The sequence below is a fragment of the Amphiprion ocellaris genome, chromosome 17 (genome assembly GCF_022539595.1).
Source record: "Amphiprion ocellaris isolate individual 3 ecotype Okinawa chromosome 17, ASM2253959v1, whole genome shotgun sequence".
Lineage (NCBI taxonomy): Eukaryota > Metazoa > Chordata > Actinopteri > Pomacentridae > Amphiprion > Amphiprion ocellaris.
Window position 1 is genome coordinate 30369117 of NC_072782.1, and position 128642 is coordinate 30497758.

The 128642-nt window shown below is 36.1% G+C and overlaps 1 protein-coding gene across 1 annotated transcript; it reads left to right on the top strand.

Annotated features, from left to right (window-relative positions):
• The first annotated feature begins 34201 nt into the window (after window positions 1–34201).
• LOC111571298 (cingulin-like protein 1) lies at window positions 34202–118059 on the top strand. The gene is made up of 23 exons (XM_055019419.1): window positions 34202–34343; window positions 59830–59943; window positions 68066–68196; window positions 81817–81934; window positions 83870–84054; window positions 84149–84224; window positions 98010–98516; window positions 99812–100102; window positions 101941–102039; window positions 103013–103162; window positions 103243–103344; window positions 104311–104369; window positions 104557–104704; window positions 104796–104900; window positions 106135–106287; window positions 106985–107152; window positions 108310–108483; window positions 109962–110051; window positions 110146–110229; window positions 111720–111838; window positions 112425–112533; window positions 113159–113322; window positions 115281–118059. Exons 6-23 carry the CDS (start codon window positions 84186–84188, stop codon window positions 115399–115401), a joined length of 2682 nt encoding a protein of 893 aa, XP_054875394.1. The 5' UTR covers window positions 34202–34343; window positions 59830–59943; window positions 68066–68196; window positions 81817–81934; window positions 83870–84054; window positions 84149–84185; the 3' UTR covers window positions 115402–118059.
• The last annotated feature ends 10583 nt before the right edge of the window (window positions 118060–128642 follow it).

Here is a 128642-nt window from a genome sequence, read left to right on the forward strand (position 1 = left end):
CAGGATGTATAGTGTGTCCTGCAGCCTGAGTAACTTCTGACTATTGTAGGTTTTACACTACAGATGTACTACTAACCACAGTAAAGAAGTTAGAGCACATTTGCAGTTCACATAAAACCACATTTTTGGCATTGAGGTATTAAATAGGGCTGAATAGGTCTTCAAAATTTAATTAAAATCACAATTTCGAACATTGCAGAGGCTGCGGTTTGGGATAGAAGTTGTGCTGTGCATTTAAGGCAAGGTTCAGGCAGGTTTGTTGTTGCTGTGCTTTTACAAATTCCTTCTTGTGTGAAAGTTGAGTTTTTCAAAGTATCTCGTGTCAAAGCTCTATCTCATGTTTTAGAACTCTTACACAAACTGGATGCGAAAAAACTAAACTACAAATCATCGTCATAATCACAAAATCTGACAGAAAAAGTACATCATTTAGCTCCAGATTTTAATACACAAAATTAAACTTGGAACTGTGATAATTATGGAGGATTTTGCAACAAATAATTGGTTTGTAGCATTTGGAAGTACAGAGACAGACCTGGGACACAATTAGCCTAGCTTAGCACAAATCCTGGAAGTAGATGGGCCTTTTAGCTTCGCTCCGTCAAAGCTTAAAAACACCTTACAATCATTCCAAAGCTAGCTGCTGTATGTAGTTAGCTGGAAATCTGGATCCATCCAGCGATCTGCTGCTAAACCGCAACAGCTCATTAAATTTTGATTTCTACATCTGCTCAATAGAGATAATATCACCTGTAGTTGAGTTTCAGCAAAGCAAACTACCCATTGTAGTTGGGTGTTGGAGGTAGAGATGTACCTACATGGCCATATGCAGTCGGTATCACCTGATCTATGTTGGAAGAATGTTTATTTGGGATTTGGGTGACATTTATGAGGTACATTGAGGGTTTAGATGCCATCTGAGAACTCAGAATATATGCACCCAACTTGTTTTGCAGTCAGATAAGAGTAAAGCTTCATTGACTCTTACTGGTTCTTGTCCTCATTACCACTTTAGACATAGCTAGTTCACTAAAATTAGAACTTTATACTGCTACATTACTAATTAATCCACTAAATAATGACGGTAAAGTATATTACTTTAGATTTTTAACTGATAAATGGTTCTAATTTCAGCAGGCTGTACCATCTTGTCACCGGATGACAACGTCTACATTCCTTATCCAGCCTGTTAAGCTCTGATTGTTTGTCCAATCACATGAAACAAATTTATTTTAAAGACTGAACTGAACAAAGAGGAGATTTTGGTGATGATTTAGACATCTGGGACCAAGTATAATTCAGCATTTTGAGGAAAGTATTGGTTTTGGAGCGCATTTTACAACTACTACGGAGCTATTAATCAGAAAATAATCTTAAAATCAGAGTATACTGAGCTGATTAGGTTCCAATGACAATATAAACGAGCACAAATAAAGACTCTGCTCATTCAGTCAATCAGACCCTGGTTTTTCAGTGTTATAAGCACTGCGTAAACCTGAATATACATGAACTGTGGCCTTTTTTCTTCCTTCTTGTTCCTTGTCATGCAATTCAGTGAAAAGGCCGACCAGAAAAATTTTATTTATAGACGTAAAATGACCCCATTTGTTGCTTCTTTTGTGTTTTTCTCTCGAACAGACTCAAATAGAAGCTAAATGTGAACTCAGCTAATCAGATAATTGTTGAGAGGGCAATCCTTTTTTTTTTTTTTTTTTTTTTTTTTTAGAAATGATTTGATGAAGTTTTATTTAATCCACTGAATACCACACTTCCTTTAGGGAACATCCCAACCTGGCAGGCAACACATGATGAAACAAAACATCCATGAAAATAAAAAAATAAAAATAACTGAGTTTATACAGTTTTCTTTCCAGTGAGTGGCTGAGTGCCTGCAATCTTTATTTCACTGCATTTTCTTTTCTACTCGTCTGTCCTCAGTCTTTTCTGGTTATCGCTGTATTCTTTTATTATTACGTTTGCTGTTTCTGTTCTTCTGACTACATGTCATTGTTTTTATTCCAGACGAGTGCAGATTTTGGGGAACAGCTTTTCTGTGCTGAGGGTTTATTCTTCCTCGTACCAGCCCAACAGTCCGGCCGTTCGCTGCCTGTTGGTTCTCATCTTGTAGTGACTCAATGAGGTTCATGTTCATGACCGTTCTGTAGCAATAAATGTGCCATTTTTATAACGCAGTGCTTTGGATGCCTCATTCTTTTTCCTCTTCACAGCACGGAGGGCAAAACATATGCAGTGGGCAGATATTAAAGAAAGAAAATACACTGGTGAATAAAAGTTTACAGACACTTGGAAAGACCTTTTTCAATGACTCCAACAACTCTTAACTTTCTATAATGAAATAATTGAAACACATGAATTTTTGTCACAAAAAACAACTGCATTTTTGGTTCTTTCATGGATTTATTAAGGGTCTTCTGGTAATATTACAAAATCTGCTGGATCACAAATATACATACAGCATTTCTCATATTTCGTTAAATATGCTTTGGTTTAAGTCAGGACTTTGGGGAGACCAGTCTAAATCCTTCATTCTAGCCTGATTGAACCATTTCTTTACCGCTTTTTGACTGATTGTCTTGTTGAAACATCCAACTGTCTCCAAGATCAACCTTCTGCTGGTGATTTTAGGTTTTCTTGAACAATGTGGAGGTGATCCTCCTTCTTAATTGTTTACATTTACTTTGTGGAAAGTTCCACAGAGCATGATACTGCCACCACTATGCTTGATGGTAGGTTTTGGTGTTCTTGGGGTTAAAATCTGCCCTAGACAGTCTGAAATCAGTCCTAAACCAGTCCAAAAAATGTTCAGAACCAGTCAGAGTATAGTCTGAAACCAGTCCTAAAAAAAGTCAACAACCATGCAAAATCTGTATCAAAAATCAAACCTAAACTACTCAACCCAGGACAGTCTGAAACTAGTCCTCATCCAGGACCAGATCCAGGAGAACCAAGACTGAAACCAAACATAAACCAGTCCCAGGAAAGTCCAAAACCAGTCCAACATCCAGTCTGAAACCAGTCCAGAAGCTCTTCTAGAAATCCCCAGAGCATGATACTGCCACCTCCATGCTTGATGGTAGGTTTGGTGTTCTTGGGGTTAAAGGCCTCACCTTCTCTCCTCCAAACATATTTCTGCTCAGTTTTTCTTCTATCTGACCACAGAACTTTCCTCCAGAAGGTCTTTTCTTTGTCCATGTGATCAGCAGCAGACTTGAGTGGAGCTTTAAGGTTCTGCTTCTAGAGGAAGAACTTCCTTCTTCATGGATCCTCTCAGCTCATGTTGATGTAAAACCCTGTGGACACTGACAGCTGTGTTCCAGCAGCTTCTCATTCATTCAGACCTGCTTTCTGATGATTCTTGGTTGACTCTTGACCATCCTGACCAATGGTCTCTCAGCAGCAGGTGGTAGTTTGTGTTTTCTTCCTGATGGTGGCAGCAACACAACTGGACCATGAACTTTATTCTGACAAACAGATGATTCTGGATCTGAAGCTGCTTAGAAATGGCTCCAAGTGACTTTCTGACTTGTCTGAGTCAATGATTTGCTTCTTAAGAGCTTTCCCACTGTACCATTTGTGTCTGAGTCTAATCTATTTAAACTGAGTCAGAGCTGTCAGCAGCTGTAGTCAACCGTAATCATTCAAGAGAAGTTAAGAGGTCATGCCACTCAGGAAATTTTATTAACACAACTTTCTACATCAGCAAAACTAATAATTCAAGTTGCTGTATGTATATTTTTGACCCAGCAGATTCTGTCATAGTTACAGAAGACCTTTAATACAACTAGGAAAGAAACAAAGTGCATGATAGTTTTTTGTGACAAAGATTCATGTCTTTCAGTGATTCATCATAGAAAATTAGGCTTTGTAGGAGTAATTGGAAACTCAAGACTGACATAATATACATGGTCTTTACAAGTGTATGGAAACTTTTGTTCACAACTGTGCACTTGTTTGCTTTCTTTCTCACAATAATCTCATGAAACTCAGGTTAACTTTGATAAACCTTGCCATAAAACACCACTTCAGGTTGTCTTCCTTTGTGGATAGTCTCTCTCTGTAATGTGACTCTTGTTGGCATATTAGTAATGAGACCCTTTTTACCTTTTGATGTCCTTTTAGCCTCAAATTTAAGGTTGTAGCCGGTTTTTAGTGTTTGAATTACACTTGTCCATTTTATAACTTCCTTTGCAAAGCACACATTGTTGGAATGGTAGCAAAAGAACAACAAGGAGGACTTTTGTTCCTTGAGTTTACCCAGAAAACAGCTCTTCTCCCCACCCAGGGTGGTACAGTCTGGGAGGAGACGCTACCTGAAAGGCTCAAACCAGGGAACAAAAGTCTTGATGCAAAGTTAATGCCATAGATTATACAAATTCCTATAACACGACTGGCTGCTGTTCTGCATGGTGGACTGCAGTATGTGTTATGTCTGGTTATTTTTAGCTGTTATTGAGTTAATCCTCCCACCTAGAGATGGATAAACACGACTTAAACATACATACCGCTGTAACTCGTAAACCACATACAGTGCATTAATTAGTGAGCTTTAGGGCAGTTGCTTCTACCTGCTTTCAGTTTTTATGCTAAGCTAGGCTAATTCCTGCATGTTGAGCTCACGATATAGCAATTTAGGTGGATAAAGTTTAAAAATAACATCTGTCAGAACTTCTGGGCGACATATGTTGTGTCTGCACAGGTTTTCTATAGGTGCAAACTGAAGATGTGTCTCTAGAACATGGTAGAAAGCACGAGAAGCATTTGGAATAGCATAAAAACTGCATTTTTATTATAATTTCAAGGGGTATGATCATTCTGGATGTGGCATTTTAAGTCTAAATGTCTTTAAAATGTTGGAAATTTAGCATGAACACGATGCCTTACCATCTTTTGTTACTTGTTTATCCCATTTCCAGTCAGTAGAAGCCTATTGGTAGGAGTAGCTTTTGGTTTATGCATCAGTATAATCCACCCAGTGTATCTGGGGATTGGTACTTATGATACAGGCCTGGTTTAATACATTAGAAAGCAGATAAATGACTTCTGTTTTAAATTAGATTATTAAATTTAAATGGATGCTTATTTGAAGTGAAGAACTTCAATCTCTAATGTCATCTTCTTTGTCTCCAATCAGTATTTTTGAACCTCAACACACCATAAACTCACCTTTGCACCACTTATTCTGTGGGGCTTTTGTTTGTTGTTTAATTCACAGACTATATGAAGTCCTCATCTGACACTAATCCCTCGTGTTTACAGGCTTTATGTCGCCAACCTGTTGCAACAAGTCTGCATGGATCCCACTTCACGTCATGACTTATGAAGGAGCAGGTTGTTCAGTCGAAGGGATCGGCTCCTGATGCCTCTACAGTAATAAACTGCCTTTTCAGCTCCGGATGACGCTTTTGTTTTGACTCATTCAGGTGTTGATGCCTACAAGCAACATGGACTGACGTCAGTTTACCCAAAGCTGAAGGGAAAGTAGTCTAGATGTTAGTCAGCCACAGGGAATTTGACACCTGATTTAGTCTTTTGGTGAAAATGTTAGTGTTAAACTGTAGTCCTTTGAGTTTTGTTAGGTTTAGTCATGAAAAGTTACTCATCCATGGAAAGGTGCATTGTCAGTTTCCATGTCTTGGTAAATGGTAAATTGGGTTTACTGGATTTAAATTGGGTTTTTAGAAAGTCTAAACAGCTCAGCTACTAGATTTCTCCATGACAGAGAATTACTCAGTTCATAAACTGTAAAACTCAAATGTTCGTTAGAATCCTGTTTAGGATTTATTGATCCATTACTGAGGGAATTTACAAAGTTTACCACATATCCAATGTTATTTTTAAAGTGAACATCTACAGGAAAACCCTGCTGATGGCTGCATGTTTGTAGTTTGTCTCAACTGTTTTGCCACAACCCCAATCTAATAAGTTTAGTTCAGAAATCAGTTTCTTCCAAGAACTGCTTACTACTGACAGACACATAATGTTACTGACTGTAAGAATCTTCTTACTAACAGTGCAACAGCTCAAACTGTTAAAACTCCTGAACAAGAGGGTTAAGGTTAACATTTCTATACGTAGCTTTTATATGCTAGAGAACACGTCATGAACAAACCAGAAGAACTAATCCGGTCTACTTGCAGGGTCCAGCTTTTTCACTGCTATTTTTCTTTTGAATCCAATATTACAACTTGCCATTTTGTAGTGTAGAGTGGTTTCAGTGTTTGAGCTGAATCATGGGTGAGCTGGAGTGCTTAAGCTGCAGCTAGTAGGTGGAAATAGATATAAGGACTTCATAGATCTGCACAATCTAGAGGAGGAAACAGTGTAGAGTTGCATCTAATATACTTTAAGGCAGGAAGGGATTACTTTAATGGGTAAAAAGCTTTGAAATGCTCAAAAGATTTGTTTTTTGGTCCTTAATCAACAACAGTTAATTTGTTCAACCATTTTATTTTCATTGTTAGTAGTTGATGAAAAATGTAAAATAGTTCTCATCTTGATATGTTTTTTTTTTTAATTGAGTTGTAGTTTTGCTTTTGTCATTAAAAGTTCTTCAACAAAAGCTTTTTTTGTCATGGTTTTAACACTAATTAATTCTGAAGTCAAATAAGCCAAAGTTACTCAAAGACTAAGAAGATCAGGGTCACTTGATAAAGATTCATGTGCAAAACATGCCAGCAGAATATTTTTTTTCAGCAGCAGCAGTTTGGTGCACAGTTCCACTCATGTTTTCTGTAAAGTTGTAAAATCATTCCGATGGTATTTTCCAATATAGCTCTAGAATGACTTCCTCAGTGTTTTCCATCATAAGCTACTTTCCCAATAAACGTTCCAGGCAAGAACTAATGTCCAAACACTTCTCCACATTTCCAAAAATCCTTTGAAATTTGCATTCCAACAGAAGTACCAAAGTGCTGACTGTATATACAGACAGACAAACCCACTATGATGTCACCCTGATGAGCAGCTGGTTTTCAGGCTCAGCGTGGTGCTTCGTCATCTTGGCAGCGCCCGACTCCCAGTTAATCCAAAAATGAATGAAGAGGTGGAGCGTGAGTAGAGCTAAGGCCGGCCATGCAAACATGCCTGAACCATGAACTTTCTGATAATGTCATTTACCTGTCATTCAAAGTGGCAACGCCCTGAATTATGCCGAATTTTTCAAATATCACCTCTGAATGGTTGTCTTCAACGGAAAGTAGCCATAGAGACTGAAACTGCTTTTACGTTTTCTGCTGTAGAGTTGGACATTTTAACATGGAGGTCTATGGGGATTGACTTGCCTTTGGAGCCAGCCTCTGGTGGCTGTTTGAGGTACTGCAGTCAAAGTGCTACGTCTTTAAGGCATGGAAGTTGCCAGAAATATTCATTAGATCTAGTTAAATCAAAACCAAGATGGTCTCAAATATTTATGAATATCTTTCTCAATTAAAATAGATATCAAAATCTGGATTTAGTTGTTGGTGTAAAGGTCATAAAATCAACTATTGCTGGCTACAAGCTACAAAGAAAAAATGTTCATAATTAGAATATTTAGTAAAATACTCTATTCCTGCAACTTGAATGAAACCTACATAGTAATGTAACATAGCAGAGAATTGTTGTGTTTATTTTCACCAACTACACTGTGTAATTTTATACTAATTCGATGGAAAATGGAGCAGTTACTCAAGTTTAGTTTGTTAACTTGAGTTTATTTATTTCCAAGGAGGTTTCCTTGAAAGAAAAGCTCCATTTAAACCCAAACAACTGACCATTTTATTAGGTAGCCCATGCAGTAGCTTTAGGCTCAAACCAAAAATGTTCATCTAATTTATTGTTGATCTATCTGTCTACCCCAATGTCCTCCCTACATGGAATTTGTGGCTTTTCCTTCAGAAAACTCAAGAACAAATAAATATATTTATCCTATATCTCAGATTAGACCCTCAAGTTAAAAACTTAGGTGTGGTTCATGTTCCTAAGGGGAGAAACTCACTTGTAGAAACACCTGAGGTAACAATATAATGTTTTACTGCAATGCTGAGCAGTCTCAGCTGCCAAAAATATGGAGAAGAAGTCAGTCAGGGGTGTAAATCAAAAGTGTAGTAAATCTGACAGTCATGGGCTCAAGCTTTATTCAGTTTATTTCCAGTTTTACTTAAAAAAAAAATTCCATGTCACTGTGCATCTGTTGTCATTTCACTTCCTCCCTTTGTCTGTTTTCCCTCCCTTTTTTGATTGGCCTCATTGGTTTCACCTGTGTTTTGTCTCCCCATTAGTTCTCTACATAAAACCTTGTGTCTTCCTTTGCCTGATGTCTTCCACCTGTTCATCATCTGCCTCTGGTTTGTACATTTAGTTTAATTTAACTCTTTTGTGTGTCTTTTTGTCTTGCTTCAGTTTGTCGCAATGCTTTTGTTGACTTTCTGGATTTTTGGTTTGTCGTTGCCAGCTCCCTTTGCTTTTGATTTGACATGTTGGGAACAACAACAGAACTATAGTTACTGAATGCATCCCAAACTATCCCAGAATCCGAGCGTGAACTAATTTAATAGGACAAACATTCTGCAACCCTAGATATCAATGTACATACTGGAAAGATTGAAAAGTCCTTTACTTTATATTAAAGAATATCTAGTTGTAGTTGCAACCATGTTTAGATGACAGGTGCACATGTAGACCTAAATAATCTTGTAAAAGTGGTAATATTTAACCTAGAGGTGGCACTACAGCAACACTAGAACATATTCAGTAATTCTGGTGTTTTATTACAGACCCAGGGTGTATGAGTCAGTGACATCTGATGTTGAGGTTGCAGATTTTAATTGGATTCTCCAAATCCGGTGTCAGACTTTTTGCATCCAAGAGTATATTAAGGTGTTTAGGACCTAAAACGTTTGTCTTTATATGTTACAAAGTCAAAAGTGCGCATGATTGGCATTAGTACATATGCATGGATTACATAGATGCAACAAGGTGCATGTATGGAATAGAGAACTCCAAGTGGACTCCATCAGAAAAGTAGCATAATAGCAATGACTACAGGTTTATGGTGTCCACATTTGTCCATGTGTTCTTTATCAAGGATGTACATTATCGTTCAAAAGTTTGGGGTCACTTAGAAATGTCCTTATTTTTGAAAGAAAAGCAGTTTTTTGATGAAGATAACATTAAATGAATGATAAATCCAGTGTAGACATTGTTAATGTGGTAAATGACTATTCTATCTGGAAACAGCTGATTTTTAATGGAATATCTCCATAGAGGTACAGAGGAACATTTCCAGCAACCATGACTCCTGTGTTCTAATGCTACATTGTGTTAGCTAATGGTGTTGAAAGGCTAACTGATGATTAGAAAACCCTTGTGCAGTTATGTTAGCACATGAATAAAAGTGAGAGTTTTCATGGAAAACATGAATTTTCTGGCTGGCCCCAAACCTTTGAACGTATAATCGAGGTTTAACTCCATCAATCCTAGGAGCTTGGACTTTTAGGTTCTTGAAGACAGCACACATCCAAGAGGCTTCTGCAGTTCTAACTGACCAGTGAGTAGTTTTAGAGCCAGTTTTTAGCTGCTAGATTACACAACGATGGATATCAAGCTGCCAGGCCAGGAGAGACTAAAGATGTTCCTGGTGGTGACACTTTATGGGAAATGGCTGTTCCAGTTTAACATATATGACTTTTTTCACTCCTTTCTTGAACCGTCTCTCTTCTCTGTCCAGAATGTGGACATCGCTGCCCTCGAAGGAGTGTTGTTTATCCTTTAAATACAGATAGACTGCTGTTGTGTAAACTGGCAGCTCCACAACTGTTATTGTTGCTGTTGGGACACCTGTTTTCACAACCATTCACACTTTGATGCATGTGAGTCCTGCGTTGCTAATGGACCATTATCCATGTGAGCTGTGGTTAACCATGTATATCTAAAACTCCACATCAGTCAATTTGAATTGCTAAAGAGAAATCCAGTTGTTGAAATCACTTTCCCTTTCCAAGAGTGTAGAAGAATCTACTGTGACCCTTTCAAGAGCCAGTGTTTGGTTTGTGTGTTCTGGGCAACAATAAAAACGCTGCAGAGCTACATGATTATGAATACTACATTCAGTGTCATACTTGTGTCATTTGAACTGTGTAGGATCCTGAGGACATTTGTCCAGCTGGTCATCCCAAGAGTTGGACCAAAAATGGCAAAGCAGCAGTTTGTTATCATGCAGCACAGACCTAGAATAACCCCCCAGTTGATGTTAGATGACCCTCAACTCTGGCCACTTTCAACTTTAAGCTAAAATCTGTTCTTTTCTACACCATCGACTCTACCCTTGTAATCACTGCAAAATAATTTAACTGTTTGAGGGAATTGTTTGATCTATGCATGTCATGTCTGCACTTTTGCTATGTTTAATTGTTTTTTTTTAACTTAACTATAATTAATTAATGTTGTACAGCCCCTTGAATTGCCCAGTGTATAAAATGTGTTGTACAACTAAAGCTGCCTTGTCTTTCTTCTCATCCGACTTCCTAAAATCTACACATCAGACCTTTAAAACATACCCTTCAATTCAAGGCCTTGTCTTGGCTTTCAGGGAATTCAAATGACAGCTGGAGGTGTAGATTTACAGTAGCAGAATTATTTGTATACTTCTGTTTTGACTGAGGGGGAAAAGACCCCATTAACCGACTACAGGGTGGAGATTTGACCTCGTCTCCCTCGTAAACACTGACCAGGTCTGTGCAGATGTTCATCTCGCAGGTTTTTCCACCACTATTGGAACATTTCAAACCTGTTCACTCTCACTCGTAATTTTTTATTCTTAACTCAACCTGGCACCGTTACAAGGCGTTCTGTCACAAATCAGCAGGTGTGGCAGGTGGATGTTTTCCAGCATGTTGAAGTGTTGTCATCGTAGATCATCTTACAGTGTGTTCCTTTGGTTGCCTTGTTTGGCCTAAACATTGGTGTCATATTATTGGTGACAGTAATCCGTCACTAAATGTTGTTACTGGACAGCATCAGTATTACACTGAACTAGTAGAACCAGTTGTGATAACAGTACGAGACGTTCTCATTGCTAAAATACGAAATAGGTCATCGATCAGCTCATCGTAAAACAACCCACACAACATTATTAGATGAGAAGGTAAAAACACCAGTTTCTATCATTCAGTGGGTTACTTTGATAATTTTTTTTGGACATTTATGGATCTCAGATGATGTGTGATTCATTTACTTTCACTCTGGTCCAATTAATAGGTTGACATTTAGTTTTTGAGGTGGAGTAAGCCCTTCCTGAGAAAGTTTATTCATGTTTGAACAGCCAAACAAGCACACCTCTCCTTCCAGTGCTAATACAGAAGCCTTCATGGATGCACATTGCCATCACGGCGCCACTAATGACTGGGTTAGCAGGACAAAATAGAAATGATTACATGATGCAAAGCAAGATATATTATCTAAAATGGCAGCAAACAAATAACATGTCAGCACAAAAAAGAGTATCTACAACACAATGGTGTAAAAACTTGCTAGATTAGGTTGTTTAGATGATTTTACCAAATAGGCGGCTGGAGGCACCAACCACTGACTTGATGAACACAGTGGAGGATGGGAGTCTTGGTTTGTTTTGGTGAGAAAAGAAGCAAAGCCCAGAGGTGCAAAAACCATCCTCTACAAGACATAAGGGCGAGCTGAGCTTTAAACATTCGCTTAATTTTGCCTATTCCTTCACAAAGTGAAGGAATCCATAGAGATATAGGTACATGCATGAGCACAAATACCCCTGTTGTCATTTGGCTCGAGTAGAAATGATCCAGATTCCAGAAATGATCTAAAACAACGAAAATTTGTTCAAAATGACATGAAAATAGACTAACATGACTGGAAAATGATCCAAAATCAGTCAGAATTTCTCTCAAATGATTAAAAATGATCTAGAATAACTGAAAATTGGCAGATTTATACTAAATTCATCCCAGATGCTTATAAAATCATTGAAAATGGCTCAAAATTAGTCTAAAATGACTTGAAAATGACCCAATATTGCATAAAATGTGTCCGGAATTATTCAGAAGTGTCAGAAATGACAAAAATCTTCCCAAAATCACTCAAAAATTGTCCAAAATTACTTAAATCTGTTCAGAATGAACTGAAATTATTAAAAATTACTGAAATCTTGCACAATGACATGAGGTGACATGATAGCGTTACAGTGAAGTGTTAGACCATTCTTGAAAACAAAAAACTTTGAACCCATTTTTCTCAAAAACTAGACTGTAGTGGATTAGACCATTCTGCTTCCAAACCCTTCAATCACTGAATTAGACAAAAGTCAAACTAGAGTTTATTTCATCCTCATCTCTCACCCCTGTATATACTGTAAATATTATTACTACTGTTCTATTATTATTTTATTCATATTACTATGTCTGTCTATTGCTACATAAGCTGCTGTAACAATGTAAATTTCCCCTGGCATGGGGAGAAATAAAGGACTTATCTTATCTTATCTTATTTGTAAAGGATACTTGAAAACTTTTGAATGATAGTGTACTTCTGGCAATAGATGCATCACAAGCAAGGATCTAGTCAGGAGAAAACAACCTGGATAAGAGCCATAAAACAAGATCAAGTGTGATAGGACCTTGGTGTCTACAGGCAGTGCAGGAGGTATTAAGGATGTTTTTTCTTGTTTGCAGTCTGCCAAGTACAAAGGTGTTGTCTTTTTGTTACCACAACTTGCCCCCCCTGTTTAAGTGTCTGCATTTGGGTTGTTTTCCGGAGAATGCTGTGGCATAACAATGAGTCATTCTGGATTTAGCACTGATGATTGACCTATTATAGGATATGCAGTTGTTGTTAAGATGGAGTAACCTGATAAAACAGCATGGTGGAGTACCAGTAAATAAAGCTGTTTTAGAAAAATTCACAGTCATGGGTTTAGGAAACCAGTGTTGGCTTAGATCAACTACTTCCTGATCTCCGGTGCTGGAAGAAGCTCCTTTTTTCTGTCTATTAACCTCTAAAATATCTCCAGTATCTTTATTTATTCACAAGGAAGACCTTGTAAAATACAGGTTGTTATGAGCCATTAGAAGAGAACATCAATGCTCTTGTTGGTACCAGAATAACAGCAGTACTAGTAGCTGTAGTAACGTCAGTGGCATTCCATTCAGTAGTCATTATGATATCAGTAGAAAGGAACAAACTGCACTACAAACACCTGCGTCTTTGTCTAGTAATGTCATAAAACGAATGTATCCACTGTATCTCTGTGACCTTTACCAACACATTGAATCTACTCACAGTGTTCTATGAACTCAGTCAGATAAGAGTAAACCCAGGACAAATCGTTTTCCTGATCCTGCTGCTTGTTGGTCATACTCCCCCCTTTGTCTCCATACGTTACTGAATAGACTATTTAGTAAGTCTACATGTTAGTCTTGGGATTATGCCTTTCAGTCTTACATCATTCCTGAGAAATCTGTTTTCATCTGAGCCACCTGGTTAAATAAAGGCTGAAGACAGAGAATCCCTCCTGAGAGGTTGTAATGGTTAGAATCATGGTAGCAGAATAATCTGTTGGTCCACTACTTTGGGGGAGGCTAATATTTTTACAATTAATTGATGGATTGCTGTGAAATTTGGATCAGACATTTGTCCTCATAGGATAAATCCTACTAACTTTGGTGATCCCTTGATCTTTACTTTACCAGCACATCAGATTTTCTGCTAATGCCGTCATATCTCTCAACCTCTATTCGGTGGCTTTGCAGGAAGTTTTCAACAAATATTTATGGTTTCTTTGGCACCGTGTTCCAGTGACTTTGATAATTTTCTTATTTTTCCTCTAGCGCCACCATGAAGTTGACTTTTCAGCTCTTTATTTCATTGACTTGATATGGGATGGTTTGCTGTGACATTTGGTAAATTTATTGTCCCTGAGGATGAACTGTACTAACTCTTCATCTCCTAAGTTTCGTCTAGCACCATGGTCTAGTCAGAACTTCAACACTTTGGTTTGCGACAACATAATAAAAGTTAAAACTACCTGACTAATATTGCTTAGGTTCCCTTGTGCTGCAAAAACAGCCCTGATCTTTCAAGGTCTGGACTCTTCTAAATGTGTTTGTGACATCAGACACCAAGACTTTTGCATCAGATCCTGCAGGTCTTGTAAATTGTGATGGTGGACTTTCGTGGATCTGACTTGTTTATCCAGAATATCCCACAGATGTTCAATCAGATTGAGATGTGGGGAATTTAGAGGCCGAGTCAACACCTTGAACTTTTCATCACGTTCCTCAAACCACCGGAGAGCATTATCCTACTTCAGTAACCAATGTACAAGGTTTCTTCAAAAGTTCTTGGCCTCATCAGAAAACATCACAGGAGAAAGACTGTTCTTGCATTATTCTACTCTTTTAACTTCAGTGCACTTGGTCCGCTGATGTTCAAGCTTTGCTATCCCTTCGTCACATCTTGAGCCTCCAGATACTCCTCAACAACATGCACAACCTCATCATCATTCTGAAAATGGCGACCACACAAGACGATGCAGGTTGGGCGGTTCACGAGGCAACAGTTCAAAGCAACATTTAGCTGCTTCTGCCACCTGTACTTCGTAGACATACATGTTCTCGAACAACAGCAGCCGGCCCCAAGCGTTCCTCTACTTTTTAGTTTGATTGCGTCAAACATTTGAGTTTTTGTGGACACTGATATAAGTCTTTTTAGGATAAAGTTATACCCCGTTTCCAGTACCGTCGTACATGGTCTCCAATTATGTTTAGGTTGGCGGGACGTGTCAAAGTTACATCCACATGAACGCCAGGACCCAGACCATTACTCAGAGCAGTCACAGCTACTCCAACATACGGCCATCTTCCCATAGTGCATTCTACTGCCAACTCTTCTCCACATAAATGACGCATATGGTCGCTACTTGATTAAAAAAGGAACGTGACCATTTGTGACACCTAGTTTTCCATTGTAGGTGCTTTTGATGGTGGACAGAGGTCAACATCTCTGATTAGAGTTTGGCATCATAGCATCACAAGCAATGCGATCTAATACCTTTCTATCATAGCCAGAATTAAGGTTTTCAAAAAGTTGTGGTACAATGATTCTTGAGTGCCTATAACCCTGTTACCAGTTCCCTGTTTGCTTTTCCTTGGATCAACCTTGACCTGCCGTTTTGGAGTTATATAGCCACAGTTTATCCTTCATGCTGCCTCTTTTTCCTGCTTCCATCACATGAACCTTAATGACTGACTCACTTGCTTCCTCTTGATGATACAACCAATATTAGTCACTTCACCTGTCAGCAGTTTTAATGTTGTAGGTTGTCGGTGTGTATACTCATTCAACCTAAAAATGCAAGCACCATAACTGTATGTTAGCAAACTGATGTGAGCATCTGGCTGAAGTAGAACCTAAAATAAGCTCTATAGTCTTACAGTTGGGTCTTATATCCATGTCAGGAATCAAAAATTCATTCTTGAAGGTGTCCAACAAGAGCTCCTGACCAGGTGTGCAAGAAATTGGAATTAAAAGTAGTCCTGATATACTGTGACATTGCCAATGTATGGAATTTGCAAAGAAACAAAGGAATAGTTTTGAGAATAATGCTGACTTATTGTTTAATTTCGCTGCATAGCTGAGGAAGTGCATCACCTCAGATGTCTTATGTAAGTTATTTGCAGCAGTGTGAGTTATCAGAGTGTGAGTAAAGGTTGTTCCAGAGGGACGCTCCCCTCTGCAGTATGTTTCTTTGAACTGCAGTCACACCCTGAACAACCAGGTGACTCAACCAAGTCACTGTACAACTCTCTGCTAGGTGACTTAAAACAGAGGTGATGGGTGAGATGATGAAATTAACTGTTCTCCCTTTTAGTTTCCCCCTAAGTTGCTTTAAGTTTGGAAAAATCAACCAATCCCACAGTGTATGATCATATCATGTTGCGATATCCCATATTACAACATGCAACCAAATAATTTTTAACAATATAGTATTGCATTTTAATGAAATTACATATTTGATATGATTGGAAACTGTGGAATCTTGACTAGAAATTAAAGTAGTGTATTTTTTTCATTTCACAACAGCAAATTAGCCTTCGTGTCATTGGTTTATGCTAATGCTAATCTTTGATCAAGATTATATTTACTGGAAAAAATAAATATAAAACAAAATGCATCAAATTATTACTGAGAAACACATATTTTTTTCTCAAATATGTTAAATATTTCTCTAAATGTTTCCATTTAGTAGTTCTTTGGTGGTAAAAGATGCTAGCATAATGGCATTTTGCGTTTTAGTGGGACACATTCTTATTTAACATACATGAATTTGAAAATGCTTTGGAGAAATATTATCAATTAAGAAAAAAACAGTAATTGCAAGGTAAAGTTAAACACTCTTGTATGTTTTGGTGATCTCAAAGGCATCTTTGCATGGCTAGATAGGTTTTTAGCAAGATTACATGTTCTTTTTCTCCATTATGATCACATTTTTATTGTCTTGTTTATGTGGTAAAACAAATTTAATTGCTGAGATGTTGGAGCGCCTAAATCAATTGTGAAATTAAAGATAACAGGTCAAAAAATGTGACTAAATTAGCTTTATCTACAGCAAGTCTTAACTAGCTGGAGAGCAGTCAGTGGTTTGACTTGGTCCTACAAGTTAGACACTTTTTCTCAAAAATTACACATTTCTGATGAATACAATACAGAAATAATACAATTATGAAGGCATTAAAAGGTTCAAAAGACATCAAAAAGTTGGATTATGATCTTAATTACAGGCCTACTTCAGTTTTTTGTCAGGTCTTTAAAGTCAAGGCTTCAAGCTTTAACACTGAAACACAACTTTCCTCTTGTCACACCTATGAAAAGTTGAATAACGTGTTCTGTTGCCGTGAAAGGAGATTTATAAAGTCTGAGAAAATAATCCTCATGAAGTAATCTGAGTTATCTCAGATTACACTTCTACATTTTTGTTAGTCTACGTGGATTACAAACAGTCTGAAAGACGAGGGCATTTTCTAGCCTGTATAATGGTCTGGCTGCACCCACTATCATAATAGTGGAAAAAATGCTCTGGTTTGTTTGCATTTCTTTAAACCAATCATGATTGTTTTGGGTGTTGCTAGACAGAAAATGTCTCCCTGAAACTGTTATAAAGGCAGAACTTGTTTTTCTGGGAATATTTGCATGAGAAGAAAGCGAGAACTGTCAGTGCAATTCCCTACAAAAACTGCACTAAACAGATTGAAAAGACAAACATAATTTGATAATTGGTGCCTTGGAGGTGGAACCTACCTTCTTTTTACCTCTGCAGGAGCTCAGTGGACTCATTATATGAGTTTATGTATGAGATTATTAAACCAATATGACAGAATCATTGGTACATTCACTGGTCCAGTCACTGGTAAAAGCTGCTGACTGAGTAAAAAGATGTTTCAAATCATCCCCACCTGATTGCAGCAGGAATGAGAGTCATGTGAGATGGATTCTGGGCTTTACTGAGGTGTGTTCACAAGTTGTTTTGGCCATGTAATTGTAGTAAAATCAGATTTGATGCATAAATAAGCTAAATATATGATTCATGTAGTGTTGGCATTGATTTTTAGTGGTTGTTTCAAATAGAAAAAGGCATTTTGAAACAGGTTTATTGCAAATAATATAAGAAATGCGGATTTATACCCATCATCAACATCTGGTGAGTCAGAGTAGGAGGAATCGAAGAAGACATGCTACTGAGTTGCAGGATATTAGCTCCAGTTTACTACTCCACCAAGGAACAGTGGCGTTATGGGACGATCGCCATGTGTTTGTCCGTCCGTCTGTCTGTCCGTCTGTCTGTCCGTCTGTCTGTCTGTTTGTCTGTCTGTCTGTCTGTTAGCAACTTTACTCAAAAATAGGCTAATGGATTTGGATGAAATATTCATTGAAGGTCAGAAATGACACAAGGACCAAGTGGTTAGATTCTGGCAGTGATGCAGCTTATAGTCTGGATCCATGGATTTGCTAAAGATTTCTGTATCATTGCCAGATAGCAGCATGGCGTCACTGTAACTATGACAACAAGTGAACACTACATCAGCTGCCTGCTGATGATCACATGATTGTGATCCTACTACAAATCAACTGACTTATCAGGACTTATCCATTAGAAATCATACAAGGAACAATTGATTAAATTGTGGAGGTGTTTCTGAGTCCCATCAATCCCTGCCGCCCGCTACAAATTTAAGTCACGTGATTCAGTATCTGTACATAACGTACACATGCATAACACACACCTGCACTCAGCACAAGGTCATTTTGTTTGTGGGTACATTTATATTAAATGGACACATTCTATGGTGTTGTGATTTCTGCCACAAATTAATTAAAGATTTCATCCGTTGGAAATGATACGACCGAGCAGCCTTGGAGGAGTACTGCGCTCTCTGAGTGCTTCTCTTGTTTTATAATGTTCCTCTAATGTGATATATTAAAGGTAGAACATTTTGCCTTTTTGTTTCCACGATAACAGAGGAAGAACGTTTTCAATAGAAAGTTCAGACAACGTTTTCAAGATGTTATCAACGCCTCGAGGAAAGAACATTCTTTATAAGAGATTCGTGCACTGTGACACAAGTGATGTTCTGAGGACGCTTTGGGGATGTTGTTGATGAAACACATTATAGAACCTATGAAATGTTCCACAATGATTAAAAAAAAAAAAAAAAAAACGCTCTTAATCTAAGCTTCAGTTTTGAAAAGTCCAACGTTATCGCCAAACTTGTAGAAGAACATTTTTAAGTGTTATGACAAACGAAGAATGTTCTTAGTCTAAGATACCTTTTTTTGAACTTTTTTTTAGTTAGTTCTCCCTTTAAGAAGGACATTCTAGGAGATAAAAGAAAACTTCCTGCCTAAAATATTCGTAAAACTTAGCAGAACTTTCTCAGAACTTCTTTGAAACTAAACAAACCCTAGCTGGGAACTTTAATATCACAAAGCCTGAGACGTGTTCAGGTTGAATTAATGTGGGTTATATTTTATTGGGTTTGTTCCCAATGTGTTAAAACATCCACAGAAACTTGTAAACACGTCTGATTATCAGCTATCGGGCTCCTGAACAGACGTGTGCTTTAGTTTGCACATGATAAAGCTCCACGTGCTGCACTTTAATCGGTCGCTGATGCTAAGACTTCCTAAAACCCTCCTCAGACAGTCACACTAACCAGAATATTCACAAACATCCTCACAACAAATAGTTTATACGAGTACACAGCATGAATGCAGTATTACTCACTGCTACCTGAACATGTGTACATCTGTGCTGAGTTCACGGTCTAAGCTGCTGCGGGGCGTGAAGCAGCGCGGAGGAATGTGAGGCGTGTTCTGTTGAGTGTTTCCCAACACAAAGCAGCTCAGCGTTCAGTCCGACACCAATAGCAACCAGCCGCTGTTTAAGCAACAGTCTGAACTGTACTGCAGAGAGTCCACGGTGTTCACAGCAAACAGGTTGTTATCAAAGTTTAGATTTACAGGCTCAGATTTTACAGCAACCATGATTCTAAACGTCAGAGTAGAATGACCTGTTTCTGCTCGACCACCTCTGATTTACCTGGAATTTAAATAGCATAAAATACAGATACAGAAAATGGCTAAAAAACTGTCCCACCTAACATGAACCACATCCTAAATGACTCAAAACCCATATAAATTCACATTTCTTACATTTGACAATGGTTAAATTTTTTAATTTATTGTGTATTTAAAAAAAGCATAATACACAAACATATGCACTGTATGTTTCATGGGTTATTTTTTCCAAATAATGAGAAATTATTTTATTTTTTCCAGCATTTTTAACATCAGTAAGTTTTATTTTCTCTTTCTAATATATGTTTTAATGTTATTATAAACATATATTATCTGGAAGATATACAGCTTTCTATAAAAAAATTAAACATGTAGCAGCATTATTTTGCTGCAAGAATAAGAATACTGTGGTGCGTTAATAATTCACGATAGTTTATTGATATTTATAAAGATATTTGTGAATTTTTTGTGTGATGTGTCAAATGCTTTTGAATATAATCTTTTAAAAAATTGTCTGTCAACCCACTTTCAGTAGGTTTTTTTCTAACTGGAATTTGAGTCTGTTTGAACAACAATATCTGAGGAAATATTAAAAGATAAAAACCTAAAATTTTCACCGTTATTTCTCATCATGTCATTGATTCAGAATCTAGAATATTGCAAAGAGAGAGAAGCATCCCCACATGATGATTCTGATGATTCGTGCTTCACTGTGGGGATGTTTATTATGATATACAGTGTTTGGTGTCCGGTAAAAATAGTGTCTGGTTTTTACAATATCTGAGCAACTATTAAAGATAAAAACCTGCAATTTTCTCTGTTATTTCTCATCATGTCATTGATTCTGAATCTGTAATATTGGACAAGTTAATCAAAGAGTCTCTGATTATGGTTGAGTTCACTGTTCCCTCTAAGCTGCGTGCGTGCACAATTGCGCACTGCTGACACGGTCTCTGCGCACAGAAAATCTGCTGTGCACAAAAAAAAAAAAAAAATCCAACCTAAATTGTAAATAAAATAAACACGTAACAATTCATTCTATGCTATTTTTCAATGTGAGTCAGTGAGTGACCGGTGACTGGCTGCTGCAGCCAATGATGCGATTCACATACGTATTTACCATAGACTGTATATAATGGTATTTACGCAGCTAATCAACGTCATGCGTCCTTATGTGCAGCCGCCGTTGTTCTCATAGATATGAATGAGTAGATAGGACACGCCCCTTTGAGCTGCGGCTACAGCGAGGCTAAGCTAGTGGGGGAAAAGTTTCAGTGCATTCTGTTGATGTAGACGGCGTGAAAACGGAAACAACAAGTATGCCGGTGTTCCAGTTTAACTGGTGATCAGGTTAACTGGCGATAGTTTCCGTCTCCAGATGTTTCGTCCGCAGATTCGTCACGATCAGACCTGGATTTACGTGAAATAAAGATACCAGATAAAGAAGACGTCGCCGAAAAACGTCGGCATCACTACTTAATAAAGTCTATATCCATGTAAATATCATCTACAGACAGTAAAAAGAAATGTGCGGGCCGAAATAAAAAACACGTATTTTTCAAGTACGGTGAGAGGATTCGAACCCACGTAATCCAGCGATAAAATTATAAGATCACCGTTTTACTCATTGTGCTACCAATCAGCTCGACAAGCGTTCTGCTTCATCTACATAGATCACTGCCATCCTGTCAGGTGTTTAACACCTGGTGATCGTTCAGGAAACACGTCCATGTCAACTGGGGATAGTCACAACTTAACACAGGCTTCCTGGTTAAGAACGAGTCACAAAACTATTTATTGTCTCACCAGGAAAACCCACAATATAGAAGCACGTCCACTGCTGTGTTGTGTGTTAGTCTGTGTGTTCAGTGGAACAGATCCAGAGCAGAACTTCAGGTTTAACTCGGGTTTGTTCTCAGAAACACTCAGACCCTCAGCAGCCTCCCATCAGAACAACACGCAGCACAACATTAGCTTGATTTGCTAAAATGCATCGGAACAAACTGAGACCACGTTGTTTAAACTAGTCACTCAGAAAACAATAAAAACTCGTTCAGTCATCCACGTCCTAACCAAAGCACGTTAACCGCTGACAATATATTTTTTTAAAGGAAAGAATCCGACCTGGTCAAAACAAACAATATATTTGTGTGATTTGTGTCTTCCCAAACACCCTGGCTGGTTTAGAAATGGCAGAAGATACTTTTAAAGATGTCGCAGAGGAAGACTAGAGTGAATTGTGGTGTTTGACAGTATTTGACTTAATGACATGCTCCTAATCCACCTTAGAGTACATGTAGGCTAAATATACAAATATGGCAGCACAATATCTTTAGAGTCCAACAGGAATATCTGTAGCTGTAACGTTCATATGTGACTGTAGTCACTTCAATACATCCAATAGGTGCTCATGGCTCCCTGTGTAGAACGAATAAACCATTGTTTGTTTTAACCAGATCGAATCCCTTTACTTCCCTTCCCTTTTTTAAAAAATTTTTTTTTTTTTAATATAGTCAGCGGTTAAAGTGCTCTGAAATGACGGTTAGGACGTGGATGGCTGAACGAGTTTTTATTGTTTTCTTAGTGACTAGTTTAAACAACGTGGTCTCAGTTTGTTCCGATGCATTTTAGCAAATCAAGCTAATGTTGTGCTGCGTGTTGTTCTGATGGGAGGCTGCTGAGGGTCTGAGTGTTTCTGAGAACAAACCCGAGTTAAATCTGAAGTTCTGCTCTGGATCTGTTCCACTGAACACACAAACTAACACACAACACAGCAGTGGACGTGCTTCTATGTTGTGGGTTTTCTTGGTGAGACAATAAATAGTTTTCTGACTCGTTCTTAACCAGGAAGCCTGTGTTAAGTTGTGACTATCCCCAGTTGACATGGACGTGTTTCCTGAACGATCACCAGGTGTTAAACACCTGACAGGATGACAGTGATCTATGTGGATGAAGCAGAACGCTTGTTGAGTTGGTCAGTAGTACAATGAGTAAAACGGTGGTCTTGTAATTTTATCGCTGGATTACGTGGGTTCGAATCCTCTCACCGTACTTGAAAAATACGTGTTTTTTATTTCGGCCCGCACATTTCTTTTTACTGTCTGTAGATGATATTTACATGGATATAGACTTTATTAAGTAGTGATGCCGACGTTTTTCGGCGACGTCTTCTTTATCTGTTATCTTTATTTCACGTAAATCCAGGTCTGATAGTGACGAATCTGCGGACGAAACATCTGGAGACGGAAACTATCGCCAGTTTACCTGATCACCAGTTAAACTGGAACACCGGCTCACTGTGCTGCATACAGTTACACACTACGTCGTACGATTGAGACAAGGAAGCTTGGAATGACTTTTCATAGGTAAGAATAGTTTTTGGCTCTTTTTTCATTATGAAATCTTGTTGAGAGCTTCCAGTCTATGGGAGCTAACTAGTTAGCCACCAGCAAAACGCTAAGGCGAGCTAGCAGCTTGACAACCAAATACCAGACGATTAATAGTAGCTGTAGTATAGTTGTACAAGCAGTAGTAGTAATACTAAAAGTACAAGCAGCAGTAGTAGTATAAACAGCTGTTAGAGTCGTAGAAGTAGTATCAGCATTTGTAATAGTATTACAAGTTGTAGTAGCAGTGCCAGTATCAGCAGCAGTAGTGTACTATCACTACTACTAGTAGTAGTCACATTGCTATTACTACCACCAATACTACCAGTAGTAGTTATAAAGCCTAACTCATACATATCCAGATTACCATCTATGTTCCTTCTCCAAACCCATTTTATGATTGGGATTACAGGCAGGCTGCACAGTGGTGTAGTGGTTAGCACTTTCGCGCTTGCAGCGAGAAGATCCCTGGTTCGCGTCCCGGCTTTCCCGGGATCTTTCTGCATGGAGTTTGCATGTTCTCCCTGTGCATGCGTGGGTTTTCTCCGGGTACTCCGGCTTCCTCCCACAGTCCAAAAATATGCTGAGGTTAATTGATCATTCTAAATTGCCCGTAGGTGTGAATGTGAGAGTGATTGTTTGTCTCTGTATGTAGCCCTGTGACAGACTGGTGACCTGTCTAGGGTGTCCCCTGCCTTCACCTCAGTCAGCTGGGATAGACTCCAGCCCCCCCGATGACACTAATGAGGATTAAGCGGTGTATAGATAATGGATGGATGGATGGATTACAGGCAGTTCTTTAGGACTGCTCTCAAATAGTTGAAATGTTACTAAACAAGGTTATACTTATCAAATTAAATAGCTCTGGTCTCCAGTATATTGGCGAATTTGGTTCTTTGTACTTAATTTTTTAGCATGATTTCTTTTTAATATGTTGTGTACAGACTTATTTACTTGTCTACTTTTCTTACTCCGTGTAGGTTTCCCAGAGACTATGGGTTGAGGAGGAATTGGAAGTTTGTCGGCTTAGACCTGGTGTCATTCCATCAGTGTTAAACTTCCCGGCTCATCTTGGAAGAGTACGTGCCAGAAAGACCACGACCAAGCAGCCTTGAGATCTTAGACAGCGTCTCCCTGAGGTGGGTGTCAATGGTGTTCACGGTCAAGTCTGTGGTAATCCTGTCAAAAAACAAAACAGAAAAAAATCTAGATTATAAATCAACATGTAACCAAAGCACTCTGTGTATAACGCCATAGTATAGGATGTAGTTCAGAAAATGTCACAGTATAGTATGCTTTACTCAAGAATAACATACTGTGGCCTGTAGTTCATAGTACAGCATGTTGGCAAGAAAAAAAAAACATAGATTATTATGTGGTTCAAAAAGCACAAAATGATAGGATGTTTCCTAAAATTGTCATGTATGATATGTGGTTCAAAAAATGTCATAGTGCAGTATATTGTCAAAATAGTATTTAATTCATGAAAACATCAGAGTATAATGTCATCTAAAAAATGCCATAGAATAATAATTTCATTGCACAAGTAAAAGTGGAGTAACTTTTAAAACTGTTCGAATTCTTATATGTTGCTAAAAAAACACAAAAAAAACTAAAACAAAAAAAAGTCACAGTAATATGTCAATTAAAAAAGCCTATAGTATAGCGTGTCGCCCAACAAACATCATAGTTTAGCATGTCGCTCTAAAAACATCACAGTACAGCCTTTAGTCCACAGCTGTCAGTAGGTGAGGAGCAACACAAAAACAGTCCAAACGCTGGTTTCCAGAGGGTTAGATGAGAATTTATTTGAAAGAGTAAGTTTACAACAACACAACATGTGAGGGGGTTAAAAGCAAATGGGTGTTAGTAAAATAAAAATAAATAAACAGAACTAAAAGTGAACTTCACGTTGACATTGATGGACATTCCAACCAGGAACAAAGTAAAGGATAATCAATACGACAAAAAACCTCTTCCTGTTCACCTCTTAAAACCCAAAAACAAACCGCAGTAGCACCCTAAACTAAAACTACCAATGGGTTCCCTGTTTTCCTTTCTGAACAATTCAAAGGTCCCTCTCTATCTCCCCACACATCCACCAACCACTGGAACACATCTCCAAAGTTCTGCTGGACCAGCTCAGCTTCCCCTCAGAAGAAGTGCTGCCACCTGCCTGATGAAGGAGCCTTTTGAGAGGCAGCTGGCATCGTGATTGGACTGTACTTTGGTCTGTTCCAATCCAGCTTCAGCTCCAGAGACGGCAGGCGGGACGAGTCAACGGAGGCCGGATGGACGAAGGCATGCAGCTGAGTACAATCCAGAAAACAACAGAGGAGGAGGAAACAAAGGTAGTAGTATAGTATAAAATATACATTGTATATTGTATAAATAACCAGTCAAAGGAAAGAGACATACATTGTAGAATTGTAGTAATTGTGGGTTGATTGATTTACTGATTATCAGTATTTTAATTTTTACTGATTTACGGTAATAAATACATTTAAAAATGGTGCTACTTTGGCTCTGAACCTTTATCTACCTGTGGTCGCTCTGTCTTCTGGAGTGATTTGATTGGTTATACATCACGAATAAAACTCCTTTAACTTAACATCTGTAAACAAAACAAAAACGTATCAACAAAGTTTTCTGTTACAGTTTGTCTTCTTCAAAGTTTAACTCCAAGATTTTAAATGCTTTCATTTACTGCAAATGAATATCTACTCCAAATGTCTCACGAATAATCATTGTCAGCCTTAAAAACCCACAAAACACCCCTCTATACTCGACCACACTTAGTACAGTCCGGTTCCCCCTTCTATAAATCTGCTTGGAATCTTCCACTTCCTGTTTGTCAAAGTGGCCTTCTACCTGGACAGGTTTTGTTGGAGCTCATGCAACAAACATTTTGGGTAACTGCACTTTAATATGGATGGATGACACTGAATTAGAGTCTGTTTTCGTGAGACTGAGTTAAGATGTGTAGCTCTGTCATTAAATAGTAAATTATTTCTCAGAATTCACAGAGAAAAGTCTGAAGTGTTTGCTAGGTTAGCGTCCCACATGTTCTTTGGCTCAGCTAAAGCTAACTCTCCAACTTCTGGATCTCTTGAGTTGCTTGTTGTTAAAATATCTTGCTAGAGGTGCTGAAGCTCAGAAAGTCTGAGATGTTTGTTCAAAATAAGCTCATTCTCAAGTCTGATCTGAACTGTCCTCTTTTGTTTGAACTTTCCCTAAACTTAGGAGTTAATGACAGAGCAGCACATCCAGACTCAGTCTCATTTATGTAGAGATTAAACTTCAGTGTCATTCATTGATGTTAAAGTGCAGTTTTTCAAATGTTTGTTGCACATGCTCCCGACCAAACCAGTCCAGGTGGAAGATGATGTGAAGAGAAAGCTCCAGACGATGAATATCACACATTTACGTTGGAAATAAATGTCCTTTAATTAGACATTGTCATGCAAAAGTTGGATTTCCCTTTAATGATGTTCAAATCTTTGTTGAGTGTTTTGTTGATGTTGGTTTCTAAATATTTTCTGACACTCGGCCCCAAAGATTAAAACCTTCTACGGCTCACAAGCTGCAACAATTCACACATTATCAACTATCTTTCTGACTAAACTAAGATAAAAAGTTAAAAACTGCCTGATTTCTGCATCATGAATGTAAATCTTTTTGGTTTTTATGCCAGTAAACTGAATATATTTGGGTTTGACATTTTATAAACCAAAACAAGAAATGAATTAGTGGAGAAAACAATCAACAGATTAATGGACAAAGAAAATGTTTTCCAACATATATGGCTGAAATACTCCAACATTACAAGATACATACAATTTTAATTCAATTTTATTTATATAACGCCAATTACAGGTCAAATTGTCTCAAGATGCTTTATTTTTATATTTTTTGTCATATTTAAAATATGACAAAGAAAGAAATTTAAACCTCTTGACTAATCCAATTTATTACTTGGTTTTTAAGAGACTAATTGACAACTAAAATAATTTTCTCCACTAAAACTAATAAACATGAGGTCAAATAGAAGGAAGAGTTTTAAATACTGCAGTCCCACAATGACAAGAATAAAGTTTGTCAACAAAAAGTAAATCTGCTGGTGGAGTCCATTAAAGTCCTAATAAATGATAATAAAGTGTGATACTAAAGGTTTGTGGTGCTAAAAATGTCTAAGTAAAGATATCAAGTTGAACATCTGGATGGAGGTTGATAAAAGTTGACCTCCCTTCATTTCTCTGGAGCGACTGCATGGATTTTATGGATGGTGGTTAAAGACCTGCTCTTCTAGTGGTCTTCTTTCTAGTCGCTGTAAAAAGTCAGTCCATCCTGGCCGACTTCAACACCTCTACATGACAAGTTGTTCTGCCTCCGACCTGGTGGAAACTCCAGAAACTGGGGAAAACCTGTGGAGACTCGAAGAACTCGTGGAGACTCGAAAAACTCGTCGGGCGGGGGAAGGTGTGGTGGGTGGTGGAGGGAGGTGGGGGAGTAGAGGGGGGAGGCCGCCACCCACCTCCCCGCCTACTCTCCGCCCTGACTCCACCCAGACTCCGCCTTGGCTCTGCCCATGTGGTGACTTCAGGAACTACGATGCCAAAGGGACGACGAAATTACTTCTTTGTATCTGATCTGTAGCTCAGTGAGTTAAGGATTTGCCTATGGAGCTGCAGGTCGCTGGTTCAAGACCAGACCCTTCTTATGTTTTATCAAAATCCTGACAAAGACAAAGAAAGAAAACTGCCAGTGGCTGGTCTTGAACCTGCGACCTTCCACTCTGTAGTCTCTCCTCTTATCCCCCTGAGCTACTCGCTCAGATACTAATTCTACTTTTTTTTGCGCATTTGTCATCTACTTTTTGTCATTTTCGAGTTTTTTTTTCAACTTGAGTCTCGACTCGACTGTTTTTCTCAGGAGGTTGGACTTCAGCCTTTGTTCTGGAGGGTGGAACCCTCAGTTCCAAGACTTTCCAAAGCCTCCACACCTCCCGAGTCCTCAGGACCTGAGCTTTCACACAGTCTGAGGGCTGAAATTTTCTAAGTCCCACAGTAGATCTCTGTTAGTTTGAACCTTTCGACAGTCTGAGGACTGAAATCCTGAAAGTTCTTGAGTAGTTCTCTGTTAGATTGAACTTTGAGACAGTCTGAGGACTGAAATCCTAAAAGTTCCTGAGTAGTTCTCTGTTAGTTTGAACCTTCAAACTGTCTGAGGGCTGAAGTTTTAAACGTTTCTCAGTACTTCTCTGTTAGTTTGAACTTTCTGGTTAACAGAAGCCTTAAAACTTGTGACCATGAGTCTTGATTTCACATTTAGACCATCCATCTGAGTTCTTCTCAGACCTTAACCTGTGGGTTTTTTAGAAATCCTCAACAAACTTTGATTCTCTTCACTGAACAGTAAAGTTTGTGGAGATCAGAAGGTAACATTAGTTTGATAAATGCCTTCAACTACTAGTAGACTTTATCTGGAAAGCAGTTTTCTAAAATGAGTTCTTAGTAAATCTATCCACAATCAAACCAAGAACATAGAAAGAGGAAATGTTTGAAGAAACAACTTGATGTTTTCATTTCAGACTAGAAAACGCTTTAATACCTTTATCTGTTTTTGCTCTTTTTGATCGTTTGTTTCTTCTGTTTAATTTGATGATCTAAAGTCTAACTGGTGTCTTTTCAAATGTTTTGTCTTTAGTTTGATTCTTCTTAAATGTTTAGTTTTGCTCTTTTCTCACCTTTTATTCTTTTCTAATGTCTGATTTGATTTCAAAATGTTTTGTCTTTTTAATGTTTAATTGTTTTTTCAAATGTCTTATCAGCTTGTTTGAGTTTTTTTTCCCTTTCCCAATATTTAATGTTTCGATTAAATCTTTAAGGTTTTTCTTTTTAAATGTTTTACCACCTTTTAATGTTTAATTTTCTTTTTAAATGCTTCATTGTATTTTCTGTTTAATTCCTATTTGAATGTTTATTGTCTTTAAGATATAATTTTCTAATTAAACATTGAAAATTTTAATTAAATGTTTTGTCTTTTTAAAGGTTTAATAATCTAATTAAATGTTTTGCATTTTGTAAAATGTTTAATATTCTTCTTGTTTAATTGTATTTTTTAAATGTTTAATTATGTAAAATATTTCTGTAATTTTTAATATTTGTATTTTAAACATTTTGTTTAATTTCATAATGACATGTATTGTATCTTGTTGAATTATCTCATTCAATATTTTGTCTGTTTAATATAATTTAATTGTATTTAATGTTTAAGTCTATTAAACAGACAAAATATTGAATGAGATAATTCAACAAGATACAATACATGTCATTATGAAATTAAACAAAATTTTTAAAATACAAATATTAAAAATTACAGATAAAATATTTTACATAATTAAACATTTAAAAAATACAATTAAACATGAAGAATATTAAACATTTTACAAAATGCAAAACATTTAATTAGATTATTAAACCTTTAAAAAGACAAAACATTTAATTAAAAAATTCAATGTTTAATTAGAAAATTACATCTTAAATTTCTTAAATCTTTTTAATAATAAAACGTTTTAAAAGTTTTATTGTGTTTTTTTTCCTTTGATTTAATTGCTTTTTGTTATGTAATTTATTTCTTTAATCTTCTTTTTCTGTCAAGATTTTAACCCCAACCTTAAAAATGAAATAAACCCTTAAATCACAATGAAAATACTTCTGTTGTCACAATCATGAGTTAGTCAATTATTCATTTATCAATTCAACTTTATTTGTTTAGCACCTTTCACACAGATGACAAAAATAAACAAGCAAAGAGAAAAAACTGCTAAAACTATGATTAAAACTCAAAAATCTATTTTAAAAAAAGATTTAATATGGTAATAAAATGTGTTGTGTCCAGGGGATGGAGGGAGTTTATTGAAGTCTTCTTGGGCTCACATGGGAAATCATTTAAAATGTAAACTTGATATTCAGTGTAAGGAAACTGGAAACTGCAGAGCGACAGAAGAACCAACAATATCTCCTGTTTTCTCCTTTAATGAGTCGACTCTTCTTGTGCTTTCAGACCAAAGAACTACAGACTCTTCACAACCTGCTCAAACTCTTGGTACAGGACCTCACCATACGCAGAGATGAAAGTTTTCCGGGTTTTCCCGGAAATCCGGGATTTCAAATTTTGTGAGTTCATTTCCGGGAATCTGGGAAAATTGATCGAAGTTTTCAGTGAAAATCAGAATTTGATTGATAGTATTCTTTTTGAAAATCGTATTCTTATCGCTAATGCGTTGTTTGTTGTTTATATTCCTGTACGGAGGCAGCCATTTTGAATCTCGTTCATTGACGCGATTCCAATCTAATGCTGAATACATTGCTGCGAGAATTTGCGAGAGCGGATGCACTGAATAGCGCCAGTTTTGAGTACAAAGGAGAGATGAATCATTGAATAGCGCTCATTGAATAGACGACCTTTGCTTTTGTGTAAATGTAATGACCCGTACCTGTCAGGACAATGTTTAAACAGGTAGACAGGCACGCTGACGTGCGTGCTATAGACGCGACAGTCAAGAACGCGTTCCGGTGGTCGTGGTTAGAAGAGAAAGATACGAACGGCGATTTCTTGTCTGAATATATCAGGAAATTAGACAAACCAGGTACGTTTTTTTAAATTTTACAAAAATAGATATCAATATATTGATAGTTTACTGTGTCTTAAGGTTCCTGTCTTAATGATAATATAATCCTTATAATAGATTAGTGACACATCAAGACTAGAGTATGAAATGATTAATATATGAAATATGGGGTACTAAACTACTGAATAGTTTACATTACTGAACATGTTAACAGGAATGTTTCCGCATTTTTATTAACATTTTCACAGTTTTGTGCTATTCTTTTAATGAGGGAAGGGGGTTATGAAATTCTGGGCTTGGCCCTTCGGGGAAGTTCTGCCGAAATTTTTTTTCAGGTCAGGACTTAGAATATTTTTTTCTTTTTTTTTGAATGAATATTATCTGTGCATGTTTTAGAAAAGAAAGATACGAACGACGATTTCTTGTCTGAATATATCAGGATATTAGACAAACTAGGAACTTTTTTTTTTATTTTACAGAAATAGATAGACCTCAATTTTTTCATTTTTTTTGAGTGACTAGATATCATTTGTGCATGCTTTTGATAAGATAGACTCCATTGAAGATCTATATTGTTTGGTCATTTTTAAATTTTTATCTTCATTGAATATTGCGTGGTCATTTTAATTTTTTATATATATTCTTATTGTTAATAAAGACTATAATGCTATGTTAATTTAATTGTAACAATGACACTATTATAATTTATTATTCGGCACTCGCATAAGGCTGCCTTCGGCAGCCTCTTGGAGCACGTTCAGCGCTCACTTGGCAAAGTTGCTTAGAAAAAAAATTTTCAGGGTTTTTTGCCAACAGCCACTTTCATCTCTACACACGGATCAGGAAAGTTTCTGTCTCATTTCTACTCTGAAGATCACCTTCTCCTGCTCAAACTGCTGACAAATGTTTCTGCTACTCTAAAGTCTGGTCTCCAGAACTTCCTAAAAACTCTCAAAGTCTCTTCTGCTGCAGGTTGCTTTGTAGAACTGTTCCAGAAAACCTCACTAAACCACATGGAGGAGCCTCAAGATAGTCGTCCAAATGAAACCATACAAAAACCAAACTAGCACAACCCAAACACTAAAATCTCCTGCAGCCTACCAGAGAAGCTCTGAGAACAGAGAATCAGGACAGGAACTCTTACCTTCTGGACAACCAACGCTGGTTCACAAACAAGAATACAGAATGTGTCTGACCAAAAACCTCTGAAGACTCACTACAGCCAAGATAAAGACACAACTCAGCTGCACCAAATCCACTAATCACTGCACACAATAGCACCATGTGCTAACTGTGGCTAAAGAACCACATTTACCAAGACAACTATCCAGTACAAAGCCCTAAAACACACCAAGAAACACATTAAAGATGATTTTACTGCTGGAAGCTGCAAGCCAACGCCTAAAGAACAAACAAAAGCAATGGAGCCAAACCCGGTTCTATGGTGAAGTGAAGCAGAGGAAATGTTTGTCTGCAGCTAAATAAAGCAGGAAGACACTGAGCTGCTCAGGTGTTCCTGATAACACCAAGCTGCTCAGGTGTTCCTGATAACACCAAGCAGCCACCTGGACAGCCAATAGGAACACAGCTTCCTGGAAGTCCAGAGGGCTGGCTTAGTGAAGGAAATTTTGTTTAAAGTTGAAGCAGAAAGTTAACAAAGAAAGTTGAAAACCACCTTCTGATCCCTGAAATCTCTGAGTTTTCACACAAAGAACACCTGAACATGTCAAACTGGTTCCATAGTAGAACCATCATTGTAAAAATGTCATAGTATGGTGTGTTGCTCAAAAAACATTAGGACCCGGCCGTCAGGGGACAAACATGTAAGAAACATGAGAACAGAGAGAACCCAACCAGTAGGTCACAGTTTATCATCCCCCAGTCATCTCCTGAAGTCCATATGGTGAGAGACATCAGTATCTGGTTGTTCATTTACCAGAGGATGCTTATAATCATGCTGATGTGGTCTGTACTCTACAGTATTTTAGTGACTCAATAAATGCCTAAGTTGTTTTTTTTAAATGCTTTTTAGTTTTTAATAAACATTTAACAGCTTATATGTAATCAATAAATGGCCTTTGCCTATCTTAAGAAAAATTCACTCAGAACTCTGATATGTTAACAGTACTAAATAAATCAATAAATACATGCATACACACATAAATAAGTTAATACATTAACTGTGTTAAGTTAAGATTTAGATTTTTAAAAAAGTTGTTTATGTTTTTGCAGAATCCAGTATTGCTCACTGGTTGGTCATTACATTTTGCTAGTTTGATTTCACTGTTTAAAATGATGCCACCTCTTTTCAGACAGAACCTGTGATTATAAAACAATACAAAATTTTTAGTTCCGTGTTAATAAAGCACTTAAAGCTTTAAGTATGGCTAAATGCTTTTTTCAAAATTAAATATATCACTCCTTAGGTGGTAGTGGCCCCAAGTTCAGTAAAGTTGGAAAGATATTCACAGATTGGGACTTCCAGCATCAATAACTCATTAGATATAGGTTGTCAAAACATAAACGGTGCCTCTTTCCCATTGTTGCAAGGCAGACAATGTGCTACAAGCCCAGTTTTATCAAAAGTAGCTGTCTTTCAAGCTACAGGAATAACATTGGTGTCTATGGAGTGAACAGGGTCCGTCTGCAATTTGCAAAACCACTGCAACAGTAAAGAGAGACAAATATTCAATAACTTCACTCTTATACATTGTAGTGTCACTAAAATCACTGCAGCCTTCAACTGGCTCCTGTTGACAAAGTGTTTTAACAGAAATGTAAATGCTGTAATTTGATTCTTTTAATGAACCATGTAACTTGAATGGATGTGATGCTGGTGTGACCACAGTGCACACGTCTGATGTTGCTCACAGTGGTCCAAGGGACGCTCAGGGAGTTTGTGTGTTTGCTCACACTCAGACTGAAAAATTACAGGGAACATTGACTGAGTTGATATATGACAAAAATAAAATGAGGTTGTCATCAAAATTGCTCTTTTAAAGCACACAACTTGGACCAAATATTTCATATTAAAAGTATTCTACTTGTTTAGTTTTGTTTTATTGTGACCTGCAGCTGTATGTGGTTCAGGAAATATCACTGATTGACTTCTGGATTATTAATTTTTTTTGTTGATTTGAGCTTAAATGTGTAACATTTAATGACAGCTTCAGATTTTTTCTTATTTAAATTCTCCAATAATCAGAGGTTATGATAAATTTCTGGCTGAGTAGATTTTTAATAAATGTGAAAAAAATTTGCAAAATATCAACTTTTCTGCTCATTTCTTATGTTGGAAAGGTGTTCTTAATGCTTTATCTGTGCATACTTCAGCAGTTTTTTTCTTCCTTTAATTCTTCATTTTCACTGAACTTGAAGGTTTCAGTATATTTAATTTCTCAGTTTGGATCTAGTGACTTTCGGGGGGAAACCAGGAAACCAGAAACGCCTCCAGCGCTGAGAACATTCCTGAGATCGCTACAATATTTGCAGGATGGTGAGAAACTGATCCAGAAACGGTGCCACAGAACCGGAGTTCACGCGCCCGTTAAAACTTGCGCCCTGCGTGCGTCATTACGTAATCTTTACGCACGGCCTCCCGGTGTGCCGCAGGTGTAGCTGCCGCGGACACGCCCACAAGGCAAACTCCTGTCAGCGGGAAGCAGCAGCCTGTCAGTCGGCAGCAGAAACCCGCAGAGGAACCCGCAGAGGAACAGCGTGAACAGGTAAGAAGCTGGTGATTCACCTGGACAGCTCGTTGGAGTTTAACTCGGTTTTCTCTGGATTCCGGGTCAGAAGTGTGACCTGCGCCGCTTTCACTCACTGTAGAGAGTTCAGGGTCGTTTCCTGGAGTTGGAGAGTCACTTTAGTGTTGCTGAAATGTTTGATTTGTAGAGCAGAAAGTCCAGCAGCTGCAGGGAAACTTTAGATCAGAACAGGATCAGAAACTGGGAAACTTCTGGATTTTTTGTTTTGGCAAATGAAGTCAAACTAACATTAAATGCATTAAAGTCTTCTGGATATTTCATCACATTTAACTGCACTTTGAAACTTTATCACTGAATCCATGTGGACCTTATTCTGGTAGATAGAAGCTGCTATAAAACATGATAAAAATCTGGAGATTACCCAACTTTAAAGTGAAGTCAGTCCCATGTAAGCTGCTGTAAACACAACTAGCTAACAGCAACAGTTAGGTTGGATTATTAGTCATTTTTATCATTATTTACTATAATATTCCCCAATTAACCTGTAATCTGACCAACTGTATGTGATTATATAACCAACCTTGGACTTCAGATTATGGTGTTAAAAGTGCAGAGAAAAGGAATATTTTCCCCCAAGAAAGTCCAAAAGATATGCTCAAATTGGTGTAATTTGGGAGCCATTGTTGTTATTTTGAAGCCACCATGGATTGTTTTGAATCTTCTGTTTGCTGAAGGTGTCTTTCATGTGCCGCACATTGTGTTTAAATAATATTATCAGCCCTGCAGCTTCAATCAAGTCAGTGTGAAGTGAGCATTTGTCTCAATCAGGCATCATGTGGACGTGATCTGGAGCTTTAGGCCTCTTTTTTAAAGCAGTTAAAGCGGCAGGATGTAATGTTAGACAGTTTAGTTTCAGTGTGGAACAACTTGACCGACCTGCGCTGGTCGTTTAGCGTGTTTGGGATGAACTGGAAAGTCCTGTGGAGTCTTTTCTCCTTTAAGACTCTCAGCTGTTGTTAAAGCTTTTAATGCAGTTTTTGAACGACGTGTTCAAGTGTTACGTGAAATATGGGATAAATGTGTTTCCATTGGGTAGTTTTAGGAGGAATGAGGTGAGTTAGCATCCTCCATATGTCCACATGCTTTTTGTCATGTCGTACTTCCAGAGACTGACTTTTCAGATATTATGAGGAATATTACAGGAATAATGTTATAAAATACAGTTTGTAGTATAAATTCCACGATCTCTTAAAGCTGTAAATCACAAAAGTGTAACTGATGGAATTTCTTATTGTTTACCAGGAATATTATATAGAATATTATGGGAATAATCTAATAAAATAGAGTTTCTGGTATAGATTTGATGTAAACTTAAAGCTGTAAAGCTCCATAAAAGTGCAAAATTCTTGTTTCCAGACAGACACATATTCGTACAAACTTATTTTGGAATATTATAAGGAATATTATAGGAATAATATGATAAAATATAGTTTGTGTATCAATTCTATGAAGATTTAAGGCTCTAAAGCACCACAGAAATGCATCTGTTGTTATTTCTTAGTAGTTTTCAGCCAATATTGTGTTAACTTCTTGGAATATTATAGGAATAATGTATTAGAATATATCTTGTAGTATAAATCTGATGTAAACTTAAAGCCGTAAAACACCATATAAATGTTTTTCCTCATTGTTTTCAAACCGAAACATATTTCTATACTCCTATTTTGGAATATTATAAGGAATATTTTAGGAATAACATAGTAGAATATAGGTAGTTGTGTAAATTTAATGTAAATTTAAAGATGTAAAGCCCCATATAAATGCGTTTCCTTATCGTTCCAGACTCCATTGTGTTAACTTCAGACAGACATTAATAAAATCTCTGCAGGACCAAACTTGCAGCAGCTCCTGACGATGAATCTGTCATTATTCATCTCCATGAAATGTGCTGTTTGTGTTTTTGTGCCTCAGTCAAAGGGCGAGTCTCTCTGTACTCTGCTCTGCGATAAGAAGTCAGAAAGGAGATGTTATCTTTATTTCAGCTGGGTGGAGGCCAGCTGCTCCACGTGGAGCTGCACCAACACTTTATGAGCTCATCAGCAGCAGAACCACAACAGAACCAGAGCTGGGCCTTCATTTCCAGCTGCTGCATGAGAAATCAAGCTGCATTCTTCTGGATTTTACTCTGAAAATCCATTTCCAGTCAGTTGTGATGCGTAGCTGATTAAGCGACTCTTCTTGCACCATAAATAAGGTTTTCTTGAGTGAAAAGTGAGATTTTTATCCCGTTTTAGCTTTTAGTTTTGGTTTTCCGGCACATTCACGGTTCACTTTGCTCCCAGCAGCATTTGACAAGTGTAGTTTAGGAAATTAGCTCTTGTAAATCCATTAAAAAGATGAAATTAGCGACTAGCTGGTGTAGAAAAAGGAACATTTAGCAGCTACAGGTGCAGATTTTTGTTAGCCAATGGATGCAACAGTGTGTAAAAGTGTATTTTTTTTCTCATTTCTAACTTAGAAACTTAATTTCCAGTCAGTAGTGATACATAGCTGATCAAGCAACTCTACTTGCACCATAAATAACGATGTTTTCTTGAGTAAAGAGGCACATTTTTAGCCTGTTTTAGCTTCTAGTTTGGGTTTTTCTGGCCATTTATGATTCACTTTGCTCCCAGCGGCTTCGGACAACAGTTTATTGAGGAAATTAGCTCTCATAAATTCATTAAAAAGATGAAATTAGCAACGAGCCGCTGGAGAAAAAGGAACATTTAGCAGCTGCAGATGCAGGTTTTTGTCAGAAAGTGGACACAAAACAGTGTAAAAGTGTATTTTCTCTCACTTCTAAGTCAGAAATTTCTGATTTCTCTACAAGATTGTGGAAAAAATAGCTCTATTTCCTGCATTTTATGTTGAGAAACGTAAAAACACATCAATTTCATAATACGCAATGTTAATTTTACTTGATTTAAGGACAGCATGAAAAAATCTGCAGGTTTTATCATCAAATAGCAAAAGATGTGAACAGACTAGACTGAAAAATCAAGACACAGCAGGTCAGGTTGAAGTTATTTTAATGACCAAGATAAGAACCTTAAAGTAAAGATCATTAAATTGTACTGAAACTAGCAGAAGGGTCACAGTATCCTTGCAGCTTCATTTTTTGAACAAAAACAAGTCTTGTTGCTTTTTCTGAAGCTCCAAGACCTGAATGAGTGAAAATCTACACAAAAATGATGATAAATGTGCTTTATTTTTAGTTAAAGAGCACCTTTCACACCTCAAACATGATATTTTTGTGTTTAGGAATCCAGAATATGTTGTTTTCTTTCATGTTTTGTGCATAAATGATAAAAATGAGTAAAATGAGTGAGTTTGTTGGACTCGTGCAGCTGTGTGTCGAGTCTCTGCTGCCGTCTGAGCGACTCGTGAAGCTTCCTTCCAGCAGCCAGTCATGCATGTGGAAGTGTTTTCTGAGCTGAGGAATGCTGTAACCCATCTGTTAGCATCTCACACTCGCTGCCGATGGCTTTTTACCGCCCGATTCCTTCCTCTGCTTTATCTCTCATTCCATCTCTTTCTGCTCTAATTGCTTTTATCTCCCTTTTCTTCATTCTCACTTTCTCCTTTTCTTTGTCTTCTCTCACACACTGTTTCCTCTTAATTCTCACTTTCCCTGTTTTATTTCCTTTCTCTCTGTCTGGCTTTGATTTATTTCCACTCTCTGCTTCTGACCTTCAGTAATTCTGTGTTTTTGTAGAACCAGACGTTTGGCAATTTTGGTTGCACAGAATAAATGTACAACACCTTTTAAACTTCATTAAATTTCATTAAATTTTTTTGTATTTTTTTAAATAGAAATTCTAATTACATACATTTTATGTTTTTGTTGTGAGTATTGTAGTTATAATTTTTGTTTTTTTTTATTTTGTCAATTTTATTATATTATTATAGTATTTGCACAATCCTTTTTAAAATTGCTTTAATTTCTCTCTTGAATTTTTATGTTAATGCAATATCCAATATTTGAATTTGGATTATTTAGAGTAAAGACACGTTTTCTTTTCCTTTCATTTTGTAAATGTATTGTTAGTTAAATAATACATCTTTTGCTATGTGGGTGTTTTTTTTCTTCATTTTATTATATTATTATAGTATATGTAAAATGTTTTTTAAATTGCTTATTGTTTAATTTTTAATTTTGAATTTTTTTAATTTTAAATTTTTCTTTCAATCCAATATTAATATTTGTATTATATAGTGTGTATATATTTTTTCCTTTAATTTTTTTTGCATTTTTGTTATATAAATAACACATTTTTTGCTATGTGAGTATTTTTCCATTTTTTAAATTATATTATTATAGCATATCTACAATCTTTTCAAATTTGCTTTTCATTTGATTTTTATTAATTAAATTTTTCTTTTATTCCAATATCCAGTATTTACATTTGGATTATATAGGTTTTTTTGTAGTTTTTAGGGTATTTTGCTAAATAAATTAGACATTTTATTGTTATGTATGCATTTTTAAAATATTTTTTGGAGTAATTTTTCTGTCAATTTTATGTCATTCTGTCAATGTTGTTTAATTTTTTTTTGTATTTTTCCATATATTTAGATCATATAAATTACTAATTTTATTATATTATTACGTATCTGTACAATTTTCTTTTTCAAAATTGCTTTTTGTTAAATTTTTAATTACATTTTTCTGTTAATCCAATATTAATATTTGGATTATATAGTATGTATATATTTTTTTCTTTAATTTTTAAAATTTTTGTTAATAAAATAATTAAGAATTTCTATTTAATGCCATTTTGTCACTTTCCTTTTATTTTTTTTAGTATTTTTTTCCATATATTTAGATCATGTAAATTACTGATTATTTAGTACTTTTAGTATTTTTTCTCTTTTTTTCTTGCATTTTGTTATTATTATTGTCAAGCGTACACCTCTGATATTGACTGATTTGATCCAGTTCTGTTCTAAAGTTTTCCTGCAGCCGTCACTGAATAGTTAAAATGTTCTTATTCCATTCTGGGGCAAATCTTTCCTTGCATCACATTTTTTCTCCGTTTTCTAACATTTTTTCCAGCATTTCCTCATACGTCTCATTCTATTTCTGCCTCCTTCACTTTTCCCTCCATTACTTTTCTCCTACTTTCTCTTGGTTTCCTCTCCCTTTCTGTCCTCGTATCACTCTTCCAGAATCCAAAACAAATCGGTAGGAGTTTGTTTTGAGCGACGGCAGTAAATCCTGATGTTATTCCAGCTGATGTCTCAGTGGCACCACCCAGCTTCAGTCTTTCTCTTTAATGTGTTTTAATGAGGCGACATTCTTTCCCTTGACTCCTGTTCAGGCAGTTAACCAACCAGACCGACCAGAAAACTCAACTCTGCTCTCCCACACTCCCTCCCCTCTCTCTCTCTCTCTCTATGTTTCACTGTGTTTCTTTGTCTCTCGCCCTCAGTCTCACTCACATATTTGCCCAAAAAAAGCCCAGAAATTTTTAAAAAAACCCACCCTTCTTCTGACCCTTCATAAGTGGCTGATACAGCAGGAGAACGTAGGAGATGTTTTACCATAAAAAGCCAACAATCCTCAGTTTCCTGTCACTAAATAAATACTGTTTTGATTACACTGTTGGAGACAAATTATAGTAGCTGGAGATTCAAGTCAAGTCGTAGCTGTGTTGGTACTGTTCAGTTCGTTCTACCACCACAATTCTTGCTATTTCATTGGATAAAGGAGGAAAATACACAAATCTAAATATACAGGGTGTCCCTAAAGCCTGGACACATAGGAAATCTCATTAGCTGTCATTTTTTTTGCATTGGTTTCACGTGAATCTTGCAAAGCGGATTGACTTTTGCAACACAAATGATGGAAATCATATCGAAGAAGTTATTTGTTAATAATCCTATTGAATAAAGTGTTGCTGAAAATGTCCTTTCTTGAAAATATGTATTTTTGCCTGTGTGGCCCTTTATATGATCAACATTTAATATAGAGATCTGCAGGTTAGTTATCAGAGCCCAGAGTTCCCACCAAAACTAGCTTCTTAGATTTGCTCCAAAAAATCTGAAAACCGTTGCTTTTCCCACTGATTTTAAGCAATGAAAGTTATTATAATGTCTAGTTTAGGCTACTTGTGCTTTTAGTAAGCTTGTGTGCACTTTCATTCTACTTATGTTTTGCATTTTATTGTACTCTTTGGTCTCATTTATTGTCTTTTTAATTGTTTTAGTCAATCAGTTGCAATAATCTATGAATCTGGCTGCACTTTATTCATTTTGTTTTAGATTAATTTAAATAAATTGCTCTATTTTTTCTTTATTTTATGTTATTTTTACATTTCCCTGTAAAGGACATTGAATAACTTCTGTACATGATGGGTCGGTATTTCTGCTACTGTTGCAATGTCTTTGTTTTTACATGTAGTTATTATTTTTTGAAGCTAAACCATTAACATTTAACTTTTTTTCTGTCTTTGTGATGACCGAAGTGACTTTCTCACTGATTGAAAGTGTCCTTGCAAAGTTGAAATGTTTGTGGCTGACTGGCAGGTTTTCCACAGAATTTTGCCTCAAGTTTGTTGTCGTTGGCAATCGGTAGCAGACTTCCCAGGAAAACTCCAACAGGTTTTGCTGGTTGGTGGTTTGGCAGCACAGTTTTCCAGTCTTGTCAGTTTTAAGGAGGTAACCTTTGACGATGTTGCTGCAAGGTCATATTTCCACTACACTTTAGATTAGATTAGATTAGATTAGATTAGATTAGATCTGTGGGGGAACTTGCAGCAGGCTTTGTGGAGAACTTGTGGCAGGTTTGCTGGAATGTTTACTATTTGCAGTTTTTTGTAGCGTTCCAATATTGACTTTTGTTGCTTTGGTTGCTGCACAGTGAGAAGGTTGCCGGGCTGAATCTGCTAATTGGTCTGAATGTTTGCTGTCCAGTGTTTGCGATAGACCACAGTGCAAATAGTGAATGGATTGGACTGTTTGCTGTATATTTCCGATTATTTAGGCAAAAGTCCACCACAAATTTGCCACAAACTTAGCTTGCATATGAAAACATGGCCTTCATGCAAATTTTAGAGGACATCATCAAAGGTTGACCACATCTGTTTGCCAGAAACATCAGTCTTTGCTTTTTTGAAGTGTAGTTTCAGCAAATAAAACGGCACTTCAATCACTTTTAACTGATTTGTATCAGTGCAAAGCTCAGCCTGATCCTAAATTTGAATAATTTTATTCACAAATGCAGCATTATGCATCAGTAAATGATTAATTTATAATATAAACAGAGCCCACTAACCCACCTAATTTTGCTGTTTTAAGCCATGGATTCATGATGTAGGCTACAAATGTGACAACTGTATATGCGCTGGGGATTTAAAACATCCCAGTTGATTCCAGGTAGTCGGAGGCCATTAAGCACCACATAAGACTTTGTCATGGTGCCCCGTTACTAGCTTAACTTCCACAATGCCCTCTGCTCACCAAATTGTTAGTAAGAAATTTGGAGTGAACCAGATATGTGTTGGCCAAACCAAACTCTGAGTCCTCCTCCCTGAAGTCTTTCCTCTTGTAAAACCAAAACATAATTATAAAAACTGCCAGTTAAAAACCTTTCTGGACAAATTTTATAAAGTTAGACAGACATTTTTAGTTTGTCATCTGTATTTTCTTATATTGAACAGAAGAACACAAAGGCGATGCTGATATTCCACAGTAATGTGGCCTGAATTCGACTTTTTTACTTTCCAGTTATGCTCACGGAAGCAGAAACCATTTAAATAAACCAGATATTTTCAGGACAGGTCCAGACCACATCCATATGTGGCTCTAGAACCCTCATCACAGAAAAGATTGGACCCGATGGGGGAAAAAAATTATATAACTGAAGCCTGCAATATGAACTCTCAAATAATCTCAGTGTGAATGATACCATCGTAAACTACATAAAAACTCATTATGTGTTGGTGAAAGACTTTAATAGGGTGCTGGATGATGTCATTGTTTCTAGAAAACTAGCTTCCCTTCATGCAGATACCTGTCTTTGCATGTGTGTGTTCCCGTTCACCGAAACTTCCATTACCTTAGTATTTAGCTATGTCATAAAAAGTAGACCGATGATCTCACAGTCGAACCGTCAAAACTGTGGTGACAGGTTGCGACTTCTCATCGAAGCGCAGCAATACACATAAATATTTAGACAAATATATAAATATATGGAAATATATTATAACATCTATTGTTTTAGGGTCTTGGGAAAGCGTTCCTTTAGTTTTTGACCAAAAACCCCAACCGGAGGATCTCAAAGTGGTCGGTTACATACCTGGGAAAGTAAGAAGGGTCTTAGAATCTGTTCTAAAAAGCTCTTTATTCTGACCACATCCGGCAGCTGAGTAAAACAGATACACAAACTGTTGCAGTAATCCAGTTGTGACGACATTAAGGCATGTTAAATAGTCTCTGTGTTGTGAAAAGCCAGACTGGATTGTATTTTTGACATATTTCTGAGATGATAAAAACAGGTTCACAAGATTTACGGTGTGCCGCTCAAAACTTAGATTACAGCCAAACTGGATGCCAAGAATCCTCACAACAGGCTCGATACGATCCAAAAAGGAAACAGCTGATGGCTAGACCTCTGTTTGTTTGGTATTTCTTTAAGATAAAGGAACTTTTTGCACACTTATTTAATAAGACGGTTGTGTAGGAGAGGGAAGAACATATCCAAAAGTTTTCATTCAATGATCAAAACATGATTTAACTTGCAAAAATATACTTATTAGCTCAACATTTTGCTGTCAGACCTTCAACGCTTTTGTTTTTTGTAAAGGAAACCAACATTTTCAGCTATGTTTACTGAGTGTGATCCACTCCTATTGATGGAAACGTTTATGCACCAGTTAGTAAAATGTTCCCGTGACAACCATAGTGGTGTATTTTCATGTGCCCATGCCTGAGTGATGAGTTTTCGTTCAGGGTGTCTGTCAGCCGTCAGGGTATTTCTCAGAGAAGAAGTATGTCTGTGTTTGCTGTTTTTCCTCCTCGAGCTTCACATTTGTTCCTTTCATGTTTGCAGAAGTGATTGTCGATGTCCTTCAGCCCGAAGGAGACGCATACAATAGATACCTGTAGCATGAAAACCATTAGAGATGCCATTTGTGCAGCTCTGTAGCGAAACGTGTCATTATCTTTTGTGCAAATATTTCTTCATTTTCCTCGGGACACTTAAATTGTCACGGTAAAGCATCAAGCACTAGTTCAAAGGGACTTTCGGTGTAAGTTCTGACAACATAAAAGTGATTAAACAGTTAATTAGCATTTCAATCAGCCGAACTGAGAGATGCAGTGGCCAGCGGTGCAACAGGTTATATAAAATGCAACGTGAAATCTATGTAATTTGTCAAATCCAGTTGGGTTTTACTGTTCTGTGGTGGGTATTGCTGATTCAATGGGTGGAACATTCTTGTTCACTTCTTTCGAAGTCTCCATTGAAAAGACTTGAGACAGGAACGCAAACTTGGCTTCATTAAACGGCCTAAGTATTAAGCTTCTGCTGTTCCTGCGTTCAGAACAAGCCATCTATTGTGTCGTACATTCATTTGTACCATCATCAAATGTCTGGTATGAGGAACACCCCAGAGTGGCATCTGGTGCCGATCAATCATTAACAACAGTGGAATTTTTTGTACAAGAGAAGGAACTTCTTGTAAAGCCTGAAAAGGCCTCTGTGTGCTGCTCAGTAGTCACTGTGCTCTGTGGTGGATCTCCAATAAGGACAACTGTTAGATTTTTTTAGTGTCTGACTGGTAATAAAAGCTTTTTTTGAGAACATTTCGTGCTGATAAGATAAAACTGTGGACATGAACAGCACTACTGGTGCACTGATGTATAGAATTTCAAAGTGAAACAAGCCACTGATGTGTTATTTCCTCATATTCTGTTCCCAAATTTTTTCCCTAAACACCATCCCTAACATCACTGAACACAGTAACACAGAGTTCCCACAAATGATCTAATATGTATGTTACAACCATCAATTTTGATTATTTCACTTTGTTTTTCAGAAATCATGATAAAGAATCATGTACTGTTTGTTAAAGATGAACATAGTTTGAAGGTCTGAAAAGGAGAATCAACGTGACTTAAAGTCAGATTGTATATAAGTCTATGAGAAAAGGATTCGACTTCTAACTTGGTTTGTTACCTCAGTCACCGTTTTTCTGATGAGTTTATGGTCTCAGTCACTAGTTTCAAGATTTGTTGAATACAGCATGGTGTTCATTTAGTTAAATTTGGTCCCATTTAGACTAAAATAGATGATAAAACATTGTGCATTAAATTTTATTATCTGATACTTAGGAGAGTCACATAAGATGAATGTGACATGATGTCACAAACGACAAGTCATCGGTGAATCATGGGAAAGTAGGAAGGAGGATGGAAGTGGCAGGTATGTCAGGAATGAGGGTGTGAGCCCTGGAGGATAAGCTAATACACAAACACAGACACACAAATACAACCTTGTGAAAGTTTCAGCCTGTCAGTGAGATGATTGTTGTGATCTTTATATCAGCAGAGCGTTGCATAATTCACATATCAGTTTTCAACGAAGCTGAGGAGGGAGGAAGTTGGTATGTTGTTATCTAATCTGATTAACCATCCCATCGGGGAGAAACTCACCGTTCACTGATTTTTCCTTTTGCATGAAAGCATGTTGCTCTGAGGTAACGTTTGTTGACTTCGTTGAAAATCTCTCTTAGGTTGAGCTGCACATAACTTTCACAAACTCAACCCATCTGTCATGTGGATATTATTTTTTAAAGCCATCTAAGGTTGTGTGAGTAGAACAATATAAATAGGGACAAAACAGCTATGTGTTAAGATAACACATAGTACCAAAATAAAAGCAACTTAAAGATTCAAGATCAGAATGGGTCCACAAGTTGTCTTTTCTGCCACTTTTTTCAGTTCTTTTTTCTCAAGATGTCATGATTATGGCAGTTTGTAACTGATCGGTATTGGTACAAGAATAAGTTAGATCCTAAATTTGAATAGCTTTCCTTACAAATGCATTGTTATCAATCAATATGTGACCTACAGGACATTTTTCTGATGCTAATTTTGCTATTTTAATCCCTGGATTAATGATGTGGGCCACAAAGGCAGCAAGTGTATATGCCATGGCAATCTAAAACATCTATCCCAGTTGATTTCAGCTGGTCAGAACTCATTAAGCACCACAGAAGACTTTGTCATGGTGCCCCTTTACTAGCTAAACCTCCACAATGTTGTCTGCTCACCAACACGAAATTGTTAGGAAGCAGTTTGGATCAAAACAGTAAAAGGCTTCACCAGGTACTACAGCTAATCTACAATGCTTGTAGTGTGTATTACCAAAGATAACGGCAATAAATATTAAATGATATAGATTAGATTGTTAGTACAAACATTAACTTGAATGGGACATCCCTACTTCTTCCCAAATGTAGCGCAAATTTAATTTTACAGCAATTGTGCGAAAGTAAATGTAAACTATTGATGTTTTCTATTCACTACTGTTTAGTAACTATTACCATTGGTGCTAATTTTCCAGTTCGGTGCTGTTAAATGATCACAAAGGTGGAAGCCACAAAAAAAAATGCTTAGTTCTTAGTTATTTATGGCAGATTTAAACCTTAAAGACACCCTACAATGTGTTTCTTATTCATCCATTTACAAGCCTGTATTGAGATGTTTTTTTTTCTTATGTTGCTATTTTTTTTTACTAGTATATCAGTATAATATATATAACGCATGTAATTGCACTATCCATTTGGGTCTGCAGCACTTTTTAAAATTCTTCAACAAGCTTCAACCCGCCATATAATGTAACCAAAACCTGAAAGCTCCACACTTTGTTCCTGCATCTGAATATATCACTTGTTTGTCTTTCGCTTAGCTCCATTTCATCACCCACCCTTTTTTTTCCCTTCTACAACTCACATTCCCAACCTCAACATAACGTTCAGGCCAAATGGTTTCGGTTTTAAGGTCACGAGTGTGTTTTGGAGCCCGTTTCCTACATCTTGTAATTTCTGCCGCTAATGGACACCTGAGAGTCCTAATTATTCATCTGCGTCGTTTAGAAGCTTCTCCCGGAATGGATCTTTGGTGCGTTTTTGCATTTTATAGCTCCTTGTGTTTTTTTTTTCTCCTCCAAGTTTTAATGAGTGTTGTTTTGCATTATGCAGTACCTCCAGGCTTCAATTTGGCATCTGGGAGAGTTGGCTTGACTCCAAGACTGTGGTCACCCAGTGCTTATTACTCATTAAGCCTCGTCGGAGGGCCGAGTGGGTGCAGGCTGGGTGGGTGCTGGGTGGGAGTTACAGAGCTTGGAGAGTTGCTGTTGTTGTTGTTTTTGTCGATGTTCTAGTTTTGAAACTGAACCGAGAGACGAGAAAGTGAAGGAGATGGAGAAAGAAAGTCTGTGTGCATAGTGTTGGCTGCAGAGTTATTAAAACAGAGACAATGATATGGGGTTTTGCATCTACAGTTAATTATTAATTTGGAATTTATTGTGGTTTCCTAAAATGCAGAGTGAAACCCAACTATTTTCCCCCAATTTAAACCATTCAAGATGAATTAAACAAGTGTTTGTCGTTACTGATTGACAAATATTTTACTATTACTGTCATTTTACTAATTTCTTGGCCTAAAAGATGGAAATATCTGAAAATTCTGCAAGAGACCATGCTTAGTTCATTATTTAAGCACAACAACTGCCATTGTGGTTAATTTATGATCAGTTAATGGTGACCAAACTACTTGATTTTGTTTTAATCATTCAAAAAATGCACAGAAACACTGTCGGTTGGAGAAAGAGCATTTAAAAATGAGGTCAATGTTAAGCATATAAGTTAAATATGTTATGTACTCATCCACCACCCAACCTGCAGGCGATGTTCATGTCATATAGGGTGAAAACAGAGCAACTATAGATTGATAGCACTAAATTGGGAGTTCTTTAGGTTCTTTCAGTGCATTTTCACATGTAAACGCATGCAAATCACATATTTGGCAGCTCTATAAAAAAAACATCTCCAGTCATAGTTACAACAATCTTGACCCTGTTTAGAAGTTGTATAATCAAAATACAGAAACAGCACAAGGAAAAAGAAATAACATGTTGCTAGACAACATTATATGTCAATAAAACAATAAAAAAAAGGAAAAGTTGACAGGTTGTCAGCATCTTTCAAAATGAGCCATGTGAGGTTATTTGCTAGCAGCGCTGTTAAGATCTGGTTCAATTTGGGCGACGACGACTACTTTAGGGGATTTTACAAATTCGAATGCACAAATAGGTTTTAAGTGCACCTAGCTAGATAAATGCTGAAGCTAACTAATGTTTTCTGTCGCTGTATGAAGGTTTTATCTTCCAAAAAGAAAGTGTAAAGTCACAAAATGAGCATTTTTACCTGTTTAACATTCATTCTTCTTTTTCTTTTCTTACTAAAAAAACTAAAAGTTTGAAAGCTTTTTCTTCATTAGAATCTGAAAATGGTGATAATTTGGTTCTTAAATATGCTTTTTAAAATGCAGCTGCAGACTTTTCAGATGGCCTGTATTTAGGTGGGTGAGTTAAAAGGGTTAATCCTGTGGTTGTAGTAACACGAAGACTTTTCTGACTTGACTGTCATGGTGCCCCTTTACTAGCTAAACCTCCACAATGCTGCATATAACTTTCACAAATTCAATCCGTCTAGATATTATTTTTAAAAGTCATTTAAGGGTGCAAATATGGACAAAGCAGCTCTGTCTGAAGATAGCACATAGTACCAAAATAAAAGCAACTTAAAGATTGAAAGTCATTATAAGTCCACAAATCGTCTTTTTTTTGCCACATTTTAGGTCTCTTTTCCAGGGATGTCCTGATCACGGCAATTTTTAATTCATCTGTATTAGTACAAACTGAAGCCCAATACTAAATTTGAATAATTTTTTTCACAAATGCAGCATTATGCATCAATAAATAGTTATTTTATAATATAAATAGAGCACACTGGACATTTATTTTATGCTAATTTTGCTATTTTAAGCTAAGGATTCCACCAGGATTGAAAGAATCTCTTCTAGTTGATTCCAGCTAGTCAGAGGTCATTAAGCCCCACAGAAGACTTTGTCATGGTGCCTGTTCACTAGCAATAACGCCACAATGCGCTCTGCTCGCTAGCACAAAATTGTTAGTGAGCAGTTTAGATCAAAACAGTAAAAGGCTAGCTTATAGCAGGTTTGTTGTGCTATAGCGGTATGATGCTAATTCTGCTCATCATTCACATTAGCACCGAAGGTCACTTGATGTAAACACATCTACCATTAGCGTCTGAACAAATAAATGGTGCTGTTTCTTTTCCAGCATTCAATAGGCTGCTTTTAGCGCGACTGTCTGGATGTTCGGTCGTCTCCGGGTCTTCCTTTGTCTGACTGTCTAATGAGTGACAGCTCCAAAGACGCTTTGTCATTTGTTTTGGGCGAGTCTTTGGGAGGAGTTCTTCAGAAGTAGGTTACAAACCCAACCCTGCACACCTGTGAGTGTGTTGCGATGCAGCTGGGCGGTGGTGCGGCAGTATTATGCCAAACCCTAAAATAACCTGCGGTGACACCTGTATGTCTTTAATGCAGGCGATGAAGGTGGTACACGACAGGGACGAACATGTCCAATTGTTTCTGTAACTCCACCTCATCTGACGTGTTTTTGGCACAGTTTGTCTTTTGTGATATAGCATGAAAGTCTATAGATCCTGTAATTGTTAAATACGGAGGAACAGGTTTCTCTATGCTTCAAGTATAATGGGAGGAGTGAAGAGGGGAAAAAAGCAAATACAGGAGAGTTGGTATGCTGCTTATTCGCCTCACCTTTAACCTCATCGGTACAGAAAAACTGGTTCGACTGTTTTATATTGTCACTGTTTTTATAGAGAAGAAGACGAAGCTGCATGCTGCTGTTCTGTATGGTTTGAACGGAAAAACCAACCTGGAAAACTCTATATTTTAAGAGTTTATTTGACTCATTTTAACATTATTTTATCTTAAATTCTAGTGGAAATCTCAGTGAAGCTTCCATATTTGTGAACATCTGTCCACATCTGTGTATTTTTGGGTTCAATCTCTTTGCTTCAGTGCAGTCTTGAAGCAACAATATATTAGAGGCTAATTTCTTCTTCTTTTGTTGCAGCAGTTTGAGGGAAACCTTCACGTGTTTCAACAGGACGGTGCAGTCATTTATAAAGCCAGGCCCATAGAGGAAGTAGAGGCGTAACGGTGCACAAAATACACACTTCACTGAGTGCCTGAGTTTAGTTTCAACAGAGAAAACAAAAGAAATGCAACGATTTTTGTCATTTGTCTTAAAGAATTAAACATTCAACACTGTGTGTTTACAGTAAGACCAGACTCTAGAATACTGACCTGTTGGTTCCCAGATATTAAATAAATGAAAAAAGTGGAACGCATTCAGAATTAAAATAAAAGGCCAAAATAAAAAGTGAAATTTCATCTTTAAACTTCAATGTATAGAGAAGTTGCAGACTCTGGTTTTGCAAAAATGCAGATTTTATGTGTTTTATTTGTTAATATCATAAAAAAAAAAAAAAAAAAAACTTTCAAAGCTAACCCTGCCAGAACATGATTACTGATGGATAGGTCATGATTTTTTAAAAAAAATTTTATGGAGAGAATGCAAGAGCAAATTATACACTGCAAAAAAAGATCAATTGAAAAACAGTGGACTGTAATGTTCAGAAACTGTAATAATAATCTCAAATATCCATTAAATAATAATATTTTTAGCTGATTTAAATGCAGTAAAACAGTATAATGTTATGGTCACACATTGTAAAAGAACAGTTAATAAAAATATAGATTTTTTTAATTTAATGTATATTTTTGATCTTTTTTTATTTTTAACTTTCAAATTAATACTTTTTTGTGTGAAGTTATTAGTTTTCATAATTGTAATTTAACAAAACAAAATAAATCTGTAAAATAACAGTAAATTGTTTTTAGAATTTATTTTTAAAAAATAGTGAAATATTACAGTTAAACAGTTTTGACAGTTTTGGCCTTTAAAAAAACATTTTAAAATGTAAATTTTACATGATATTATCCATAATTAAAAAAAAAAAAATCTGAAAAATATTTTTATTTTTAAAATTAATTTTACATCCCTAATATACCCAGTTCTTCTTTAAAATAATGACAAATATCTGTAAAATAATTTTTTTTTTTTCTGACTTAAATACAGTTTAAAAATAGTGAAATATTACAGTCAAATATTATATAAAAAAATTGATTATCAGTTGTTAAAATATTGATTTTTGTACAGTTTTGACCTGTTTTCTTACAATAAACATGCAAATTAATATTTTTTGTGTGATTTTAACTTTTTTTTACCGTAATTTAACAAAACAGACAAAATCTGTAAAATACAGTAAATTATTATATAAAGAATAGCGATAAAAACTCTTTAAGACATTATTTTTGTATTTCTGCATTTTTTCCATGTTGCTGAAAAGGTGTTTCCAGTTTTGCATAAAAAAATCTCCGTATTAAAATCTTGACTTCATACAACCAAACCAAGTAAAATCTGAATTCCCTGCTGACTCTGTAAATTCCCGTATTTTATTTTTACAGCTTTCAGATAAGCACTTAAAGCGGTTTCCATGGTGACGAAACATTCCCGGCCGGTAAACTGGAGGCGTCTCCTCCGGTTCACTCCCAGTTTTACGCTGCTGCTGGTGCAAAGTGCAGCACGACTGGAGGCGACATGCCAGAGCTGTGAGTCAGCAGCAAAGCATTCTGGGTAGCAGAGTTTTCCAACAGTCTGCTGAGTAATGACATGTGGCTGCAGACCTTTTATCTGCTGAACCAGCTCACTTACAGATGGTTTAACGCTTTTCTTTGCTAAAAAACAGAATGAAATACTAAAAATGCATGAAAACAGAGCAGATGTAGAGTTTAGGAGCAGCGTTGTGTAAACGACGGAGGTGATTATTTGTGATTCATAACTTCCTGCGGGTGGAGAAGTTGCCTCACCTGACTGCGTAATGTTTTTTGTTCAAACAAGGAGAGTCTTCGGTGTCTCATGTAAAAAGAATGGAACGCTCCCCTGGTATGAGAGAGAAAGTAAATCTCTTATCAGTGGAATTTTACTTTCATCATTACAGGTTATTAGATTGGGAGCTTTATGATTTCTTTTTTTTTTTTTAAAGACAGTTTTTCTGAGCTGAAAGTAACTTTAACTCTCGTCTGAAGTGTAAAAAAAAATACATATAAACACGATAAATGACTGCCTGATATGAAAAATGTAAGTTATTTTGCCGTATTTATAAAAAAAAAAAAAAGCACAACCAGATCTACAGCTTTATGGAGCTTTTTAGCCTCTTTTAGCTCACAGTTTTGGCTTTACGGTATATATTACATATTTTAAATTATAGTATATATTTGCATTTGTTTTAATTTTTGCAGATTGTCCCAGTTTTGGAAAACATTTACATATTTTACAGTATAGTATATTTGTTTGTTTTTGACAATTTACTGTTATTTTGCAGATTTTTTTTCAATAAATTTATTGTAAAAATTTTTTAAAAATTGTAAAAAAAAGTAAAAATTAAATTAATAAATAAACACCTAAATAAGTGAATAAATAAATGAAAAGTTAATCTACAAAATTTGACCATAAAGTTAAACAATTTTATACTGTATTTAAATATTAGTAATATTATTACAAAATATTATTTTACAGATTAGTAAACATTTAGATATTTTTACAGTATAACATATATTTATATTCATTCTTTAAACCATTTTTGATTTTTATTTATTTATTTTCCTGTAGCTTACAGATTGTTTGGAAAAATAAATAAATAAAGGCAAAGTGAATCTACAAAGTTTGACCATAAAATTTAACTATTTTGTACCGTTTTTAAATATGAATAATGTTATTACAAAATATTATTTTACAGATAAAATCACGTACATTAAGGATTTAAAAATTGTAACATTTTTTTCTGGCACCTTGCTGCTTCATTTTCACCATTTTCTTACTAAGGTATTTATTTTTACTTCTTTTTGTTTTTGTTTTTTTACACACACACACGCGCGCGCGCGCGCACACACACACACACACACAGACACAAACACACACACACACACACAGACACACACACACATATATATATTCTTATTTTATGTATTTATTTAATTTTACAGTTTTTGAGTATCATTATGTATTGGGATTTTTAAATATATGGGGTTTTTTTTGGCACCTTGCTCCTTCATTTTCAACATTTTCTTACTAAAATATTTATTTTTGCCTCTTTAAATTCTTTTTTTTTAAACAGATATTTGCTTTAATTTTCACCTTTTCAATTTTCATTTATTTATTTTATTTTATTCTTTATTTTTATTTTATTTATTTAGCTTTTTTTCCCACAGTTTTTGAGCATCACAATGTATTGGGATTTTTAAATGTATATATTTTTTTCTGGCAGCCTGATCCTTAATTTTCAGCATTTTCTTACAGATTGTTGTTGTACTGCTGATGCTCTAAGAACACCTAAACCGTCAGTATCCTGTTATTTCTGTCCAACACTTTCCATCCTTTGGAGTTTAATAACCTCAGCAGCGTTTTCTGCCTCTAATCTGGAGGCATTAAATCTAAACCTGCCGTGTCTGTGGGAGTCACAAAAACACAGACAGTAAGTCAACATGAAGCTCCTCCGTCTTCATACCTGCTTATCAAGGTGTGTCTGAGCTGGCGGCCGGCCACCATCACTGTGTCCCACCCAGACACACCCAGGGGTGGGGACCAGGACTCTAAGACCTGGGTGAGGGGGAGGACTGGACCTGGTCCAACACAACCTCAGATTTACCTTTAGTTCATTTAGTCTTAACTGGAGGGAAAAACTGCACATTTTTGTGGTTTTTCTCGTGGTATTGTGTGAATGGGGAGTTTTGTTTGTTGCTACTTGGACAGTAAAACCTTTTTTGATAGTTTTCCTGTACAGACAGTATAAACTTAATACTGTGTGTAGCATGTACTAGCTGCTGTAGTTGTAATAATAATAATAATAATAATAATAATAATAATAATAAACTGTGTGTAGCATGTACTAGCTGCTGTAGTTGTAATAATAATAATAATAATAATAATAATAATAATAATAATAATAATAATAATAATAATAATAATAATAGCTTTGTTTGTATGCATGCAGTTTACAAAGTGTTTCACAGACAGGACAAAAACCAAAATAAATATACTCAGGAAAACCTCTGTATAGCATAAGGCTGGTCAGTCCAAACATGGTAGAAGATTCCCAAAATAAAATTATACAACACCATCAGGTAAAATAATAAAATGCCACACGCAAGTAAGGCAAAGAACAAGTAGAATGTAAGAAAAATAGAGGATGAAAACCATGAAAACAAGGCTAAAAATGTTTATATTAGTAATAAGTAAAATAAATACATCAATAAATAAACAGTAAAGGAGAATAAATGAACAATAAAATAAAGTAAGAACAAATCTAATAGACATAATTATAATTTTTAATATTGTTATTGCTATTATTAATATTAATAATACTGTACTAGCTTCTGTATTGGAATTTGACCAACCACAAGATAGCTCTGCCCTAAAACATACCCTGCTTTATCATCTATTTTGCCCTAAATGAGACCATAATTTACAAAACAAACATCATACTGCATTAAAGAAGGCTGTAAACTAGCAATTGAGACCATAAACTCATTGGTAAAATATTTACTGAGGCAGCAAACAAAGTGAGAAGTTGGGTCTTTTTCTCATAGACTTCTATACATTTGACTTATATTTGCCATCAGAGATGTCGCCCCCTGCTGGCTGTTAGAGAGAAAGCAATTTATTTACAGCTTACATCACTTTACTTTTTATTTTTCTGCATACACTGTATATAAAAGATAGATAGCAAAGTCACTTATCAATTTGTAAACTACAGTTTTGATGCCGTACGTTTGGAAGGACACTAGCATAGTCGTCAATTACAAGGTAGTATCACCCTAAAGCACACCTTGCTTTGTTGACTCTTTTACTCTAAATGGAACCAAAATTTACTAAATTAACATCACACTGTATTTGAAAAGTCTTGAAACTAGCTATTCAGACCACAAACTCAATGGAAAAATGTTTACTGAGATCACAAATGAACTAAGAAATCAGGTTGGTTTCTTATAGATTTCTATATATTTGACATATTTTTGCCACCAGAGGAGTTGCCCCCTGCTGGCTGTTAAAGAGAATGCAGGTTTAAGTAGTTTTGAGTTGGTTTCATTGTTGAGATTTTTCTTTTATGTATCCAGTTTATTGTTGCGTAACTGTAACCAAAATAACAAAGTTGAATGTACCAGTTTTTTTTGGCTGTTTTTGGTTGTTTCATGGTTTTGTTGCCTTGGTTTAGTTTGACCCTCTAAGAAATCAAACTTTTAGACTCCTCCTATCATTCTTTCCTTTAGTTTCGTCCATTCACTCTGATTTAAGACGCAGATCAATCAGACTGTTGGTCTCTGACAGACTGTGGCCGGATATTAAGTCAGCGTCTCACACTCTGTTGGTTTTGTCCTGAGGTTGTAGTTAGGGTCATCTCCATGTACACAGCAGAGCAGCCCACCCACCAACATGAACACAAACACTCAGGAACCCCCTGAAGTCTGAACTCAGGCAGGAAATTACTTCTCAGTCTGTCATCATGAACACGTCTCTGTCTGCAGGTCCTGCAGTGAGTATTTTAACTGTTTTACAGCTCAGAGGACAAATTAAATGGAGTTACATCACAGCAGCGACATGAAGTTTGTCTTTTAGAGCTTTAAAGCTAAAACTATGAGCTGCTGTAGGTTGTTTGGACACTTAGCTAAATGTAGACTAACTAACTAGTTAGACTAGTTAACTTTTAACTTCTTAGTGTTGAAGCAGTTTGCAGAACTTGTAGTTTACTGTAAAAAAAAAGTGTTGTTTTTTAGATTACAGCTTTCAACTGTGTATTTTTTTAAACAAGCTGTTATTATTTTACAGATTTTCCCTGTTTTTTGAAATTACAGATTATAACTGCTAAAGTCACATTTAAAAAGGTGTGAATTTACATGTGAACTGTAAAAAAAAATCTGCCCAAAACTAATGTCTGCATTAAAAAAATAATTTTATTAATGATAATTTATTCTTTTTCTCAGTTGAGAATAGAATCAGAGAGAATTTTTACTGTTATCGTATTCCACATTTTTTTAAACATGTTTTTCTGTCATTTTACTAATTTTTAATGTTTTTTTTGACTGTTTTTACAGTGTATTCGAGGTGCTAATGTTGCTTAGCTATCTTAGCTGTCTTTTTCTACGACCTTAATTTGGGGACTTTATTAAAAAATGGTCACGAAGAAGCTTCAACAAGAGAATACAAGCTTTAGTTCAGCTTTTTAAAGATGTTGTTTTAGTTATAGAATTAGCTGAAATTTGTTTCTTTAAAAGTAGTTGTTGGAACATTTAGCAACACTTGGGGCTAACGTTGCTTAGCTAACTTAGCTTTCTTTGTCTATGGCTGTAATTTGGGGATTTTATAAAAGATGGCCATGAAGAAGCTTTAATAAAAGAATACCAGCTGTAGTTCAACTTTTTAAAGGTGTAGTTTTAGTTATAGAAGTAGCTATAATCAATTTTTTTAAGTATTTGTTGGAGCATTTAGCAACTCTGGGCTAACGTAGCTATGATTAGCCTTTTTCATACCCAGATATTGAGACGTTTAGCTTGTTTTGGTCCTTTTGAAGGCTTCATACAGAGATATGTCATCATTTTAGAGCCCTGAATCTACATATTCACTCATTTAGTCCTTTTTTCTGTGGTTTTGGTGCCGGGACGCCTGTTTTAATTCAATCTACAACAATGTGAGGTCACGTTACTCTGACGGCGCCGCCCTGCCTCTTAGAAATTACATTTATATACCACTGATTTGTTTCACCAATTATGCTTTGCTGGGAGACGTAATTGGGAAAACAAATTAGCGGTATATAAACATAATTTCTGGGAGATGAGGTTGGACGGTAATGAGGAGAGAATTTTAACATCCAGCTATTTTACTTCATAATTAGCTTTTTCTGAGGAGGAAATGACTTGGTGCGGGTCGACCGCTGCTTAAATTCTATATATCCAGACTGTTTTTGTCTCCTCTGGGCTCATGTAGGGATTAAAACACAGCCGACTTGTTTTGATTGTGTCTAATCAGACAACACGGCCCACTCGTGTTAAAAACGCCGCCACTCGTACGGCGAGCAGAGGAATTAATTACCTGCTGTCCATCTGTAGTTTCCTCGTCTATATGTGAGGATTGATTTCCTGCTTGGAGATGAAAACATGCGACGGGAGTCAGGGAGGTTAGCAGCCTGACAATGGGTCTGTGTGGAGGGATTCAAACGGTGGTGGGCGGCAGCTTTTTAAAATAAAGAGCTGTTTATAATCTTCAGAACAATATCCAACACATCTGATGCACAAAACACCAAAATTTAGCCGCTGAAACCAACTTTAAAGCCCCAAAGAGCAAAAAGTAGCTTCTTAGTTTTGCTTTTCTTCTGTGCAAAATCAACTTTTCCATCAGACATTTTAAAATTTTGCATCCAAACAGACGTAGCTGGAAATATTGAGATAGAAATATACTGTTGATTACTGTAAAATTCAGCATGGGAGTTCATTTCAAGCTGTTTTTTGGCATTTGAGATCTTATTATTTTGACTTTTTCTATAGAAAAATGCTTTAAATCACGAAATGATTCACATAATATCATCAGATTTAGCTTTGGTTTGGCTTGAGATGCCACATTTTGAATCAAGTCGAAAGAAACGTGGTCTTGATTTGAAAATTTAGGTGAAATACAGTTAAAATAATAGACAACTAGTGTAATTTATTGTTGAACTTTACTATTTGTTGAAGAAATCTTTGATTTAATCCTTTCTTTAGGATAAAATTGCAGATTAATAGCTTTTTTTCTGTGATTTTACCAGATATTATCTATAATTTAACAAAATACGCAAATTAACAGTAAACTATTATAAGTTACGTCTACACTTTGGCATTTGATATCTTATTATTTAGATTTTTTCTTAAGAAAATTTGTCCTAATCACAAAATAAAGCACAGAATTGGCAAATTTTGATTAAATACAACAAAAAAATAAATTCTAAAAAGTGTAATTTTATTGTTGTATGTCACTATTTGTAAAAGAGATTTTTGATTTAATCAGTTTCTTTTAGGGTTAAAGAGCAAATTATTTATTTATTTTCTGTGATTTTACCAGATATTATCTATAATTTAACAAAACCCTCAAAATAACAGTAAATTATTTCAAGCTGTGTCTACATTTTGGCATTTAATATCTTATTATTTGGACTTTTTCTTTAGAAAATTGTTAGAATCTCAAAATATTGCGCCTGATATCATCGGATTTAGCTTTGGTTGGGTTTAGAGTTCACATTTTTAAAAATAAAAACAGGCAGAAAAACCTAAAGAATGATGCTCTTGAGTTGCAAATTTAGATTAATTACAGTTGGAAATAGTCTAATTTTATTGTTGAAGGTTGTATCAAAATAAATGACTATTTATAAAAATGACGAAAGTTAAATGAATCTAGTTTTTCCTCATGCTTGTTAACAAAACATCTAAAATAGCAGTAAATTTATTTGAAAAATTACATTTAAAAACTGCAAATAAACAATTTTTTACACTGTAATGTATTATATAGATATTTACTGTTTATTACTGTAAATTATGATTATACTGCAGTAAACATGTAGTAATATACACCATAGGAGGTTTTTTTTTAAAGCTTCGTCTACATTTTCACATTTGATATTTTATTATTTTGACTTTTTCTTGAAGAAAAATCTTTGAAATCACAAAATAAGTCACAAAATATCATCAAATTTAGCTTCAGTTTAGTTTTAAATGTCTCTTTTTAACAAAACCTGTAAGATACAGTATTTTTAGACAAAAAAAATCTGATTATTTTGGCTTCGTCTGTTTCAATTTCAACCGTCTTGACTTTTAACCACCAGAAAAATATGTGCAATTTTACAAATTTACGTCTTTAATCAAGTAAAAAACATCATCCTTATATTCCAGCTGCTCAGATGTGAGGACTTCCTTGAATTTAAAATAAATCTGGTGTTTTTTGCTTCTGAATAATTTACTTCGAGTCGTTCTGCTGCAGATTTGACTCTCTGGCAGGTAGATTTATGAAAACTTCCTTCAGGACACGATCCGTCGACAGAACGTCACCTGACAAACTCAACTGTCACCACATGTGGTTTTATCTGTGGTTCCTGTACATCAACAAGGCATTCTGGAATTTGGTTTCATATTATTTACATGTTTTCTTAAACAATTATCTATTTTTCTAGGGTTAGCATGTATATTATTATAAATAATTATTATTATAAATACAACGTGTTAAAATATGTAAAAATATAAAATACAAAAAACACAAATAGGTCAAACTATAACAGACAGCAGATACAAACAGGTAAAATGGTGATATTTATGGGATGTACGCAGTGCAAGAGGTAGCGGATGTGGAAAGGTGAGGATGAGGGTGTGGAGGATCCTTCATGGTCCTGTTGGTTCCTCCTGGTGTGGATTTCCTGCTGGGTGGGGAGTGTTGCATCCACGGAACCATCTGCTGACCTCACTGCTGACCTCACTGCTGACCTCACTGCTGACCTCACTGCTGACCTCACTGCTGACCTCACTGCTGTTCCCGAACCACTGGGTGATGTTTCCAGTCAGCAGCAAAAAGTCTTCATGATGTTCAGAGAGATTCTAAGCTTCCTCAGCAGTCTGAGGTCATAGAAGGGTCAGCAGGGAGAAACAAAAATAACCAGATGTAGTTGGTTTAGTGAACACAAAAATGCATTTTACAGCTTCATCCTTGCAGTCAAATCTTTGTCCCTACCGGTCGTGTTCAGTGAAATGTGAACTTGTGGAATATTTGATTTTAACACGTTAAACTACTTATAATTTAAATGGGTGAGAGATTTCTGTCGGCCAGATCCTCCACATTCCAGGTCTGGGATGGGAAACAGTTGTGTTCTGGTATTTCGGACGTCTTTGAAGATTCCTCGTCACATTTCAGCCTCTCTTCATTCCGCAGCACTGGAATAAAACGTGTCGAATCATCACAGGAGAGTGTTTTGCTGATTGGGTGTCGACGGCATCCAGACGTTCAGGATCAGTTATGAGCAGAATGTTCTTCAGATGCAAAACAATCTGTCCAGAAAGCAGCTTTAAAGTAGAGAATATGTGTATTTAAAGCTTGTTTTCTCCACGTCAGCAGCTTGTTTGGTTGCTGCAGAAACATCTGACAGATTTGTAGTCTGAAGGCTGCAGAGTTGAAAGGTGATGAAATATTGACTGTGGTTTTTCTGCTTCTCTCCAGATTCCAGATTCACAAAGAAACAAAGACGACTTTCCTGCTTCTCTGGAAAAACTACGACAGCTGATAGAAGACAAAGTTCACATCTTACAGTCGACCGTCGCTGAAGACCAGCAGGTAAATAACATGAAGAATCATATTTATTAGTCGCTTTTTAACAAACATACATGTAAGCAGTCAGTGCAGTTTGAAACTTTCACACTTGCTCTCATTAATCTATTAAAAATGTGCAAAACAATTGATTAAGTAATAAATTACTGTAAAAATTGGGCCAAATTCTAACAGTATTGTTTAAAAACTACAGTTAAATACTTTAAAATTTGATGATTTAATTTTAAAAAAAAACTGTGGAATTCTGCAGCAAATATCTGTGAAATAATGATATTTTTAGCTGTAGAACATTCAGTACAACTGTGTTATTTTATGGCCATATGTAATTAAAAAAAAAACACAAACTAACAAACTGGGAAAAACCTTAAAAATAACTATTTAAAAAAACACTTTCTTCCAAATAACAGGAAATGTTTGAAATAATGATATTTTTACTGATTTAAATACAGAGAAATATTTTGTGAAGACAAATTCCAAATAACAGCAATATATCTGTAAGATAATTAATATTTCAGCAGTTTCAATACACATTTTTGTGTTTTGTGATTTTGTGTCACACAATGTGAAATGTTTTTTTTCTTAATATGTTGACATTATTTACAGCACTGGCCTGTTTTTTTTTAGGGTTAGCATGTAAATTAACACTTTCATCTTCTGTGATTTTAAAAATTTGCCAAGACATGTAAAATAACTGTAAATTAAAAAACAAATTAATTTCTTGGTTTTTCTTGTTTTTTAAAAAATATTTTTTAATAACATAAACCCACAAACTACCAAATTGGGGGGAAATTCAAAATAGCGATTTAAATGCATATGTTTTTTCTTCCAAATAACAAAATAGTTGTAAAATAATACATTTTTTGCTAATTTAAATACAGAAAAAATAAATTGTACAAAAAAAAATATTTTTTTGGAATGTGGACATTCTGTGCAGTTTTAGTCTTTTTTTGTTTTACAGTCAACGTTATTTTTTCTTGTTAGTTTCCATGCATGTTTTCTGTAATTTAGCAAAGAGGGAAAATACTTTTTCTTTTTTTGTTATTTTAAAAATGTATTTAAAAATACCAAAACATATCAAATAGCTGAGAATTGTTATTTTAAAAAATTACAGGTAAAAAGAAATTAATTTCTAGTTTTTTTTAGTAGACATTTTCTGTACCAACAAAAAAAAACCACGAACTAATAAACTCGGGGAAAAAAGTCTAAATAACAGTTAAAAAAATGCACGCAATACAATACATTTTTTCTTCCAAATAACAGGAAATATTTGTAAAATAATAATATATTTATACATATGTCTTACAATATCTTTTTGCTGATTTAAATGCAGAAAAATAAATTGTTAAGAAAATTCTATTTTATTATTTTTTGGAATGTGAACATTATATGCAGTTTTGGTCAACAAATTACAGGTAAAAACTGTTTTAAAAAATATATATATATATATATTACACTGTAGAGTGCTGTAATAAATGATGCAGTAATTTACAGGGTTTTTTTTTACTGAAAATTAAAATTGTAGCATTGTAAAAAAAAAAAAAAAAAATAGACGGAAAATTTACAAGAAAATTTGTAGAACTTGCCAGAAAATAAGTGCAAATAAGAAATAAATGTGCAAAATGTGAATAAATTGCAGGGCGACAGTTGATACAGACAACAAAACGATGCCTCTACATTACAATATTACAAATATTACCAAATAAAAACATAAACATGTGCAGTATAAAGAGAATAAGCATCATATTTCAGGCTGCAAGTGCAAGACATGATGATAAATCAGAGAAAATATCCATATGTTGTTGTTTATTTCTGAATTTGAACATAATAAAGTGCAGTTTAAGCAGTTTTTAAGGAAAACTTTTAGATTTTTTACGAGTTAAATCTCTCCAAATGAGTCTGAAGGTCAACAGAGGAAGTTTTCCTGAAATGTGAGGCCTCCAGTTAAAGCTGGGTCAGATGATTATCACCTGCAGAAGACGAGACGTCGGGTGTCTTTGCTGAGTTAGTTTCTTCTGCAACCTGACGTTTTGGTGAATGTGCTGGGAGGAACGTCTCTAATTACTCAACACCGCCTCGGCTGCATTCCTGCTAACACTTTTTATCTGCACGCTATTTACGCCACTGGCTCGGCTTTCCTCTGTGGGAATCTGGATTCTTTTTCTGAGGATCTCTCCCGAGGCCACGTTCAGACAGGCAGCTCAAATCCCGTTTATTCCCTTGTCTGAAGCCTTAATTGCAGAAAGTGAAATAATAAAAAGCAAACAATTGTGTTAAAGCTGCGTTTGAAATGCTGCTCAATGGCGCTTTAATGTCTCTTCCAACCGACGTCTGTGAAATGATGGTGATGGCTGGAAACGCAGATTTAACGTTTACGTTTAATGCAATAGCAGGAAATGAAGCAAGTAAACTGTTTTTCTGACCTTTTTCTCTATCCAGTTGACGTGTCAATGCAAAGAGCAGTGGATTACCACAAAGGGGACGTTAAATAATTTTCCTGTTTATCTAATAAATTACTTTGAAAATTCAGCTACTTCTGAGCCTTAATTAGAACTTAACTGATGCTTAAGAACCAAAGCAAACAGAAATAAGTTAGATTTCAAGTTCATTTTAATAATTATGCTGAAAAAAATGTAGAATTTGTACGACTTAAAGTAAAGTAATGAAGCCATTTATGTTATTAAATGGAGTTTAATGTTGCTGTCCTATCTGTGTAAAATGAGAATGATGGTTGGAAATGCATGTTTATTTTTCACAATGTATTATTATTATTATTATTATTATTATTATTATTATTATTATTATTATTATTATTATTATTATTATTTTATTTTAAAACTTCTGTGTAAAGCAAAAACCTACGTGGAATTCTGCAAAATGCAATACTGAAGTATTTCAGGACTACTTAAATAAGTAAAAATACTAATAAAATTAGGACAAAAAATTGGAAAACATCAGAAAATTAAATTAAAGCTTTACAGATCCTCAGATTATGGTGTCTTTCTAATGCTCATATCAGTACTAAACGGACAGAAAATGTGTTTAAGACCTTGTCCTGTGGGAGTTTGATAGAAAAAATACTTCTTTCCATCTTGAAAATATCATGAGTAATGTTCTATTGTGGATGTTTTTGGTTCTAATCATTCTCTAGTGAAGGATTTCCTGCAAAATCTTAAAAACCTCCTACAAAAACAAAGGAATAATGAAGAAAAACAAAATATATGACAGTAATTTGCCTCAGAAAGCCCACAATCCCCAGAACTTTGGTACAGATTTGGTGAAATGTGTCTTTTGAGCTGAGATAATTAAATATCTAATGAGGTTTTTCCAACTAAACTATTTCCAAAAAGTCAAATTTGTAGTTTATTTTATTGTAGTTTAGTTAAACTGAGTATAGTTTCACTCTCCATTAACTACCTTTCCTTTGCACTACACCCTAAAACATGTATTTAATACAATAATGAGGATTAAACTGAGAATATACTTTCTCTGAACTTCTGCTTGATCCATTGACTCATTTAGTTTTTACCTAAAGACATGTCACAGCAGGAAAGACTGAATTACCACATAGATGATGTTAAATAATCATAAGTAGCAGAAATTAGTCAGATTTTCTGCTTATCTGCATAATTATGATGGAAAAATAAGCCACCTGTAAGCCTTAATTACAGACAATAAAACCAGTTGTGTTGAATGCAAAAGAAAACTTCACAATCTTTCAATAGCAAAGATTAAACCGATAATGTTCCTTTTCTGACCTTTTGCTTTATCCAGTTGACTCACGAAGCCTTTTCTTGAAGACATGTCACTGCAAAGAGCAGTAGATTATCACACAGATGATGTTAAATAATCGAAAGTAGCAGAAATTACCCTGGTTTCTTGTTTACCTGAATAATTCTGAGGAAAATTTTACCACTTGTAAGCGTTAATTACCATGTAAATGATGGTAAAGAATTAAAAAAAAAAAGAAATTAGTTAGATTTATCTAAACAAATATGATGAAAAATTTGCGACTTGTACGCATTTTTGCAACTTTGCAATGGCAAAAAATTAAACCAGCGGTGCGGTTTGTTCAACCTTCTGCATTTGTCATGGCACAGAGAACTGGTTTATCACACAGATTATATGAAAGAACCAAAAATGACAGAAATTAGGCAGATTTACTGTTTACAAGAACAATTATAATGAAAAAATTGTCACTTGTAAGCCTCAATTACCACATAGATGATATTCCAAAACCAAAAGTAGCAGGAATTAGTTAGATTTCCTGTTTTTCTAATGGTTATGATGGACATTAAGCCACTTGTACCCTTTAAGTACCATATAGATGATGTTAAAGAACCAAGAATAGCAGGTATTAGTTAGATTTCCTGTTTGTCTGAACAATTATGACAACAAATGTGTCACTTGTGAGCCTTAATTACCATAGACATAATGTTAAAAAACAAAAATACCAGTAATGTGTTAGATTTCTTGTTTATCTGAACAATTAGGACAATACAATTAGTCACTCCTACACCTTTTTGCAACCTTGCAAAACCAAGGATTAAACCAGCGGTGTGGTTTCTCTGATTTTCTGCTTTATCCATTTGACTCATGAAGCTTTTTCAGACATGTCATGGTGCAAAGTAACTGAGTTACCACATAGATGATGGTAAAGAGCCAAAAGTAGCAGAAATTAGTTAGATTTCCTGTTTATCTAATTGTTATGATGGAAATTAAGCCATTTCTAAGTGTTTAATTACCACATAGATGAAAAAGCAGCCGAAATTAGCTTGGTTTCTTGTTTATCTGAATAATTATGAGGAAAATTTAGCTGCTTGTGAGTCTTTATTACAACACAGATGATGTTAAAGAACCAAAACTAGCAGATATTAGATTTCCTGCTTGTCTGAACAATTGTGACGAAAAATTCAAATTGTAATGGCAAGGATTGAACTAACGGTGTGGTTTCTCCCACCTTTTGCTTGATCCATTTGACTCATGGAGCTTTTACCTAAAGACGTGTAGAGACAGAGACACCTGGATGACCACAAAGATTATGCAAAAGAACTATAAATTACCAGAAAGAAGTTTAGTTTTCTTTGCATCTGATGAAAGATTTTTTAGCCACTTTGGAGTTTGAGCACGGACAGCGGACCAAAGATCACGTCTGAAAAACAAACCAGACTTGGCTGCTGTGTGAACATATCGCCGGTTTGTTTCTCAGACTGAGTCACATGGCTGCAGACAGACAGACAGACAGACGAAGGCGAAGAACGAGGGCGATCGTCGTGTTCTGCCAGGATGACTCAGTCGGTCTGTTGTCTTTCAGCCTACAGCCACTCGCCGAAGGACTCCGTCACCTTGACTAGTTCAAACCGGAGTACAAGTTACCTCCTACAACTTTATCTTTACTTCCAATGCGCTCGAGTTTTACCCTCATATCTATCTGTCTCTTTTCACTCCATCCTTGTCTTTATATCTGCTTCTATCTGTCTGATCAGCCTGTCGGTGATTCATCGCTCCTGGTTTTTACTCAACATGTCGCAACGCATGACAAACCGAGACAACTGTTGTATGAAACATTAAATACTCTCCAGACTAAATATCATAGGGTGACTTATGGAGCGTATTTGTCTCTTTATTATCTGCATTTTATCTCTAAGATTCAGCATCCAAGAGTGAATAAAAGAAGAATATCTTTTGTATTTGTGTTGTTGAGACACAATAACTGAATAACAATAACCACAAATCCAACCTGAGGCAACGAAAGTAGTCGACGTCCAGCAGCTTTATTACATTTGTTCCCCAAATATGACCAGTACTGAGTGGCAGCTTCTTCTTTTTCTATCCTTTTTATGCTACTGGAGACACATTTCACCATTTAGAATAGTAGAATTACCCCAAAATAAACCAATAACCCGATGTTTTTTGCATTAAAACAAGATTAAAAGTCCAGAAGCATGCTATTGTGACAGCTTTGGTTGTACTTTGAGGTCAATGCTAATGGAAGTATAGCATCATATTGCTAAATGCTTTATGCTGTGCTTAGCATGTTTTGTTTTCGCCTTGTTATTGTGCTGACATTCTGATGGTGGTGAATATACCATCAGTGCTAATAGGAGGATAGTGCCAAACTGCAGTGCTATATGCTATGTTTAGCATGTTTTGCTAAACATAGCATATTTAGATTAGTAGAATTACCGTAACTAAGTCAGTAAACAGGTGTTTCTTGCACTAAAACAGGATTAAAGGTCCAGAAGCATGCCATTGTAGCACCTTTGGTTGTACTTTAAGGTCAATGCTAATGGGAGTATAGCACCATACTGTAGTGCTCAAATGCTATATGCTGTGTTAGCATGTTTTGTTTTGGACTTATTATCATGCTAACATTCTGTCAGTGATGGGTATACCATTAATGCTAATGGAAGTATAGCACCATAGTGTAGTGCTAAATGCTATATGCTGTGTTAGCATGTTTTGTTTTGGACTTATTATCATGCTAACATTCTGTCAGTGATGGGTATACCATTAATGCTAATGGAAGTATAGCACCATAGTGTAGTGCTAAATGCTATATGCTGTGTTAGCATATTTTGTTTTTGCCTTATTATGCTAACATTCTGATGGTAGTGAATATACCATTAGTGCTAATGAGAGTGTAGCGCTATAATGTAGTGCTAAATGTTGTATGCTGTGTTTAGCATTTTTTGTGTTTGCTTAGTTTTGCAGGTATTTGCCATTAAACAAAGTACAGGACAAATTCTGAAGTGATGGTGGCACTAAAAATTAGGGAATCTCTAAAATTAAGACTATTATTCCTGAAGGAGGCATGAATGTCTGTATGAAATTTCATGGATAATAGCTCAATCATTCATTTACAATCACAAATTTAAATCCAGTGGTGTCACTGGAGGAAACATCAGGGTATTACCAAAGCTAAACCTAGCATAAACCTACACAAATTAGCTAAATTTAGCACATGGGCTAAGTTGTGGATCTTTAAATGATTGACGAAGAACTGTTGCATTCTGTTCTGAGCAAGTTCTGTGTGAAATCTAAACTGGTTTAAAGTGTTTGTAGTCAAACAAACTGTTAGCTTCCTAACTAGCCCGCAGGCTCATGTAAAGACAAGATGTTTGTGTAAACATGCTAATAAATCACTCAGGTAAACTCAGGCACTCAAACCTTTGAATAAATTCCAATTTTATTTCTCTACTGGGAAACACTTTAACTCGATGGCTGTCATCTTAATAGTGCTTCATAAATAACAGCGAGTTGACAAATTTACAGCAGACAAGTTGCTATCGTCAGCTAGTTCACTGACTAACATCACATAATCACTGTTGCCTCGGTGAATCGGAGATAAAACAGTTTAAGTTGGAGCCAGTTCCACTGAGGAAGCCCTATTATGAAACTAAATCTCACTTTTCTGCCTGCTGAGGAGGTTTTACGAAAATGAAACCTCCATAGATTAAAGGTTTATTTTAGAAAGAGTGAAAACCAGCCTTGTTTGCAGTCGGAGTCGGTGTTGTGTTAACAGTTTTACAAACTCTGGTTCCCTTTTTACAGTTTTATACTCATGGTCATTGGGGAAAATACTCTTTGGGCTGCAGATTTTACATTACTGCAAGTGACCACTGGGATGAATTGTGCTGATCTCCATTGCAGGAACTGGGTTCAGGTGCAAGTTGGTACCAATGTTTGCAAGAACAGCCCTTTAGTAACTCCTTTAATCCTTTTTATTTCCATTGCAGAGTAGAATCCTGAAACTTTGATTGGGATAAACAACAAAAAACATAGTAGTTAATGGATGTTACTCCAGTTCTATGAGCGCTGTTGGCCTATAGGTTGGATTTTATGTTGTTGATTGTGATGTTAGAGATCTTAAGAGGGTTGAAAAGTTGGTACTTCTTGTCCTCTCTGAGTTTAGCCAACCAGTGTTGTCAAGTCTTTGTTTAGCCGATTAGCGTAGAGGACTAATCAGTAGTACCCTACCTGTACTTTCTCGGAAAAAATGACCCTGAAAGAGCTTCATCAGAACCAGTTCTTGCAATCAGAACATGCATGAAGGTTCCATTTGACATAGAACTGTTTCAAAATGTCCACAATTGCACCTAAAAGCTTCTTTAATCTCCTTCTCTATCAGGGTTTGGTGTTTGAGGACAGCACAGGAAGTGAAGGACTGTGGAGGTTTGCAGTTCTGAGTAAGGAGTTGACGTTTCACCTCCAACAGCTGCAGAAACAAACAGAGCAGGAGCTCAGCAGCATCCAGACACAGTGAGTAAATACACAAAATGACTGGTTGGATGTTTAGAATATGTGGTATAACATCTCTAGAAAACAGGATGATCCAGATTATAGGACAACACTCATTGTCCAAGTTGTGTCTCTGAGGACAAACCAAACCTTTAGAGGGTAGTAGATGCCATGACACACATTCGGTTTGCATAAAGTTTGCCTGAGATGACATTAATCCAAGAAGAAGGAGAGAGTCCTCATGATCGAAGTGTTTCCTCTTGTACAAGTGAAGCACTATAGATGTTAATAAAACCTGCCACAGACTCTCTCCTGTCAGAACAGTCAAAATCATTTTCTCTGACGGCAGCGTTTGAGCTCTATCTATCTGTGACAGCTGCAGTTCTTGGCTGTTTGACAAAATTCTGCCGTGAAGACGTCAGGAGATGCTCAGGACTCATTTTAGTGACTTTATTTCTTTGGTGGAAACAAAACACAGGTCCTTAGAAACTCCTGCAGGTTAAACAGGGTTAGCTGGGCAGTTTTTCTCTCAAAACTAACAATAAATAGACGGAAAACACATGGAAGTGGAGCATTATTGAGGCTACAAACAACATGCTTTAATATTGTCTGTACAGAAACACAGTTTAAAGACGTCCTGAATGCAAGACTGTCTTGAATCCAGCGCTGATGTTTGCTGCAGAAACAGACAGATTCAGGTTGAGTCACAGAATTAGCTCTCGGAATAACTGTAAGCAGGAACTGTGGCTCCTCTTCTGTGGAAATCGATTCCACGATTGGTCTTTTTGAACCCGGACCCTCGTCTGCGTGGATCCGGGTTCCTGCTGTGTGATGTTTGAACATGCGAGTGGGCGGTCGGCAGCTCTGGTGTCGGTTTGTCGGGTTTTTGTCACAGAGCTGAAACGTGATTGTGGGAGTTTCGCTGTATCTCGTTACAGCAGCAGGTTCTGCTCGGCCGGAGAAAACCACTCGATCCTGCCGCCTTCCTGCACAGAAGTGTGAGAGGAAACTGAGAATCAATGCTACTTTCATGCATTAGTTGCATTGGTATCTGTGGGTTGAGCCTTTTTTGGATTATTTGCTGCATGTAAAGTCCCCAAAAGTCCAGAACCTTCAACTTTTCTTTTAGAAATTTTACTATTTTCTTGCTCGGTTGCATGAAACAGTTGATATTGTGCAGCTCCGATCTTAAACTTGATATCTGTTACCTATAGAAAGCAGATAAATGAACAAACACTACAATTTTTTTTTTTGCTTTGTTCACATTTTAAAATTTTGTTGAAGTTGTGTCATTGAAATGCATCAACCTAATCAACCGATACAGCATTAAAGTTGTGCAACACAAGCAATTCCTGCTCATTTTGTTGGGTTCGCACTTGTTTTTTCAAAATAAAAGCACAGATTTTTGCATTCAGTCACTGCAAATTTTGTCGATTTAATTGACAATTTCAGATTTTTTTTTTTTGTCTCGACATTCAGAAATTTAGTTTCCAGGACAAATTCCAACAAAAGACTGCAGTTAAGTCATTTTCCTGCAGTTAGAGAAGACAACACCAAGTTTTATGCCTTAGTTGCGTTGGTATGTGTGGTTTGAGCCTTTTTTTTTATTATTTGATGCGTGTAAAGTCCCCAAATGTCCAGAGTCTTCAAGTTTTCTTTTTGAAATTTTGCTATTTTCTTGCTCAGATGCATGAAACAATTGTTATTGGGCAGATCTGATCTTAAATTTGAAATCTAATATCTATAGGAAGCAAATAAATAAGCATACACAACAGATTTTTTTGATATGTTCACATTTTTAAAACATTACTTAAAGGTTTTTCTTAAATTGTATCATTGAAATGCATCAACCTAAACAACTGATACACCATTAAGTTGCAACACAAGCAATTCCTGCATCATTTTATTGTGTCCACATTTGTATTTTCAAAATAAAAACACAGGTTTTTGCGTGTCACTGCAAATTTTGTAGGTTTAATGGGCTTGAGGTTCAGAAATCTAGCTTCTAGGAAAAGCAACCCGACAAAAGACTGCAGTTAAGTCATTTTTCCTGTATCAGGTTTTGACTTATACTATTTTATTATCACTCTGAATATTGTAACGCATCGTTGTTGAGATGTTTTGTTTTTGTTTGATGTTTTTTTTTCACCGATTTTGTTAATATGTGCTCAAAAATGGGACTTTTCATAATTGTTTAAATTTTTTCATGTTTCAACTCTCCAAAAATCAGACAATATTTAACCTACTACTCCAATATTGCAGATTTTAAGTCGATGACATGATGAAAGATAACAGTGAAAATTTCAAGTTTTTATCTTTAATAGTTCCTCAGATATTGTTGTTCAAACAGACTCAAATTTAAACGCACGAAAAATGTGCTGGAAGTGAGTCGACGGGCAATTTTTAAAAGAAAATCTCAGAAGGTATTTGATATATGGAGCTAAAATTCCACTGATGTCTTTATAAATATCCATATTTCCATGCTAATGGTTGATCAAGCAGACACTGTTCCAAAAATTTGGTAATTTGAGATGTAAACAGTTAAAAAAAATGGGTGAAAAGTTTACAAAAAAAGCTAAAAATCAACAAATACACCATGAAATTGTACAACATCTGCAACACAGCAATTTTATAATGATTTTATTGTGTCCACTCTTGTTTTTTCTAAATAAAAGCACGTTTTTGCATTCGTTCACTGCAAATTTTATAGAATTAATTGACAGTTTTTGATTTATTTTTTGAATCTCAATGTTGAGAAATTTAGTTTCCAGGGAAAAACCCAACAAACGGCTGCAGGCTCAGATTTAAAGTCAGTAGAAGCTCCAAGTCTGTAGATTCAAAGACAAAAGGTAAACTTTAAAAACTGAAAGTGAACCTCCACTTGTTCATCTTTGTTCTATTTGTGAGTCTTGTGGCTCGTAAAGAGTCTATAAAGTCAGGGTGAGGTTTTAAAAAAAAAAAAATCATCTTTTACATGAGAAAGTGAGAGATGTTAGATTTGGCTCCAAGTCTTGCCGGTAAATCATCAGATGATGGCGTCACTTTGTTTCTCTACCGCTGCCATCGGCTCCTGGCAGCCGAGGCGAGCTGAAACACATCTCCAGGTTCAAGGTGTGGCCGCCGACATACACCATTGTGATCCGGTTCCAGGAAAACCTCCTAATTTCTCGGCAGACCCAGTTCTCGGCGCCAAAGCCGATCACTTCCTGTCACAGCAGGGATCAAAGTCTTTACGAAACACAATGAATTCATGGTAGACCTGCCTCCAACACGCCCGGCGTGGCCGCATCCACCCGGATTACTGGAACAAGACGTCACCCTGCTTTCATTTTTCTGGGGTTTTCCTCGTGTGGTGGAGTCGGTGCCAACGCTGGGTTTGGATGAAACTGTGTAAGAACAGAGATAAGTTCAACAAGCAGCTTTAGCACCGAAAACACTCAATGGAAGTCCAAACTTTAGCTCTTTGTTAGAAACAGAAACTCAATGAAAGCCTAATGCTAACCCAGAAGTATAGAGAATATTTAGCATTTTGTGCAGTAGAACTGTCCTACAAAGCTGCTAGCTCTGATACTACAGGCCTACGTCAGCAGGTTTACACTCACTATAGCCACTTCCTTTTTGTATTTGGAAGTTATAATCCAAGAACCCTAAGAAATCCCAATAAACTCAATGAAAATCACCACTTTTCCCTGCCTGGCACAGCTAAAATATGTACATTTAGGTTGAAAATATGCTCAGAAATACCCCTTTGCATGTTGCATTTGCTAGTTCTTTCCATAATCTTGGTAGTAAACGGCAGATTTTGATTCGTAGGAGCCTTTTTTTTTTTATTATTTGTTAGAAGTAAAGCCCCCAAATGTCCAGATCTCCATGTTTTCTTGGTGTACTTTCCTTTTTTCTCACTTGGTTGCATAAAACAGTTGATATTGTGCAGATCTGCTCATAAATCTGTAATTTAACATTGATAAATGGGCATCACTTTATTGATATACCCTCACTATAGCCATTTTTATATATATTTAGAAGTTAGAGTCCAGCACTCCTCAGAAATTACAATAAACTCAATGAAAATCGGCGCTTTTAGCTGCATGGCGCTACTAAAATATGCCGATTTAGATTGAAAATATGCTCAAAAAGGCCCCTTCATATGCTGTATTAGCTCGTTCTTTCCATATTAGCTTTAAAATATCAGTAGTAAACAGCAGATTTGTTTTCTAGGGCCACTGTAAAAAACTTTCTTTGGCATAAATCTGAAATTTGAGTCAGAATTTAAGCTGCTGCTGCTCTTAAAAGTTTGTCAAACTCAGCTCTTCTGTCCAGGAATTAGTCTGGACCCAAAAAAGCACGATTTTCTACCTAAAACGCTGTTGGGTCGGACAGTATGGAGTTACATAACTGAGAAATGATAAATTCTCTGCTATGCCATTGGGCATGTTAAAAGGTTAAAGAACAGAGATTTTCAAAATAAAACTAAGGCCTTTATTTTGCAAACTCTGCTTCATTTGCGGTCAAAAGTAATTTCAGATGGACTTCAGTCAGTGCTGGTTACATAACTGATATATTGATGATATAAACCATAAAAGAATAACTTACTTTGCTGTTTGCTGCTGAAAAGAAAGTCAGAAAGAATGAAATCTCCAGTGGAGTCAGAATTGTTTTCTTACATTTTGATCCAACATTGTTTCTCTGGGCTCAGTTTTATTTGTTAGTGAAACAACAGGACTGAAAACAAACTGCTGACATGCAGAAACACACTGAACGTTTAACCTCTTGTCTTTATTATGACTGACATTCCTTTAATTGTTTATCTCCCTCATTTCTCAGAATCCTTTATTAAAAATAGCATCCAGGGAGTCAAAAAATACCCAGGAAGTCTTGATAATTCTCCTTAAAGAGGCATTTTAGTCAAATTAAGAGAAAAAAATACACATTTTTTTCTTCTTTTAAAGTTTAATTTTGATTTTAAAAATGTTTTGCATGATGATCTGCACAAAGAATTCCTAAATTTACTCATAAACTAATATTTACTTCTTTACTTGACACTGAATGATGTGCAATAACACAATTATAACCCCTTTATTATTTATCACACTGTACTTTCATAGTACAATGTACCTTTTTGCATTTTAGATAGTTTTCTACTTATATTTTTAGGACATACTTTTCAACTTATTTTTCTATTTTTAGGATATATTTTGTATTTATTTTTATATTTTTAGGACATATTGTATGATTTGTTTGTTTTTTTAGGACATATTTTTCTACTTATTTTTATGTTTTTAGGACTTTTTTTGATCTTATGTTTATATTTTTAGGACATTTTTCTATTTATATTTTTAGGACATATTTTTTCATTCATGTTTATATTTTTAGGAAATATTTTTCTACTTATTTTTATATTTTTGGGAAATATTTTTATACTTACGTTCATATTATTAGGAAATATTTTCGATTTTATATTTATATTTTTAGGATATATTTTTCTGCTTATTTTAAGGTCATATTTTTCTACTTAACTTGATATTTTTACGTCCTATTTTCATATTTATGTTTGTATTGTTAGGACATATTTTTCTAGTTATTTTTGGGAAATATTTTATTATTTATTTTTCTGTTTTTATTACATTTTTTTCTACTTATGTTTAATTTTTAAGGACATATTTTTGTGTTTATTTTTCTATGTGTAGTACATATTTTTCTATTTATTTTTCAATTTTTATGTCATGTTTTTCTGTTTATTTTTGTAATTTTGTTACAAATTTTTCTGCTTATGTTTAGATTTTTAAGACGTATTTTTCTACTTATGTTTGTGGATTTTTTTTCTGTTGCTTAAATATCTAAGACTTAAATGGAAGCAACTGTAATGTAAGTCATTTACATACTTAATATATTTTATTGTGTACTAATATTTCTGATGGTAATAAACAGAGCAGTCTATTTTATTTCTTTAACTCCTCATATCATACTTTCAACATCCCAGTATTCCATTTTCATATATTTTTTCAGTTTTTTTAGAGTGTAAGATTATTTGATCACTTGATAAGAAACATGCAGATGCAAGAACAGCAGCGAAATACAAAAATGAAGCGGATTTTAGTTTGACAAAGGTAGAAATTCTCCTTTAGAGGTTAAATGAAGGATCTCAAATCAAACAGCTCCTGATGTGCTTCATTTAAAACCTGACATATTTGACTTTATCCGAACGATGGAACAAAAACTCACCAAACAAACGGAGTCTAATTTTGATGGATTGCATGTTTTGATTTCGGTCGTATTTTCCCAGAAAAAGAGTGAAACAGAGTCTTTTCGTCTGGTTATGCAAGCAGGCTTCAGGCTGCTGCCAAGACTAACAGGCCGACCGGCAGTTTGGAAAACACCCAGCTGAACTTCACCAACCCTCATCTCCTTCTTCTGTTCGCTCGTCTTCCAAAAAGCCCTCCGAAGGTGACCACCAAAAACCGATCAACATGCTGGAAAAGCTGTGGCGCCTCGCTGCTTTTTATCCCTTTAATCGGACTTTCCTGAGTCCAAATATGTAAAAAAAAAATTAATTTCTTTTGGTGTAAAAGTCAGAAGTCAGAGACTTTGACTCTAAACACATGTAAGAAGCATTAAATTCTGCTTTGAAGCTCCTGAAGCAACAAAAAGAAGCTACAACCAGCTTCTCAGAGGCTTCCAGCTACAGAAAAGCTCAAATTTTAAGCAAAAATAGTCCTGAAAAATGTTATTTTAGCTTGGATTTTCATGCATTCTTAATACAAGGTGTGCATTCTTGCTTTTTGTGGAACTTTCAGCCACATTTCATGGTCAGCTTCTGCAGGTTTTACTGATATCAGGTGGTTTTATATGGATATTACAAGCAGCTAAACTATTTCTATGTAAAATGAGCTGAAGTATCACTGAAGAAGACGGTGAGAAGCTTTGAGAGCTCTGGAAAAAGTGAATAAATGTTTTTTTTTCTGTTCTTTTCCTGCAGGTTTTCATCCTTTTCTCTTTTCTTTCAATTCTGTTTGAGTAAGTTGTTTTTTTCTGTTTTAGTTTTTTCATTTTCTTACCTGTCTTTCACTTTCTGTTTTAGTCATTTTTTTTCTTTTGTCATTTTTTCTTTGTCTTTCAGTTTCTTTTTGTGCGTCTTTTTCTTTCTTTTTTCATTTTCTTCCTCATCTTTCACTTTCTTCTCCTTGTTTTCTTCTTATTTTTCCATCTTTGGACACGTCAGAGCTGTTTAACCAAACAGTGATATTTTTTTTTAGTTTCTTCACTCCCTTTTTCTCTTTTGTCTGCTGTCCACCTCCACTTCACTCTGAAACATCCATATTTCATCCTTCCACTCCTCTTAAGACATATTATTCAAAACTTTTTTCCTAAATACCTTTCCATCAATCCTTTGTTTCGCCCATTTTAGCAGCAAAACAACCACAATCTTCTCCTGTTTTTGTCCAGTCTGGCCCGCAGGACGACTTTATGACGTGTAAAAATTCCACAGAAGACGTTAACTGCAGATTGTAAATTAATAAAACCATAAATTTAAGTTAATTTCTAGACCATGACAAGTTGTTTTCATCATAAAGTAAAATACTACATTGTTCATTGTTCTTTTGTCATTTTGTGTCTCATTTTTGTAATATTTTGTCTTGTTTTTGTAGTTTTTTGTCTTTTTTTGCTCATTCGATCACAATGATTTGCAGCAGGACTTCAGGTTTCACTAATGTTGGTGAATACAGCAGCAGCAGCAGCAGCAGCAGGACTAGGATGTAAGGATGGAAGTTTCCGGTTCCTTTTCACCCACAGAGCTCAGGACGGTAGAAAGAATGAACTCCACCATCAAAGAAAAACTGACAATAACCATGGGCTTAAAATGATGCAGTTTAGCCTCTAAAAAAAACTGCCTCTAGTTGCATTTGTGAGTTTTACCAGCATATAAATTACCATTCATTTACATGCAGACTTACAGCTTCACCTTTGTCCCTTCTGGAGAGGATTTTATACATCAGAATAATTCTGTTTATACACACCAACAGTGGATACACATCCTGCACAAACCTGAATATTATATATATATATGTGTGTGTGTGTGTGTGTGTGTGTGTGTGACAGGCTGCATGCAGTGAGATACATTAATGTAAAAAATAAATTAAAATAAATAACGCCCACACGTTTTTCACCTGCAATTATGGAGTGAAATGTGTTTGTCACATACGTTGGTGTAATTATGGATCCGGTATTCACGCTGTCCTGTACGTAATCAGAACACAGCGACAGCTGGCTGAGATGTGTGTGAGGGATTCGACACGTCGCCGCCATGTGCTGCTGCAGCGCTGTGTGTTTACATGCAAACACACTGCCATGCACATATTCACTGGTAATTGCTGTCTTTTCACCGCGCTGGATGATGTTGTGCGGAGTTTTAATGAAGCCGTTTGATTGGTTCGGACGGGTTTTGATTGGCAGGTGACTCCGGAGACGTGTGAAGTTAAAAATGGTGACAGAACAGAGCGTTTCTGTTACTGTGTGGCTTCATTTCACATCTGTTAACGTCGTTCACGTTTCAATAATTACGGTGAGAAAGGCAGAAAAGCAGGCTGGTGGAGGAAAAGATCCTGAGAATCTAAAAGCAGCTGAAGTTTGTCTCCTCTTTTAGGAGGCTGGAGTGTTTTAAAAATATCTTAAACAGGTGACACTGGAGTAATAATTTGTGGTTAGACAGACATTTATACATTACAAAACTGCTGCTGTATGGCTAAAAGAAAAAAAAACCCTTAACCCTATATATATATATATATATATATATATATATATATATATATATATATATATATATATATATATATATATATATATATATATATATATATATATATATATATATATATATATATATATATATATATATTTAAAAAAAATTTCACCCCAAACATTTTGGTTAATTTTGTGTTTGACTTCTCTTACCTAAATCTTTCTTAAGATGCTTTAGGCAGCTGGACAGATGACTTCAGTTTACTGTATATTGAAAAATGAGGCACTTTATCAACACTATCAACACCAAATATGATCATATTTATAGCAGAACACTGTGAAATGTGAGTATTTTTTGTTTTTGATGTGTTTTAAAAAGAGATTTTTATAGTCTTTTAAAGCTGAACTGCATTTTTTGCGCAAGAAAACCTGCTATTAATGTCAGGATAAAGTGTATATAATCCTAATTTATACATTACATCACTGGCAATTTATGGCTGAAAGGAAAAAAAGCTCAACAGATAAAAAAAATAAACCTTTAGTCAGCTGGATAATGGACCTTAGTTCACTGTCTAGCACTGAATTAAAAAGCTGAGATACTTTATCAACACTATCAGCATCAAATATGATCATATTTGTTGTAGAACTCTGAGTAATGTGAGTATTTTTTGGTTTGATTGAGTTTTAAATGAGGCTTTTCACAATTTTTTTAAAGCTAAACTGCAATTTTTGCAAGAAAACTCACAACTAATAAGGTGATAAAATGTAAATTATCCTAACTTATATGTTGCAAAACTGCAGTTATATGGAAAGGAAAAGGCTAAATACAGTAATTTAAAAAATTAAATTAAAAATTAAAAAGCTGAGATACTTTAGTGTCACGTTCAGCATCAAATATGATCCTATTTGTAGCAGAACACTGAATATGTTTTGGTTTTAGTGTGTTTTTAATGAGGATTTTTACCATCTTTTAAAGCTCAACTGTAATTTTTGCAAGAAAACTTACTATTAATATTGTGATAAAGTGCAAATTATCCTCATTTATATGTTGCAAAACTGCAGTTACATGGCTGAAAGGGAAAACATTTTTGGGTAATTCTGTGCATGACTTGTATTTTTGCATTTTTTTAAGATGCTTTGGTTAACTGGACAGGTGACTTTAGATTACTGTATATAAAGCAGAGGTACTTTATCAACACAAACAACATCGAATATGATCATATTTGTAGCAGAACACTGAGTAATCTGAGTATTTTTGCATATCTTGTATCTTTTAAAGCGATACTGGGATTTTTTGCAAGAAAACTAATGTGGTTTTACTGTGATAACGTCTAAATTACCTTAAATTCCAGTCAAATATCCAGTTTTTGAAAAGAAATCTGGTAAAAGTTGCTCAGAAAAACAGTCAGATGAACAGTTTTTTGTCATTTTCTATCAGGAATAAGCTGTAAAATGGACTGCAACACTTGATAAATATGACCATAATAAAGAAGTAGATATGTTGAGGCATCACAGTGATGCAGATGAATGAGAAACATATCAGTTTAATTTGCTGAGACTTTTGCTTCCTCAGTGTTTCACATCCAGCTTCTTGAAGCAGCGAATCAAAGATTACATCCGTCTTTTAGGTTTTCCTCAGATTTCTGTCCTCCCAGAGTCAGCAGGCCTCCTTGAAAAACCTCATTAACGCCACGTTAATGCGTTTCCCAGAGGGCCTTTGTGCTCCGGCGCCGTTGTTTGTGTCGTTTTTCTACTAATTTGTCTACATTTCGTTTCGATTCTTCAGTCAGTTCATCAAAGGCTCCTCAGATGAGGATCCTCTTCGTCCTTGCAAAACAAAACACTCGGCTGCCTCTCCTCACCTGCTCTCCTGACACTCTGCAGAGGTGTAGCGCCTCCCAGTGGATGGATGGTGTACTACACTCTGTTGTGTCGAGTCAGTGTATGTCAATATGTAGTCAGATAGGATCTCTATCAATGAATTCTCTTATTATTCCTGCTATTTTTGATGATTTAAGATGATACTACCAGTGTATTTTCCAACACTATAAGAATACGGTGTAATTTAGTGCATTATTTTATGTAAAGTACCTTGAAAAAGTGTATTAGTCGTGCAATATCCAACACTTGACTGACCACTAAGACTAAAACAGCAGTTACTGGTAAAAAATGTGAAGTTTGAACATCCTAGATAGCTTTAATCAACCATTTGTCCAATTAAACCAATGCTCTGATTGATAGAATCACAGCTTAAGTTGGGTTTTGTTGGGATTTTTGTCCCAAGTTTTTAAATTATCATTTTTTTTGTCTCATTTAAAAAGTAAAAGGCTTAATTTCTCTCCTGTTCTACCACTTTTTTTGGTATTTATCTGTATTTAATCTCTCTGTATGCAAAACAACTGAACCTTAAGTTGACCTGATCAGATAAAACAAGGTTTATTCTATATTATGTAGATTTCTTGGGTAAATGCCACACCTGGGGATAAAATATTGGAAGACAAACCAACAGGAAAATCTTAAATCCTGCATTAAAGTGGATGTTAGAACCTCTAACTATTGGCACCATGCATTTAAATGACTGTATCTTCAATCAGATGAAAAATTAGAGTTTTGCCACTATGAAGTTGTATCCATTGAATCTGCAGAGTTTAAAGAACACTGAATGGGTAACTATTAGTTTAGTTCATTGAATATACTCAGTATTTACATGTATTCACTTCAAGTGCATTTATTTTTGCATTTAGCTGAGATGTAGAGAAAGATTTAGTATCAAAGACTGATACTAGAAAATCTTGATATCAGACTGGAAACAGCATCGGAGACTTGAGGGCTTTTAACTTGGCGGTCTCCGGTGGTTGTCGGCTGGTTTCCTGTCTGTCTCTGGTTGCCAGGGATTCCGTTGACGGCTCTTTGTTGCTGTAAAACTCCACTTGAACTTTGGAGCTTCTGCACACGTCTCCAGTTTTGTTGCTGAAATCTTTTTGGTATGAATCTTCTGGGTTGGCGGTCGACGTGTTTGGAGTTGTAGATCTGCTGCTGACAGTTTTTGCAGTTCAGGCAGATGTAGTCGTTGGTCTGTCTTTGTGCTCCACCAGATGTTTGTCCATAAAAGGCTGCATGTGGAGGTCCTCGGTGGCGGTTTTGAGCAGCAGGATACGCTGATCTGTCAGAACTTTGGCTGATGTGTCTTTGGTAACTGGGGTAACGCTGCTGGGCTCTTGAACGGAAGACGTTGTCCTCATGAATTGAACCCCGGTTGCTGGGACGGCGGCAGATCGCTGCTCTTGGACTGATCATCCTGGTGCCTCCTTGTGCATAGCAGTTATCTCCTGCGGAGGTTCTTTGATAACGTGGACACCAGTTATACCTGCGATGTGTCCAAACATGTGAAGACCTCCTGTTGGGACCTGAGTCAGGGTGATGGTGGATAATGGTGACTTTCCTGCTCGGTTTGTTGATATTAGAAGTGGAGCTGATTTCTGGTGTTCCACTGTTTGATCCATCTTCTTCTGAATCTTTTGAAATTCTCCTGAAGCGGAGAAGCTCTTCATATTTGCGATGCTTCCTCAGGAGTTCGAGGGAAGCAGCAGCTCTCCTTTGAGATCCGTTGGTCTCCAGTGTTCTGGAGGTGAAGCTACCTGGATCTCGGTTCTGGTGTTTTTCACTGTTAGCTTTCACCTGGAAGACACCGTCGTCCACAGAGTTGGAGAGTTTGCGGAAGTGGGCGAGTTGTTCGTATCTGCGACATTTCTGCTGGGCACACAAATCAGAGGAAACAGCAGCTCCCTTGCTGGTTGTTCTGGCGTCCAGTGCTTTGAAAGTAAAGCTTTTAGGGTCTGCCGTTGAAGATGCTCCAGTGTTGGTTTGTTCTGTTGGAGCTTGGTCTTCTTCATCATCAGACACTGATTGTGTGATTCCACGGTAGCGGGCCAACAGCTGGTATTTCCGCTCTTTGCGTTGAACCCACAAATCAGCTTTGTTCTTGGCAAGAACTGAAGCCGGGTCTCTGTGACAGTGTCCAGTGATGGTTCTTCCACGCCCAGCATGGTCTTCTTGCTCTTTGGAGACATCTTTGGTTGAATCGGACATTCTCCAGTATTTGGGGAGAAGTTGGTACCTGGGCAGTTTTCTCACCGCCCAAAAACCGCCAGAATTGGCGTCTTTTCTCGAATGCATTCTCCTGCGTAGAGCTTTCACGGTTATGTCTTCTCCCTTGATGTATGAACTTTGCTGTGCTGAAGCCTGATGCTTCTCAGTCTTCTGCTGGAACATAATTATGACATCATATTGAGTCCATACCATAATTCTGTGCTCTGATGTGTTCCGTGCACGTCGTCATGGTGACAGATCCTGAACATTCTGCTGTCAGAATGTTTCAGAGGCAGAATTCCAAAAAAACAACTGCCAGATTTTTCTTTACAGTATTTTAATAACAACCAAAAATGCTAACTTGACTGTAAAAAATAACAGTATGTCAATGTCAGATTTATTTATAGAGCACTTTTAAAGGCCTATGGACAACCAAAGTGCTTTACAGTAAAATAAATCATCAACAATACGAGAACAATAAAAGCAAAACAGTAAAATAAAGCAGTTAAAAAGTCTAATTCTGAAAAATATTAACATCTTCTTTTTAAGCGTAATATGCTGCAAGTTAGCTTCATTTTATTTGTGTGCATGAAGATTTTAACCACACAAATTCATACAGTTAATGTCCTTTTGGTGCATTTAGCTGCTACTTTCTTGACAGTACTGCATAAAAAAATACAAAACTGTATGTGAATCTTTTACTTCTAGCCTATGTCTTCTGGTGTTTTATCATAATTTATGTCTGAATTCTACGTTAAGACCTTGGGTGGTTGTTGACGTCCATTTTCTAAAGAGAGTGTTTCTGTATTTTGTCAGACTCTTTCAGAATAAAAGCCGCCAGCAGCTTCTGACCACTGAGCTGTTTGATCTTCAGGAGAAGAAGAAACAAACAGAAGAAGAACTAAAGAGAAACTTCTGCCTTCAGACGTCCACCGTAAGTTACCACAGATAAAATCATACAGTAAAAAAACATATCAAACAGTAATGAAATATATTCAACCACATGCTCTGCAAAATGAGAATATTTAATCAATGTGATCAGTCTTGAACATGTAATACGTTTCTAAGACAATGCTACAGCTACAAATAATAATAGGTTATCATTATTGTGTTAATCATTTTTATTATAAGGCACCTTTCTCTGCAAACAAACAATCATTTCAATGCAAATAACAGTGTAATAAACTGGAGTATCATCTCAGTTAGACACAAAACATGTAATATATGTATTAAAATTGTATTTACAAGGCATAAAATGAGATGAAAATGATCATCTAAACCGATTCTTACACCTTTTAGCTTCCCTTTACAATAATATCCTTGAGTTTTCGTAAATATGTTGATTGGAAACCATAGATTAAATGTATGACAAATAATTCTGCAGTTTAGATCCACTTAGGATTTCTTTTAGTTTTGATTTTACCTTTTCTTCACAGCAGCATCTCACCGTGTTTATCTTCAGTCTTTTTTAATATTTGCTGATTAACACGATGAAATGCGGTTAAATTCTTTGTGCTAGTTATAGTTATTTTGCAGATTCCAATCAAGATTTACCGAGACTGTAGTAAAAGTAGTGAAATATTTACAGTATTTTGTATTTATTTTATATTTGCATGGCACTGAATGAGATGAAAATGATCATCTAAACCAAATTACATCACAAAAAGCTGACTTCTGCTTCTTCCAAGAGTACAGTCTGCCATCTTTTGTTGATAATTAGGATTTTTTTGTGCTTATTTTGGCACCTCTCAGTTGTCAATTACTATGTTTTCATTGAGTTGGAGTAAATATATTGTCTGGAAACCATAAATTATGCAGATTCCAATCAAGAAATACTGAAGCTGTAGTAAAAGTAGTGAAATATTTACAGTATTTTGGGCACTTGGACAATGTCGAACATATTGTTTCCACATTTTCTCAATTTGTGTACAATTAATAATCAGAGAAATTCAACTTTCTTGTGTTTTTATATGATTTGTGGCATTCTATCTTTATTTTTCAGCACAAAAATTATTTTTGAGTTCTTTCTACTAGCCACAGTTGTGCTGTTTCCTTAGAGATGTTGCAAAAAAACATCCAGGATCTTGGAGTTTAGAGGGTTATCATGGACATCCACAGTAGATTTACAGCATCAGACGTTGCTACTGCATATCTGAAAGAGCTACAACCTTTGGAGCTCTCAGACGGACCACCTGTCCTCATAAACTTCAATACAAGACGTAAAATAAAGACAACACAGCAAGGAAGCTGCAACTGTTAGTCCAGTTCCTCTCTGCAGCTCATTTAACCCTGGTGTCATCCTGCAGGTCAAACTGACCCGTTTTAAAGTTTGAAAATGTGGGGAAAAAAAAATATTTTCACAGTGAAACTTCTGATGTCCACATTTTCCACATTTTTGGGAAATCTTTGAACATTTTTTGGTGGAAAAAAGAAATGTTAAAAATGTTTCTTTAAGAACATTCATAAAAAAATCAACCAAAATCCAGCAAAATTCGCTGGATTTTGGTAGATTTTTTTATGAATGTTCTTAAAGAAAATTTTAGAAGTTTTACTGATATATATAGAATCACTTAGATATTTTTAGGATTTTTTGGAAGATTTTTACTCATTTTTTGAAAATATATACAAGAATTTTCTTGCCACATTTGGGGTTTTTTTTTTTTTTAAAAATAAAACTTTTAAGGGAAACTTTTAAGGAATTTTCTTCCTGAAGGTTTTGCAAATTTTCAGAAATTTAGAGAATTTTTTTGCAAAATTTTCGAATTTTTTTTCAGACAAGGAAACAATATTTTTTTGTGCCCATAAATGAAGACAAGCAGTGGGTTAAAGCCTGTTAGTGATGGTTTGTCTCCATTGTCTCCTGTCGTAGTTTGAATTGTGCGCTTGCCGGGAGCTCCAGGCCTCCATCAGCGAGCGTTTGGTCCAATCAGAGAGACTCTTGTTCCAGCAGGACGCACTGAGCGCGCTCCGTGACCTGCTGACCCGAGACCTGCACAGGTACCAGGAAGAGACGCAGAGACTCCACGGTTTCACGCACAAAGTACTCAGAAGAAGGTACAACCGGCTGGAAATGCATGATTTAATTAGCAGTCTGAGTCTGTGGTTGGTTTTCCCACCTGGATGGATTCAGCTTTTTATTTTCTTACAGAGAGGAAACCTTCAGCATCAGGATAACTGACAGCAGCATGCAGGGAAAGAACGAGACCGAGCAGCAAAACAACATGGTAAAGTTCAACTTAAACACCTAAACTCTGCACTATTCCTCTCTTATTGCCTGTTTCACCTGTTGTGTAGGTAGTTTTTGGTGTTTTTTCTTATTTGCAGGATGCCACCTTCTAAAAAAAAAAAACATCTAACATCACTGAATGTTTGGTTGTTGATGGGTTTTTGGTTTTGGTCATCTAACAATGCTTCTTATCCATGTAGAACTATTCAAACACAAGCAGTGTTACCTGGAGAAGTCATGTATTTTAGAAATTATTCCCCCTTATGTGTGTTTTAGGGGTTGTATTTGCACAAAATAAGAATAATCTGCATTTTACTTGAATTTGCTTGCATCATCCCTGGATATAATATAAAAATGTGTCCACATTTTAACAGTTAAACCTGTTGACAAACAGCAAAATGTTCTTTGTTCTATCTGTGAATGGATTTCAATGCAGCTTCCATAATTCTTAAATGGGAAATATGTAGAAGAAAGGTGCAGAAAAAAACAAAAAACCTTGCAAAAAATCTGCGAAAACCAACCCAAAAAGCACTGAGATGTAAACTTGTTCAGGACTAATATTGTCACAGAAATTCTGAGAACTTAAAATTAAGAATAAGAACAACTTTATGATGGTGTTTTTACTTCGCAATGGATTAAGATCTGATTTTTGCCATTTGGCTGTTGGTGAAGTAAACATGCACGGCTTCTTGGTTGCACTGAGGAACACAGAATTATTGATTTTTTGCAGGATTTGGTGCAAACAGTTTATTTTGGTGAGTTTTTACACTTCAGTGATTTTAACAAAACATCACTATTTTAAGCTCAGATTTTGTTCATTTTCCCGACAGATCTTGACAGAAGTTACATTTTTCCTTTAAAAAAGACAGTTTTTAAACTGCAGGTGGTTTTGGGATTCTGAGGGATAAAAGAGACACTAATTGCACAAATTTCTTCCTCTTTTGACGTTATTTTTGTTGCAAGTTTACAAAAAGATTCAAAGTCAGTGTTCAGTCGCAGCCACTGCAACACAACTGCAAGTTTAAAAGTTCTTTTTATGCTGGAATTAGGGTTGAATTACAGCTTTTAATGGAGAATTCATACTTTTCTGGTGATAAAATGAATGGCAAAATAAATTGAGCCAAAACTGTAGCATTTAAGAGGCATTAAATACATGCAATATTATTGAAACTTAAAAAACTGCAAAATTAACTCTTGGTGGCTGGTTAATATCTATAATAACTTAATTATTCAGTTGCTAATACAAATTTAGAACTAGATACTAGCTGTAGGAAATAAAACCAAATTTTGGAGCAATTTTTGGTGCAGACTTTTGGGGAAAAAAATCTCAAATGTTTGATCTTTTGACAATGAAGCTTCAGTGTTCTAGTGGGAATTTTAAAACTTGACTTTATTTTAGCCCGCTTTGGAAAGAAACCTCATTAGGGAAGGTTTAATTTGACTCTTTTTGCATTTCTTAAGAGGTTAAACTATCAGAAGTTTTAGGAGAATTTAGCAACGAGTCGCTGCAATAAAAAAAAAAAATTAAAAATCGAATTTTACTGAGAACAAAAATGAACAAAGCAACACAAGAAGCAGTGCAGGTAGAACAAGACAGCTGTGTCTTTGTCTACCTGTGTGTGTGTGTGTGTGTGTGTGTGTGTGTGTGTGTGTGTGTGTGTGTGTGTGTGTGTGTGTGTGTGTGTGTGTGTGTGTGTGTGTGTGTGTGTGTGTGTGTGTGTGTGTGTGTGTGTGTGTGTCTGGCATTGGTCCAGCTGTTGTCAGTCTTTCTCAGACAGTCGAAGTAGAGACAGAGGAAACATCTGCCTGCTCATCTGGCTCTGTCTGTCACACACACACACACACACACACACACACACACACACACACACACACACACACACACACAGTGTTAGCATCTCTGCCTAAAAAAAAAAATAATAATTAAAAAAAGAAAGAAACAGCCCATAATAAACTGACACAGTTGTGACAGGAAACGATGAGGGAAGAAACCTGGTTTGGAGTCTTATTATAACAGGAAACCTGTCAAAGTGTCACCACAGTTTAACTCGTGAAGCTTAAACACAAACAGCAGACAGAACGGCTGCCAACACGCTGCTGCTGCTGCTGCTGAACACAAATACTGCACCAATCAGGCTCAGCGTCTTCACTAAACACCTGATTTTTATGGAAAACGGCACCATAAATCTGTAGAATATCACCGTGTAGGACAAAAACCACACATACTGTTGGTCAACTGGCAGATTTTAGGCATCAACTCACCATAAATTTAAAAAAAATGTGCCCTCTGTAACCTCTTAGGAAATGAAAAAAAAAGTCAAATTAAACCTTCTGAGATGAGATTTCTTTCCAAAGCGGATTAAAATAAAGTCAATTTTTAAAATTCTTACTAGAATACTGAAGCTTCACTGATCAAACACTGGAGCTTTTTTTCCCAAATCTTCACTGAAAATTGCTCCAAAATTTGTTTTTATTTCCTACAGCTAGCATCTAGTTTTACATTTTAATTAGCAGTTGAATAATTAAGTTATTATGGATGCTAACCTTCCACCAAGAGTTAATTCTGCATTATTTTTTCAAGTTTCAATAATGTTGCATATATTTACTGATTCTTAAATGCTACAGTTTTTCGCGTGACTTATTTTTTCATCCTTTGCCATTAATTCTAGCAACAGAACGGTATGAATTCTCCATTAAATGTTGAATTTCAACCCTAATTCCTCCATAAAAATAACTGTTTAAGTCTAAGAATTAGGTAGTTTAGGCGATTTTGGTAAAGATAACCTTCCTGCTTTACAGAAAAATAAAGAAAAAGTTGAGTTTTAGTAATAAACCAGTTCTCTGTACTGTCTTCACCAGCAGTAAGTAATAATGCATGAAAACCTGCAACGTTTGTTGTCAATGCAGGCAGCAGGAACTTCACAGCTCCTGTCAACCAGCTGTTTTATCACATTACAAGGAATCAGGTTGGAAAATGTCCTCATCTGATGCCCATTTTAGCAGGATGACACCATTGGTCGCCTTGCAAAATGTTAAAATTAAAAGCATTTCAGTGTTTTTTTTGCTGTTAATTTACAAAAGCAGCTTAATCAGGATTAAAGAAATATGCTGGTTTAGGTTAAAAACGGCTTAATTAAGGATATGAAATGATTGCGATCGTGATTTTAAAGCCTTGTGTTGACTGTTAGATAAAAACAGAACGCTAATAGAAGTTTCTAGAGTCAAATGCTGATGTTTTGTTGTTCTTGTTGTTGTTGTAGCACCAGAACTCTACTTCCTCACTTCACATTTCATCCTGCATTGCAGTTTGATCTGATAACTGTTCTGTTTTCTCAAAACAACTACAACTTTTAAGCAAATACAACCAGTTTTATAAGGAGAAAAGCACAGTATTCCGTTTATTTGTGCTCTTTTTGTCACTGGTTTAATGATGGTTTAACGTAACTGTCTAGATACCATCATACACTGTCCCTTTATAGCGACGTTTTTAAAAGTTTCACGTTTAGTTGTTTGTTCAAAGCTGTAAAATTACATTTTTATACAATTAACCTTCATTCTCAGTTACATTTGAAGGGAACTGTAGTTCCTCCAAGCTACATTTGACTGTAAAATATCACAAATACGATTGTATTAAACGTATATTTTACTTTATTTTCGGGATTTATTATTGCTGCTTTTCAGCCAACCAATCGTATATTAAATGTGGCACCTTGATAACCAAGAAAATGGAGGAAAAACTCCAAACATGTCATGAAGGAGTCGTATTTTAACCCAAGCCGTGGTATTTTCCTAAACATAACCAAAGACTTTTGCTACTTTAATTCAACCAAAGTTCTACCAAGTAGTATTTACCAAAGTGGGATATTTTCCTAAAATTAATGTCAAAACCAAACCAGAAAGCAACTGAAAATTACATTTTAGTCTAAGAATAATGGTTTAACTTGAGATGTGAAGTTACTGAAATTTATATAATTGTACTTAATGTATATTTAACTTTATTTTAGGGATTTATTGTCGCTATTTTTCAGCCAACCAATCGTATATTAAATGTGGTGCCTTGGTAACCCAAAAAATGACGGGAAAACTCCAAACATGTAATGAAAGAGTTGTACTTTAGCCTAAACTGTGCTATTTTCCTATTTTCCTTTGCTACTTAAAGTTAACCAAACTCTTAACAAGTAGTATTTATGTATAAGTATCAATCAAAGTGTGATATTTTCCTACAATCTGTGTCAAAACCAAACCAGAAAACCACTGAAAGTGACACTTGAGTCTAAGAATTATGGTTTAACTTGAAACGAGAAATTGCCGAAATTAAGTTTCTTTCTAAACACGCATGAGAATCCAGTTTAGTTGTATTGGAATGTAACTTTTTGGAGACCGGGCTGGTGAAACTGCCTTTAAATGGTACAAAGAACCATTAATCTTTCAGGTTTTTATTACATCAATTGTTATTCGTGCCAAACTGTGATCTGCACAACAAAAATATCCACCTGCCGCCCGGCGACTGGTTTTATTCTCTGACAGCTGAAGTCACTCGTTGTGTGGATTTAAAAGGAAATAGGTCGACTCATTCCAAAACTGGATTTTACAGCTGACAGATGTTACAGAATTTGGCTTGTGGCCTTTTTTTTTAACCCCGATGCCCAAAATAATTTGCTAATACAGCGAACGGCTCCCTGTACGGCGGGTCTCAGTGGACGGCGAGGGATTCAAACCCTCGACATCTTCGGCTCTCGGTCTCACGCTTCGTCCTGCTGGAGAGGCTCGCTAACCTTTTTATCAGATTATCGCTGGTTAATCTTTCAGAAAGTGGATTTGTATAATCACGCATCACTCTGATTGGACTTAAATCTAACAGAGACGATTTAATAAAGAGGGTTTTTGTGGATAGATGTTGGAAAATTGGCGTTTTTTATTTTGCAGCACAGTGTGGGAATCACCGCTCAGTCTGTTGGTTAAATTCTGTGTTTTCTCTCAAATATGTGACACTGTTTATCCAAACATTTAGCCAACAGACACCTAAAAAGCACCAAAATTAGAGGATTAAAGGCCTCAAGTGCCAAATGTTGAAGGACATTGTGGTAAAGATTGATAAACCAACAATTCAATCCAGAATTTGGAGGAAAAAACACCAAAAGGTTGGTTTTGTACCATTTCGAAAGCTATTAAACAGAAGATTTTACAATGGAAGTCAACCCTATTACAATAATAGCTCACTTTTGAACCTTTTTCTTGAATTTTGTCAATCATGTCTGCACATTTAGAAGATATTTTTTCTTGTAAAATCCCCAAAAAGACAGAAACTAACAACAGTTATTCATTCATATAGGGTTGATAATCCAATGTATATGGAAATGACATTATAAGTCTGGTTTATTGTTGGGTTTTCAGAGGAGCAGCTGCACTCAGAAACAGAAAACCTCTCTGAATAATTACAAAAAACACATACACTTCTCTAAAAGTTAAATAAAAACAAAACATAAGGGCTGGACTCAGGTGCATCAGTTGAAGGTGTTAAACAGACAAAACCTCTGCAGCACTTTATTCTAATGGGAATAAACTGTGGAAAAACACTCCCTGCAAACATCACACTAGGATTAGAAGTATAAATGTCTGTAATATTCAGATTTTTTTGGGTTTCTTGGATTTGGTTGATCTGATTTAATAGAAACAGTCTTGAATTTAAGTCCTATTGATTCTGCTTTATGACACAGTGCTTCCATTTATTTACAGACACCTTTTATTGATAAATGATCAATTAATATGTCCATTAAGAGTCTTAAAAATGGAGAAAGTGGGACAAAACTCAAAGAAACTAAATAAAATAAGCAGAGAAACATCATATAATTATCTCACATGATCTTGACAGGATTAAGTTTGTTAATTTTCTTAATTTTATCATTTTGGTCTATAAAATAGTTGAAAATATTGAAAATCTACCACCACAGTTACCTGCAAAGGGATGTCAGAAACCTAAAACTATGCAGTTTTTTCAAAGGAAAAGCAAAGAAAAGCTGATACCAGATAATTTTAGCTTAATGTAGCTTTAAAAAAATGCCTAAATTTGTACCAGGATATTAGACATTATGATTTACTGTTTGAACTACACAAGATCTATAATCAGTAAAATGCTGTATATAGTTTTTCCACATTTTCTTTTTACTTTTTCTGACACGTTTTCCATAGTTGCTTTGTGCTTTTTCCACAATATGACCAACATGTGGGGTCCCATAACAAGCTGCTTTTAATTTTCCATATTTACCACATCACCTATAAATTGTCCGTACTTGATAGACCTTCTCAGGTGAAATAAACCTGGCGATCACACGTCTGAGCTGATTCCCACATTAAACAAAGAGACGGATTAGTCGGAGCAGATTTCTGTCCTGATCTGAAACAAATACTGCTGTTAAGGGATAATTGTCGGCTGCAGAGTGTAAAAGCGTTCGGCCTCGAGGACACAGATCCGGGTTTGTTGATTAATCTCTGGTGTTTGTGGCGATGGGAGGAGGAACGACGACAACACGGGAACATATTGCCAAGCAGATTGCTTCGGGCCAAACGGAGCTTGACGTTTTGCTCTCCGCGAGACTCATACGTGTTCGACACAAGACTGCCACCACTAATTGCTTATTTATTTTATTTTTCCGCATTGCCGTTGCTTCTCCTCGCTCTCCGCTGCCAGACAGTTTTATTTCGCCGTGGCATTAAAGTGCATCTGCTTGTTTACATCTGTTTGTCACTATGACTGCGTGGACAATGCTGATTTTCCCGCCGTTCCGTGTTAAGATGAGCTTCACGCTAAAAACTGAAATGAGGAAAGGCTAAAAGTCATGTTTGTGTTTCACAGTTTGGCATGTAGAGTCACATGCATGTTAACTTGGTCAGTAACCATTTTACTCAGCTGTCGAAGGCGTTAAATCAAAAACAGAATCAAGAAAAACAACTATTAAGTACTTAAAGATGATCACGCGTAACTACAACAACAATTAGAAACATCCTGTAAAGCTAAAAATGAACTCAGAAGAGAGTAAACAGTCGGAAGAAGATAAAAAACAACCCCAGTGTTGAAATCAGCAACCATGAAAAACTAGAGCATAGAAAACAAGTTGAAGAAGCTACGAAACCAAACTAAAACTAAGACACAACCAGGAAGTGCTAGAAAATGAGGAAAAACTAGAAAAATAGCGGAAACTAGCTAGAAAAGTACTTGAAGCTAAATAAATTCTGCTCAAGAAAGGATGAAACAGGTTTGATCCTCACTTTAAGACTATCAACAGTAACTACAACACGACCCAGAGAAGTTAGAAACAACATAAAATGCTATAAATTAAAGAAACATGAACAACAACCCCCAAATTTAGAAATCACAAACAACCATTTTCTAGAGAAACTATCAAACAAAAACAAGAAACTAGGAACCAAACTTAAAGGAACTGAAATACAACAAAGAGATGCACAAAAACACAACTGAAAAGTCATAAAGCCGCCCAAAGAAACTAAAACAAGGAGAAACTAGAAAAACCAGCGAGAAAACTACCTAAAGCTACATAAGTTCTGCTCAAGAAAGGATGAAATGGGTTCAGTCTTTACTTTAAAACAATCACCAGTAACTACAACACAACCATGAAAAGTTCGAAACAACTTAAAAAGCTCTAAATCAAACTCAGAAAGATTGAAAGCAACCTACAGAAGACAGAAAACAATCAGAGGAAGATAACCACCCCTCTGAAAAGGCAGCCCAAAGAGACTTAAACTGAAAGAAAAATGGATGAAACCCAAAGAAACTAAATGAAATAAGCAGAGAAACAAGGTAATGAAGGTAAACAACAACCACAGGAAACAACAAAGCAAATCAATGAAGCAAGAACTCAGACAAAAGTAGAAAACAGAATCTAGAATCTAGAAAAGAAACCACAAACTTGAAAATAACCTTGAAGTTTTGGTGTCAGCCACAGACAGAAATAGGGGGTTCTTTAAAAAGGTTTGAAAAACAACCTTAAACAGGAAAAAAGCTTAAACACACCCTTAAAAAAAGAGAGAAATTTATCATAATGGGTGGAGCACAGCCCAAAGAGGCTGTAAAATTAAGACTGAAAGAATAAAACCCAAAGAAACCAAATAAAATAAGCAGAGAAACAACAAAATAAGACCAAAGAACAGAAACCAAACCAAACAGATGAAGTGGGAACACAGAGAAAAGTAGAAAACAATCTAAAGAAGCTCGAAAAGAAACCACAAACTTGAGAACAAGCTTTTTTCAGTCCAGTAAACTCACTTTCTTCTGTTTTTTTTTTGTCTGAGTTTTTGGTGTCACTGTGAGATTGATCTTCCTGGAATCTGTCGAGCAGCCAAAACACAGAAATAACGACGTCTTTGAGCTCCACAGAGGATGAGGCAGGTTTGGTCTTTGCAGTTGATCAAATTTATTGTTTCCAACTTGAATAGTTGTTGTATGTTCTATTGTCTCAGTGCAGATGGCCACAAGCCGAGTCTCTGAGAGATCTCTGAGTAAACCAGCCTGTCCGTCAACGAAATCCATGTTGACTCTCTCAAACAGTCCCAACACCTTCCACCAAATTAGATTCATCTCCGAGAAATACCTTCGAGATGCAGCCGTGACGGTTAAAGCATCACTCAGACCTGCAGATTAGTCTGAGGAACTGACCCTGGTCATGTTTTCTTGGTGTCATCAGGGTAGTTTCAGCCTCAGTACAAGATTTCAGGCAAAAAATGCAATAAAGTTGCATTATGGGATGTAGAATCTGGGTTTTGGATGACTAGGAGTTGGGGAATCTCAAAATCTGATGCTTCATTGCTTTATTTTGCCTCCAGCTTTTATGAAAATGCTGAAATGTATCACTTAATTTGAAAATATTGGCAAATAGACATATAGAAGTCATACTATTGCTTCTTGATAAAGCCTCATATTGGGGCAGAAAACCCGGAGCTTTCCTGCTGCACCGAGCATCAGCGAGGCGTTGGCTGTATTACCCAGAGTGCATTGCTGCCTTATATCTGGGTCAGATGGTGCACAGCTCTGCACCATATGTCTGTACTGTAGTGAGGCCACAGGGAATACAGGACCGTGTATGTATGTGTGTCCAGGACTTTAGGGAATTTCTGGTTTTCCTGAATGAAAAAAAGTCTTTCTGTCTGTTTGTTTGTTCCTCAGTGTCCCAACATGAACATGATTATATCTCCAGACTAGTTTTACTCAAGACTTTTAGGCTTCTTGTGTAAATTTGACATGTTTTAAGGACAAAGGAAAAGCTTTATTTGAGGCTGCTTTCATGTTATAAAACAGTAGTTACTTCAACACCAACTAGAGGAAGTCAATTCAAAAAGATGAGCTGGCTAGCTAGTCTTTACTTGAGAGTATACCCACCGACATACCAGAGGAAGGTTGTATTTTGGGTTTCGTAAATGACAGGTTTTTACAAGAAACTGTCCATTCAGAAATCATCAGTCCAGCATTGTTGTATGAGCTAAATTTGACCATAAATGTAACAATTTTTAAATGACTTAGCAACGACAGGCAGCTTTAAACTCTACGAACTTGAGGTAAGTGCAAGGTGGTGAGGATATTTAAAGGAATAAATCCATAATCGGCCCTTTCAGCCTTTCTGATTCCATTGTGGTTTAGAATCTGCACTAAAACACTAACTAATAGTTGTTACTGGATGTAAACACAGTTTTATGAGTAGTTTAATGTTATCTTATATGGTGAATTTTAGAAGAAGGCTGCTATTTAACAAGGAGATCGAGAAGGCAGAAAAATGGCACTTGTTATTCTGTCCAAGTTTAACCAATCAGCATTTGTCTTCCCCAACTTAAACCAATCAACTTCAAGGCCCTCACAGCAGTTTTTTAGGGTTATATGTGCTTTCAGGTAGGAGCAGCTACTTAATATTCCTCTGAAAGTTGCCTTAAAGGAGATTTTACAGGGCAGCAAGGTTCAGGCTGCCTTAAAATAACCCTGCAGTGGAAAATAACCAAATCTTAATGATCTACTACACAAACTCAGTATTGTTTTTTGTATCAACCATATACTGCCAAGTAGCTTTGGTCAGCTTATCTAAAAGAGAAAGTACCGTTCATCTGTCTTTAGCCTTCCTGTGAGTATCAGCAAGTACTCATATGGGTTGTGGGCGCTGGAATATGTGACGTTTTATACTCAATTTGTGGGTCTACTTCATAGACAAATGGGTTCAAAATTCTTTGGAAATCTATGGATTATTTACTTGAATGTTTACAATAAATATAGAGGCACATGCACCATGCAAGGTTAAATTTTAAGTAGAAATTTACTCACTTTTTTGGTAACTGTGAGACCCAAATGCTGCTCCAAGTGAGATGCCAAAATGTTAGATCTACCTAAATGAACCTGATAAAAACAAAATAGTTTGCTGGATGGAAGTGGAGTGATTTCCACCATGTTTCAATATAGTTATGAAATATAGCAGAAATCTCACTCTTCTCTCACCAGTTGGGGAATTTGACCTGAACTCAGCTGAACTCCATCACAATAACAAAGTATTTTACAGTACATAAGGACAAACATTAGCAAACACACCGACCCTCCATCACCAGCCCACCGTGTCCTCGTCTCCTCAAAGTCCAAACTGAGCGTGCTCGAGCTCACAGGGCAAAAATAATAACATTAAAAGTCATCAGCTCAGAGCTAATCCCGCCTCGGCCTGTAAACATTTTAATACGGCGGTGATTAGCAGTGATCCCAGACCCCAGACAGCTCCGCTCCCACCCCAGCCTCGGCTCTCCGTCCCCGGGGGAGGCAGCCAGGCGAGTCCCTGGATTAAGGCCACACGGCGCTTTGGACCCTGGAGCCCCCTGAAAGTTAAACCCCTGGACGCTCGCCACTTCATTTCTCTAAGTGGCATCGGCCTTCTTGTTGTGATTGTTAATTAAAGTTGGATTTATTCAAGTGGCTTTTTGGCAAAAAAAACTGGAAAACGCTGACATTTTCTGCTCTCTTTCTGTTTTTTTTTTTCTTTTTTTGGGTTTGGAAGCTGAGTGGATTTTTGAATTTTCGGGCAGTTTTCTGTGTCTGTTTATCCACCTATCTACCTTTTATTTCTGTGTGAGAAAGTGGGATGCTGTGTTTCGGGTTTTGGGGTGGGGGGATTTTTTTCAGATGAGCGAGCAGATGTTGCAGTTTCTCAAGAGGGATTTATGTCAGGATAGCAACACACACACACACACACACACACACACACACACACACACACACACACACACACACACACACACAACGCCGAGCTTCATGTCATTATGCATGCATTTCATCAGTCAACAGCATCCATACAGTGTAAAGACAGCAGACAGAGACGGAGAGGAAACACACTATTAACACTTAAAGTTGAAATTAAAGTGATGGAAGGATGTCTTTGAATCTAATTGCTCTTGAGAGATTTACTCTGTTTGTGTTACTATTGATTTCACATGTAACCTCATCTGGAAAGCAGTTTCTTTGTGCAATGTTCTACTCTGGCCGCTCACATTAGTCACTAATGTTAGCTAAATATACTAACAGTTAGATATATGGCTGCTTATTTCCCTACTTAGGCCTCATTAAACTGAAATTTTCATGTCACATGTAAATATTTCAGTGATTTTAAACAGATTTTTAACTCCTGCATGGTGTCTAACTTGCAAAAGTACATTTATTTGCAACCTTTCAGTGCTAAAGCTTCATCAGACAAATGGTTTGTAGAAAAAGAAGCATTTTCAATATAGATATACCCATGAGACCGGTTACTTGTGTCCATTAATATGCGTATACATTATCACTGCGTGGATTTTGATGCTGATTCTGTTTGTATATTCTACTGGGGAAGTTCTTGAGTAAATTTATTATTGATGTTAATCTTTTCTATATGCTGTGTTAAATGTTGTCTGCATAATATGCATATTTTCTTCATCGCAGTTGCCTCTGGAGGCCTGTAGGATCTGTTTACACAGAGACTCACTTCATTTAATATACACAGTCCTGACAGAGTAAAGAAAAATGTGCTGATTATTTTTAATATACATATGTATTGTGAGCAGATTGAAGTTTTATGAGGTCTTGTGTTTATTATGGGTTGTATTTATTCATCTTTCTTTCATCTGGAATGTAAATGCATCCCTGCAGGTTCATCTACATATAGCCTCTGCAGACTTTTTTTTTTAAACTTTCTGTATGTTACTGAAAATCATCACTCAGTAGAATGGTGTTTGGGGATTCATGACTTCTTACAGTGCCTGGGGAATTTGGTGATTGGCTGCGAAGCTACAGCCACTTCCTGTTTAAGGTGGCTTCTCTATGCAGCAAACCATGAGCCTGATGGAGGTCTGGCACGCAAATAATCATAAATAAATGTATTTTTGCAACTTAGACAGCATGCTAGAGACACTTGTGGATGTGCTCATCACTCTCCTAAGCAGCCTTTTCATGAAATAGATGTGGGAAGAGGTACTTTTATTAATTATGACGACGAAACAAGAAGCAAACATACTTAGTGTCACCAATATTCATGTTCACCATGTCATGTATCCTGCTTGAGTCAGTTTCAGTCAAGTTACTTCACAGAAAACCTCTTGAAAAGAGACTGTTGGTCAGAGTTTCAGGTGTGTTATGTTAGTAGGAAGCAGAAATGAGGACATATAAACATCTGTTGAGCTTTTGTGTATACGGTTTTCTTAACTTGTAGTCTTCAACCCTAACTTTTACTTACTCAAGTAAACTCCCAATTCAACTGAGCAGACTTTTTTTTTTTTTTTTTTAGCAATACAGTAGTCTTCATCAGCATCTGGAAACAAAATGTGAAACTCAAGAGATCTTTGGAAATGAAAGAAAAATCATGGTTCAGTTGCTTTAAAATTGAAGTTGGCAGTTTATTGTTGTGTTTTTGTTTTGGTGTCATTGGCAAAAACTCCAAGCTAACCATTTAGCATATTGCAATTCAGGTGGTCTGAGAGGAACTTCTTCATCTTGGCCTTGTTCTAATCTTGACTTTTTACAAATGTCTATTTCTAACAAAACCATACTGTCGTTTTGTCTCCTCTCTCCCTATAAATGTCTAATATGGCAGCTGGCAGTGTGGTTTAAATCCTGGACCACAGTGTGTACATGTAGCTAGCTATTGGGATAGCAATATAAACATGCACTGATTAGCCAAAATGTCATGACAACCCTTGCTTAATACGCTGTAGCTCCTTTAAATACTGCTAAAACAGCTCCAACCCATTGAGGCATGAAGTATATGAGAGGTCTGATGTTGAAATCATTGTTCCAGGACATCCACCAACACTCTGCTACCTTTTCATGGTTTCTTCCTACTTGGATAACTGTCGACAGATTTTTAACATCTAACAACCTGGTCATCTGGCCATAACAAAGTAATTTAGACCTAGATGAATGAATGCATCGTTGTTATGAAATCCGTAGTGTTTTCTTTACCTGTAACTGGTCGTAATTTTTGACTTATCAATGAGAAGATCTGTTTTTGTATCATCCAGTTAACTAAATGTCTACCAAATAAAAAAACACCATCACGTTGATACTATAACACTGCAAATTCCAATACTGCCTTAAGGTAGCCAAGTTAGCGATCGATAGCATTGTCTACAGTGGTTCAGTATGCCTAAAAATAGTGGAAGTTGTGTTCAGTTTATGTTTTTTACCGTATCTGCTAGAGCTAACAAGGAACATCTGCCGCCCAGATGCTTTCTTTAACAGTTTTTGGGGGGGATCTATTATTGTGTTCGCCTCTTCCAGCATCCACACGATTCCTCCACCTCCAAACCCCCAGCTAATCCTACCAAAGACGAGGCCGATCCGACCCGGAAGTCCGGTCCGAGGAGGCCCGTAGGTTTGACCCGCAGCTCAAACCTGCAGCGAGCCGGCAGCATCAAAGACCTGATCAGCAAATTCTCTGATTCGGATCCCCTCTGGCCTAACAATTCGCCGCTGAGCCCTTTCAAACCAGGACGCCTCACGAAGGCCTTTTCCATCGAGGTCCTGACGTCCCCCCCGTCCAGTCCCACCACACCGAGAAGCACCGGACCGATCGAGAGTCCGCTTCCCAACATCACCGTGACCCCACCGCTCAAGCAAGCCGCTCAGGTTAAATCTGCCCAGAAAGACGCCAAAAGCAACCAGATAACGGCAAGGATTGATTGTCCAGTAGAGGGCAGCGCTGTGAAGAAGGTTACAGAGCCAAAGAGCAAAACTCAAACTACAGACTCTGGTAGAGACTCGGTGGCTGATTCTGGCTTGGGATCGGTAAGAAAACACGAACCCTGACCGAGCACTTTGATGCCTTTGCATGAAGTGAAAAGCTCTTCGTCTTGCATGATTTAAGCGATGAACTCAATCACCACGGCGACTCGAAAAGCATGAAATCACAGCAAAATTTCACAGCGCATCTTCTCCAATCGCGCTAATCAAAATGGCCCCAAACGCACCAACGGATTTCACAATCAAACGCTTTTCTTTGATTCACTCAATGGAAATTACTTGTGCATTATCACCATTGTTGTCTTTGGTGTAAAACAGCAGCCTCATGATGACTGTGTTGATTTTCTGCATGGAAAATGACTGAACCAGGGGAAACTGTTGCACATTTTTGCAGCTTGTTTGCTTGAGTTTCTGGCTGATATTCTGCTTTTGCTAAACAGGAATTTAGCATCTTGCATTGTGGCGATTCACAGTACGTGATGTGCAAAGTTGGGATAATTTGTCTTGCAAATTGCAAAAAAAGAATCATATCTTGATTATGACATCAGTTGAGGTTCAAACTTTGAGTTTCAGGTCCTTGCTTGATTTGCCAAATCAAGTTCTGTGATTTAAGTGCACAACCATCATAAAAATACAAAAGAAATGTCTCCATTTTGCTGTTTATTCCCAAATACTTTAGTTACTTTCCCTTTATCAAGTTTACCAGTGATATGAGCAGGTTAGTCATAGATCATACATGTATTTAAGAATCAAAAATCAATAATATGATACCTGCTCAGCACCAAACTGTAGGCGAAAGAATCAAAAATCTGCAGCATTTTGCAGCTACAAAGCTTCAGATTTGCCTCTCAATTGGTGGAGACCAAAACAGAGCTAAAAGCAGAGCGAAAGAGTTGAACTTGGAACTATTTTCAAACATAATTTTGATAATACTTATGAAGTTCTAGTTGCCAGAAAAAAACATTAAATCAACTTTGGAGACACTACAGCTGAAAATATTTGGGAATAAACTGCACAATGCTGTCAAAGAAGTTGATTTGCATTGATTTCTGTGTACATTTTTCATGATGTTGAATCGTGTCATTTTAAATTGTCTTTTATGAAAGGTTTTCTTCCAATTTCTGCATTTTTATCTTCTATTTGTGCCATTTATTAATTTTCTCTCTGCTGTCAGTCAGTGACAACATGCTGAGCTGATTCATCCTTCACCCGTCATGTTTGTGTACCTGGGTGTTTTTGTGTGTTTCTGATTGATTTCACCCTCCAGCAGGTCTACTTTTAAGTTCCATCCAAGTTTACCTCATCCCTTCTTTCCCACCTTCTGCCTTTTTCTGCTGCAGGAGTCAGAATTCGATTCGAACAAGCATCCAGACAGTCCATCAGAGGAGGAACCCTCCACGCCCAAAGCCACGACGACCACCCCGAACCCCAGATATCAGCTGTTCCTCAACAACGAGCTGAAGACCAACGGGATCGGCAGCAGGGACGCCGACAGTCCTGGAATCGGCGGGTCGGTCGGGGAGAACGGACCCAGACTGGCCCAATGGGAGAGCGCCCGGCTGGGGAACAACAACTACAAAGGCTCCCTGGAGTCTCTGGCCTCCCGGGACTGGGACACGATGTCTGACAAGGTGGGTGAGGAGGAGTTCTCACAGGGATTAATGATGGTTTTATGTTAATGCAGATCCTGCTTTACAACCACAGAAACAGCAGCAGCTATTAAACAGTGCCATCTTCTGGACAGAACTCAGCTTTGAAACATTTTATTCACTCTGCATCATATTGAAGCCTAAAAGCAGACACTAAATAGGTTGAAATCAACTTGACGCATGCAAAATTATGAATAAAAGGAATTTTTGGACTAATTTTTACCCAAAACTACTCCACAAAATGAAATTCTTTTTTACATGCTGCTGCAAACTTTGTTTTACATTTTTGTTTTCTCTGTTGTGTCATTTTTTTATGCAGTGTTTAAATGCCAGTATTGTGCCAGCTTCTGTACAAAACTCAGCTTTAAAGCATTTTATTCAGTCTGCGTCCTATTAATGCCTAAAAATAGACACTAAACAATCTGAAATAATCTCAATGCATGTGCAGAATTACTAAAAAATGAATTTTTTGATTCATTTTTACCTAAAACTACGCCATAAAGTGCCAATTCTTTTACATGATGTTGCAAACCTTTTTTCATGCTGATATTTCTCTCTGTTTTTATGTCTTTTACCCTATTATTAAATGCCAATATTGTGTCATCTCCTGTACAAAACTAAGCTTTACAGCATTTTATTCACTCTGCATCCTATTGAAACCTGAAAGTAGACACTAAACTGGATGAAATATCTCAACACGTGGAGAATCAGGAGAAAAGAAATTTGTTTGTGACATGAAAAATTAAAGAGCCATTTTTCTGTATTTCACTCCAAATCATATTTAAAAATGCAGATACTTACTTCTAGGAAGGTTTTAAAGTACATTTTTGTTGAAATTGTCTTAACATATAAAGAACTATTTTTTTTAAGTGGAATTTATCATTAAAACTACTCTGTAAAGTGGTAAATCTTCTACATGCTGTTGCAAATTTTTGTTTATTCCTGTTTCTCTCTGTTATTTTGTCTTTTATCCTGTTTTTTAGATGTCTATATTGTCAACACTTACAATAATAAGTGTTTCATCATATTCTAACAACTTTTATATCCTGAAACTAATCAAATTGAGGAAAATCAACATTTTAAGTATATGATACTTTCACAAAACATTGCTAAATGTCCTGGTTTATATGCAGTAATTCAGTAAAAATGGAGAAAGATGAAAATATATCCTTTAAAAGTGCATCTAATTGACCCATTCTTGATTCATTCTTCAATATTTCATCTTTTTACAGTCTTTCTAACCTGTAAATGTCTTATGCAGAATTCATTTTTTCCTTTTCAGTATATGAACAAGGCCCACACCTGGACAAAATGCAGATTTAAGGTTTCTCATTGTAAAACCTGTTTATCTGATGACATTCAATCAAAGCAGAGTTTCTCAACAATCAGATCTAATCATGATATGTGTATATTAGACTTGTGATTCTTCTGCAAAATGATAAAATGATGCAGATGCCAGTATTTACTCATATGTCACTCAACAGTAATTAACCACATGCAATGATTTGTAATTGACACATGATGATGCCCTGTTAAAGTAGTAAATGTCTAACATTCAAAGTTATTGCCTTTGATTTAAATCTATTTGAGAGTAGGTGTTGGCAACATGCTTCATCTGTTTTTAAATTTATTACCTTAACAGGGTTTTTATTAAATAAAGCTGAATTTTAAACTTGAATTCACGCAAACTGATGATCGAGGCGACACAACGTCCCTTCAGTCTGCTGTGAGATTGTTGGCTTTTGTATTGATTTCTGCTTCTGTTATTGATCAGAAGTTTAATGCTGTTGTTGTGTTGTTGTTGTTGTTGTTGTGTACAGGTGGGTGTCATCGACAGTCCACCCAGAGCGTTCAACAGTCCGTACGCTACGACCACCTCCATGGAGTACAACCCCATGTACCGCATGTCCGAGTTCAAGGTTTGTAACTGTAGGACTCTGCGTTTTTAGATCTGTTTCTGCTCCACCGTGTCTGATTTACATGAAATTTTCATAGCGTAAATTATGAGTGTTTTTTAAGATATCTGAGAAATTTTTGCTTCATATATCGAATACTTTCTCAGATAAATGTGTTATAAAAATTGCCCATCAGCCCACTTCCAGCAGCTTTTTTTTGGCTGTTTGAGCAACAAAATCTGAGGAACTGTTAAAGATAAAAACCTGAAGTTTTCTCTATTTTTTCTCTTCATGTCATTGATTCAGAACCTGTAATCTGTAATTTTGGAAAAATAATTATATTATTATATATAATAATAAGTGAAATTCGCTGGATTTTGGTTGATTTTTTTGTGAATCTTCTTCAAGAAAATATTAGAAATTTCACTGATATATATGGAATCACTTTAGATATTTTTAGGATTTTTTGGAAGATTTTTATTCATTTTTTGATAAAATTTACAAGAATTTTCTTGCCAAATTTGGGGGATTTTTTTTTTTTTTTTTTTTTTTTAAATAAAATTTTTAAGGGAAACTTTTAAGGAATTATTGGAGTTTTCTTCCTGAAGGTTTTGCAAATTTTCAGAAATTTGGAGAATTTTTTTGCTGATTTTTTTGGATTTTTTTCAGACAAGGAAACACTTTTGGTGCCCAAAAATGAGGACAACAGGAGGGTTAAAGATAAAAGCCCGAAATCTTCACTGTTATTTCTCATCATGTCATTGATTCAGAATCTATAATACTGAATAAGTTGATCAAAGAGTCTCTGATCTAGTTTTAGTGATCCTTTTGCGTCGTGTGAACACACAATAATGAAATGATCCTATAACTGCAGCTATTTTATGAGAGAATCCAGTGTTTCATCTAAAGTTTTGCAGTGTTTCACAAGAAAATAACGTGCATTTATAACTGCCAAGCTGGCATTCTAACTCCTGACCCTCCTCCTCTCTATCTTCAGGGTGGACTTTCTCCGGCCACCTCAGAGATGAACCTTTACGGCTTCAACAGTCGCAGCACCAGTCCGGTACCGAGCACCAACCTGGCCCCCCGGCCCCGGTTCTCCGCCTACGACACCCTAGTGAGGAGGAGGGCGGAGGCCAACACCACCGTACGTTTACCCACACACATATATCTGACACGTTAAGCATGTTCGTATGTTCGTTAAAACGTGTCATCTTCCTGCTGCAGGTGGTTCCCACCCACTACAGCCTACGCTCTAACACTCTGGGGCCACCTAACAAGAAAGACTACATAGAAGAACTGACCAAACAGCTGGACGTCTGCCAGAAGGTACGACTCTTAGAGAGCACTCTGGGATCCAGACACATGTAGGAATGTACAGATGTTCAGTGGACACCAGAGAGAAAGTCCAAGATGTGAAGGAACAATGACTCTTTCCCCTTTCTGAGGTCATAATGGCCTTTAGATAAGCAGACGCTGCAGGAGATTATCCATCCATGCATCATCTATACACCACTTAGGGTCACAGAGGGCTGGAGTCTATCCCAGCTGACTGAGGGTGAAGGCAGGGGACACCTGGACAGGTCAACAGTCTATCACAGGGTTACATATAGAGACAAACAATCACTCTCACATTCACACCTACAGATCTACACCTACAATTTAGAATCACCAATTAACCTCAGCATGTTACTGGACTGTGGGAGGAAGCTGGAGAACCCAGAGAAAACCCACACATGGACAGGAGAACATGGAAACTCCATGCAGAAAGATCCCAGGAAGGCCGGGAAGCGAACCGGGATCTTCTAGCTGCAAGGCGACAGTGTTAACCACCAAGCCACTACAGGAGATATCGTCTATTCTGATGTGACTAAGCAGACAACTTGTCTCCATGTTGGTCTGTAATCTAAATCTGACCTTCTCCCAGCTACAATGTAAACCTGAAGATCAGAGAGAATCCTCAGAACTGATGCTTGCATGAACTGCTGCTCTGTTGGTGTCGGTAAACATTAATCACAACCTAAGTCAGCTGAGTCTCCAGTCCACCACAAAAGTTCCAAAATTTCACCGTTCTGGAGCTGGAATACCTCTATAGCAATCTTCATATTAGCAAATACATATTTATTTTCCTCTTCATGTCAATTTTTTTTTTTACATTTTTAAGGTTGGTTTTATTGGTTATCTACAATATCAGCCCAGAAATTGTAAAATATTTTCAGTTTAAACCAATGTAGTTGCAGCAATTGCAGTTCTAGACAATGTATATATTTATGATGGTGTTTGTTTTTTCTACAGCGTAATCAGTTCCTGGAGGCAGAAAGTGTGGAGATGGAGAAGGAGAGGAACCAGATCAGGTCAGATATGATGTTTTGTACTTCTGGTGTGATTAGTAAGCTGTTTCAGTTACTGGTTCTGACGTTTTTTTGTCTTTACAGTTTGAAATCTTGCACCTGTATCCAGCCTTCACTCTGTTCTTCACGGCTGCATGTCTTTAAGTGCCTTTCTAAGGTTTAACGGTCTGCTCTGTGTGTTTTCGTGAAGGTTTGAGATGCGAGGCCTGCTGGTGAACAACGAGGACCTTCTGAGGACCAACGCTCAGCTGAACAACGAGATGAAGAGGCTGAGAGAGCAGATGATAGAGATGGACAGGGAGAGCCAGTCCATGGGGGAGAGATGCAGGGAGATGGAGGTGGGATGAATGGATGGATAAATGGATCAATATTAAGATTTAGTACATTTAAACATCTTTCCAGGACTGATTTTTGTCTTGTTCTGTGCAGATTGAAGTGAAACAGGCCCGAGACATGATGGTGGAGGCCAACACTCAGGAATACGCCTTCAACTTCCTGCAACAGTCGCTGAAAAACAAGATCCAGGATGCAGAGGTAAACAGAGAGACACAGGACAAGAGAAAATATGAAACTAGAATGACTGAAGCCTGAATAATGCAGAAAGAAAGCAGCTTTTATAATTTGTGTTTAGACATAGAAGAGCATCAGGTTTCATGCAGAGCTGCAGAACAGGACATTTTGTAAAGTGTCAGATCATGTAGAAGTTTACAGAAACCCTCCAGAAAAAACATGTTTTTTTGTGTAATATTTATCATATTAAGCTTTAATATTTTTCTAAATATAGTAAATGTATACACACAAAAATATCCAATGTAATTAATATTGGCAAAATTTTTGTGCTATAATAAAAGCTGAAAATTAGTGCTTTTTAAAAAAAATAAAAGTAATAAAAAGGAATTATATAATAAAAATATTTATTTATTTATTCATTCATTCATTTATTTGCTAATTTATTTATTAATCAGTGTAGAAGTAAACTGAAACACTGTAAAAAAAAAGAAAAGCATATATTATTTTTCTCAATATTTTTAATATTATGTAATTTTTTTCTCAGTATAATAAATATACACACAAATAAATATTCAATATCAAATATTTGCAAAGATTTAAGAGTATAATAAAAAATATTAAATTATTATTTTTTAAAATAAAAATGGTACAAAATTAAAAAGCAATCATATATCTTAAATATCTCAAATATAAATGTAAAAATAAAATAATCATATTCATCTGTCTAGCTATTTATTTATTTGACTATTTGTTTATTTTACCGTTTTTGAGTTGTTATTTAAATCTTTTCCATGACTGTGGAAACAAGAAAATCTGATTACACTGAAAAATCCAAAACACAGAATTTTTTTACATTTTTTTTTTTTTTTTCTAATTGTTTAACAGTACAATAGTTACAGATTCCAGACATGCTGAGAACTTTATGGACCAAACTCAACAGTAAAAGATCTACGTTTTAACTACAACATGTTGTGTTCTAGAATAGTAGCACTATTGTAAATAAATTTAAATATATTTTTAATTGAGTTTTAGCTCATTCACTGCCATAAACTATATTATATTCAGGATTTTAAATAATAATAAGAAGAATGAGTTAATAATAATAATTTCTATAAATATGAAATATAAAACATAAACTAATAATAGATGTGAAATTTAGTCATAGAGTGATTTCAGAGTCTTCTTTATTGTTGATTTCCAAATGTCAGACGCGTGTTTTCTACTTTATGAACTGTTGTTGTGTGTTTGTTGTGTTCAGGAAAGCCTGGAGAAGCAAACGCAGCACTCCAAGACTCTGGCTGAGAAACTGTGGCTGGCTGAGAGACAACTGGAGGAGCTGGAGATCGACAAAGACACCAAAGACAAGAAGACGTCGGAGCTGACGTCCACCATCATCAGACTGGAGACGGAGGTACAAACGCAGACAGGAACCAAAAACATCACATATTACCGTTTATCTGGTGGGGTTGAGTTGATAAGAAACCACAGACTCACAGAGAAACTGAGGTCATCACTGAAAAATGGGACAAATACTTATGAAACTGAAGTAAATTTGCAGAAAAAGAGCAAAAGCATAGCGATATTGCTACTGGTTTAGCTGCTGTGCTACAACTCTAATACTCTCAGTATTAACAATTAATTTGAAGTGACTAATTAGAGATATACCGATTATATTTATTATAATAATAGACGCCACATCCTTTCCTAGAACATTTTGGTGTGTTTCAGGTGCAATTAAAACAAATAAACCTGATTCGTTCCATCTTGAGATCATTGCTTTGTTACTGACTTGTTGATAAAAACTACTAATGTGTCATTTTTTTTCATATTCAGACTATGATGATGTCAAACTACAAAATATGGAAGTCTGTTTATTGATTCATCTGCAAAGGAGAGGCCAAAAAATAAAAATACTGAATACAAACTCATCTAATATTTTTTCCTGCAGCGATTGTTTTGGTTTATATTAACTGTCTGTAAGCAGTTAGCATAATGCTAACTAGCATGTTTGCAAAATTAGAAGTACAGGTATGTCAGAAAAGATAAATAAGATGCACAGCCAGTGTTGGGAGATGTTAAAGTCAGTAAGTTTGTTTGTGTGTTTGCAGCTGAGTGAAGCCCTGCAGATCTCCACTCAGGCCGCTGCAGAACTCAGCCTCCACCAGAAACTGCGAGACGACGCCCAGCTGAGGGTGGAGGAGCTGGAGGAGACGCTGCTGGAGAAGGACCAGGAGCTGCAGAAGCTGCAGATCAGCATCAGCAGACTGCAGGGAGAGGTACTTCATCAAGCTCTAACATCGGTTACATTCACAGAACCTTTGAAGAACGCTTTAATTGCCAGGAATGTTCCTACAAAGTTGTCGGTAACACAGATTATCTTCCACAATAACAAAGGAGGAAATATTTTCCAGATGTTTTTAAGGCTTTAGATTTTTTTTTTTGAAAACTTTCCTGTAACGTGATATATTAAGATTTGGAACATTCTGCCTGCAATGTTCTAAAGGTGTTCTGAAGGATGTTGTTGAGGGAACACGTTATAGAAAGTTCTTCTACAAAAGGTTCCTGCAATGTTAACAAAGGAAAGGTGTTCTCAGTACAACATCTGGAAGATGTTCTCCAGATGTTATCGAGGCCTCAGATGACAGGTGTAGCACATCCAGCCTTTTTGTTGAGTGAACACATCATAGAACGTTGATAACAAAGGAAGAATGTTCTCAATGCAACATCTGGAAAATGTTCTCCAGATGTTAATCAGGTCTCAGATGACAGAACGTTCTTTTATACAGAATGTTTTATAATGTTCCTGTAATGTGATAACTTAAAGGTGGAACATTTTGCCTTTGTGTTGAGGGAACGTTCTTCTATAAAATGTTCTCAATGCAGCATCTGGAAAATGTTCTCCAGATGTTATCGAGATGATGGAAGTTCTTTTATTCAGTATGTTTTAAAACGTTCCTGTAATATAATATATTACTGGTAGAACATTCTGCCTCTCTGTTGATTAGAGAACCTTCTATAAAATGTTCCTGCAATGATAACGAAGTAAGGATGTTCTTAATGCAACACAGAAAATATTAGATGTTATCAAGACCTCAGATGACAGAACCTTTTTCATAAGACGTTCCTGTACTCTGATATATTAGCAAAGGTGGAACATTCTGCCTGTAATGTTCTGCTGACATATTGGGGATGTTGTGGAGGCCACAAATTACTGAATCTATGAAAAGTTCCCACAATGAACGTTCCTGGTGTAACAACTTTCTATGACAGAGTAAACCGGTCAAACTTTATCACGCAACATTTTTAGAACCACTTTAGGTATCTAACCTTTAAGAAGAACATTATGTGAACTAAAAGAAGCGTTTCTGCTGAAAGCATCAATAGAGCTTTCTCGGAACGTTTGAAATAACCTTGCTGGACGGTGTTTGTGCAGGTCTCTGGTAAGCTGAGCGACACTGAGCGGAATCTGGAGGACGAGATCCAGATGAGGGAGCGTCTCCAGCTGCAGTGTAAACAGGCCGAGAGGACGGTGGACGACCTGACCATGGAGCTGCAGACCGTCAACCAGACCAAAGACGACACGGCCAAGCAGCTCAAACTGGCACAGGTACCCGTTTCACTGCACAATATACGACTTCACAGTACTCTACATGAGAGAATATAAAGAATCGGTCCAACTGAAGCAAACTGTCATTGTCTTGTGTTCTTCTTTGAGAACAACATCTAAAATCAAAAGAAAGAAATCAACAAAATACTATCAGGTATCTGTTTGAGTAGATGGAGGTCTTTCCTGGTAACGAATAGAAGAAAATAGAAAATTGTCTTGTCCTGCTGGTTAACTGGTTGAACGAACCTCTAAACTAACATTTACCAAGAAAGTTGCTGCAGCAAAAACAAAAAATAGAAATGTATAAGTCCAACCAAAACCAACAATGTTTTCATTTGTCGCTTCTTCACTTATATATCGATTTTCCACTTTAGTGGTACTGAAATTACTTCACATTGCTTCTTAAAGTTGTGCAAAATCCTGTTTTTCAATGTTTTTGAACATAATTGTATATCCACCGTATTTCTAGAGACCCATAATCGATCAAAACGTCAGACAAGCAGGGGAAAAGTTGACACCCGTTGGCAGATACTGTCTCTGCATTCAAAACAGAGCAGCAGCCTGAGAGTTCTCCAGTTTTATTTCATCGCTAGAGCTACTTTTGCTAACTTTAGCATGTCTTTTTTTACAACTAAAGCACTGTAAATGTTTTGTTATTGGCTGGCAAGAGTGAGCACAACAGTTTTCATGCACTCCCAGCATCTCAGGAAGTGAAGATTTTTGGCATCACAACAATAAGAAAAATTAATATTAGTGCATTGCATGGCTAACATGGCTAACGTTACCATTAACTTTGATTGTCTGATCACTGTGCTAGCATGCTAGCTACTAGTTTACCCAAAGTAACCTAGTTTAAGAGTCAGAATCTCACCAAAGGAGTCTTTGACCAAAGTCTTCTTGAAAGATGTCTTTGTAATGAGACAATTAATGTCATTTACTTCCTCTATTGGTGGTTTTAACATTAAAACCCATCAGATTCTGTATATTAGGCTTTGGATTAACACTCAGTAGTTGGTATTAGGTTACAATCTTTGTTGGTTTTGGTCTTTTCCTGATATTTGTTGACGTTAACATCAATACAAGCACGTATATAGTATCATAAAAGACAACCGTAGTTAAAGAGACACGCTCCTCTTCTTTATTTGGGATGAATTTTTAGAAAACTGCTCATGTTTTTCCGTTTCCTGAACGTTTGATCACTCAGCCTCCACAGAGTCTTTGTGAACGCGACCTGATGATTCAACCAGAAGTGTCCACTTGAATTAATCAGTCGTGCAAACCGTCAGAGTTCGGGGTTAATGAGGGATTAATTATGTAAATCCCGTGTAGCAATCAGCGCGTTAATGCCATTATCCCAAATATACATCATTTCTGAAGACTCTTAATGCGTCCTGGTTCTGAATAAGCCGACGTGATGAAGGGTGACCTCAGATCTCCGGCTGTTTGATCCTTTATCTGAACTGTCGGTGGGTTTTCAGGAGAAGATGATCGACCTGGAGAGCGACCTGGAGGAGCTTCACGACAGCGAGCAGAGGTGGGCGGCCAAACACAAGAGAGCCATCGAACAGGTAAAACACAATGCAGACGCTTGACTAACAACTTTCCTATCTAAATCCGGTTTTATTGTCTGGTTTGTTGACATGTTTTCCTGTTTTCTGTCAGACTGAGCAGCTGCAGCTGAAGGTGATTCAGGAGAAAGATCTGAACGACCAGCTGGAAATGGAGAAAGTTTCCTTGGAGAGACAGGTAGGTAATCTGGTTTCACCTCTACTACAGGAAAAGAAAGGCGGTCAAATTCAAATTTAGTAGCTAATATTTAGGAGTTAAATTTTTCATGTTTTCTATCATAAAGTTGGACAAACATTTCAGATTAGAAGCTTTGGTATTCCAACCATAATCACATGGGCTCCACACTGTAATTCAACTTTTTTAAAACAATTTTTAACTTTAAACTGAACTAGATAATCTTCTTTAAAAATATATATATATTACATTTTTGTTAAATTACACACAGTAATGAGTAAAATCACTAAAAAATATACTTAAACTTCATGTTGGCGTTGGATAAACAGGCCCAAACTGTAAATAATATCCACATCTAAAAGCTGTATTTTTATAAATAATAATTTTACAACATTTAACCATAAAATTACACTATGTCTCACTGTGTTTAAATCAGCAAATAATCTAGTGATTTTTACAGATATTTTAATGAAATATTATGTACATTAACAACTGAAAATGGGAAATATTTTATCATATTCTCAATGGTTATTTTATGCACGTTCCTTCTTTTGTTAAAATTGATAATATCTAACAAAACAACACAAAAAATATTAATTTACAAAGAATTTAAAAAGTAAATGGTCAAAATTGTAGATAATGTCTCCATTGGAAGTCTGTGTTTTTACAAATAGTCATTTGTTCTTTTACAGTGTGTGACCATAAAAGTACAGTTTTTCTGTATTTAAATCAGGTAAAAATATAATTATTTCACAGATATTTGCAGTTATTTTTACAGTTTTTTTGAACATTACAGTATTGCACCATTTTTAATGTATTTTTTCTGATACCTTTAAGCTTTAGAACTGGTATTATACAGTGAGCAGAAACTGAAGGAGTCAACTTCACTGTGTCTTTGTATTATTATACTGCATTTCTTTACTTACAGTCCAACGTACACCATCGTTCAAAAGTTTGGGGTCATCCAGACAATTTCATGTTTTCCATGAAAAGTCACACTTTTATTCATGTTCTAACATAACTGCACAAGTGTTTTCTAATCATCAATTAGCCTTTCAACACCATTAGCTAACACAATGTAGCATTAGAACACAGGAGTGATGGTTGCTGGAAATGTTCCTCTGTACCTCTATGGAGATATTCCATTAAAAATCAGCTGTTTCCAGCTACAATAGTCATTTACCACATTAACAATGTCTAGACTGGATTTATCATTCATTTAATGTTATCTTCAACTGCTTTTCTTTCAAAAATAAGGGCATTTCTAAGTGACCCCAAACAGTCGCATTAGTGATCAGACAGTAATATTCACCATACAATTAGTTTTGTCTTAGTTATGCTGTAATGTTCATACTGATACACAGATCCCTGTATGAATATACTGATGCAAGAACATTCTGACAAGTAGAATGCAAATAACTAACAACGAAGGATGAAAAGAAAAGTGACCAACTTTTAACTGAGTTGTTTGTGTTTGGTTTGTGTTTGTGTAGCTGCGTGAGCTGCGTCTGGAGGTGGACGAGCTGCAGAGCTCCAGAGTTCAGGAGGACGTCATCTCCAGGACGGAGAGCAGGATGAAGGAGCTGGAGAACCTTCTGAGGACTGAGGAGAGGTCAGTCAGAAGCTAGTTGCCACACTTCAGATACAAGATCCTTTAAAGTGAATGAACCACGGATCTAAAACCGTCCAGTTCCCTCTGGTTTCATCAGGGTTCTAACATGTTTAGCCTCGGGTCCTGTATTATTTATATTGGAATTCATCATGTTAAAATGCAAGTAGTGGAGAACATTTTAGCTTCCACCCTGTGTCCAAACAACCATTAGCTTCCATTTATTTAAGTTCAAACAGGTTTGGAACATCTAGAAAGTAAGAAACAAAAAGCTCTTCTAAACACAAAGTTACTGCAGATGAAGAAGCTGATGAATCTGAGGACGTTTCGGGGAACTATTCCAGATTTGTGACATAATTTGTGTTCAAGTTTCATCTCGAAATGACTGATATTAACAGTTATTTATTATAAATCCCTCCTTTGACTTCCTTTACGCTCCACAATAAGAGCACCAGTTATAATTGGTGTTTAGCTGTAATGTGAAATACTCATATTTACAGCTGTGTTTTTGCACAAACCTGCAGATAGAGTGTTGTGGAACTTTAAAGTGAGCATTTGTGTGATGCTTTTGTGTGTTTTTGTTGTGCAGAAACAAAATGACTCTGACAAACACCATCAGTAAGCTGGAGAGGAGGATCAACGAGCTGACGGACCAGATGGAGGAGGAGCACCGGATAGCCACCGAGCAGAAAGACCTGGTAACACAAACCCTCACTTTTATACACTTTCTAACCACATGAGGGCAGCAGAGCTCTGCAGGAAAACAACACAACACACAATAAAATGAACCAGTTCATGATAAAAGCCAAACTTCACTTCAAAAGTTTGTGTATTTTGACGGTGTCATATTTTAGAGACTTTATAAATCACAATTCCTAGTTTGTGATGTTTGTTTTATTCTTTCCAAACAGAAATTAGAGCTTTTGATACCAGCCAGGTTTTCTCTTTGAGATGTTTGCACTCACAGTTCGGACTGTTTTGCATTTTGTCTGAGTTTTAGTTACCACAAACAGTCATTTTCTCATTGACTTCACAATTATGAAACTTTTCTGGAGCCATCACTGTATTGAAGCAATAAACTGTGTGTTGCAGAGAAAATCTGTATGGACAATAATGGACAAATGGAAACACAGAGCTTTTAGTTTGTTGCTTCCAGCTGTTTAGGAGTCTTTCCTCTAAGTTAAATAAATAAGCAGCATCATACAGCAGCAGGATGAATATGAACATTCATGAAGATATATGCTAATCTGACAGCAAATCCAAAGAGAAAATGTGTTATGTCTGCATTTCAAACTAACCGGAGCTCTGTGATTGGTTCTCCAGATGACCCAGAGGATCCGCAGCCTGAAGCGGCAGGTGAACGAGGCCGAGGAGGAGGCGAGCAGGAAGGAGGCTCAGTACCGCCACAGCCACCGAGAGCTGGCCGAGGAGAGGGAGAACAACAGCCGACTGCAGAGGCAGCTGCTGGACCAACACCTGCAGAACAAGTACTGACTGCACCCACACTTTACTAACACTCTCCTCTGGGTCTGAACTTTACCTGTCTACTTACAGTTTAGCTGCTGTGGTCACTAGTTCACCCAATGTACACAATATGGGGCAAAGTATTGGGGAAACCAGGTCATTACATTGCATTCTAAATCCATTCACAATAACAGCTTCTACTCTTTGGAGTTTGGACTTTGTGACAGCTTTTTGGCCAATTCATGCATTAGATTATTTGTTACATGGGAAAAAATGTCGCTTTCAAAACAAGAAAAACAACTTATTTTTTCTGCCTATTGGCGGATTTTTTTCACTTATTTCAAGGAACTTTTATCTTGAAATAAGTGAAAAAAATCTGCCAATAGAACAAGTGAAAAATGGCTCGGCAAGATTTCTTGAAATAAGATATGATGTTTAGAATATTGAGATCTTAAAATTAGCTGGGAAAACTTATTTTAAGCTCTATTTTACCAGGATTGTCAAGCTTAGGTGTCTTAAAATAAGCAGTTTTTCACTCAAAAATAGATTTTCGCTTTCATGTAACCTCCTAATTTGAGATGTATTAACCCTCCTGCTGTCTTCATTTATGGGCACCAAAAATATTGTTTTCTTGTCTGAAAAAAATCCAAAAAATCAGCAAAAATATTCCCCAATTTTCTGAAAATTTACAAAACCTTCAGGAAGAAAACTCCCATAATTTCTCAAAAGTTTTATTTTAAAAGAAAATCACCCAAATTTGGAAAGAAAATTCTTGTAAATATTTTCCAAAAATGAGTAAAAATATTTTTAAAAATCCTAAAAATATCTAAAGTGATTACATATATATCAGTAAAATTCTAATATTTTCTTTAAGAACATTCACATAAAAATCAACCAAAATCCAGCGAATTTCGCTGGATTTTGGTTGATTTTTTTAGTGAATATCCTTAAGAAACATTTTTAACATTTCTTCTTTTCCACCAAAAAATGTTCAGAAATTTCCCAAACATGTTGAAAATGTGGACATCAGAAGTTTCACTGTGAAAATATATTTTTTCCCACATTTTCAAACTTCAAAACAGGTTAGTTTGACCCACAGGACGACACGAGGGTTAAACTTACTTTGAGTTTTCTTGTGAAATTCAACTCAAAACAAGATAATTTCAATATTGTTTGACTTAATGAGATATTTAAGATGCATTGTCTTAAAACAAGTCCCCCATCTTGCTGAAATGTCTCTTGTTAAGTGAATTTATCTTAAATCAAGTGGGATGAGACATTGTGACTAAAAATAAGACAAATAGACTTGGTAAGATTTTGAGTTTTTGCAGTGTAGATCGGGCACTGAAATTAGAGAAAAAGGTCTGCATCCTCCAAAGTTGACAGTTGGTAAAATGCAGTCAGACGGGTGCTAACATCCACCTAACCCTAATTTATCACACCACAGAAGACGTTTCCATTCAGTAAATGCACTTAAAGTTGAAGAAGTTTCACAAACTGACTTATTGCAACACCTTTGAACCCACTGGGCTCTTCAGAACAATCCAATCTTTCACATATGTTTGTAAATACAGACTGCATTGCTAGGTGCTGGATTCAATACACCTGTGGCAATTATTCCAAATGAAACACCCGGATTCAATGATCATAAGGTGTGTCCCAATACTTTTGGTGACTGAAAAAGAATAAATGACCCAGACATGGTCAAAATATGATCACCGAAGGATCCAGATATGATTTAAAGATCATCCAGAGAAGAGACAGGAAAGATTCATGACAAAATAGTCTATAAACAACAGAAAAATCTGATATGGTAAAGAAACAAACTTGACATTATGATCTGTTAAAGATCTAACCCTGAATTTTTCACTATGAAAAATCTAGAGAGATGGTTCTATTCATTTCCTGACTCTTTCTTGTTCACGTACCTTCCCATAATTCCACTGGTAGACGAATAAAACACCATCTCCGTGTCCTGCAGGCGTAAAGAGACGCTGACAATCCGTCAGACTCTGGACAACCTGAGGCTGGACCTGAGCGTCGATGACGAAGACGAAGATCAGCATCCGGAAGAACAAAGGAGCAGCGTCACCAAAGTCTGAAACCCTCCCAGTAGAAAGCAACTACCTGTAAATATATAGAGATTAAAAAAATTTTAAAAACCGTAAACCAGGTTATGTCTTCATAATTCTGCCACCAGCAGCTTTTTACAGTAAAACATACTAGGTTAGTTGTTCTTTTAAGCTAAAAAACAAAACAAACCACCAGGACTTTGACTTTCCGTTGAACTAAAAGCCTTAAAGTTTTATTATTTTACTGTGGATGCAATTTCCCAAGAAAAATGAATGAAGTTGTGGAAAATTCATGATGCTTTGATAGTTTTCCTCTCCATTATACTTTACGTTAACATTAACTGGATGGTTGACGGTTAGATTACATCTATTTGCAGGATTTTAAACCATATTTCCAGAATTTAGCATGAAATTTCAGCGTTTTCCTACCTGTCGCCCTCTACTGGTGATCAGAAGGAACTGCAGTGTAGAAGGAAGCTCCTGGTGGACTCAAAACCTCTCCTGAAAACACAATCATGATCATCTTTTGACAAAGAACATCGATATTCAGAATTTTGGTACCAAGAAACATTGAAAAAAGTCTTGCTGGTGACAGTAATGATCTGATTTAAGGTTCCTTGTTGGTTTTTAATCTGTTAAAAAGGCATCATTCAGTTGCACAAAAGCTTCTCACAACCTTAAAGTCTCAGTTTTATTCAGAAAATAAAGTGAATCCCTGAATCCTGTAAATTCAGCAGACTTCTCCGATATGTCAGTTTGTATTTACCGACTCTTTGCTCTCAGTTCGTTCATGAGGAGGGACTTTTCTGTGTTGGAACATCTGCAGTATTTGGATAAACACAAGTAGAACTGTGGGAAAACTGAGGGATCTTTGAAAGTGATTGTAGCTGTTTTTGATTCACACATAGACACGATTAAGAGATTATTTATATCGGATGCGTTTTTTTTTGTGTGTGTGTTTATGTTGTGTCTTTGATTTGAAGATTATTGACTCTGCTGTATTTTTAGTTGCTTGTGGGAGAAAGTTGCTTTAGAGAATGACATGTTGGATGATTTTAGAGTTCAGTTTCAGGTATTTTAGTTTTTTGGGGGTTTTTTTGCTGCTGTGCCTCCCACATGCGGTATGAGACAAAAACTAAAAAAGGAAGAAAATCTCACTTTATACTTACAGTTTTTCCAAATTCAGTCAAAATAAATGAACTGAAGGTACCTTAAACACATTCACGACCGACTAAAGGTTAAATGTTTACTCAAAAAACTGGTTATAAATGTGTGAAAGTGCAAAGATTTCAGAAATACAGACTAAATGTACAGAAGTGTGTTGCATTCACAAAAGGACGGTGATTACAAGATACTGTGGAATCTTGAGATTAAATCTCCATAATCGGAACTCTCCTGAGAATTTTCTGGTTTTTAAATAGAAAGAAATACTGGTGAATGGGGTAAAATTTTAAATAATATCACCAATAAACTTCCCCGGTTGATTGTTTTTACAATAAGACAAAGTTGTTTTTAGTTTACATATGCAAAAGAGGTATTATATGTCTAAAAATGTCCTAATTTGCATTAATTTCCAGAATAGAAATTTGAAAATATGAATAATTTGTTTCATTTTGATCATATATTAATCAAAGATTTTCACAGAGAGGATTTTAGTCATCTCATTTTATCGCTCTACAAATCAGAAAACAAACCTGTCAACAATCTCAAAAATATCAAGTTTTGACCACGTTTTAAGGGGAAAAAAAAGTTCCATAAATCATGCCAGGACTAATGCAGGAGCAAACCTTTTTGTAAGAAGATTTAGAATATAGATGGGAATAAAAGAGGAAAGATCGGTGTATGTAAGTGCTGCTGAAGGGGAGATTTGTTGCTGAGAGTTTAAGAAAACCAGCTAGAAACCTCGGGCAGAACCAGGTTCAGGGAGGGCAGACATCTGCCTCAACAGGTTGAGGTGAGGTAAGAGAGAAAAATCATCATTTCTACCACATTAGCGTGTTGTATATCTTAATTATCAGATAGTTAAATCATAATTCCAAGATACATTCTCCAGTTTGACTTTTCCTTTGAATGCAACGCAACTTTGAACATATGTTCTGTTTATTTACTGTAAAATCTGTTTCATGTTCATCGTCTTATAGTTTTAGGGTTTTTTTTCACAAATACAACTGATTCATTCAATTCATGATTCTTTCTCTAATATTGATAACATCTTCAATTTAAAGAAGACTTACTTCCTCCTTCTGATTGCATATGATTGAACTCAGTCATTTTCTAACAGTCTTCTGCATGTTAGCTGCTTGAAGGACGTCCGTTGGAAATATGTAAAGCTAAAAATATTCACCTGCAGTTTGAATTCTATCATGTTTACATTTGTTTAGGTTTTTTTTGGAAAGTGGAGCACAAATCACGTTTTCTCTATGAAATAGTGTCAGAGCTCAGCTGTAATTGCTGCACCGCATCACTGATGTTTTGTTTTTGCTTAATTTTTTTTCTCAGAACAGAATGATAGTATCTGCAGAAATGTAAAAGAAAAAAGAAATATACACAGACTTATTTTTGTAACTACACTTCAACTTCTTACTGGTTCTGCTGTTCTCGGGTATTTATTTTTATGTTTCACAGTCTCTCTCTTTTGGTGAGAAGTTTCTTAGGACAAAATACGAATAAATTCTACTCCACTGTGAATTTGAGGCATTTATTGTGTGTTGTTTTTAGATGGTGGGTCCTTTTTTATGTGCATCGTCTTCTATTTGGGTTGGTTGGTTGACTTCCATTTGTCGTTCAAAACATCACAAAAACATCATAGTTTAGTATGTGGTCCAAAAATGGAAAAAAACGTCATAGATTCATATGTCGTCCAAAAATGGAAAAAAACGTCATAGTTTAGTATGTCGTCCAAAAATGGAGAAAACCGTCATAGTATAGTGTCGTCCAATATATCACTAAAACGTCATAGTTTAGTATGTCGTCCAAAAATGGAAAAAAAACGTCATAGTTTAGTATGTCGTCCAAAATGACACTAAAACGTCATAGTTTAGTATGTCGTCCAAAAATGGAAAAAAACGTCATAGTTTAGTATGTCGTCCAAAAATGGAAAAAAAAAACGTCATAGTTTAGTATGTCGTCCAAAAATGGAAAAAAAACGTCATAGTTTAGTATGTCGTCCAAAAATGGAAAAAAAAAATGTCATAGTTTAGTATGTCGTCCAAAAATGGAAAAAAAAACGTCATAGTATAGTATGTCGTCCAAAAATGGAAAAACAACATCATAGTTTAGTATGTCGTCCAAAAATGGAAAAAAAAGGTCATAATTTAGTATGTCGTCCAAAAATGGAAAAAAAATAGTATAGTATGTCGTCCGAAAATTGAAAAAAATGTCATAGTATAGTATGTCGTCCAAAAATGGAAAAAAACGTCATAGTATAGTATGTTGTCCAAAATGTCACTAAAACGTCATAGTTTAGTATGTCGTACAAAAATTTTAAAAAATATCATAGTAAAGTATGTTGTCCAAAAATGGAAAAAAAAAGTCATAGTATAGTATGTCGTCCAAAATGTCACTAAAATGTCATAGTTTAGTATGTCGTACAAAAATTTTAAAAAATATCATAGTATAGTATGTTGTCCAAAAATGGAAAAAAAAACGTCATAGTATAGTATGTCGTCCAAAATGTCACTAAAACGTCATAGTTTAGTATGTCGTACAAAAATTTTAAAAAATATCATAGTATAGTATGTTGTCCAAAAATGGAAAAAAAAACGTCATAGTATAGTATGTCGTCCAAAATGTCACTAAAACGTCATAGTATAGTATGTTGTCCAAAATGTCACTAAAACGTCATAGTTTAGTATGTCGTACAAAAATTTTAAAAAATATCATAGTATAGTATGTCTTCCAAAAATGGAAAAAAACGTCATAGTCACTGTTCCCTCTAAGCTGCGCAATTGCGCACTGCTGACACGGTCTCTGCGGACAGAAAATCTGCGCTGCGCACAAAAAAAAATAAAATCCAACCTAAATTGTAAATAAAATAAACAATTCATTCTGTGCTATTTTTCAGTGTGAGTCAGTGAGTGACCGGTGACTGGCTGCTGCAGCCAATGATGCGATTCGCATACGTATTTACCATAGACTGTATATAATGGTATTTACGCAGCTAAACGACGTCAGGCGTCCTTATGTGCAGCCATCGTTGTTCTCATAGATATGAATGAGTAGATAGGACACGCCCCTTTGAGCTGCGTGCTACAGCGAGGCTAAGCTAGTGGGGGAAAGTTTCAGTGCATTCCGTTGATGCAGACGGCGTGAAAACGGAAACAAGAAGTATGCCGGCTCATTGTGCTGCATACAATTACACACTACGTCGTACGACTGAGACAAGGAAACTTGGAATGACTTTTCATAGGTAAGAATAGTTTTTGGCTCTTTTTTCATTATGAAATCTTGTTGAGAGCTTCCAGTCTATGAGAGCTAACTAGTTAGCCACTAGCAAAACGCTAAGGCGAGCTAGCAGCTTGACAAGCAAATACCAGACGATTAATAGTAGCTGTAGTATAGTTGTACAAGCAGTAGTAGTAATACTAAAAGTACAAGCAGCAGTAGTAGTATAAACAGCTGTTAGAGTCGTAAAAGTAGTATCAGCATTTGTAATAGTATTACAAGTTGTAGTAGCAGTGCCAGTATCAGCAGCAGTAGTTTACTACCACCACTAGTACTAGTAGTAGTCACATTGCTATTACTACCTCCAATAGTAGTTATAAAGCCTAACTCATGAATATCCAGATTACCATCTATGTTCTTCCTCCAAACCCATTTTATGATTGGGATTACAGGCAGTTCTTTAGGACTGCTCTCAAATAATTGAAATGTTACTAAACAAGGTTATACTTATCAAATTAAATAGCTCTGGTCTCCAGTATATTGGCGAATTTGGTTCTTTGTACTTAATTTATTAGCATGATTTCTTTTTAATATGTTGTGTACAGACTTAATTACTTCTCTGTCTACTTTTCTTACTCCATGTAGGTTTCCCAGAGACTATGGGTTGAGGAGGAATTGGAAGTTTGTCGGCTTAGACCTGGTGTCATTCCATCAGTGTTAAACTTCCCGGCTCATCTTGGAAGAGTACGTGCCAGAAAGACCACAACCAAGCAGCCTTGAGATCTTAGGCAGCGTCTCCCTGAGGTGGGTGTCAACGGTGTTTACGGTCAGGTCTGTGGTAATCCTGTCAAAAAACAAAACAGAAAAAAAAATCTAGATTATAAATCAACATGTAACCAAAGCACTCTGTGTATAACGCCATAGTATAGGATGTAGTTCAGAAAATGTCAAAGTATAGTATGCTTTACTCAAGAATAACATAGTATGGCCTGTAGTTCATAGTACAGCATGTTGGCAAGAAAAAAAAACAAAACATAGATTATTATGTGGTTCAAAAAGTGCAAAATGATAGGATGTTTCCTAAAATTGTCATGTATGATATGTGGTTCAAAAAATGTCATAGTGCAGTATATTGTCAAAATAGTATTTAATTCATGAAAACATCAGAGTATGTCATCTAAAAAATGCCATAGAATAATAATTTCATTGCGCAAGTAAAAGTATAGTAACTTTTAAAACAGTTCGAATTCTTATATGTTGCTAAAAAAAAAAAAAAAAAAAAAAACGTCATAGTAATATGTCAATTAAAAAAGCCTGTAGTATAACGTGTTGCCCAACAAACATCATAGTATAGCCTTTGGGATAAAAAAACGCCATCATATACATCGTATATTGTACAAATAACAAGTCAAAGGACAGAGACATACATTGTAGAATTGTAGTAATTGTGGGCTGATTGATTTACTGAGTATCAGTATTTTTATTTTTTTTTTAACTGATTTACGGTAATAAATACATTTAAAAATGGCGCTACTTTGACTCTGAACCTTTATCTACCTGTGGTCGCTCTGTCTTCTGGAGTGATTTGATTGGTTATACGTCACAAATAAAACTCCTTTAACTTAACATCTGTAAACAAAACAAAAACGTATCAACAAAGTTTTCTGTTAGAGTTTGTGTTCTTCTAAGTTTAACTCCAAGATTTTAAATACTTTCATTTACTGCAAATGAATATCTACTCCAAATGTCTCAGTAATAATCATTATCAGCCTTAAAAACCCATAAAACACCCCTTTATACTCGACCACACTTAGTACAGTCCGGTTCCCCCTTCTATAAATCTGCTTGGAATCTTCCACTTCCTGTTTGTCAAAGTGGCCTTCTACCTGGACAGGTTTTGTTGGAGCTCATGCAACAAACATTTTGGGTAACTGCACTTTAATATGGATGGATGACACTGAATTAGAGTCTGTTTTAATGAGACTGAGTTAAGATGTGTAGCTCTGTCATTAAATAGGAAATTATTTCTCAGAATTCACAGAGAAAAGTCTGAAATGTTTGCTAGGTTAGCATCACATGTTCTTTGGCTCAGCTAAAGCTAACTCTCTCCAACTTCTGGATCTCTTGAGTTGCTTGTTGTTAAAATATCTTGCTAGAGGTGCTGAAGCTCAGAAAGTCTGAGATGTTTGTTCAAAATAAGCTCATTCTCAAGTCTGATCTGAACTGTCCTCTTTTGTTTGAACTTTCCCTAAACTTAGGAGTTAATGACAGAGCAGCACATCCAGACTCAGTCTCATTTATGTAGAGATTAAACTTCAGTGTCATTCATTGATGTTAAAGTGCAGTTTTTCAAATGTTTGTTGCACATGCTCCTGACCAAACCAGTCCAGGTGGAAGACGATGTGAAGAGAAAGCTCCAGAGGATGAATATCACACATTTACGTTGGAAATAAATGTCCTTTAATTAGACATTGTCATGCAAAAGTTGGATTTCCCTTTAATGATGTTCAAATCTTTGTTGAGTGTTTTGTTGATGTTGGTTTCTAAATGTTTTCTGACACTCGGCCCCAAAGATTAAAACCTTCTACGGCTCACAAGCTGCAACAATTCACACATTATCAACTATCTTTCTGACTAAACTAAGATAAAAAGTGAAAAACTGCCTGATTCCTGCATCATGAATGTAAATGTTTTTGGTTTTTATGCCAGTAAACTGAATATATTTGGGTTTGACATTTTATAAACCAAAACAAGAAATGAATTACTGGAGAAAACGGCAGATTAATAGACAAAGAAAATGTGTTTTCTAACATATATGGCTGAATTACTCCAACGTTACAAGATACATACAATTTTAATTCAATTTTATTTCTATAACGCCAATTACAGGTCAAATTGTCTCAAGATGCTTTATTTTTATATTTTTTGTCATATTTAAAATATGAAAAAGTAAGAAATTTAAACCTCTTGACTAATCCAATTTATTACTTGGTTTTTAAGAGACTAATTGACAACTAAAATAACTTTCTCCACTAAAACTAATAAACATGAGGTCAAATAGAAGGAAGAGTTTTAAATACTGCAGAATAAAGTTTGTCAACAAGTAAAGATATGAAGTTGAACATCTGGATGGAGGTTGATAAAAGTTGACCTCCATTCATTTCTCTGGAGCGACTCCATGGATTTTATGGATGGTGGTTAAAGACCTGCTCTTCTAGTGGTCTTCCTTCTAGTCGCTGTAAAAAGTCAGTCCATCCTGGCCGACTTCAACACCTCTTCATGACAACTTGTTCTGCCTCTGACCTCTTGGAAACTCCAGAAACTGGGGAAAACCTGTGGAGACTCGAAGAACTCGTGGTGACTCGAAGAACTCGTGGAGACTCGAAGAACTCGTCGGGCGGGGGAAGGTGTGGTGGGTGGTGGGGGAGTCTGGGTGGAGTCAGGGCGGAGAGTAGGCGGGGAGGTGGGTGGTGGCCTCCCCCCCTCTACCCCCCCCATCTCCCCGCCTACTCTCCGCCCTGACCCCACCCAGACTCCGCCTTGGCTCCACCCATGTGGTGACTTCAGGAACTACGATGCCAAAGGGACGACGAAATTACTTCTTTGTATCTGATCTGTAGCTCAGTGAGTTAAGGATTTGCCTATGGAGCTGCAGGTCGCTGGTTCAAGACCAGACCCTGCTTAAATTTTCTCAAAATCCTGACAAAGACAAAGAAAGAAAACTGCCAGTGGCTGGTCTTGAACCTGCGACCTTCCACTCCGTAGTTCTCTTCTTATCCCCCTGAGCTACTTGCTCAGATACTAATTCTTCTTTTTTTTGCGCATTTATCATCTATTTTTTGTCGTTTCCGCATTTTTTTTTAACTCGAGTCCTGACTTGACCGTTTTTCTCAGGAGGTTGGACTTCAGCCTTTGTTCTGGAGGGTGGAACCCTCAGTTCCAAGACTTTCCAAAGCCTCCACACCTCCCGAGTCCTCAGGACCTGAGCTTTCACACAGTCTGAGGGCTGAAATTTTCTAAGTCCCACAGTAGATCTCTGTTAGTTTGAACTTTCAGACAGTCCAAGGACTGATATCATCTAAGTTCCTGAGTAGTTCTCTGTTAGTTTGAACCTTCAGACAGTCTGAGGACTGAAGTTTTAAAAGTTTCTCAGTACTTCTCTGTTAGTTTGAACTTTCTGGTTAACAGAAGCCTTAAAACTTGTGGCCATGAGTCTTGATTTCACATTTAGACCATCCATCTGAGTTCTTCTCAGACCTTCACCTGTGGATTTTTTAGAAATCCTCAACAAACTTTGATTCTCTTCACTGAACAGTAAAGTTTGTGGAGATCAGAAGGTAACATTAGTTTGATAAATGCCTTCAACTACTAGTAGAATTTATCTGGAAAGCAGTTTTCTGAAATGAGTTCTTAGTAAATCTGTCCACAATCAAACCAAGAACATAGAAAGAGGAAATGTTTGAAGAAACAACTTGATGTTTTCATTTCAGACTAGAAAACGCTTCAAGACCTTGATCTGTTTTTGCTCTTTTTGATCGTTTTATTGTCTCTTCTGTTTAATTTGATCTTCTAAAGTTTAACTGGTGTCTTTTCAAACGTTTTGTCTTTAGTTTGATTCTTCTTAAATGTTTAGTTTTGCTCTTTTCTCACCTTTTACTCTTTTCTAATGTCTGATTTGATTTCCAAATGTTTTGTCTTTTTAATGTTTAATTGTTTTCTCAAATGTTTTATTGGCTTGTTTGAGTTTTTTTTCCTTTCCCAATATTTAATGTTTCGATTAAATCTTTAAGGTTTTTCTTTTTAAATGTTTTACCACCTTTTAATGTTTAATTTTCTTTTTAAATTATTCGTTGTATTTTCTGTTTAATTCCTGTTTGAAGTTTTATTGTCTTTAAAATGTAATTTTCTAATTAAACATTGAATTTTTTAATTAAATATCTTGTCTTTTTAAAGGTTCAATAATCTAATTTAATGTTTTGTATTTTTTGAAAAGTAATTATTTAAAAAATACAATTAAACAGGAAGAATATTAAACATTTTTTAAAAATGCAAAACATTTAATTAGATTATTAAACCTTTAAAAAGACAAAACATTTAATTTAAAAAATTCAATGTTTAATTAGAAAATTACATCTTAAATTTCTTAAATCTTTATAATAATAAAAATTTTTTAAAGTTTTATTCTTAATTTTTTTCCTTTGATTTAATTGCTTTTTGTTATGTAGTTTATTTCTTTAATCTTCTTTTTCTGTCAAGATTTTAACCCCAACCTTAAAAATGAAATAAACCCTTAAATGACAATGAAAATACTTCTGTTGTCACAATCATGAGTTAGTCAATTATTCAGTTTATCAATTCAACTTTATTTGTTTAGCACCTTTCACACAGATGACAAAACTAAACAAGCAAAGAGAAAAAAAACTATGCTAAAACTATGATTAAAACTCAAAAACATTTTTAAAAAAAGATTTAACATGGTAATAAAATCTGTTGTGTCCAGGGGATGGAGGGAGTTTATTGAAGTCTTCTTGGGCTCACATGGTAAATCATTTAAAATATAAACTTGATATTCTGTCTAAGGAAACTGCAGAGCGACAGAAGAAACAACAATATCTCCTGTTTTCTCCTTTAATGAGTCGACTCTTCTTGTGCTTTCAGACCAAAGAACTACAGACTCTTCACAACCTGCTCAAACTCTTGGTACAGGACCTCACCACACGGGTCAAGAAGGTTTCTGTCTCATTTCTACTCTGAAGCTCACCTTCTCCTGCTCAAACTGCTGACAAATGTTTCTGCTGCTCTAAAGTCTGGTCTCCAGAACTTCCTAAAAACTCTCAAAGTCTCTTCTGCTGCAGGTTGCTTTGTAGAACTGTTGCAGAAAACCTCACTAAACCACATGGAGGGGCCTCAAGATAGTCGTCCAAATGAAACCGTACAAAAACCAAACTAACGCAACCCAAATGCTAAAGTCTCCTGCAGCCTACCAGAGAACCTCTGAGAACAGAGAATCAGGACAGGAACTCTTACCTTCTGGACAACCAACGCTGGTTCTCAAACAAGAATACAGAATGTGTCTGACCAGAAACCTCTGAAGACTCACTACAGCCAAGATAAAGACACAACTCAGCTGCACCAAATCCACTAATCACTGCACACATTAGCACCATGTGGTAACTGTGGCTAAAGGACCACATTTACCAAGACAACTATCCAGTACAAAGCCCTAAAACACACCAAGAAACACATTAAAGACGATTTTACTGCTGGAGGCTGCAAGCCAATGCCTAAAAAACAAACTAAAGCAATGGAGCCAAACCCAGTTCAGTGGTGAAGAGAAACAGAGGAAATGTTTGTCTGCAGCTGAACAAAGCAGGAAGACACTGAGCTGCTCAGGTGTTCCTGATAACACCAAGCAGCCACCTGGACAGCCAATAGGAACACAGCTTCCTGGAAGTCCAGAGGGCTGGCTTAGTGAAGGAAATTTAGTTTAAAGTTGAAGCAGAAACTTAACAAAGCAAGTTGAAAACCACCTTCTGATACCTGAAATCTCTGAGTTTTCACACAAAGAACACCTGAACATGTCAAACTGGTTCCATAGTAGAACCATCATTGTAAAAACGTCATAGTATGGTGTGTTGCTCAAAAAACATTAGGACCCGGCCGTCAGGGGACAAACATGTAAGAAACATGAGAACAGAGAGAACCCAACCAGTAGGTCACAGTTTATCATCCCCCAGTCATCTCCTGAAGTCCATATGGTGAGAGACATCAGTATCTGGTTGTTCATTTACCAGAGGATGCTTATAATCATGCTGATGTGGTCTGTACTCTACAGTATTTTAGTGACTCAATAAATGCCAAAGTTGTTTTTTTTTTTTTTTAAATTTAACAGCCTATATGTAATCAATAAATGGCCTTTGCCTATCTTAAGAAAAATTCACTCAGAACTCTATGTTAACAGTACTAAATAAATCAATAAATTCATGCATACACACATAAATAAGTTAATACATTAACTGTGTTTAGATAAGATTTAGATTTTTTTTAAAAAGTTGTTTATGTTTTTGCAGAATCCAGTATTGCTCACTGGTTGGTCATTACATTTTGTTAGTTTGATTTCACTGTTTAAAATGATGCCACCTCTTTTCAGACAGAACCTGTGATAATAAAACAATACAAAATTTTTTAGTTCCGTGTTAATAAAGCACTTAAAGCTTTAAGTATGGCTAAATGCTTTTTTCAAAATTAAATATATCACTCCTTAGGTGGTAGTGGCCCCAAGTTCAGTAAAGTTGGAAAGATATTCACAGATTCAGACTTCCAGCATCAATAACTCATTAGATATAGGTTGTCAAAACATAAACGGTGCCTCTTTCCCATTGTTGCAAGGCAGACAATGTGCTACAAGCCCGGTTTTATCAAAAGTAGCTGTCTTTCAAGCTACAGGAATAACATTGGTGTCTATGGAGTGAACAGGGTCCGTCTGCAATTTGCAAAACCGCTGCAACAGTAAAGAGAGACAAATATTCAATAACTTCACTCTTATACATTGTAGTGTCACTAAAATCACTGCAGCCTTCAACTGGCTCCTGTTGTCAAAGTGTTTTAACAGAAATGTAAATGCTGTAATTTGATTCTTTTAATGAACCATGTAACTTGAATGGATGTGATGCTGGTGTGACCACAGTGCACACGTCTGATGTTGCTCACAGTGGTCCAAGGGACGCTCAGGGAGTTTGTGTGTTTGCTCAGACTCAGGAAAAATTACAGGGAACATTGGTCATAGTATAGTATGTCGTCCAAAATGTCACTAAAACATCATAGTTTAGTATGTCGTCCAAAATGTCACTAAAACGTCATAGTTGAGTATGTCGTCCAAAAATTGAAAAAAACGCCTTACTATACTATGTCAAACATGTTGTAAAAAGGTGCCATATGATGAAATAATGTAAAGGAGGCAGTGAAAAACACTCCAGAAAGGTTTTCTTTGAAAAAAAATCATCATGAATTTTGGCGCAAAAAAACGCCTTACTATACTATGTCGAAAAAAAATGCAATTTTTCGAACATGTTGTAAAAACGTGCCATATGATGAAATAATGTAAAGGTGGGCGTGAAAAACACTCCAGAAAGGTTTTCTTTGAAAAAAAAATCATCATGAATTTTGGCGCAAAAAAAACGCCTTACTATACTATGTCGAAAAAAAATGCAATTTTTCGAACATGTTGTAAAAACGTGCCATATGATGAAATAATGCAAAGGAGGGTGTGAAAAACACTCCAGAAAGGTTTTCTTTGAAAAAAAAATCATCATGAATTTTGGCGCAAAAAAAACGCCTTACTATACTATGTCGAAAAAAAATGCGATTTTTCGAACATGTTGTAAAAACGTGCCATATGATGAAATAATGTAAAGGAGGGCGTGAAAAACACTCCAGAAAGGTTTTCTTTGAAAAAAAAATCATCATGAATTTTGGCGCAAAAAAAACGCCTTACTATACTATGTCGAAAAAAAAATGAGATTTTTCGAAGATGTTGTAAAAACGTGCCATATGATGAAATAATGCAAAGGAGGGTGTGAAAAACACTCCAGAAAGGTTTTCTTTGAAAAAAAAATCATCATGAATTTTGGCGCAAAAAAAACGCCTTACTATACTATGTCGAAAAAAAATGCAATTTTTCGAACATGTTGTAAAAACGTGCCATATGATGAAATAATGTAAAGGTGGGCGTGAAAAACACTCCAGAAAGGTTTTCTTTGAAAAAAAAAATCATCATGAATTTTGGCGCAAAAAAAACGCCTTACTATACTATGTCGAAAAAAAATGCGATTTTTCGAACATGTTGTAAAAACATGCCATATGATGAAATAATGTAAAGGTGGGCGTGA

What these genes read in the sequence shown, in the direction of transcription:
- LOC111571298 (XM_055019419.1), top strand. Translation starts at nt 84,186, where the DNA reads ATGCAGGGAAAGAACGAGACCGAGCAGCAAAACAACATG. An exon ending in AAGGAGAGGAACCAGATCAG is followed by an intron (nt 104,370 to 104,556) that starts GTCAGATATGAT and finishes GTTTTCGTGAAG; the next exon opens with GTTTGAGATGCGAGGCCTGC. An exon ending in AGCAGCTCAAACTGGCACAG is followed by an intron (nt 108,484 to 109,961) that starts GTACCCGTTTCA and finishes GTGGGTTTTCAG; the next exon opens with GAGAAGATGATCGACCTGGA.